General features: G+C 39.6%; 6 protein-coding genes, 6 long non-coding RNA genes and 2 pseudogenes across 13 annotated transcripts; 4 read left to right on the forward strand and 10 right to left on the reverse strand.

Moving 5' to 3' along the window:
- Positions 1-8,726: 8,726 nt before the first annotated feature.
- LOC146390424 (zinc finger BED domain-containing protein 4-like) lies at positions 8,727-10,386 on the reverse strand. Of its 2 annotated transcripts, XM_084923465.1 has the most exons (3): positions 10,158-10,386; positions 9,543-9,892; positions 8,727-9,137 (listed from the first exon to the last, which is right to left on the reverse strand). In XM_084923465.1, the coding sequence occupies exons 1-3, from the start codon at positions 10,384-10,386 to the stop codon at positions 8,727-8,729; spliced, it is 990 nt and encodes a 329-aa protein (XP_084779591.1). The 2 variants fall into 2 exon arrangements, with proteins under 2 accessions (XP_084779591.1, XP_084779592.1); XM_084923466.1 differs by lacking the exon at positions 10,158-10,386 and having other exon boundaries at positions 9,282-9,706.
- A 1-nt stretch (position 10,387) lies between these two features.
- On the reverse strand, positions 10,388-15,454 carry LOC146390425 (polymeric immunoglobulin receptor-like; annotated as a pseudogene).
- Positions 15,455-28,338: 12,884 nt separating this feature from the next.
- On the forward strand, positions 28,339-32,556 carry LOC146390426 (uncharacterized). The gene is made up of 8 exons (XM_084923506.1): positions 28,339-29,215; positions 29,372-29,486; positions 29,684-29,763; positions 30,111-30,158; positions 30,289-30,414; positions 30,510-30,664; positions 31,753-31,868; positions 32,062-32,556. The coding sequence occupies exons 3-6, from the start codon at positions 29,698-29,700 to the stop codon at positions 30,615-30,617; spliced, it is 348 nt and encodes a 115-aa protein (XP_084779632.1). The 5' UTR covers positions 28,339-29,215; positions 29,372-29,486; positions 29,684-29,697; the 3' UTR covers positions 30,618-30,664; positions 31,753-31,868; positions 32,062-32,556.
- A 16,362-nt stretch (positions 32,557-48,918) lies between these two features.
- LOC146390427 (uncharacterized) lies at positions 48,919-53,158 on the reverse strand (annotated as a pseudogene).
- A 10,548-nt stretch (positions 53,159-63,706) lies between these two features.
- Positions 63,707-64,040, reverse strand: LOC146390428 (uncharacterized). Its single transcript, XR_014799840.1, has 2 exons — positions 63,968-64,040; positions 63,707-63,844 (listed from the first exon to the last, which is right to left on the reverse strand). It is a non-coding gene; the product is annotated as an uncharacterized LOC146390428 (long non-coding RNA).
- A 321-nt stretch (positions 64,041-64,361) lies between these two features.
- LOC146390429 (uncharacterized) lies at positions 64,362-65,037 on the reverse strand. The gene is made up of 4 exons (XR_014799831.1): positions 64,862-65,037; positions 64,651-64,739; positions 64,468-64,576; positions 64,362-64,389 (listed from the first exon to the last, which is right to left on the reverse strand). It is a non-coding gene; the product is annotated as an uncharacterized LOC146390429 (long non-coding RNA).
- A 52-nt stretch (positions 65,038-65,089) lies between these two features.
- Positions 65,090-67,294, reverse strand: LOC146390430 (uncharacterized). The gene is made up of 4 exons (XR_014799835.1): positions 67,130-67,294; positions 65,625-65,740; positions 65,241-65,282; positions 65,090-65,153 (listed from the first exon to the last, which is right to left on the reverse strand). It is a non-coding gene; the product is annotated as an uncharacterized LOC146390430 (long non-coding RNA).
- A 343-nt stretch (positions 67,295-67,637) lies between these two features.
- LOC146390431 (uncharacterized) lies at positions 67,638-68,554 on the reverse strand. The gene is made up of 4 exons (XR_014799833.1): positions 68,480-68,554; positions 68,219-68,394; positions 67,929-68,000; positions 67,638-67,845 (listed from the first exon to the last, which is right to left on the reverse strand). It is a non-coding gene; the product is annotated as an uncharacterized LOC146390431 (long non-coding RNA).
- Positions 68,555-71,569: 3,015 nt separating this feature from the next.
- On the forward strand, positions 71,570-72,838 carry LOC146390432 (uncharacterized). Its single transcript, XR_014799832.1, has 3 exons — positions 71,570-72,045; positions 72,155-72,304; positions 72,474-72,838. It is a non-coding gene; the product is annotated as an uncharacterized LOC146390432 (long non-coding RNA).
- Positions 72,839-85,498: 12,660 nt separating this feature from the next.
- LOC146390433 (uncharacterized) lies at positions 85,499-86,432 on the reverse strand. Its single transcript, XR_014799838.1, has 2 exons — positions 86,186-86,432; positions 85,499-86,097 (listed from the first exon to the last, which is right to left on the reverse strand). It is a non-coding gene; the product is annotated as an uncharacterized LOC146390433 (long non-coding RNA).
- Positions 86,433-88,529: 2,097 nt separating this feature from the next.
- Positions 88,530-88,932, forward strand: LOC146390434 (histone H4). The gene has a single exon (XM_084923509.1). The coding sequence runs from the start codon at positions 88,574-88,576 to the stop codon at positions 88,883-88,885; it is 312 nt and encodes a 103-aa protein (XP_084779635.1). The 5' UTR covers positions 88,530-88,573; the 3' UTR covers positions 88,886-88,932.
- Positions 88,933-91,823: 2,891 nt separating this feature from the next.
- On the reverse strand, positions 91,824-92,255 carry LOC146390435 (histone H3-like). Its single transcript, XM_084923496.1, has one exon. It carries the CDS (start codon positions 92,253-92,255, stop codon positions 91,845-91,847), a length of 411 nt encoding a protein of 136 aa, XP_084779622.1. The 3' UTR covers positions 91,824-91,844.
- Positions 92,256-95,145: 2,890 nt separating this feature from the next.
- Positions 95,146-96,063, forward strand: LOC146390436 (histone H2A-like). The gene is made up of 2 exons (XM_084921442.1): positions 95,146-95,287; positions 95,659-96,063. The coding sequence occupies exons 1-2, from the start codon at positions 95,146-95,148 to the stop codon at positions 96,054-96,056; spliced, it is 540 nt and encodes a 179-aa protein (XP_084777568.1). The 3' UTR covers positions 96,057-96,063.
- A 4,215-nt stretch (positions 96,064-100,278) lies between these two features.
- Positions 100,279-100,746, reverse strand: LOC146390437 (histone H2B-like). Its single transcript, XM_084923504.1, has one exon. It carries the CDS (start codon positions 100,701-100,703, stop codon positions 100,329-100,331), a length of 375 nt encoding a protein of 124 aa, XP_084779630.1. The 5' UTR covers positions 100,704-100,746; the 3' UTR covers positions 100,279-100,328.
- Between the last annotated feature and the right edge of the window lie 6,701 nt (positions 100,747-107,447).

Consider the following 107,447-nt stretch of genomic DNA (forward strand, 5'->3'; position numbering starts at 1 on the left):
TGTTACATTTAGAATTTCTAGTTTTTAGTTTTCTGTCACTGTGCCAACGTTGTGTTACATCTTTCTCTTTTTGTTCTCTTGTCTACATCTTCCATGTTTTCTCTGTGTCCCCAGTCAGTTATGTGCCCAAGTCTGTTTCTCCCTTGGTCTGAGTGTCAAGCTTACGTATCTTAGTCCTCGTCTCCATATTTGTTGTGTTTCCTGTTTAATTTGATAGTCATATGTCCTGTGTTAAGTGTAACCAGTTTTGCATTAGTGATTGAACCACTCTCAGTAGCTTTATAAATGGTGAAAGGATTAGGAGGGATTGATAGATGGAGTATAAAACATCAGGTGTCGCTCTATGCAGATGGTTTGCTTCTTTATGTGAATGATCCTCTACTAAATATCCCACACATTTTATCAGTATTAAATTCTTTCTGATATTTATCGGGATATAAGCTTAACATCTCCAAAAGCGAATACTTTCCAGTTAATCAAATGGCTGCAGACATACCTACATCAACTATACCCTTTAAAATGGCTAATTCGGGGTTTAATTATCTCAGAATTGCAATTTCACGATCTCTGAGATTAATGCGGGAACAGAATATTACTTTATTTACAATGAAAGTTAAATCTGATCTTCAAAGATGGAACTACCTACCGCTGTCTTTAGCTGGTAGGATTCAAATTATTAAAATGAATGTATTACCTAGATATCTATATGTATTTCAAAGTTTGCCCATTTGTCTGCCTAATTATTTCAGAACTATAAATGACGCTATTTCATCATTTATTTGGGCCGGTAAACGTCCAAGGGCTAGTCGCTCGCTTCTTTATGGGGATCAGCTGGAGGTGTCATGATCCTGGGCCAAGTTGGCCCAGCATTCTTAGTTTCATGTATTTTTGAATTTTGTTCCTTATTTGACTTCCCTTTGTGACTTTTACCCCCTGTGTGTCCCTCTGTGTATCTGTGAGCCCTCGTTTCCCCTCGTGTTTTATTCCATGTTTTCCCCAGCCCGTTATGTCTGTGCTCTCCCCGTGCTCCCTTTCTCCTCCTGTCTGCGCCTCTGTGTACTTCCTGTTTTACTTTGACAGTCTCCCGTCAGTATGCGTCATGTTGTGTTGCGCCTGCCCTGTCTCGTTATGATTATCTGTGTCAGCTGTGTTCCCCATGTGCTCCCACCTCCCTCGTTAAACCTCTGTGTATTTATGTCCGCGTCTCTCTCTGTTCAGTGTCGCATTCTCCCTCATTCATGGCCGTGTGTTTCTCTGTGTGCTAGTGTATTGCTTCCCAGTGTAGTTTCTTATCAGTTTGTTTCGCCGGTTCCCTCCAGCAATAAAGCTGTGTTTTGAGTTCATTCCTGCCTCTGTGAGCTTGCGTTTGGGTCCACTTCCTGCCTGCCACACAGCCGAATCATGACAGGAGGATTAGGATTGCCTAATTTAATTGGGTATTATTGGGCATCTAACATGTATAATACATTATTGTGGTGTACGTCTCCCTATACTAATTGGTGCCAGAGTGAAGCAGCGTCCTGTTCCTCGTCATTACTTGCTTTAGCATGTGATACCTCACAATCATCCCTATTAACCCTTTAAGACCTACCATAGAACCAAGTCCCCTAGAGCTTATATTATATTTTTACATGCTGTGGAGCCATTTTTGGGAGCATTTTAAGTTGCTATACATCAATACAACCATTATAGCCCAGATTTTAATAATATGTCTGCATTAAGTGCATAGTAATTACATAAATGGCAAAAAAGTGCAATAAACTACAAAAAAATTGAAAATCGTTTTTGTTTTTTTAACATATATTTCTAGTTAGAGAAATTTAAGAGGCTTATCCCTCAAAACTGTAAATACAAAAAAGTTGCGCAAAATAGTTTCCCACCACAGGAAATTTATTTTGAGTGTCTTCATAGTTTTATTTTTGAAATACACCAATTTTTATATACTGCAGGAAAAACGAAAATAAATATTATACTGCAAATTTGCAAAAAAGCAGCATGTGCATCAAAATAAACTATTTCCAGCAGTGCAATATGAGTCCTAAGCATCCCAGAAACGACACAGAAAGTCATAAAGTCAAAGAAAACTTTTAAAAACACCAGAATAGGCTCATGAGGCCCTGATGGTAAAAAAAAAACTACATTTCCGCAAAATGACGTCACTTCCGGTTTTGGACAGGTCTTGGCGGACATGCAAAAGTTCACGCTGACGTCTATTCCAACGTAGGAAGTGTTATGAACAGCTGATCGGATCGGCAAAGCGTGTTTCTGGAATATTATGTTTTTGTTGCTGCAAGCGCTTTTTATGCAGTTTTTGCAAAGCTATATGTGGAAGGAAACTGTGACCTAGGACAAGCTGATGGCATAAGATGTAAGTACAACTTCTCTGGTTGCAGAGCTACCGGGATTTAAAAATAGTTACGCAAAACAGAGCGTGCCCGCTCCAACCGGCTTTAAAGGGTTAAACCGGTCTTCCAACCCAGTTGTTTCTGAAACATTAAAAATTTGGTCACAAATAAGATGACACTTTGGTTGGCTCACCCTCCCTCTTGCAACCCCGATCTGCAACAATCACTTATTTGTTCCAGCAAAGACAGACTTAAGATTCTGTTTTAGAACATAAAGGACTTGGTACTGATGATCTATACATAAATGAGGTTTTTGCAAGTTTTAACGAACTAGTTACTCGCTTTAATTTCAATAAATCCGATTTTATTCGGTACTTCCAGGTGCGAAATTTTGCAAAGAAATGTTCAACCTTTATTTCCACAAATCCAAACTTCCAGTGGAATAGACTTGGTTCTCAGAGCCAAAACTTTGTTAAAGGGTCATATTTCTTACCTTTATAAACTAGCTTCTCCACCTAGTGAATCTCTTTTAAACAGTACCAAGATGAAATGGGAGTCAGAACTCCATATGAGTTTTTCTGAGTTGTTGTGGGAGGGAGTGGTAGGGGCCATTAATTTGTCTTGTAGTTGTGCCAGACTTTCATTAATACAATTTAAAATTTTCCACAGATTACACTACAGTAAAGAAAAACTGTCAACATTTTACCCAGATGAATTTGATGATAAATGTAACAGATGCTCACAGATACCTTGCAATCTTACTCATATGTCCTGGGCGTGCCCTAGGTTGTCTGAATTTTGGCATCAATTCTTCAAAATAATTTCGGATATATTGGGTATAAAATTGATTCTGACTCCACATATCGCTATATTTGGCAAACCACCAAATAACCTTCATACTACAGCTATTCAAAATAACCTTATTGCCTTTGCTTCTCTCATCGCTAGAAAAAGAATTTTGTTGTTGTGGAAATCATTGTGAAATCATCTCAGCCACCATTAATTAAAGTCTGGTTACAGGATATCTTAGGACTCTTAAAATTGGAGAAGATAAAATTCTCCAACAGAGGCTCATCCGATAGATGTTTTTATTTTTTTTATTTTTTTTTTTACTCACTAGAAACCATTACTTAAATACTTAGAAAAGTAGAACTCTCTCTGTAGTCCACCATATGACAGTGTACAAATTTTTCTGCTATTCCCGGCAGTGGCTGTTCTACCTTATAAGAATACTTTATTTAAAGATATTCCAGCATTATTAATTTGTTTCAACCGCTGTGCAAGTAATCACTTATATTAATATTAATATTTGTTAAGATTTATATCAATATTGATTAATGTTAATATTAAACTACAAGGATACGCACTACTATCTTATTGTTGATTTCTTGTTCTTGCTTTTTTTTTTTTTTTTTTTGTATATTTTGTATGGGTTAATTCATTTCCTCTGTAACATATTCATTTTTACATTATTGGGAGCGAGTGGGGGTATTCAGGTACTCATTCCATTTATGGTTTTTTTTTTTTTGTATGCTATAAAAAAAGAAAAAGGAAAAGATTATTTATTTCTATATGTACCTATGTGTATTATGACAGTTTGGTATTGAAAAATAAAAGAAAACAAAAAGTGTAACCAGTTTTCCTTCCTCCGTGTCTGGCCATGACTGATTAGTCCCAGCTGTGTTCACACCTGTTACCCATCTCCTCGTTATCCTTCATGTGTGCCCTCTGTTCTTTGTCATGTTCTCCATAGTAGCTGTGCCATAGAGTGTCTTTCATGTTCTCTCAGTTATGTCTGGTTATGAGTGCTTCAGTTGCCAAGATCTGAGTTCAAGTTTATCTTTTGTTTGCTTCTTTTAGTGTTTTGTCTTGTACTTTGCTTTATGTAATTACTACATCAAAAAAAGCTGCCTCTTTAAGTTAATATTTTGTCTCAGTGTCCTGTATTTGGGCCCTACTCTAGCCTCCAGCACAGCTCACCATGACACTTAAACTGTGTTTTGTCTGCTGAGCTGATCTTGAATGATCAACTCTCACAACCAATTTGGTCTTTTATAATTACAACAAAACAAAAGTCCTGCCAATGTCACGTAAAAGGAGGGAGAGATACCTGATAAAAATCAGTTCTGCCCAAATTTCATCAGAACATTGACTTTGCGACAAGAGGAGAAAACATGTTAGACCTTGTTTACTCAAACATTCAGCATACAAGGCTTCACCCCTCCCCCAGATTGGACAATCTTAAATACACCACTGATCTATGCATCAAAACTACAAAAATCACCCCAGTGCCAAAGAAGTGCCACTGTTTCCTGCCTCAATGACTACCGGCCGGTGACACTTACACCCATCATCACAAAGTGCTTTGAGAGGCTGGTATTGAGGCACATGAAAACTCACCTTCCACCGAATCTGGACCTGCTACAGTTTGCCTACTGCCCAAACCGCTCCAGAAATCATGCCATCTCGTCTGCTGTTCACCTTTCTCTCTCCCATCTCAACAAAAAGGACACTTATGTCAGATAGCTGTTTAATGACTTCAGCTCAGCATTCAACACTGTCATTCCCCAGAGGCTGGTAAAGAAGTTGGACCTACTGGGAATAAACATCACTCTCTGCAACTGGATCTTGGACTTCCTAACTGACAGGTCCCAGTCTGTCTCCATAGGAAATAACACTTCCAAAGTCCTCAGACTGAGTACAGGATCACCACAGGGCTGTGTGCTTAGTCCACTGCTGTTCACCTTGCTAACACATGACTGTACTGCACAGTACAGCTCAAATCACATGATCAAGTATGCAGATGACACAACAGTGGTGGGTCTCATCACCAACAACAATGAGTCTAAATACAGAGAGAAGGTAGAACACCTGGTGGACTGTTGTCAGAATAACAACCTGTCTCTAAATGTTCAGAAGACTAAAGAGATGGCTGTTAACTTCAGGAAGAGCTCAATGACCCACACCACACTGCACATCAATGGATCATCTGTTGAGATGGTCAACAGTGGGAAGTTCCTGGGTGTGCACATATTAGATGACCTCTTCTGGAACCTGAACACCACCACCATCATGAAAAAAACCCAACAACGTCTTTACTTCTGAAACTGAAGAAGGCCAATCTCCCTCCTTCCATCCTTACATCACAACCACTGAGCATCTCTGCTGCTACATAACTATTTGGTATGCGAATTGCACTTTTGCTGAAAAGAAGTCTCTGCAGCAGATAGTGAGGACAGCAAAGAGGATCATTGGAGGCCCCCTCCCACCCATCTCCCACCTCTACCACAAACACATCATCCGACATGCAAACAGCATAGTGAAGGACACTTTCTTTTTTAAACACTTTATTTAAAGTATACAAAATTACATACATATAAAATTACATATACAAAATCATGATCATATACCATTCATTAAGAAAAAAAGGAAAACAAAGGAGGAAAGTCAAGCATCTGAGTCAACTAAATACTTAAACTTACAATTTCAATACATCCCAAGGGAAAACGTTTCCAAGTTTCAGGTCCATTGTTCTCCTTTTCCGTAGATCTGTAATGATATGTTTACTCACCACATCACTACTTATCATCTTTTATTCTATCACTCCTTTGGCACGGGTTTTCCAAATATGGGTGTTTATTACACACATTATCAACCAAAAGAGTCTCCCTTTGTCTTCACCCATTTTTTCTTTAAACAAACCATATTTAACTGCTTTAATATTAACATCAACATCATAACCAATTTCTGTCATCTTCTGCCTTATCTCAGTTGTCCTATAACAGTCCAATAGAAGATGTTCTAAAGTCTCATCTTCATTACAATCTATCATAGGACATTTCATAGTGGTAACAAAACAACTCCACTGAACCACTGCCGTCACAGGGAGGCGCCCAAGCGAGATGAGCCATACCACGTCTCTCATGTTTTCGGATAACAATTTGTCTTGTATATTCTTAACTACCGAAAGATTCTCATCTTTATTTACATACTTATATTGAATTACACCTTCATTTTTAATTTCATAAATTTTTTTATAAATATTTTTCGTATTATCTTGGAGAATATTTAGACTAAACTGTTCCCATTGACTTGATAAATCTCCAAACATAAGTCTGTGGTATGGTACGCCCGCTCTAGCTCTGCCTCTTTTTTTGTTCCACAATTCCTCCTTCCCTCGAACCCACGGGGCACCCCGAGAAATTGCACTGTGAGTACTTTTAATAAATGGGATTCGCAAAACAATCTCTAAGTCTGCGGCTCCCAATCCCCTGTGCTTCCTACTCTTGTACATAAATTTTCTCTTGGTGACTTCACGATTGGATCCCCAAATAAATTTAATGCACATCTTACTTATTTTCATTACGGTTTTCCTCGGAGGAGGAAGTATTGTGGCGAGGAAAAGAAGTTTAGAAATTATGTGTGTTTTTACAATATTAATACGTGTTTTATAGTTTGTATCTTTAATTTCCCATTTTATAATTTCTATTTTGATTTCATCTTCTTTCTTATTCCAGTTTAGTAAGCTAGAGTCAGTATTATCGATCCATATACCCAAAATTTTTATCTCCCTACATAGGGAGATTGTCATTTTAGGTTGTCTGGTTTGACGTCCGAGCCACACTCCTTCAGTTTTATCTTGATTTAGCTTGGCACCTGATGCCAGTTCGTATTGGTGTAATATCTCCATCACTGATGACAATTCATTTTGATTTCTAATTAACACCGTCACATCATCTGCATACGCCAAGGCTGTGATTTTATGGGATTTGTCAAGGATGTATCCCTTAATTCGTTATTTATCTTTTTCAATAAAGGGTTGATTGCAAGAACATATAATGCAGCACTTAAAGGACATCCTTGTTTAACCCCGCACTCAGCACTGAAAGGGGATGAGAGCTTTCCATTTACCTTAACTCGCACTAGGGACATTTTATAAATCAATTGAATAATGGAAATAAATTGATCTGGGAAGTTATAAGCTTTCATTACTTGCCATAAATAGGAATGGGAAACAGAATCAAAAGCCCTCCTTTGGTCTAAGCCTAGGATGCAAAGCTCTGAATCCTTTCCATTATAAATAATTTCTCTTAACATGCATAAATTATCCCACATCAGTCGTCCCTTAATTGCACATGTTTGTTCTTTTTCAATGATAGTATCTAATACATCCTTAGTCTAGTCATAATTATTTTAGCAAAAATTTTATAATCTACATTCATTATTGTTAATTGTCTATAATTATTAATGTCTTCTCTATCACCTTTCCTATATAATAAACACATAAAACGACTTTCCCATTGTTCCTCTTTCTATTCCTTCGTTATAATACTGAGTTAATAATTCAGACAGTTCTTTACTCACAAGTTTGTAAAAGACTTAACAATGTGGTGTATGCTGTACAGTGCAGCGAGGAATGCCCAGACCTCTACATTGGAGAGACCAAACAGCCACTTCACAAGCGCATGGCACAACACAGAAGAGCCACCTCCACAGGACAAGACTCAGCTGTCCATCTGCATCTAAAGGACAAAGGACACTCTTTCGAGGATGCCAATGTTCACATTTTGGACAGAGAGGACAGATGGTTTGAAAGAGGAGTGAAAGAAGCCATCTATGTCCACTGTGAGCGACCATCTTTGAACAGAGGCGGTGGTTTACGACACCAACTGTCTGCCATCTATAATCCAGTTTTGAGTTCCCTCCCCAGACGCCTTAACACCCACTCACATCCTGGGCCATCTGACCTCAGGAATTCGCATGATAAGGTGGGGCCAGGTTTCACAATGAGCTCACCCGAAACCCTGGCTGATTGGGACCCACACCCAGTTTCACACCTTGGCTCAGGCGATTAGAGGATCATCAGGGGGTCCTTTTGTCCCTCTGTGGGGGGATACTCCCACTAGGTTTAAATCTGGGACTCCCCACTAGGGCTGCTCGATTATGGCAAAAATGATAATCACGATTATTTTCAATGAAATTGAGATCACGATTATTTCACGATATTTATTTAACAATAACAATGCATTGAATAATTGCTTTAAAGACTGTCAAAAAATAATATAAAATAATGTGCAAATTCTGATAACCGTGCAAATGTTTGCAATATAAAAAATGTAAACATTAATGTTTAGTGAACTTCAAACTACTGCATAATATTTATGCATACAAATAACCAAACATCAAGGCAAGCTGTGTAGCCACACAATGCACAATTGCATCAAACTGACATTGAGGTATGTCAACTAAAGTTGCTGCCTGAACAAAAATAAAATTAAACACTGAAAGTAGTACCTTTTTATAAGAAATAAATAAAAACTAGTAGGCCCGAGTCCCATACAATCTCAAAATGGCTCAACAAAACATGGTTCCTGCAACCTTTCAAAGGTTTTTAGCCAAAAACACCAGCCTATTGACATGATCAGGCTTCAGGGATGCACGCAGGCAGTTGACAACATTTCCACCAGTGCTAAAGACCCTTTCTGATGAGGCACTTGTGGCTGGGATGCAAAGATATTTCTTTGCCAGGATGGAGAGTCGTGGGAAGAGGTTCTGTGATAGCTTCCACCGCCCCAGTGGGTCTTCCTCTGTGTCCAGGGTCCCTGCCTGGAGGTAGGCCTGAAGCTCAAAAGCTATGGCCTGGTCCAGTTGAAGAGCATGTTCTGCACCTGGAGCTGTGCTGCGAGGGGCCTTAAAGAAGCTGCTTAGGCCCTTTTTCCTCTTCTTTTGTTTTGATGCACCATCATCAGCAACCTCTGTGTTACCAACGGGTGTCCCCATCACTGCAGCCTCCTTTAATGGGACAGATATAAAATGACAGCAACACAGAATGCGGAACCAGTTTTATCTGTCTCGGGTTTGGCATTCTAAAATACAATCCTTAAATAATTACTATAGATAGATGGATAGATAGATGTTTAGTATCTTTATAAATACCATGATGGACTTCATTTCCATTGTCAGTCTGGCTTTTATTGTCTCTTGGCTGACCTCGCTTACATATCTCAGTTTGAACCTTGGGTCCAGGACAGTGGCCATGTCAAGCAACTCTTGTGTTGGTGAGTCACCATACTTTTCATTTAGGTACTCCAGTATTCTCCTGTTGATGCATTTTGAGAGGTCTGTGTCATCATCTTGCTCAGCCAAGATTGAGTTGTTAAATAGGTGGAGTGTTGGTTTTATTAAAGACACACTCACATATTTCTCTCCAGAAAGTGCATCAGTGAATTCAACCAGAGGTCCCAAGGTCTTGTTGATGGCCTCCAGGACATCAATGTCCTGCCATGAGGGGATGAGGTGCCTGGTTCCTTTGTCTTGGGAGAGTCCATGGGCAATGGCCTTCTGCTGCTCAAGGACTCTGGAAACCATGGCCTGCCTAGATCCCCATCTGGTTGGACATTCAGTCTTTAAGGAGTGGTCTGGCAGTTTGAGGTCTATCTGTGCCTTTTTCAGCTCTCTCTTTTTTTTCCAACTGAATGAAAAGGTGCTGACCACCTTTTTGCAGACCCCCACTGCACGCTCAATCCTGTGATCTTTCATGGCTCTTTCTATAAAAACATAAAAAATATAAACAAGCATTATCAGGATGATTGTCATTTCCTTGAGTGTGAATGTGAATAAGAAAAAGTGATGGTAGTTTATTTATGTGTTTGTATAATTCATAGAAAATGTGTATGACTGTGAGAATGAATAAAAGTATCTCTGAATTTAAATCGTTTTTTATTTATTATATTCATTTGAAGCATTATGTTGTATACTTATTGAAAGAAATCACATTATGCATCATATTCAGTAGGAATTAGGCCTACTCACCTATGGCCAAATGTAATCTGTGCCCAAAGCACTGGAGCCTCATCCAGCCATTCAGTTGTGCAGCCAGTATGACATTTGCAGCGTTATCTGTGGTTATACAGATGAGTTTACTCTCCTCCAGATCCCACGTAGCCAGTGCTTGTTTCAGACCTGCAGCTATGTTCTGCCCTGTGTGGTCTTCTGGGAAAAATGATGTCTGGAGACATTTCGTTTTCATGTTGAAATCCATGTCAATGAAATGTACCGTGAGGCTCAAATACGGCTCCATGGTGCGGCTTGACCACAAAATATTGGGCTGTAGCCACTTCCTTTGCGACACCATCATGACACTCATCATATAAAGCGGGAATCGCCACTCGACTAAAATAGTGACGAGATGGCAAGTTATACCGTTTGTCCAAAGTGTTGATTAGTTTCTTAAAGCCGGGGGTGTCCACTGTGTTAATTGAGCAGTGGTCTTTGGCGAGGAAAAACGTTACCGCGTTTGTTATCTCCTTGTGTCTCTGGGAGCTGGTGGGATATTTAGTCGCGTTGTACATGGTAGCGTGAATGGAGGTCTGTGAGGATGAAGCATGTGTTGTTGAGGGTTTTTCTCTATGCTCCTTCATTGTTTGATCGTATGTCACTTTGTGAGCGGTCTTCAAATGATTGAATAAATTTGTAGTGTTGCCCTGTGGTGCAGCTACAACACCGTAGCAAAGTTTACACACTATCGACTTGATCCACGTCGGACTCCGCGAACCCATAATGTTTCCACACCACTGAAGTAGTTTTACCTCGCTTTTCAACCAACGGCATTCTTTCTTTAGCAGCCATTATCCTCTCCTCTCCAAATAACGTCTGCTTAGCTTTCCTCAGGTACTCTTAATTGATGTGATGCATGTTCGAAACACAGAGAGGTGCGCTCGATTTGCCACCTCGCGAGAGTAAAGCACGAGGGAGGTGCTAATAATCGGCTCAGTCATTTTTAATGATCGTTAAAAGCCCAGATCGTAATCGTGATTAAAATTCGATTAATTGAGCAGCCCTACTCCCCACCATTTGACCTTAGAACTGAAGAAGCTTCTCGGATGAGAGGTGAAACGTCTTAAAGCAACTTAAAGAAGTCCAGACGCTTTTCTTTGCAAGCTCCTTTGACTAAAAAGGAGAAAGGAAATATCTTGTTTTCCTTAAATGTGGTGTTGAATGTTTTTTGTAATGTGTGTCAACTGTCTATTCTCTGTTTTTACAAAATAATAAGCCGGCAATTTAAACGTATTTTCTGCTCTGTGGTCTTTATCACACGCTACACTCATTACTACTCTAGTAGTCGAACCTAACTGGTCCTAGTATACTGTAACGACTCCAGAAGTGTTACAAGAGCAGCATACATGTACTGCAGTGTCAGGAAACAGGACTAATGGTTCTTTCACACTTAAAGATGCGACACCCTGAAATGATGAAGTGTGGAATAACTTCAGAATGGACAGTAAAATATGGCGTATGCTGTTATACCTACATAACTATATAAAATGTCAGTGTCTGATATAACAATTGTTTGCTTTGTCTCAAGTCACACTGACAGCATGAATCAACAATTCAATTCAATTTTATTTATATAGCGCCAAATCACAACAAAAGTCGCCTCAAGGCGCTTCATAGATACAGAGAAAAACCCAACAATCATATGACCCCCTATGAGCAAGCACTTTGGCCACAGTGGGAAGGAAAAACTCCCTTTTAACAGGAAGAAATCTCCGGCAGAACCAGGCTCAGGGAGGGGCGGGGCCATCTGCTGTGACTGGTTGGGGTGAGAGAAGGAAGACATGCTGTGGAAGAGAGACAGAGGTTAATAACAGATATGATTCAATGCAGAGAGGTCTATTAACACATAGTGAGTGAGAAAGGTGACTGAAAAGGAAAAACTCAATGCATCATGGGAATCCCCCGGCAGCCTACGTCTATTTCAGCATAACTAAGGGAGGATTCAGGGTCACCTGGTCCAGCCCTAACTACCGTATTTTCCGGACTACAAAGCGCACCCGAATATTAGCCGCACAAGCTAAAATCAGGGGAAAATCCTGTTTTGTACATACATTAGCCGCACCTGACTAAAAGCCGCAGGTGTTTCAATGTTGACTTATCATATGTAAGAGAATATGCACAAAGCGAATTGTCAGGAAAGAGATGGCTGTTTGGAGACACATCCCTTTTATTAATATTTTGAAAAACAAGTTATGGGTACATATTTGCATAACTTTTTAGGTATATGTACAAGTACCGGTAATTACAAGTACGAAACATGTACTGTGCTTCATAAATGAGTAACAAATGTAGTACATAACAATAACCTACAGCACACCAGAAAAATAGATTCGGCCTACCTTTTAGGCTCAGGTGCAGTGACACGGCTTTAACAAGAAGAAAAGTCAGTCATTCACCACCATCTTTCTCTTCTTCCTGCGCACTAAAACCACCAAAGTCCTCTTCTCCAGTGTCGGATACGAACAGGCTCAGGATGGCTTCGTCATCCACTCTCCGCTTCTCTCCTTCGTTGTCACTTTCAAAACCAAAGAAATCCTCGTTGTCAGTGTTGGAGTCAAACACCCTCAGAAGGTCCGTGGCGGTGTCCTCCTCTCCATCATGCAGCAGTCCAGCCCCTCGAAATCCGTTGGTGATCGTGGATGTTTTCACACTTTTCCACGCTGTCAGAATCCACTGGTGGAGTTGGGCATAACTTGCTTTTCGCAAGTTTATCGCCGCTCATCATCCACGCCTCCCACTGAATGCTTCGCGCTACTTCGTACGGCACTACGTTGCCTGGCGGACGGACATGTGACCAACATACCACTCTTGAACCCCGATACTGTGTGTCTGATCACATGCCCTTCCGCCAGGCAATGTAGTGCCGTACAACAGCGGAACAAACAAAACAAATCGTCTTACGATTTCACAAAAATCATGGACAATCCATAGAAAAGCCGCACCTGACTAAAAGCCGCAGGGTTCAAAGCTTGTGCAAAAAGTAAAGTTTTAAGCCTAATCTTAAAAGTAGAGATAGTGTCTGTCTCCCGAATCCAAACTGGAAGCTGGTTCCACAGAAGAGGGGCCTGAAAACTGAAGGCTCTCCCTCCCATTCTACTTTTAAATACTCTAGGAACAACAAGTAGGCCTGCAGTGCGAGAGGGAAGTGCTCTAATAGGGTGATATGGTACTACAAGGTCATTAAGATAAGATGGGGCCTGATTATTTAAGACCTTGTATGTGAGGAGCAGGATTTTGAATTCAATTCTGGATTTAACAGGAAGCCAATGAAGGGAAGCCAAAACAGGAGAAATATGCTCTCTCTTTCTAGTCCCTGTCAGCACTCTTGCTGCAGCATTTTGGATTAGCTGAAGGCTTTTCAGCGAGTTTTTTGGACATCCTAATAATAATGAATTACAGTAGTCCAGCCTGGAAGTGATAAATCCATGAACAACACTCACTGAGACCTGCAACAACAGACAGAAAACAAGTGACACAAACTCACCTCCATGTTTGTGTCATTTTCTGTGGTGTTCAGTCCAAAGTTCCTCCTTGTCTTACTAATGTAGAAGAGCATGAGGAAAACAGCCATCAGCAAAACACCATCCAAGGACGCACGCACAAGCAGAAGCCAGGAGGAGTCAGGACAATGTGTAGAGACTCTTGCAGTGACACTTTCACTCTGTGTTGCTGTTGTTGTTTGTGGCGTGGAAGCAGGTGTTTTCGATGCAAAAAAATACACAAATCAAAATCAATAGTGATACAGACAAATGCAGTCTAATAATAACCATGTTATCACATGGGCAAATACACATTTTTATCAAACATAAAATGCAGCGAGAAATACGGTTTTCATTTGTGAGTGAACAGAGGAATGCATTATCAGTTGATCTCCAGCAGTAACAACAATCTCACCTCAAAATCACCAAAATTTGCTGTTTAGCTTTTTTTTTTTTTTATTGTTGTTCTAATTTTGTTTAATTTAATTCCTGAGTTGCTATCCTCTGTTATTATTATTATTAGTATTAATATTGGTATTTCAAGGAAAATAAAACATGATCTTTATTTATTTTTTTACTATTTAGAAAAGAAACTTACCATCAATGACAACAACATCATCACTGCCGTATGAATCAGGAGACAGAGGGTTTCCATAACCACACCTGTACTGTCCTGTGTCTGACTTGGTCAGCTGTGTGATGGTCATATACCGTCCAAATGTGGTTCCTGGTCTATATTCAATGCTGTATCTTCCACTCTCAGATTTGTTATTAGTTGTGTCAATGAGGTTCTCCCCTTCATTCTTACACTCATTCTTACAAAAGAACTTCCTGTGTCCATACACAGTATTGGAACATACTAATGTGGTGTTTTCTCCCTCAGTTACTGTGCGATAAAAACCAACCATTTTACCCAGATCTGTGAAACAGAAGAACATTAATCAGTCTGAACTGAACCTGTAAGCTTCTATATCATGATTATATTTCCTGGATTAAATAAACACATTTATCAGTTCATATCAAATAAGTCAAATCCAAAAAACACACCTGATCCCCCTCAGAATAAATGCTTTTTGTTTTACAATATTTATTGCAAAATGTTACCTTCATATTATGAACTTCAAGTACAGAGTACTCATAGTAAGTCCATAAATTATTCCATTCTGTTATAGGCTTTGTACTGAGGTGCTGGAATTTCAGTTCAAGTGATTAAAGTAAAGTTATAAAATCCACTCCTACATGTTATTAAAGCACTTGCTTTAACAGTGGTCTATGTTGCTAAATGAGAGGTAGTTGGGGGATCTCTCTTTTTGACTCGAGTGACTTTTAGTATGACCTCACCATCTAAGTATGAAGCTGGAACAGAAGAGTTTCCCAAACCACACCTGTACATTCCTGAGTCAGACTTGATCATGTGTGTGAAGGTCACAGACGGAGATCCATCTTTATAATTAATGCTGTATCTCCCACTCTGAGCTTTCCTTCCATCTGTTTTAATGAGGATATCTTCTGCTCGCTCACATTTTTCCTCACAGAAGAACTTTGTGCTTCCAGATAAAGTTAAAGGGCATCTAAGGGAAGCATTTCCTCCTTCAGCTGGAGACCAAATGGTGGGTTTTGCCTTGATGAGCACAGCTGCATCTTTCAGATGAAAAAAATAATGATAATAAAATAAAAAAGATGGATAATTACAATGTTATATAGTGTATATAAATATGTTTTTACAGATCAAAATTAATATCATCAGTCCTCACCTGACAAGAAGCAGAAGAAGAGAAAATGGAGGATTTTCATTCTGACTTTGATCCTGATGCTGAAAAGTTGTTAAACTTCAGAAAAACAGCATCTGACTCTTCACTCTGTCAGATCATCAGAAAACTGAAGTTACTTAATGTTTCCTTTTTATCACTTCCTTCAACTTTTTAGATCATGTTTAGGTGAGGATGATGATGTGTTGTGATGGCCACACAACACATATAGCAACAGGAAGCATTAGAAAAACGAATGGTTTTTTTTAAATAATTGATGGATTTCTTTTCAACCCAAAAAGTTATATTTAAAAAAAGACTTTTGCACTCATAACAGAGGTCAAAGAAACAAAACTGAACTCAGCAAACTTAAACTTAACAAACATAACTGACACAAAAATAAAAATAAAATAAAATCAAAAAAGATCCTAAACTTTAAATTCAAATATTTAGTTTAATACAAGAGCTAGTTTAACTAAAGAAAACACATTCCAACCCCTTCAGCGGGAACTGGTGGTGTAGTCCAATCATCCCCTCATTTTATTTAAGTGTTCTAATCCCTGGCAACTCCCAGGGTTCATGGCAGGTATGGAACCGATAAAGGTTTACATTTTTACCGTGAGGTTTCCAGTCTTATGTGTGGTTAAGACACCTTTTTATAACTACTAATAAAAAACCCTGTACATATCTGAAAGTGTCCCAGTTGGCGTAACTCCAGGGATTTAAATGCTTTCTTTTGCGATGCCTTGCTGGTCTCACAATAGTAGCTCTTCAGGTTTTACATGACATTCCAATCCATGCTGCAGCTGCTGGGCCTCAGGTTTCACACTATCATACTAACAACACCCCTCAATTAGTCAACACCTTGCCAGGCCTAATGCCTTACAGGATTTACTTGATGTAATTCATTAACTCACCGCCAGGTGCTCTGAGTCATGTTGAATCATTTTGGGTTATTCTTGTATTTTACTTGATCTGCAATGAATAACATAATCTTTTCCACTGTTACTGCAGTATCTGTTCTCTCTACCTGAGTCAAACCCGACTAGCCTCTGCATATCTTATGTTGTTACCTGCTTTAACTTGCTCAACCTTAATGGCCTTCTTCCTTGCTTCACATCCCCCATATGTCACCCTGTGCTCCTGTTGGGTTGCAAGCTTTAAAGCCAATATGATAACCTTATCCCACCAACATTGTGGAGGATCAGCTTTTTGGATCCAATTAAAATCAAATAACTAAAAAAAAATCCTCTGGAAAATAGTAGAATTCTTAGAACAGAGTTTATTAAACAGTGTCATATGAACAGCAAATCAGTGCATTTACAGCAAGAATAACACATAGGAAGCGCCCAAAGTAAAGCGTAGCAACCCTGGGGTGGAGAGCCTTAAAGCACAAACAGTAAAGACACACAAATGACAGACAGGAAAGCAGCAGTCTGGGGTATATTGACCCTCCTCTTATAAGGATCAGTGACCCTTACTCCCTCTCTCTCTCTTTTGCTCTCTCGCCACTGTCACTCCTAAAACTTCCTAAACAACCAAATGCTATGTTGCCATATCATTTTTTGGTTGGTCGACATGGTACACTTTTCCACCAATAGGTTAGGGTTGGTGTTTTTATGGTTTTGTTTTTGCTTAAAAGCAGAGAGTGCTCCAAACCAATGTAAGTATTCAGTTGTTATTTTGTTAGCTGTTATTATTGCGGTGTTTGTTTAGAAGTGCTCAAGTCTCTGTAACTCCAACACATTTTGCTCGCTGAAATATTCCATCTGTTGTTCACTGCAGCACAGATGATCTACATTGTGCTGCTTTGTAGTTCTGATGTCCACATGTGGCAGGGGTCCTTGAAGGCAACACACAGATGAGGTCATGTGATTCATGACTCTGCAACTACACCTTTTAGCCTCAAAACCCACAGTCGATGCAGAGGTTTGTCGCTAAAACAATAGCAATGTAGCAGGAAGTGTGAATCGTCCTTCAAAGTAACATGTTTATATTAAAATAAGTGACTAAAGAAAATGTTTTCTACAGTCACTGCTCTAAATGATGAAATTTGTAAGAGTCAGTGTTAGAACAAGAACAGAATCAGCAGTTTAATCCAAAAATCAAAAGAGATTAGATGAAACTTTATTAATCCCTCGGGTGGGTTCCTCCGGGAAATTCAGTTTCCAGTAGCAAAGCACCGAAAGAAGTTGCAAGCTCACTGTGGACTTCAGGAAAGAGAAGAGAGACACCCATGCCCCCATCTACATAAATGGCACAGCTGTTGAATGGGTCTCCAGCTTCAGGTTCTTAGGGACTCTGAGAATCTGTCCTGGTCAACTAACACCTCCAGCCTGGTCAAGAAGGCCCATCAGTGCCTGTTTTTCTTGAGGACACTGAAGAAGAAACACCTGTCTGTTGACATACTGGGTAACTTCTACCGCTGTGCAATAGAGAGCATCCTGACCAACTGTGTCAAAGCATGGTATGGGAACTGCCCTGTTGCTGACCACAAGGCACTGCAGCAGGTGGTGTTTATTGTAGTTATTGTATTTTTATTATAGTAATAAACACAAATGTTTGAATTCAAGTTTGCATTTGCTATGAATTGTATACCTGACATAGTAGAATAGTGCCATGTATGAGTTAATATGATTGCCTACATAGATTTTTTCGTGTTGTCTCTGGTTTTGGGATTCCTTCTGTATGTTATATGTGGATGTTTTATCCCATAATGGCTGTTAGAATTAGATTTTAAGCAAGTAGGACTGCAGAGTCGATATTGGTAAAAAATAGGGGGGTTAGGATATATAGTGCAGCCCGTTCTCACTCCCGAGGCGTAACATGCCGACGTTTTGTCACGTCCCGCGGCGTTCCTGAGGAACGCGAAAGGAGACCTTCGGTGTTCTTATGGTACGCGGCGGGTTATGGCTGAAATCCAGTGCAATGACGGTCCCGCGGTAATAGACGTTCCAGCCCTGTATTCCAGCCCTAAACCTAACCTTATCCCTAGCCCTAACCATAACCTTTTTCCTGATGTTAACCAGGACTTTAATGATGTTAAATAGCGTGTTTCTAAGCGATTTGAAGAAAAAGAGCGAACATGTGTAGATTGAGTCCATACGGTTCTCATATTTCCTCATTTTCCGAGGTCGTCATTTAGGAACGTGGTGGGTAGCCGAAAACGTAATATGTTGACGATTTGTCACCTAGCGTAAAATGTTACGCTTTGGGAGTGAGAACGTGTTGCCGTGTTGTGTTTTCATATCAGGAGATTTCAATCCCAATAGTCTAATGAAGTAGGTTTTGCTGTTGATAACACGGTCAGGCATTTAACATGGTGCAGAAGGTACAAGCCAGCTACCCTGGAATTTTTCTGTGCTGAATAAATGACAAAATTTTGTTGATTGTCTCATTTAGATATCTGACGAATTGCAAGAAGGGAGCTTTTGGTGAGAAGATGGAAGACCTCCTGGATAACCTTGTTGAACAGGTGAGTGAAGTGCTCCTTTGCCTGACAGTTTTACGAGAGAATGAGTATACTTTTCTCATAACAGAAGCAGAAAAAGATGTTGGCTTCAGCCAAAACACATTAGTGGACATGTGTCAGTAAAATGAATGTCAGCAGTCATTGCTTTATGTTATTATTTGGCAGTATTTGATTTAACAGAATTTTAATTTGTAAATGTAAAGTAAAATTGTTAACATAGTTGCAGTGTAGTTGTTTTTTTGTTGTTGTTTTTTTAGTTTTACATGTTGCTGAGTCTGATCTATGCTTAATTTTCATTACTATAAAAGATTTCTGGTTTTGCATTGCTTATAAGTACACCACATTACTATACTAATTGCAATGCTTGTTTTCTACTGAATACTCTTTAGACATCTGACATTGAGTCCCACCGAAAGACAGCAGTTCGTTTTTTTGCTGAGGAGCAGCTGAGCATTGTTAGTGGGTGTTCCATAACAGAAAATGTTTTTGTACAAAACTCATCACAAGGTTGGTGGGTGAAAGCTACTCTGTCAATAATTAAAGAAAAATAAGCTTTTTCTCTTTAAAACCTCCATGAGTCAAATGACCAGCATGGTATTGAGGTTTAAGTTAAAACATGTAGAAATGTATTTTGTCTTTAGTTTTCTTAGCTTTCAATAATTCATCTTTTACTTTTCTTCAGGACACTGACATTTTGGAACCAGTGTTGAACGTTGCATCTGTTGCCATCCTCACCATCCTACAAGATGACGATACGTCTGTGCGAGAACATGCAGTTGTGTTGGAAGGGGACATCGTGCTACATAACATTCCAGACCTCTCTACACCCCTGGCATACCTCTTTGGCCTTCTGTATGCCCTCAACGTTGATTATCCAAAGCAGATGAGTTACACCTTTGAAGCAATTCAGGCCAGTCTTTTTAAGCTCGTGGCTGCCGAGGCTCACAGCACATAAGGCCTTTAAAACAAAGCTTTTGCTGTGACTTTTGATCTGGAGGGACAATATGAAGGTCAAGTGGATAGATCATTATTAGAAATGTCCATTTTAGTCAAAGAAATCTATGTTGTTGACAATATATGGTGAGATTTTAAAAGATTTGTTAAAGTGTTGTCCACTTCACATAAAGCACAGAACTGGTGTTTTACCCGTTAGAAATTTTACCATCAATGAACAGGGAACTAAGAACTAAGAGCTCAGGAGGAACAAAAACTGTCAAAGGAAGTCCTGCAGATCCTGAAATCGAGCATAAAATTAGCTTCAGTTTTCTGCCTCTCTGATTGGACGGTTGAATCTGTTTGTTCCTGATGCTTCACTTTTATTCTTATTTTGAATCCAGTCTGAACTTTGAACTACATGATAAAAACTGAGACCTGGAACACATGAGACATGATGGTCCAACTCAAGTTTTATGATGCTGCCTGCAGGACACAAATCATCTGTGGAGACAGATTCAGAGTTCATTAAGAGAAATGTCCTGATGTTCCTGCTTGAAGACTCAACATCAACAGTGTTATGTTTTATATAGGAGGATCAGCACAACAACAACAGCATCACTACATACAGAAAATTTCAAGTATTTAAGGGACATTAACTGAAACATGAAAAATGTTTTTCATAAAATAAAATAAAAAAAAAAAAAGCTAATGTTTCCCTCCTTTTGAAACGTAGATGCTACAAACACTGACGCTGGATGAAATCTAACTGAGGACTTTCAATTTTAGAGAATCTGTAATTCTTCAAATGTCACGAATAATATTTTTATTCAACCTACTTTGTATTGATACTTAATGCAGCAAAACTAAAAAGATCATAAAGAGATAATCGTAACCCCACTCTTGCGGCCGAGAGGGCCGGGCTGTGTGTGTGGACTCAAATGCAGACACAGAGGCACACTGATGTTGTGAAGAGAAAATTATTAGAAAGGCAAATGAAGTCACACTCAGATATCTAATTTTTACATGCGCATGGGCGGTCACGGTCCGATCTGCTCTGCTTTCAAAGTGCGCACAACAGATGTGACAGAAAAACCGCCCAGGGCTTTCAGAGCATTCTTTATTTATACCAAGCAAGCTTACAAAGAAGTAGGAGTGTCATGTTCAGAATACAAAAACATTTCCATAAAAAGAGAAAAACTGTTCGCTTATCTGCTGAAACAGGAGGTAGCTTGGTATGTATAGAAACTTAAACATTTCCTTAAAAGGAGAGTGAGAGAGAGAGAGAGAGAGAGAGAACCGTTTAACTTGTCTGTTAACACAGGAGGTAGTATGTATGTCATGGCATTCTTTACACATATGGTTTCAATTTTCCTTCTTGCGGTGGCTCCAATCCACAAGCTCCTATTACATTTAAAATGAAGCTACAACTTAAACATAACTAAAAAAATCTCTTATCAGATGTGAATACAGTGCTTTATTTACAGTGCCTAGTTTAATTACAATGCAGATAACTGAAGGTTATGAACTGTGAGGCCAAAACTATGAAAAATGAAACTCAGACTAGATGCAAGAGTTTAAGTAGATCCTGGGGAGGGAAAAAGGGGCAGCGGCTTGGGTGGAGGTACACAGAGTCACTATAATGAGAAGAGACAAGCAGTAAGTGGCAGTCTTGTGAATCACAGCTGGTTGATTAAACTATGATGGTTATGGCTTATGTGTTGCAGGGGAAGGCATCATGCAAAGAGGGTGTCCAGGGGGTCCGGGTGAGGAGTGGTAGAGAGAGAATCCACAATATACTTGGAGCAACAGCCCTGGCAGGGAGGCAGGCAGCAGAAGGGCCTCGATGAAGGGAGTGCAACCTGATAGCAGAAAACCAGCATCCAGACAGAGATGCGTATTATTCCAGCTTGTGAAGCGTGACAGCCAGGCAGGTACTATGACAGAGAGAAAACAGTACAAATGCAACTGTTGAGGGATCACAAGAGCATGGCAGCCTAGCACTAAAGCAAGTTAGCTGAAGATCTGGTGTAAGTGCTCGTCTTAAAGGCTGGTGACTTGATTGCAGTCAGGTGTGAAGGCTGATTGGAGTCTCCGCCTGAAGGTGGAGCCATGCAGAGTGGAAAAACCCCGCACTCGCCCGGACCATGACACCCACACAGTAGCTTACAGGTCACAAGCTTAAATCAAACTTCTGTTATTGTTTTTCTTGTTAAACCTTAAATAATTAAAAACCTATTGTCTGTCCATCAGCACCCTGGACAGTTGGATAACACAGAAAACACTCTGACCTAACAGAGATGTTTGTAGGAACATAAGACGAGAGATGTTGTCTGTTTCAGTGAGGACAACAGAAATAACCTAATGGTGAACTGGGAAACAGGATATAAAACTCACCTCTGAAAGAACCTTAACTCCAACACTCTGTGCATGATCAGACAACAAAGGCCTTCAGCTTTGTTATGAAGTCTTCATTAATCTTCCTGCTAATAAATTATTTTCTAGAATTAAACTAGTTTGTCTGCTCCTCTCTCTCACTCTGTCTCATCCAACATCACCTCCTTAGACACATTAAGCATATTATGTCCGTTGGAGAGTTTCAAGACTCCTTAATGTGTTTTTATTTTGCTCACATGACACATCTTTGGTTCTTTAAAGGTGCATACCAACACCAGAATAGCAGAATCAGTCAGATTAGGAGTTAGAAGTAAAAGGAGGATGTGATTTTACTCTGAAACTGACATCACTGATGAATTTAAAAGCGAGGAAATGTGAGAAATAACTGATAGTGATTCAGACTCCAAATATCCTAAAAGCTGCACCTGATTCACACCTGTTTGCTTTAACATCTTTGATCAAGTTCAGCAATCAGGACCTCGCATAATATTTCTGTGCTCATTGAGCAGTGAAGATTTAAGGAAAAACTCAGAAAATAACTTAGTGCTGTGGTTACAAACATTTTAATATTTGTCCTTCAGTTAAAGTAAACAGAAAACAGGTGATGGAGAAGTGAAAACAAAACAGGGATGTTAATAATAATAATGGATTTCATTTATATAGCGCTTTCCTAGGCACACAAAGCGCTTTACAATTCCACTATTCATTCACTCTCACATTCACACACTGATGGAGGCAAGCTACAGTTGTTGGAATTTGTCTGATCACCTGATCACTGACAGGACAACACGTTCTCACTCCCAACTCGTCAAATGTGTGACGCATGGTCAGGCTTCCTCTGCTTCACTTATCGACGTGCAGGGTCCTCTCATTGAATACTGTAACGATGGTTAAATGTTATTTTACAGTGACATGTTGGTTATCTCTGCACACTGTTGTTATTTCTTTAAGATACATGTTTGGTTGTGCTACAGGAAAAAGGGAGTTAATGTGTGCAGGAAGGAGAGGGGGGTCCTTGTTGTGTGACTGTGCGGGGCTCAAGTGAGGTGTTGTACGAGGGCACTCTCCCCGGAGTTAACGGCCCGTTTGCCTGTGTTACCGAATAAACGGACAAACTGAGATACACTGGTGTCAGAAGTGAAGAAAGAAAGAAAAAAAAAAAAAACACCAAAATCGCCCGACACCCTGTTGCTGGCGACGCTGACCGTCACGAGACACGAGGATGTTGCCGGACAACATTAATAAGGAGACGGAGGAGAGGGAGGTTCGTCCGTGCTCGCCTGCCCATAGAGTGAGGGAAACGGCGCTGCGGCTGGATTTTCTCCAGGTTTGACTAGGCTCGGGAACTTTTCGCACAGTGGCCGCGATTCCGGTGGGAGGGAGTCGACCTCGCTTGGCGCGCCGTCACATGATGTAAACAAACATGGCGGCGCCCAGCAAGCTGCGGCGAATATAAAAACGCCATGGGAAGTGTTTATTGCACAGTTTGAGCTGTTAGCTGTTGCAGCTGGCTGGTCTGAGGAACATAAAGCTCTCCAATTGGCTTTGTGCCTGTGTGAGGATGCAGCTGCATGCCTGCTGCTGCTGACCGAGGAGCAAAGGGGAGATTATAATGCTCTGGTTGGGGCACTTCAGAGACGTTTCGGGCAGTATAACCAACCAGTGCTGCTGAGGTCGGAGTTCCACAACAGACGCAGATTGCCAGGAGAGCCCCTTCGCATTTTGGCCCATGAAGTCGAGTGTCTTTGCCGGAGGCCGTATGACAGCATGCCACCATCAGTGCAGGCGGAGTTAGCTCGGGACCAGTTCCTGCAGGCCCTGAGCCCTAAAGAGCTCCGTATACAAACTCAGCTTGCTTGACCGGCCACACTCAGTGCAGCCCTGGAGCTAGCGTTGGAGAGGGAGAGGCTTGCAGGATCCTCTGGGGGCACTGATGACACACATGTGGTGAGGGCTATGTCAGCACCTGTGGAGCAGATGGAGATGCCAGCGGGCCTGTGCAGTTTGCTTCAGACGGCTTCTCTGCAGTCGCCTTCCCCTCGGGCTGGCCCACGCCACCGACCACAGAGCTGCTGGAGATGTGGACAAGTCGGACACCTCATCAGGCAGTGCCCCAAGCTTGCAGCGGTTCAGGGAAACGCCCACGGGCCCGTGTAGGTGGGAGTACACGGGCCAGGGAGAACGACATCCCCACACCACCGCCATTTCCACCCGGTGCGGTCATCGCTGTGGGCTGGACCCAGGTTGGCGACTTTTGCCATGTTCCAGTGATGATTGCGGGGGTGTCCTGTATGGCCCTTCTGGACACGGGGTCCAATGCAACGCTGGTCCGACCCGATGTCGTCCCAACCGGAGCTGCTGTGCAACCAACTAATGTGCGACTTAAGACTGTGACCGGTGATCTGGCCCCAATTAGAGGGAGGGGAGTGTTCCAGTTTAAGGTGGGGGACCTCGGTGTGCCTTATGCTGCCTGGGTGGCTGACGTGCAGGACGCCTGCATCCTTGGGCTGGATTTTTTGCGAGCCATTGGTGGTGTACTGGACTTAGGCAAAGGCTTCCTCATACTCCCTGACGGGAAGAAGGTGCAGCTTATTCCTCCCCCGGTCTGCCCAGCATCTGCCGCGGCGTCCACCTCCACCTCGGAGACCCCCGCAGACCCGCCAGCAGAACAGCAAGCGGGGGAGGAGGAGAGGCTCTCAGCAGTGAGGAGCATCTGGTCAAAGAACTGTGAGGGGCTGACTCCACAGCAGCAAGAGAGTCTATGACAGGTACTAAGAGAGTTTAGTGACATTTTTGCCCTGAAAGAAAGTGATGTTGGCTTGACACACTTGGTAGAGCACGTCATTGAGACCGGGGATGCCCAGCCTATTAAAGTGCGCCCCCGCCGCCTGCCGACAGAGAGTTGTGTGAAATGATGAAGGCGGGCATCATAGAGCCATCTGATAGCCCGTGGGCCTGCGCTGTGGTGATGGTGCCTAAGAAAAACAGCCCAAGGATGCGTTTCTGTGTGGACTACAGACCACTCAACAAAGTGACGAAAAAAGACTCTTACCCCCTTCCCAGGATTGACGAGTCTCTCGATTTAGTAGCCGGATCCTCCTGGTTCTCCACCCTGGACCTGCGGAGTGGCTACTGGCAGGTGCCACTGTCCCCTGAATCCAGACCGAAGACAGCCTTCTGCACTAACAGGGGACTATGGCAGTTCAAAGTCCTGAGCTTTGGTCTTTGCAACGCTCCTGCTACCTTCGAGAGGCTTATGGACAGTGTGCTGGCTGGCGTCCCACGGCAACGGTGTCTGATCTACCTGGATGATCTTCTAGCACACAGGAGCTCCTTTGATGCTGCCCTGGATGCCCTGAGACAAGTGTTGGGGAGGGTGGCAGCTGCAGGACTGAAGCTGCACCCCGACAAGTGCCACTTCATGAGGAGGGAGGTGGAGTTTCTGGGCCACAAGCTGGGTCATGAGGGCATCAGCACTTTGAAAAAATTCACACCATTACTGAGTGGCCCACACCAGCGGACCAGAAACAGCTCAAAAGCTTCCTAGGACTGGCGTCTTATTACAGGAGGTTTGTGAAGGGCTTTTCCTCTATAGCTGCACCACTCTTCCGCCTGCTGCAGAAGGACCGTGACTTCATCTGGACCCAGGACTGTCAGCAGGCATTTAACACCCTCAGAGACTGTGTTGTTCCCTCGGGGACGAGGAACTTATTGCTGGGTATTGTAACGTTCTTGCGAACGTTACAATACTATAGAGCTCCCTAAACGTTGACGACAAGAGATTCCCGCGGAAGAGCCTGTTGTCCGTATATTTATATATTTCCAAAATCACATTGTAGTGACGTATACAGAACACAATAAATTATATAATTAAACAACTACCTGAGAAACAGCAGATACAGCAGATAAATTAATTATAGGCTATTACTTTTGTATCGCATTGATGGAGGGAGTGATGTATGCTGGGTAATGGCACAGCTAGCGACTGGGTGACTTTATTCACCCGCTTCGGCTGTTATCAGTCCATACAATGGACGTTATTAGCACAAATCAGTCCCATAGATATGGGCCATCTCCTGCTAGATTGTTCAGAAGGTTGTTATCATCCATCCAGATGGAGGATCACTAACAGGAGCGTGGGAAGACTCCAGAATCCACTCTGGCTGGAATCCGGTGGATACAGCAGTGTGTACAGGTAAGACCGTTTAAACGGACAGCATTTATAGAATGACTATTAAAAGTCAGCGAGTGTCAATAATGTTAATGTGGCTATGTCAGTAATACAGCGAGTGCTAATATAACAGCTTTAAGATGCATTTGTAGATATTATTACGTGTTTTACCGTCTTTATGGTGCTAGCTTAAAGTTACGGTGTAAACGTCAGCTTATATTGTAGTAAAGCTGTTACTGTTTAAACGATGTTAGTACAGAAATATTAGCTTCTGTCATGACTAGGGATGGGTATCGTTTAGGTTTTATCCGATACCGGTGCCAAACCGGTACTTTTGAAACGGTGCCAGTGCTTAAACGGTGCTCAAACCGGTGCTTAAAGAATGGAGAACACAAACTTTGTCCAAAAACCTCTCATGTTCAGCTGTTTTTTTGTAAAAAGATAACAATGTTAGCCTTTTCTGCAGCTATGGGGCATATATGGTATCACTCTTGGCTGGAAGCAGTGCTTAAACAATGGAAAAAACACAAACTTTGTCCAAAAACCTCTCATGTTTAACTGTTTTCCACTTTTTCTTTGGTCATTTTAGCCTTTTTGGCCAGGGTGAAGGGAGCATCTGCCATCAAACAAGAAGACAGCCGCATGTAGCTATGATGATGTTTGCTAGTTCACCTTACATGCATTAATGTAATAACGTGGTTAGCCTACTCAACGTACATTACACACGAACAACATTAAGCTACTCACACAGAGAAGAACGGCGGCTGCTGCATCATCATCCATCATCATTTCTGCTACACTGGCAGGGCTAGGGGCCAGGACTCTCCTCTTCGGGTTTTTGGGGGATGTTGCTCCGGGTCCGATAACTGGCAACCCACCCGCAGTAGATGTGCTCGGTGTGAGGTCTCGCAGCAAGCTATCAAATACGGCGCATTTCTCGGCTTTTTAAAAAAAACGCTATGCGTCGCCAGGTGTTTCATCAGATTTGAGGTGTTACCTCCTTTGCACAGTATCAGCTTAAAGCACTTGTTGCAGGCTGCTGAGTTTGCATATTTTGCTGTGAAGTACAGCCAGACTTCTGACCGCTTCTCCTTGGGCATTTTTAATCTGTAGCTCTGCTCTAAAAGAACGTACGTACCTGGACCCGCCTACTATCCTCGGAAACGTAAAATGATTGGCTAGAATCTAAAGTGTATCACAGCTCAGGAAAAAAAAAGCACCGAAATAAAGCACCGAAATGTGCGCTGCTTCCCTAGTCATGACTGATGAAGTTACTAGTTAATAAAGTTTCCATTAAAGTGTTTAATCGCAGCCACAGATTGACAGCAAATATCTCGATTAGCTTCAGTGCATCTGTAATAAACATGTACAAGTTTCAGTGCTTCGTTTAAACTGTATGATACTTATACTGACCCAGGGTCAGTGTAAAATACAATCCTAGCTGTGTGAACAAAGCCTGGCTCCTTTAATCCTGCATGACAAACCTCAGGATGCAGGTTATTATTACTCTTTCCTGCTGGCACACCTGTCACACCTGAGAGTCAGCTAGAAACTTACAGTGACGTGGACATCATGCAAAGACTGCCAGACTCTGTAATACAGTAAATGATCAGTGACTCAGGTTAACACTAAACTTTAAACGGTACCATCCATGCCAGCTTTTCATGTTTAAGGTTGTCACATTTATTTTCCTAGTTCCTCATTTTATGTTCAGTGTCGTGTCGAATTGTTTTCCCTAGCCCTTAGTTTTTTTATTCTTTAACAGCCAAAAAGACTGCTGGCTTTTTGTTAAGAATGTTTGCCTATATGTGTGTGCACTTGGGTCCACTACTTTGCACTCTACACGGTCTGCCGATCTTGACAAGTAGTTTCTTAAGCTACCTAGACTAATATTATTGGGGCCTACTATTTTTAACCAATTATTAAACTTGCCTATCTCCAGATTTAATGTAAACAATTAAAGTACACAATACCATTTTGTCTGTATTTTGTCATATCAAACATTTGTTTTTGATCACAGCAAACAAAAGCAATTTTCAGTAACTGAAACTTTCATAGGAATTTAAATAATACATTAAATTACCACAGAACTTTACACAATGCATTTGAAATACAATAACATATCTTTTGGTTCTTTTTTCCAGCTGAAGTGTGCAGAATATTTGCCTCATATGGTAACAGGGTCCCTGGCAACCCTTCCATTGCTGCACGACGTCGATCTACATACACAAGATCTTATTTCTGTTTGTCCAAGATTGATCAGACTACAGCACCGACAAGAGAAGAAAAATAATTTCTTAGTGCTGCTGGCATTGGGGAGCAAAGAATTACCTTTTTTGGTAATTTGTTATATAATAGTTGTTGGTTGATGAGCCACTGTTATATCCCCTCCAAATTGTTTTACAGGTGATGAAGCCAGTGCAGAGGAATTTCGAAGTCATATTCTGGTTGCCTACCCAAAACTAAATGGTTGTGGAGGGTTTGAGCTTTTAAAAGTTTCTGGGTTAACAAGGAGCAAAAAGCTCTCTCTGATACCTTGCCCAAGGACAGGGTATACCATAAAATCTGTCAGGATACATCTCAAACAATCCCTCATCTACATCCGTCCGATGCAAAAGAACATCGACACAACTCACACTAAGTTATTCTGTGGAGATACTGTTATACAGTATTCTTTGTGTTCTGTGTGTATAATAAAGACAAGCAATAACTCACAAAAACTTCTAACAATAGGTTGAACATCAGACTGGCGGTTCTGGTCCCAAGGAAAAATGTCTGACGTGTTCAGAAGAATTCTTTTTCAGTGAACTGAAGGATCATGTCAAACACTGCAAGTATGCACTATGCCTTATCTGTATTATACATATTTTTGTAGATTGAATGTCCAGTTTTAATGTGGTCCTCTGTAATTTAATTTCTTTTTTTACTTCAGTAGCTTTTTGGAAATATTTTGTAAAATGTAAATGCTATGTACAATCTGTTTTCTAAAGGTCTCCAACTGAGATCGACACAGCATTACCTGACATTTGCCATCCAGTGAGCCCAGATAGAGATAACTCCTCCTCTGAAATAGGAATCATTGACCTAACAGATGACCAAGTTCTGGTAAACACATATTTTATTATATGTTATATTTAATTTTACTTACCTGTTTGTGTGTGTGTGTGTATATGTAAAAGAGATTGCTGATAAGTAAAATCTCATCATAGTATACTTGATTGTGTTTAAAACTCTAAAAGACATTACACTGATGTTTAACGTGCGCAGAAAAAAATCTTTTTCTTTGTCTTCTTTCTCCTCAGGAGTCTTTGGATGAATGGAGAACCATACGTTCCAGCAGGATCAAGAGTACCAAGACTGCTTGCTTGCAGACCAAGAAAAGGTACACCTCAAAAAGTCTGTAAATTTTAATGTTTATTCTACAATAGGGAGACGTAGTTTTCCAGCAACACATATCCAGCTTTGTTTGTATGGGCTAAAATTGTGGTCATAAATTATTTTACTTGTAAATTACAAATTTAAGAATCCAATCAGAGAACAGATGGGTTTGGCTGACGGTGGGGTGATTTACTGACCTTTTTGGTTTACAAGGTTACAAAAGTCAGTTCACAACTACACATTTGATTTACAAGTACAACATATTTATGATCATGATTTGAGCCAATATGTTTGTTCTGCATCTGAAGAGTTGGAAAGTTTGACTTCTCTTGTTTCTTATTTTCATCACAGTCTGACTTACAGAAGAAGTCCGTTGAAATGGAAGAGAGACAGATAAAGGTAAATGTTTAGAAATAACGTTTTAGAGATGACGAATAAACCAAGGGCATGAGAAGTTCCATCATTAGAGGTTGGTGCATCCATTATTACTTCACTGATATGCTCAGAGTTGTTTTCTTTCTACTTTCAGGCCATATCTGAGAGGCAGTTGAGACTGACTGGTGTTCCAGAGCAAGCTCATGGCATACCACTCAGATTTAAATACCCTAGCGGCATTACCAGAACAAGACGATTTGTCCTAACTGAATCCATTCAGGTTAGTAATTTGTTCACTTCATCATACACACTCCAACTAATTTGAAGATGTTTAGGTTAGGAAAGTTGTTTGATTTTTATTTTCTGTTTATGCAGATATTGTTTGACTTTGTTGGAGAACATGAAAATGCCACAGAATATTTTCATATTCAAGATGCTCTCTCAGCAACATGTCTGGTACGTTTCTGGATAATAACATCATAAGGTCACAAACGCTGTATGTCCACTGGATTCAACCTGAGTCTCCAGAGGTGAGAGCTAAGATTTGTTATTGTTTAACATTTGCAGTTAGACTACACAGTATATTTATTTTGGACTTTAAGGCGCAAAGGGGGGAAAATAGAAAATACAATATGAATATTTAACTATGACAGGGCCTTCATCCAATCCTCAAAATAAGTTCACTCTCCAACTGGGGAGATTCTGTCATCCTCTATGTAGTAGGTTTATCAGAGAAACTTTGGAGTCTTCTCCATGCACTTCATAGCCACAAACTGAGACACAAACTGTTTCATTCAGACAAAACTTCCAAAAATAAAAGCTTAACAACATAGTCTATGCTGTGCAGCCACTTCATAAACGCTTTGCACAACATACAAGAGCCACCTCCACGGGACAAGACTCGGCTGTCCGTCTGCATCTGCGTCTGCATTTTTGGGGTGTCACTCTTCACCATTTCCTCAATTGTTTTAAGCAAAAATAGTCTCCCAATAGAACTGAAAATTCTCCAGCTGCACTTTTTAAAAACAAGTATTTATATCTCACTGAAATGTTGCTGTGTAGCTGAATATCTCGCATTTTAATTGTAATGATATTATTTTGAAAAGAAATAAGACAAATATACTTAGAAAGATTTTGATTTTTTGAAGTGGGATGTGAAACATCTTCAAGAAAGTTCAAGAAATCACGCTGCTTATGCAACATTTACAGTGATGTTGTTCACAATAACAATAGGTTAATATCTACATATGGGTTTTAAACTTTTAATGACCCTTTGTAGCACTTTAACAAATAACAATGTTTTCGGTGTATTTTGTCAATGGCAAGTTGATTGATTACTATATACTGATTTTATACTGTTCCATACCTTTCAAAGCTATTTATACAAGATGCGTCATTCATCCATTCACATCAGCAGTATTTCGAAAATTATTTATCTAACTTATCAATATGTATCTATGATCCGAGAGCAATTTGGGGTTATTACTTTGCCCAAGAACATTTGGCATGTAGACTGGAGCAGCCAGGAATCAAACCAACAACCCTCTGATTACTAGATGCATACTTGATTAAAAGGATGAAACTATGCAGACACTTTTCTCTTTCTAACTCTTTGCAGTTTGTTCCTGCACTTGATTACAACGATCATCAAGAAGCTCCAAGCTTTAACAACCAGTCTTGTTCCCCATTGATTGTTTCTCCTCCTGCTCATGGGCGATCTTTCTCTCCCAAGAGGTATGTTTGCATTTGTTAGTTATTAGTCACATTTCTTTACCTAACGTGTGTGGTGATACAAACTTAAAAAAAAAAAATCTCTGTAGTGGTAATTGACTTGAGTTTACTTCATGTCACTGGATTAGAAAATTATTAACAGTGCATGTGCCAGGGAATTTGTATGTATTATGTCACATTTTGTATCTCTACACAGGGCTGACCTTAAAACCACTCTGAATGGACTTCGGGCGAAAATTGATAACACTTCATGCCCTACGAGTAATCAGATCAACATATGCAGAGACTACACTGGCAATGTCCACAACATAATGAAAAGTACCCTGCAGGCCTTCAGATGGCGACGTTTCAAAACTTAAAAGAACCTGTAATTGATTTAAAAACTAACAAAGAGATGAAGGTTTAAGGTTTGGGATTATTAAAGATGATCCATGTCTTTTGAATTGGAAAAAGAAAGGGAGTGAAATAGAGAATGAAGTATCTAAATGGGACAATAAAAATACAAACTATAAAGCACGTGTGAATATCGTGAAAACACATGAAGTCTCAAAGTTGCTGTTGTTACGGGCCGCAGGAATGGTGCCACAACAACAAAGAGGAAATCCCTGCAAATACAGGTAAAGTTCAGGAGCTATGAAGACACAGTGCACTCTGTTTGCCTCTCAGATTGCATCTCTTATTCAAGTTTCAATAAACATGAACAACATTAACAATATCCATGTGTGCATGACTCTTTCAGTCCCAGTGTCCATATCTGTCCATTTTCCAAAGTCATAAGCAGAAGAAATAAATGGTTTCACACTCTACACTTTCCACTATTTTACATGTGCTTCATGTGATGAAACCATTTGATGATGGAACCATGAGTTGTAACATGGAGGGCGCTGCTCTTGTGGCGACCTGCAGCAGGTGTTTATTGGCGTTTTCTTTCTCTTTTTAACTTTGTTTTAACTCTGTTCTTAACCATGGTTTTAACTTTTTGCCGAGATGGAGATCTTCTACACCTTAGTTTTATTGTTGTTGGCGATATTCACCTGGAGTCATTCACTCTCACTGACAATCACTTATACACGTGAGGAACTACTTGGATTACGGTGGTCCTGTTTGTCTATGTACGACTCTTCTAATGCTCGGACAGATGTGATTCTTGGTGAGGATTTATTTCCCTGGTCAAAGTCTAATTTTGGAAAGCCCCGCCGCTTGAGAAAACGCGGAAAGAAAGGCGGCGTGCGTCAGCGTGTAAGAAAACTTCGGAGGAAGAATCGTGTTCCTCTGCCTTCTATGATTCTGGCCAGTGTCCAATCTCTTAGGAACAAAACAGATGAATTACAAGGAAATGTGCTTCATCTACGGGAATACAGGGAGGCTTGTCTGATCGCGCTTACCGAGACATGGCTGACCGATATGGACAGTGACACTTCACTGCGAATCAGCGGCTTTGGGACCCCTGTCAGATTGGATCGGAACTGTGGAGTAACACGCAAATCTCACGGAGGAGGGGTATGCTTGTATATCAACCAGGGCTGGTGTAATAATTTTACTGTGCGGGAGCGGTTGTGTCTTCCTGACATCGAGCTCCTTTCAGTATCTGTCAGGCCTTTTTACTTACCGAGGGAGTTCCCTCAAATTTTTGTCACTGTTGTTTACATTCATCCTAAAGCTGACGTTAAAGTTGCTGCTGACGCCATTTTTAAAGTGGTACACAATCTGCAGACTCTCTCACCGGATGCTCCTAATTTTATTCTTGGTGATTTTAACAATTGTAATCTTAAGAAATCACTGAACAATTTCTTTCAATATGTCACTTGTCCTAGAAGGCATAACAAAACGCTGGATTTGTGTTATGGACCAATTAAGGGGGCATATAAGTCTGTGGCCGGACCTGCGCTAGGTTCTTCGGATCACAATGTTATTCACCTCCTCCCTGCTTACAGATCTGTGATTAGGAGGGAGAAGGCCTGTGCGAAGCGGACTAATGTCTGGACAAAAGACAGTTGTGTTGCCCTTCAGGGGTGTTTTGATTGCACTGACTGGTCCTTGTTTCAAGAGAGCACTTCTGCTTGGATGAACTCACTGATGTGGTGTGTAGCTACATCTCTTTTTGCAAAGACTCTGTGATTCCAGTCAGAGAATCTAAGATTTTCCCTAATAACAAACCGTGGCTCTCTAAAGATATTAAGGATCTGATTCTTAAAAGGAAAATTGCTTTTAACGAGGGAGACGTTCCCACTGTGAGAATATTGAGGAAGGAGGTGAGGGCTGCAATAAAGATTGCCAAGATGAGGTACAGAAATAAGATTGAAGCAGAACTCAGCAGTAACAACCTCAAAAGAGCTTGGCTTGGTATGAAAACAATGGCAGGGCTACACACGAAAGGTAAAAGTAGCATTACCTTAGAGGGGTTTACCTCTGACAAACATCTGGCAGACAGTCTTAACAGTTTTTACCTTCGTTTTGAGAACTATGACTGTTCTAGGCAGACCAGCACACTGAGGGAAAAGACGATCACTCCCCCATCAATTTGTATTGATGAGAGGGGGGTAGCTAATCTTTTTAGACACACCAAAAGCAAGAGTCCTGGACCTGACAACATCTGTGGACAGGTACTGAGAACTTGTGCTGATCAGCTGAGTGGGATTTTTCACTATATCTTCTCACTTTCTTTAGAGCTACAGACAGTACCTAAGATTTGGAAACATGCTATTATTGTTCCTGTTGCTAAGGGCAGTTCTCCTAAGGCACTGAATGATTTTAGGCCTGTGGCTCTGACTTCTTTAGTGATGAAGACATTTGAGAAGATAATTAAGAAGGAGATTTTAATGCAGGTTGAACACCATCTTGACCCCTTCCAGTTTGCCTATAGAGCAGGGAGAGGTGTGGAGGACGCTGTTGTCACACTCCTGCATCTCTTGTATAAGCATCTTGAGGCCCCCCACACCCATGCAAGATTATTATTTGCTGACTTTTCATCTGCATTTAATACAATTCAACCCCTCTTACTTGCTGACAGGCTTTACAATCATTTTAAGCTTGACACTAGTCTGGTCGGCTGGGTGACAGACTTTCTGATCAATAGGTCACAATGTGTGAGGGTGAATCATGTATTTTCTGATGTGCTCTCCTACTCTACTGGATCACCCCAGGGTTGTTGCCTCTCTCCCCTTCTGTTCATTCTGTACACAAATGAGTGTTGCAGCAATTTCACGAACAGACACATCCTGAAGTTTGCTGACGACACAGTAATCGTCAGTCTTCTAGTGGGGGACGAGTCAGGCCATGGACAGGTTGTAGATGATTTTGTGAATTGGTGTGATGAGTCCTTCCTTTCACTTAATGTGTCAAAAACTAAAGACATGATTATTGATTTTAGGAAGTCCTCTTATAGCTCAGCACCTATCATTAAAACTGCCGATATTGGGATAGTTGAGTTATAAATATCTAGGTGTGGTACTTGACCATAAACTGCGTTTTGAATCTCATGCTGATGCCACTACTAAAAAAGTTCAACAAAGACTGTTCTTTTTAAGGAAAATGAGATCTTTTAATGTCTCATCTGAGATGTTGTCCTTGTTTTATACAGGGAGTGCAGAATTATTAGGCAAATGAGTATTTTGTCCACATCATCCTCTTCATGCATGTTGTCTTACTCCAAGCTGTATAGGCTCGAAAGCCTACTACCAATTAAGCATATTAGGTGATGTGCATCTCTGTAATGAGAAGGGGTGTGGTCTAATGACATCAACACCCTATATCAGGTGTGCATAATTATTAGGCAACGTCCTTTCCTTTGGCAAAATGGGTCAAAAGAAGGACTTGACAGGCTCAGAAAAGTCAAAAATAGTGAGATATCTTGCAGAGGGATGCAGCAGTCTCAAAATTGCAAAGCTTCTGAAGCGTGATCATTGAACAATCAAGCGTTTCATTCAAAATAGTCAACAGGGTCGCAAGAAGCGTGTGGAAAAACCAAGGCGCAAAATAACTGCCCATGAACTGAGAAAAGTCAAGCGTGCAGCTGCCAAGATGCCACTTGCCACCAGTTTGGCCATATTTCAGAGCTGCAACATTACTGGAGTGCCCAAAAGCACAAGGTGTGCAATACTCAGAGACATGGCCAAGGTAAGAAAGGCTGAAAGACGACCACCACTGAACAAGACACACAAGCTGAAACGTCAAGACTGGGCCAAGAAATATCTGAAGACTGATTTTTCTAAGGTTTTATGGACTGATGAAATGAGAGTGAGTCTTGATGGGCCAGATGGATGGGCCCGTGGCTGGATTGGTAAAGGGCAGAGAGCTCCAGTCCGACTCAGACGCCAGCAAGGTGGAGGTGGAGTACTGGTTTGGGCTGGTATCATCAAAGATGAGCTTGTGGGGCCTTTTCGGGTTGAGGATGGAGTCAAGCTCAACTCCCAGTCCTACTGCCAGTTTCTGGAAGACACCTTCTTCAAGCAGTGGTACAGCAAGAAGTCTGCATCCTTCAAGAAAAACATGATTTTCATGCAGGACAATGCTCCATCACACGCGTCCAAGTACTCCACAGCGTGGCTGGCAAGAAAGGGTATAAAAGAAGAAAAACTAATGACATGGCCTCCTTGTTCACCTGATCTGAACCCCATTGAGAACCTGTGGTCCATCATCAAATGTGAGATTTACAAGGAGGGAAAACAGTACACCTCTCTGAACAGTGTCTGGGAGGCTGTGGTTGCTGCTGCACGCAATGTTGATGGTGAACAGATCAAAACACTGACAGAATCCATGGATGGCAGGCTTTTGAGTGTCCTTGCGAAGAAAGGTGGCTATATTGGTCGCTGATTTGTTTTTGTTTTGTTTTTGAATGTCAGAAATGTATATTTGTGAATGTGGAGATGTTATATTGGTTTCACTGGTAAAAATAAATAATTGAAATGGGTATATATTTGTTTTTTGTTAAGTTGCCTAATAATTATGCACAGTAATAGTCCCCTGCACACACAGATATCCCCCTAAAATAGCTAAAACTAAAAACAAACTAAAAACTACTTCCAAAAACATTCAGCTTTGATATTAATGAGTTTTTTGGGTTCATTGTGAACATGGTTGTTGTTCAATAATAAAATTATTCCTCAAAAATACAACTTGCCTAATAATTCTGCACTCCCTGTAATTGTCCTTGAACTTTCTATCATTATTATTGTTATTATTCTTTTATAGTATTGTTCTGTTTATTTTTATCCTGCTGCTAAACTAATTTCCCCTTGTGGGACAATAAAGAAATTGAATTGAATTGTGAAAGCAAAACAAAAGTACACACATGTTCTTGCTTAAGCAAGTGAAAGTCACTGTAATCTACAGTGAATTTACAGCAATATTCAACTGTATTTAAAGCAAACCACACTCTTATCTGGTTGAAATTAAAGTGGACAACTGTACCGGTTCTGAATACTGAAATTGAGCAAAAATAAACACATCACTTACAGCACACTGAAGATGAAACTCGCTTCCGTATAACATGGGCAACTTCCTTCTATTTCACGTCATTATCACTCACATATTAAACAGCTTTATACTTTCCAAACCTCAATAATACCTAAGCAATAAAACATCCTTGAACCAAAAACTTTATATAAAATTGTAAAGTGTGCGGGAGTGTCAACCTCCATAATGAAAATAAATTAAATCTATATGCATGACCTTCCTGCGCTACGACCCACAATACCAAAACATTACCGTGACGTTTCAGTTAGCGGCCTGTGCAGCCTGACCCCGCTGTCTCACACTGATGCGGGTCCACGCACAGCTGCTCATAAGTGTTACAGATACTGTTATACTTCTTTACAACTTAGCATGGAGATGAAACATTGCTATGTAACAGATAGTGGTAGTATTTTTTTACCAAGTACTAACCTGCAAATACAGGTAAAGTTCAGGAGCAATGAAGACACTGTGCACTCTGTTTGCCTCTCAGATTGCATCTGATTTAGTGATGCGCGAATCATGAACGAATCGTTCAATACTCGAGAATCACTTTACTGACTCATGAATCACGATTCACAAGCCCAACTGACTCACTGACTCATCCCTGTTGCTGTTAGCAGCAATGTATCTAGCTTGTAATTAAAATTGTGGAGAAAAACACAACATCCAGTATTGTAACAAAAAAATTTCTGCTCTGAACTGGAAGAAAAAACCCTGAGTAGAAGCTCACATCAAGAAAATAGCTCCTCGGTTCACAGTAGCATCGCTCTGCTAACATGCTAACAGCACATTTGAGCTACTCACCCCCTCCCTTCCTGTGCTGAATCATAGAGCGAACGAATCACTCACTCACCCCCTCCCTCCTGGCTCACAGCTTCTTCTTGGTTGGCAACCAATGATAAGGCACATTACCGCCCCCTGGCTCACAGCTCAGTGGACATTTAAATGAGAAAATATATATTTAACACATTTAAGGAAAATACTAATAAAATAAAAAATAAAATAAAAATAAATAAATGTTTATTAAGCAATTTTGATAGGAAATTGCTTAATTTTAGAAATGTTTTTGCTCTTTTTTGCTCTATAAAATAGTTGTTTTCTTTTAGAATCATTCATCTTAGCAGTAGGATTTACATGAAAAGAGAAACAAATTAAGTTTGAGTGAAAATGTACATTTTTTTGCACTCTCTGGTCGACTGACTCAGTGAATCAAATGACTCAAAAAACCCGATTCACTTTGGTGAGTGACTCATTAAAACTCGATTCAGTAAAAAGAATCAAATTTACCATCACTAATCTGATTAGTGGGTGGAAGTCCATCCCCCTAAAGAAACTGGGGTGCAACTGCCTTGAAATAATAGTTCCACCTGAGGTGTTGCTCCATTTTTCTGTCCTTCTGCACAGTCCATGTGACAAAATAATATACTGCCTGAATTGGTCATGTTACCAAAGTCATTTTGAATATTCATAGTCACAGAAAATAACAAATAAACAAATTAAATAAATTAGATGATTAACACAAAAGTGGTCACACATTTTGGGTGTGCCACACTGTTCCTAGCTACTGTCTTTCCCCCTCCTCAGAAAACTTGTATTAAATTAAGTAAATTATGTACTAAATTGATTTGGGGGACAAACCGCGAAGTAACTCAGAGGAAATTAATGTACAAAGGAAAAGAAAATAGAGGTTTAAGAGTGCCAGATCTGGGTATCCTTTAAGATTCCCTTTTTGAAAAATGTATAGCACATTAGAGCGCAGCAGCCACTGGATCCAAGGGAGGGAAAAAATGAAAGGGAAAGCCCGAACGGGAGTGGCATACTTTAAACGTGTTTGGGGATTTGGTAGATCAGTGGAAATTTTGTGGTTTAAATCTTTTACAATTACACTCAAGTGTGGCTTATCTCTGTCGGACGTCCTGTGGAGTTGTTTCTGTCATGATCCTGAGTCCGTGACTCAGTGATTTTGTGTTTCGTGTATTTATTGTTATTATTTTCATTATTATGTGTGAGCTGTTTTGGGATGGTTTATGTTTTGGGATTTTAGATACTGGGTTTCTGGGTTGTGCTCCCTCTGTTGGTCCCTGGTGTTAGTGTTCCCCTGTCTCGTCAGGTTAATCAGGTCCAGCTGTGTCTCCCACCTGTGTGTGATTTCCCAGTGTCCCTCTGTGTATTTATAGTGTGTGTTTGCCTCTGTTCCTCGTCTGTGTTCATCCTCTGTGTTACCCTGCGTTTCTACGTTACTCCGCGAACCTCTCCGTGTCGCCACTATGTGCTCTCCCTGCAGTTCTCCTCTCGTGTTTCAGGTTTGCCATTCTATAGTTTAGCTTTCCCAGTTTAGCTTATCCTCAGTTCTGTTTTGCCATCCCCACTTTGTGTTCTGTCTTATATAATAAATCTCCCTGCTTCTCAATTAAGTGCTGCATTCGAGTCCTCCTTCTCCACACTTCACACGGCTGCTGCCCCAATCGTGACAGTTTCGTTACTACAAAGAAATGCACTATGGAGAATTGTGATGAGGACGAAACTCTTGATCGTCTGTTAATATCATGTTACAGGATGGTTGAAATAAGACAGAAGATGGATAAACTCGGTTTTGATATTGAAAACAATACAAAAGCAGTAAGATATGGTTTGTTTAAAGAAAAGATGAGTGAAAATAAAAGAAGATTGTTTTGGTTGGTGATGTACATTATAAATGTACACATATGGAAAACAAGGGCTGAAGGGGTTATAGAACAAAAAATAATAAGTAGTTCCGTAGTATGTAAAAATATTGTAGCGGACCTGAGGAGGAGGAGAACTAGATATATGAATCTATGTAACGACTTGCTGTGGGTTTTTTTTTTATCTTTGTAAAATGTAAAACATAATGTGAATATTTTCTGCATGGTATCTATATTATGTGTATTTGTAATTTTGATATTTAAATAAAGTATTTAAAAAAAACAAAACCAAAAAACCCCTAAACTAATACACACGAAGAGATACTGGGAAACACACAACATGAGGAACAATGCAACACTGACACAGAGAAAAAGGGCTTAAATACACTGGGGAATAACGAGGGGAATGAGGCACAGGAGGAGAATACAGCTGGGAGAAGTCAGACATGACGAGACCAAAGGGAAGCAAAACTAGAAACACTGACATGAGACACAGACCTTCAAAGTAAAACAGGAAACACACTGACTGAACTCTAGACAAGTAAACTTCACAGAGACTGGGGAAACAGAACATAGAGACCTGAAATGTAGGACAGAAGGGAACAGAGTTAACACCAGGAAACCAAATAACAAAACCTAAGAATTATAACTCGGAAGGTACTGTAGAACTAGGGAGCTAGCAATACTAGGACAGAAACCAAAGCACAAACAGTCATAACCCATGATAAAATCAAATGTAAAAGTACACAACTCAAAACACTGGGTCACTGACCTAGGACAGTGACAAAACCTTTATTATCCGACGGATGAGAAATTTCGGTGTTACAGAGCTCTTACAGCAAGGGAAAATAAAATATAAAAGGAAGACACAAGGTGGTCCTATAAACATTTCATTTCATTTATTTCACACATGGTTCAACAGTGTTTTGTTTCCTATATACAGAACCTCCTTCCCATTAATATAACAGTGCACCCATGGGTGAAAAGGAGCAGGAAGAAGACTAAATTCTTGTTAGCACCTGCCCCCTATCTGCAATCAAATTATTCTTACAAGAGGGCGCCAATAACACAATACAAACAAACTTTGTAACTTAAGAGGTAATGTACTATTTCTTGCCTTGCACATGAATAATAATGTCTGTAAGTTCACTAAGTCTTCGAATTTCAACTATTTCGATTTTATAAACAGATAATTTGTATGTTCTCTATATTTAACATTATGAACCATTGGTACCACTTTCTTCTGTAACAAGTATAAAGGATTTATATAAGTCGCATATGTATTCCCCCACACCTCAGCACAATAACTGAGATAGGGGAAAATTAGTGAGAAATATAAAATACACATTGCCCTATAATTTAGTATATCTCTGACATTACCCAGAATATAAATATTTTTAACCATCTTTTTTCTAACATGTTCAATATGAGATTTCCATTTTAATTTATCATCCAATACTACCCCCAAAAAACGGAGTTCAGTAACTCTCTCAATCAGAACTCCATCAATGGACAGAATTACTTCATCCTCTTTTACCTGATTTCCAAAAATCATAAATTTAGTTTTTGTCAAATTCAAAGATAATTTGTTTACATCAAACCATTTTTTTAGTTTTTCCATTTCAGAAACCATTAATTCAGCCAATTCTTTCAATTTATCCCCAGCACAATAAAAAATTGTATCATCTGCAAACAAAATGAAATTTTACATTTTGGACACATCGCAAATATCATTTATATATAAATTTAAAAGTTTTGGTCCCAAAACAGACCCTTGAGGAACCCCACATTCAATTTTCAGTCTTTCAGAGGAATTGTCTAAATAATGCACATACTGGGACCTATTTTCTGGATAACTACTTAACCAGTTTAATGAAATTCCTCTCACCACATAAGTATTAACTTCCTAGGACCTGCCGTCCACATATGAGGACATCACATTTTGGGTTATTTAGACCAAAATAACTCTACAAGGGCCTGAAATCCACTTACGAGGACATTATACTGCTACTGTTCTATCGAAATTTTAAACGAATATCCTCATATGTGGCTCTCATTTTTCTTAGAAACAAAAATCTGGTAAAAAAAAAAAAATCTAGTAATTCTTGTTTTTACATTCATCGGGTCCCAATCAGCCCAAGTATCAAAGGGGAATTAAAAATGCATACCGTGGAAGAGTTTGTGTCTTAGGACAGGGGTGTCAAACTCAAATACACAGTGGGCCAAAATTCAAAACTGGAACAAAGTTGCGGGCTAACATTAATATTTATTAAAAAAAAAAATCTTCCTCCAGATATAGGAATGAATCTTTTCTTATGGACTCAAATAAGTTTTGCTGGAAAACTGAATATGGAACAAGCAAAGCTTAATACTAAACAATATATATATTAGCTGTATAATACCAGTAGGCCAGCTCTAATAGTAATTTGGTATGGCTTCGCGGGCCAAATGTAATTAGGCTGTGGGCCAAATTTGGCCCGCGGGCCAGAGTTTGACACCTATGTCTTAGGATGTTATGCTTAGAAATCAAAATAGAATGTTGGAGCGTATCAAAATCTTTTTTTTAATTCAATAAATGCCCCTATTGTATATTTATTATTGTCTGTTGCACATGAAATATCGTCAATAGTAGTCATCAATGCTAATGCCGTTGATCTATTTTTCCAAAATCCATATTGATTTTCACTTAGTAATTGATGTTTTTCAATAAAGCTATCAAGTCTTTACACAAAAGGTTTTTCAAGTACTTTAGAAAACTGTGACAGAAGTGACACTGGCCTATAATTATTAAAACTATTTTTATCTCCCTTTTTATACAGAGGTATCACTTTTGCCACTTTCATTCTGTCAGGAAATACACCAGTATGGAATGAAAGATTGAAAATATAACAAAGTGAAGTAATTATACAGTCCAAAGTCTTTTTAACTATAACCATATCTAAACCATCGCAATCAATAGATGTCTTATTTTTAGTCTTGTTTAAAATTGCTGCAATTTCTTTTTCAGTGATATCAGTTAAAAATATAGATTTAACTACTCTGCTTTCACCTTTCCAATCATCCTTTTGTTCTAACTTATCATGTTTTCTAATTAGATTCGCCAAATTAGGGCCAATATTTACAAAAAAGGAATTTAATTCATTTACCACTTCATTCATGTCCTTTATAATATTATTTTCCTTATAAAAATACTTAGGCAAATCTAAGGAAACATTCTTATTGCCTAATATCTCTCTGAAAATACTCCAAATACCCTTTATATTATTTTTCTTTTCTTGAAATAGTTTGTTATAGTATTCTTTCTTGGCCTTCCTCAATATTAATACTAGCCTATTTTTATAGACTTTATATTTCATTTCAGCGGTCTTTGTTCTGAGCTTTATATAATCGCTATATAGTTTGTTCTTCTTTTTGCACGTGTTTACAAGCCCCTTAGTTATCCATGGTTTAAAATTAGTTTTCTTCTTCTTAACCTTAAGCGGTACCAGTGGACAATGTTTTCCATACAAGGCCACATAAGTATTTAAAAATGCGTCATATGTGACATTAACATCATTTACATAAACCTCCTTCCAATCCTCTTCTATGAGATCATGTCTAAATTTATTTATTGCATCCTCATTTCTTATCCTTATACATCTGTCCAATTGCTCTTCCTCATCCTCCTTACGATTTCTAATATTGTAATCTAAGGTAAAAAAAAACAGGTAAATGATCACTTATATCATTTATGATGAGGCCACTTTTAATATTATTCCCTAAACTATTGATAAAAATATGATCAATTAATGTTGCTGATGTATCCGTTATTCTACTCGGCTTTGAAATCAGAGGGTATAATCCATTTCCAAGTAGTAATTCTAAAAAGTCTGATGCCATGTGATTACTCTCTATTAGAAAATCAATATTATAATCCCCACACAAACAGAAAGTCTTATTTCCCTTAGCCCTACTTAGCATTCTTTCTGGGAAGGGTATAGCATGCTGCAATGTTGTTACTGTGCAGGGGCAGTTTTTTGCTCGCAAAAAACTCCACAACTTGCCGCTCAGGTGTTTGCAGTCTCGATGACTCTCGCGTAACTCCTGTGTTTGGTTTCCAGACCAGTAATGATGACATCCTCAAGTCGTGTCTGCTGTTCCAACTCGTCCACTCTCCTTTCTAAGAGTTGGATTTTTTGTCTTTCTCCGTCATCAAGTTTTTTATTTCTTTAATTTGGTCCATCAGACACGTAAGTAATCCTTGTTGCTTAATTACTTTCTCGACATCTGTCGACAATGAATTAAGTGAAAGCTTGATCTCCTCCAAATCCTCTTTGATTTTCTTCATTTTTGCCATTTTCTCCTCTTTTAGATATCTATCCTTTGTTTATTCGTTTGCCTTTGTTACTGTATACTTAGAATTACATAAAATTAATTAGAATCACCAAACAATTTCACCCGCCTGTAGCTGCACCCGCCATGAGGCTCATGTATAAGCATGGATAAAAGGCAATGGGCGCTAACACAAGACACTGCCATGAGTGCACTTCTTGTATCCAGTAATTTACTGCAGACGTGATTAAACGGGACGTGCAAACGCGTTTATGAAACCAACAAATTTTCGATACATAACCAACCGAAGTTCGTATATACAGGTAACAATGTACAGTATATGTATTGGTGATGGGATTTCAGGCTCTTTCAGCCCAGCTCACTAAAAAGAGCCGGCTCTTCCGGCTCCGAACCGGCTCCGAACCGGCTCTTCAGGTTGTTTTGTTGCTTTAATTAATTTATTATTAACAATAATATAAAATTGTGCACAAAATGAATTACTAATGTAAAAAAAAGAGTGTTTTTATTTATATATGTTTATATATAAATATATGCGGTGACCCCTAGAGACAAAGCACATACAAACTCCAAAGCATATTCCTAGCGTTAACTGAACTTCCAAAACAGAGCTACCTAGATCACTTAAATTAAACAACTGAAAGCATGTGTGTATTGTTTGTGTATTTATACACAAGCACTCATATATATTCAAATAATTTAAAAAAATATATTCATTTACCTGTTACTACCACACACCAAATCCGGTTGTTGGTACTCGCTGGCTTGTGTAGCCACTAGTTAACAAAAGCTCAACACTGCGCCTAGCATCCTGGAGCACTTCTGTTGTCTTTTGTACGTGTTTTGGAGTTTGTATGTGTTTTAGGGTTTGCACGTGCTTTGTCTCTAGGGGCCACCGTAAATATACTTTTATTTATTCACTCCAATCAAATGTAATAAATAAATCATATAATACAAAAAACAACTATTCACATTTCAACTTTTAACTATTTAAATTTTCAGCTTTTTCCTTTTAAACAAACTCAAAGTGAAACAACACAAAACACTGCAAAACACAACACAATTAAATATAAATTAAAATATGAAAACAAAAAGAACATGCATATTCTCTGTCATATGGGCCTGCATGAATAAACTTTCTGAATCCTTTATCATCCGCAACTGAAAATAGTTGTGGATGATTACTATACCTTTCTAATGTGACGTTGTTGTCCCTGGCTCTCTTTCTCTCTCTCTTCCTCCCGCTCTTTTCCTGTGCTACTGAGAGTGTAACTACCGCCGCTCCCCCCTCTTCCCAGCACAAGGCTCGCGTGCGGAGGGAAGCGAAAAAAAAGTGCGAGAGAGAGGGTGAGAGAAAGAAAAAAGAAAAAACCCACGGCTCCCAATAAGGAGCCGGTGTTCTGACAAACCAGACTAGTTTGGCAAAACGTCCTACTGTACGTATTTTATGCACATTTCTGCTGCCACACAATAATTCCAGCATAAATTTAAATGGGTAGGAAGGTGTTCTGACAAAACATCCTACTTTGTCAAAATTTCCTCCCTAAGTAGTTTATACATATTTCTGATGTCACAGAGTAATTCCAGCACAAATGTAAGTTTGCCACTTAACTTTGCCCATCAGAGTATGCTTGTAGCTCATATTCATAAAGCCAGGAGGGTTTGCCACTTCATTTTACCCGTTAAAGTGTGCTTGTAGGTCACATTCACAAAGGTTAGCATAGTTTTGCACGTAATTCTTCCTGTCAGAGTATGCTTCTAACTCTTATTAACTTAGGTAACATGGTTTGGCACTTGTTTGTAGAAGCAGTCTGCATGCCAAGGAGCTTAAGTTCTACACCTGTCACCACTGAAGTGATTGGAACACCTGACTATTTAAACTTTGACAATGAACTCACTCCATTAGAGTTACAGTATATATTTACTGAATATATTTACAGATACATATATTTGACATTTACAGATCCAACGGAACACAGGGAGAAAAAACTGAAAAAGAAACAGTATTGATTAACAAATTATGCACATTTTTCACACAAGTTGTTACTCCCCTCGATTCTTAATAAAGCTCAAATTGTTCTTTGCGTTTTAATTGACATTTATTTCGGACAGGAGGATTCTTCGACATGTCTTTGTCATGGTGCTGACATGACCCAGCGTTTTGTGTTTTATGATTATTTTCCTCTGTTCTAGTTATTCTGTGTCCTCCCCCCTTGTGTCCGGTTCGGGTTCTAGATTTCCTGTTTTGTTCTGAAGGTCTCTGTCTGTTGTCATTGTGTTCAGCTTGTCTCCTCCGGTCATCATGTGTATTGGGATCAGCTGTTCTTCCCTCCTGTGTGTGATTACCCGATTACCTTGTGTGTGTATATTTAGTGGGTGTCGGTCTGTGTTCGTTGTCGGCTCGTCTGCGTCTCTCGGTGTCCTGTTCCTCGTCTGCGTCTCTCTGCCTCCCACCCCGTTCGTATGATCTCCGGTTTGTTATTTAGCTTTCCCAGTTTAGGTTTGTTCTGTAAATTCTCTTCCCTCACTGCCTGTTTTTGCCACTCCACCACTTGTAAATAAACGTCACTCGAATCATCAGTCACTGCCTGCATTTTGGGTCCTCCTTTTCCTCCAACACCACACGGCTCACCCCGCCAGCCGTGACAGTCTTAACATGTAATGATGTCCAGCCACAGCCGATACAATGCCGTCAGAACTAAAAAGAAATACAAACTTAAATGAATATTCTTAATAAAGCCCTTAAGCATTATATATGACGAAACATTCCAACAAAACGATCAATAAAATACACATTACACCTCACACTGCGGTAATTGGACTAGAATATCACGCAACAGTCGCATATTTACATACAACAATAATAAACAAAATAAAACATTTACCTCATTGGCCTCACTCAAAGGGAATAAAACTTTAATCTTTACGTCGTGGGGAGGTCCAAAAAAGGCACTCTTTTATTTATCTTTCTGTAGACGTGCAAACCTCGTGGCTCGTCTCTTAACCCTTTAAGACCTACCATAGAACCAAGTTCGCCAGAGCTTACTTTATATTTTTACATGCTGTAGTGCCATTTTTGGGAGCATTTCAAGTTGCTTTACATCAATACAACTGTTATAGCCCATATTTTAATAATATGTATGCATTAAGTCCATAGTAACTACATTAATTGCAAAAAAGTGCAATAAACTACAAAAAAAATTGAAAATTGTTTTTGTTTTTTTTTACATATATTTCTACTTGGACAAATTTAAGAGGTTTATCCCTCAAAACTTTAAGTGCAAAAAAGTTGCAAAAAATAGTTTACAACAACAGGAAATTTATTTTGAGTGTCTTCATAGTTTTATTTTTGAGATGCACCAATTTTTATATACTGCAGGAAAAACGAAAAACAATCCTATGATGCAAATTTGCAAAGAAAACAGCATGTGCATCAAAATAAACTATTTCCAGCAGTGCAATTTGAGTTCTAAGCATCCCAGCAACTATTCAGAAAAGCATGAAGTCAAACATGACTTATAAAAACACCAGTATAGGCTTTTAAGGCCTACAAATAAAAAACTACATTTTCTGCGAAAATGACGTCACTTTCGGTTTCGGGCAGGAAATGGCGGACATGCGATCGTTTACGCTGACGTCTGTTTCAATGTGAGAAGTGTTACGAACAGCTGATCCGATCGGCAAAGCGTGTTTCTGGAATATTATGTTTTTGTTGCTGCAAGTGCTTTTTATGCAGTTTTTGCAAAGCTATATGTGGAAGGAAACCGTGACCTAGGACAAGCTGATGGCATAAGATGTAAGTACAATTCGTCCGGTTTCATATGCAAAAAAAATTATTGCGCTAGCTTATGCGGTTCGGGTTCTACAGGGATTTAAATATAGTTATGCAAAACAGAGCGTGCCCGCTCCAACCGGCTTTAATGGGTTAATTACCTTGCTGAGTGTGACACACTCAAAAAAATAATTCATTGGATGAACTTAATTTCATCTTGCCACCTATATTCCATCTAAACAAATCATGTTATATCAATCCATCTTGATTGTGTTGTTTCAACACTAAATATGTTTGTAAGTGTAACATAATTTAAACATTAACATTCAGTTAATTTGATTTTTATTCAGTTAACATGTTTGTACCAAGTTAGTCTAATTAAATTAATTTAAATTCATGTTATATTGTTTAAACACCTTGGCACATCAAAAGTCAGTCTTGTTACATGAACTAGTAAAATATTTGTTTGTTACACCAATGTTAATCTTGTTGAATGAACAAATGTAATTTATGTCTGTAGTACTTACACCAATCATGTTTCAGTTAGTGTTTGTATTGCTTATGTAAACATTACTTTTAATTAAATTAATGAAACATACATAAATGATAACTTGCAAAACCATATCTTTTATTTTGCATGAACATTCTTAAAACAGTTGGCAGGATCCCAGTTCAGCCTAGCTTTCTCCCCTTTAACCATCTCATACTAAGACCACAGAACTTCCAGATCAAGACATGCTGACTGAAAGAAAAAATACAATAAAATAACCCTAACCCTAAGTCAGAGGTTTCAGAGTCTGTTGAATAGTTTGCAGACAAAAAATATTATCCCCAAAGCAACTTTCGTAAAATGTAGTAAAATATGCATTGCAAACAACAATATGAATTTTAACACAATTTAAAGCTCAGACATAACATTCAACATTACTATGTTGCTGCATACATTAGTCCTCCATTTAATCAGGCTGTATCCATTAATAGTGACTTTATGCTATTTAACGTGTGGAGAAAACATTCAATTTTGAGTATAACTGCTCCACTCAAACAATTTGTGAAAACCAGTGTGCATTTGCCTTTGTAACAATTGCCATCTGGCAAAAATCAGTGTTTACACTTCAAGTGTATAAGACTTTAAGTTATGAACGAACAATCTTTGTATAATAGCCACAGAGCAAACCACATAGTTTATATGAACATTTTATAACTTACAATTTTAAACTTTAAAACGGTAAACACATATTTGCATTGCAGAAACCTTGAAAAAAAATATCTGGCTTGCCTGAGTCTGTTTCAAGCTCATTCACCCCATTAGCTTGTTTTTTAGGAACTGTGCCTTGGATGACAACTTCTGTCCATCCAGCTTCATGATAATCTTTTGCAAGACTTCAAAAGTGCATTTGAGCTCCAGTGGGTAGCTTAGGTTCAGACAGTATATCAGTCCAAATAACAGAGCACAAGCAATTGCAATGCTCCTCAAACCAGTGAGAACCTCCACGCCTTCAATCAGGACACTGATGTTCTCTGGGTCATCTCCAGGCTCCGCACCCTCCTGATGTATGACATACAGTGGGGCAAAAAAGTATTTAGTCAGCCACCGATTGTGCAAGTTCCCCCACTTAAAATGATGACAGAGGTCAGTAATTTGCACCAGAGGTACACTCCAACTGTGAGAGACAGAATGTGAAAAAAAAATCCATGAATCCACATGGTAGGATTTGTAAAGAATTTATTCGTAAATCAGGGTGGAAAATAAGTATTTGGTCACCTCAAACAAGGGAAATCTCTGGCTCTCACAGACCTGTAACGTCTTCTGTAAGAAGCTTTTCTGTCCCCCACTCGTTACCTGTATGAATGGCACCTGTTTGAACTCATCATCTGTATAAAAGACACCTGTCCACAGCCTCAAACAGTCAGACTCCAAACTCCGCCATGGCCAAGACCAAAGAGCTTTCGAAGGACACCAGGAAAAGTATTGTAGACCTGCACCAGACTGGGAAGAGTGAATCTACAATAGGCAAGCAGCTTGGTGTGAAAAAATCAACTGTGGGAGCAATCATCAGAAAATGGAAGACATACAAGACCACTGATAATCTCCCTCGATCTGGGGCTCCACGCAAGATTTCATCCCGTGGGGTCAAAATGATCATGAGAACGGTGAGCAAAGATCCCAGAACCACACGGGGGGACCTGGTGAATGACCTGCAGAGAGCTGGGACCACAGTAACAAAGGCCACCATCAGTAACACACTACAACGGCAGGGAATCAAATCCCGCAGTGCCAGACGTGTTCCGCTGCTGAAGCCAGTGCATGTCCAGGCCCGTCTGAAGTTTGCCAGAGAGCACATGGATGATACAGCAGAGGATTGGGAGAATGTCATGTGGTCAGATGAAACCAAAGTAGAACTTTTTGGTATAAACTCAACTCGTCGTGTTTGGAGGAAGAAGAATACTGAGTTGCATCCCAAGAACACCATACCTACTGTGAAGCATGGGGGTGGAAACATCATGCTATGGGGCTGTTTTTCTGCCAAGGGGACAGGACGACTGATCCGTGTTAAGGACAGAATGAATGGGGCCATGTATCGTGAGATTTTGAGCCAAAACCTCCTTCCATCAGTGAGAACTTTGAAGATGAAACTAGGCTGGGTCTTCCAACATGACAATGATCCAAAACACACCGCCCGGGCAACAAAGGAGTGGCTCCGTAAGAAGCATTTGAAAGTCCTGGAGTGGCCTAGCCAGTCTCCAGACCTCAACCCCATAGAAAATCTGTGGCGGGAGTTGAAAGTCCGTGTTGCTCGGCGACAGCCCCAAAACATCACTGCTCTCGAGAAGATCTGCATGGAGGAATGGGCCAAAATACCAGCTACTGTGTGTGCAAACCTGGTAAAGACCTATAGTAAACGTTTGACCTCTGTTATTGCCAACAAAGGTTATGTTACAAAGTATTGAGTTGTATTTTTGTTATTGACCAAATACTTATTTTCCACCCTGATTTACGAATAAATTCTTTACAAATCCTACCATGTGGATTCATGGATTTTTTTTTTTTTTTCACATTCTGTCTCTCACAGTTGAAGTGTACCTCTGGTGCAAATTACTGACCTCTGTCATCATTTTAGGTGGGGGAACTTGCACAATCGGTGGCTGACTAAATACTTTTTTGCCCCACTGTACACTCCCATCACAGTTTGTTCCATGGCTTCAGTGTTGGCCTCAGTGTTCTGTGACGTAAAATATAATAATACATTTGTTTGAGTCTAGATATGAAAAAAAAAAGGAATTCAGCAATCACCGTGAATATGCTAATATATTTACTAAATTCTATGTCTCTGGTTTCACACCTCAGAAATTTGACATGAAACAAAACAAGGACCAATTGCAATATCTTTTATTCACACGTGGTGTCACATTTTACCATTTCATATATCGAAATCACCCATAACTCCTGGAGCAAATTACATAACACAGAACAACTTGTGAATGTAACTGACCGTATATTCCTTCACAAGTTTCTCATGGTCTTCATTCAGGTAGACACACAAGGACTTCAGGATGCATGCTCATCTTGTATGTATTGTGTCATCCTAAGAAAAAAGGGAATCCATAATGACAATATTTAGCTTTTAGGCAGCAGTTTGAAAAAGGAATACTTAGTTTGGAAGAGTCCAAAAGGCCACATGGTAAATAGACTGGTTCTTATATAGCGTTTTTCTACTCGGAGCACTCAAAGCTGCCTTTATACAACAATTCATTCACCCAATCACTTTTTCTAAACTGTTTAAATAGCCTGTATTTATATAGCGCTTTACTGGACCCTAAGGACCCCAAAGCACTTGACATATCCAGTCATCCACCCATTCACACACACATTCACACACTGGTGATGGTAAGCTACATTGTAGCCACAGCCACCCTGGGGCGCACTGACAGAGGTCGAGGCTGTCGAACACTGGCGCCACCGGGTTTAGTGCTTACTGTCTAACATTCATACACATTCACACTCCGATGAATGCATCGGTGAGCAACTTGGGGTTAGTATCTTGCCCAAGGATATTTGGCATGCAGACTGGAGGAGCTTGGGACCAAACCGCCAACCTTCTGGTTAGTAGCTGACCTGCTCTACCGCCTGAGCTACAGCCACCTCGAAACATCTGTCTAAACCAAATCAGACACAAAATGAGGCAACTAAACACTGTTTTTTTTTTTTTGGTTTTTTTTTTCATTTTGATCAAAATTAACCATACGATTTTATCAATTACTTATTAATATAAGACTGATGCTTATATAATTTGTATAAAATATGAAAACCTCTTAGGACTTTTACCTACCATATGTATAGATATCTTTGCTCATAAAATTGCCAGATTATGGGCATAAAAAGTTCTTAAGCACAGATCTAACCCACCTTGGAGATGGCCACCATGATGTGTCTCATTTTTCTGCCAGCCACCCCACCTTTGCCTCGAAAGAGCTCCATCATGCGTGGAGTGTACAAGTCTAGCTCATAAAAGAATCTAGATAGCAGCGGTACTGTCGATATGCGCAGGAATTCCTTGTCAATCTGAAAAACATGAACAATGCACTTAGAATATGCACCAGAGGAAGGACATACCAGGAATTATTAGCTGTTTTATCACTATGTTATGTCAATATTAGTGAAGCAAGAAATAACTGGTCAACCATAAACACACTCTTGCGACATAAAGCTAGACATATAGGACATGCACCTCTTTCTCGGTGAACAGAGCTGGCCATCTGCTTTTAAAATCTGCCATGAAGGGCTGTCCTTGAATAACTTCTTGCCTTCTGTACGAAAAAGTCTTCTGCATTTTCATTGTCACTATATTGTCATTGTTTCTCTTCTGAACCTCTGAAAGCAGTGCAATTCTCTCTTTTTCCAGGCTGTCAGTGGTTTCTCCTTTTGGATACTGCGGACAGTAATTGACTTCTGCTCTTCTAGGCTTTTTCACATTCAATGCTGCCTGACTTTTGTCTTGGGCCTTGTTCTTTAGTGAATTTACCAACACCTCAGCACAGCCCAGGCCTCTCAGTTTGGTCCGGGCATTGGCCATTTTATACTTGAGGCTAATTTTCCAACCATAACAGCCATTAAAGGATCCCTGCTCCCTCAGACAAGGATGCTGTTTGACAAGGGCTTCTGCAACTTCATTTAGTCATTGTCAGTTGGATAGACTTTAAATTTTATTATTTCTTCAGCCAGCCTTTCTAAAAGGTGGGATTTCAGTTTTGGTGAGGGGGTCAAATGAGTTCCACCAGCAATGAACTCAGCATTGGCCTTTTCAAGTTGCAGTTCAGCCTCATAGCTGAAACGAGGGACTGTGAAGACACTTGGCCACACTGACAGTCTTGTAGACGGTGATGAACCTGACAATGAAACGGGCCTTGTATTGTCTGTGTCTGCTGAAGAGCTTGAAAAGGAATGTGTTGGACTTCGCACTGGTTGACATGTCACTCCATCTTCTGTAAAACTTTGCAACTGCACACTATCCAAGTATACAACCTTTAAAGTTGCTTTATCATTAATTTCAGAGATCGCAGTCAGATTTACGAAATCATTTCCGAAATCAGGATCTTGATATTGAAGACGAAAATCCTGTTGCACTCCAAAATTTGTCTTTATTTCCTGACACAATTCCTCAATGGAGTCTGATATCCCAGCTGGTAAAATTAGTTTCCTGGCATCATCTTCTCCGAGAATGATCCTCAGTCTTATGGGCTGGGCCATCATGTTGACCTGGACAAATATCAAATATTTAAAAAATAAATAAAGATGTACTCATTGACTATTGTGCGAGTGTGTGTAACAAATTCTAATGTCAACGATAATTTGATGATGTCACCTTGGCCTCTAGGAATTTTTTTACTGGAGAAGTGAATAGTGCATTTTCCAGATTTGTCTTGCATTCTTCTAATTAATGACGATTCTTGCATAAGATGCTTAAAAGAAATCTACTCTCAATAAATTAAGTAGCAATTGGTCTGCAAAGTATGATGTATTATTTACTGTGCCAGGTGATATAGGGGGAAAATACTTACAAACATCACTCCTGTTTACCCTGCAAGTTAGTGTGTCTCTTCAGAGTAACCAGACGCAGGCCTCCCACTGAATAGGCAGCTAACGGGTAGTCATCGAGTAGTTCCCCATGCTCAATCAGAGACACCTCTCTCGCATGTGACATGTCAAGTTCAAAAGCTCTGAAGTGCTCTCGATACCAAGCAGAGAACTTTTTTACAAAAAAGTATATTCTGCCATGCAAAATAAAAATCTGCAGAATTTCTGCAAACTCTGGCAAACCAAATAATTGCCCATGAACAACTATCATTCCTGTGCTGTAGTTCATGCCATTGTATGACACGCTTTTTGTAATATGGACATCAGTTTCATCTGGTAATCTTTGCTTTATAGCTACTGCGATATCACTTTTCAGAACATCAATTGGTACTGATGAGCCAACATTTACCATTAAAGGTGTCTTATGGTCAGAAGAGTGCAAGTCAGAGGCAATCACGAGCTGATGTTTTTTGGCAAGTGTAACAGGTATGTTCTTAAAACAGTTTGTATGGCGAGCAATTTGTTTAAAAAAAACTATGTTTCGTCTCAAATCTCATTGTCCATTTGTGGACAAGAGGCCCAAAATGCCGAATCAGAGCAGGGTAGTGCTCCAAATAATGATGTTTAGGGAGAAGACTGTTGTTTGGAAAAAGTTCTTGGTATCTCTGGCGATGTTCACTGATTTTACACTCAAGGTATGAAATCGACTCATCAGACTGGACAGGGGCTACAACAAGCTCCACAATGTCCTTCAGATCCAAAACAATATGCCATGCAGGTTCATCCTCTGGAACAAGTGGACCAATAATTAGAGGCAACAAACGAAGTAGAGACCAATTTCTCATGTGCATTTCCACCAATATTTTTTTTTAATGAGAAAGTCTGGGGAATTGCATGAGGCCGGTTGGTTTTATCTGCCCATTTATACTCAAAATTTTGGATCAAGTTGTTAAGTTTTTCTAAGGTGAAATACTTTTTAGAGATTAAAAAAGAAAAACAATGCGCAAGCTCCACTGGTATTATGCCCTCTAGCAGATCGTGTGCTACATCTGGAGGGTAGCCTGCAGTGACATGAAGATGGCTCAGATTCTTACTCAAAATACAATCTCGCTTAACTCCACAACAAGCACTTGCTGTTTCTTGTGCACGCTTCAAATGGAATTCATGAAGTTCCGGTGTTCTACGCTCAAAATCACCAGCAGTCACTGACTTTATTTCAGATTTTTTAGCTGTACAGAATCTGCATATGTATTCAGCAGAAAAACTTTCCACAAAACCTGCCAGCCCATGGGCTCCTAGGTTGTCAGCTATGACACAGCTCACAGTTCCTTTAATACACTCGTTCAACTGACTGATGAACACACCATGTTGCTCCAAAGTTACCAGATCTCTCAAAAGTGGATCAAAGACTTTTTCAAACCCAAATGTCCTCAAATCTTCACTCTTGCAAAGGATTGCCAAATAAATGGATGAAAGGGCTGAATGAGAACCAGGTGGTAAATTGCCCAAGACCCAATATACACCACAAAGCTTGTGCTTTTTCCGTGAGGTCCCAAGAGGATTACAAACCTCAAAATCATCAATATAAAGGTTAATAGAAATTTTCAACTTCTCACCATCTAGAAAGCTATTTCTTTTATAATGCTCCCCATCTCGAAAAGATCTGTAAACCCTCTGATCACCATTCAGATTCTCTCTATTTTCTTGAGCTATTTGTTCTTCAATCACTCTATCCAGCAATTTATTGTGACTCAATATTTCCTGCAATAACTGTAATAAAGGGATGTACTGAAATGACTTCCTTTGGTCTATCGATAAAAAATACTCAACAGGCTCTACAACCCTAAAATTTTGTATGTAGTATAGTTTTCTTTTATAAGGAGTGGCAAGAGGGCCACACTTTCCCAATATTTTAGCCACAGGGTTAGAAACACATACAGAATTTGCAAGCTCTTCAATAACAGCCTGACTAATATGGAGGTTATGGCTCTTAAAAATTTCTGTAATTGTACGCTTTGTCAGAGGTACACTAGCTGAACTCAACAGAAAAACTAACTCCTCTAAGAACTCATCTAATCCTTTTGCTGGAACATGAAATATGTGTTCCAATTTCAACAATATTACTGCTAATTTCCGTTCAATTAGTTCGGGCTGATTTTCAACAGCACTATTATCACATTCTGTCACTGACTCACTTTCAAATTCACCATAGGATACATCTTCAGAACAGCTAGCCCTTACGTTATCAGAGGACTCTATCACTTGAACTGGGTCCACACGTGTAACTACACTGGCTTTAAAATCTTTAAGTGTGTGTGGATGATGCTTCCTCTTTTTGTGTGTATAAAATGTATTGTAAATATTTGTCTTGAAAGGGCAACCAAGAAACACACAACTGTCTCGTTACTTCGCAGATGTGTTCCAATATGGACAAAAAAATCTCTCTCAGAGAAGACGTCACTGCAGTCACATAACTCACATTTAAAAGTTACTGAACTTGAAGCTGTCTGTGTAAACTGAGATGAATGAGCTTTATAGACATGAGTGTTCAGTCCACTCCGAGTCTTAAATGTGCACGGACAATTAACATATATGCACAGATAATGATGACCTATTCCGTAATGATGATGTAGTTTATAATGTTGAAGTAATTTGTACCTGCTGCTCTCTCTGGTAACACAATGCTTGCACTGCCACATACACGTCACTGATAAAAAAATGAAATATGCATTAGAAAACGTCAAGGAGATTAAACTTCTGCATCATCCAAAAAAAATAAATAAATAACATAATAATAATAAGGCAAACATGAACTTACCATGTATTGTTGAGGAGGTGCATAAGAATCTCAGAGCATGGGAATGTGGCTTTATTTTGTGATGTATTTCTGGGGAGAGAAATTAATTAAAACAAAGTTATTACTCTGACAAATTTGTGTTAATATCTACATACTGTGAAATGTGAAGACTGTTACGGTGTGTACACACCGAACGCGATAGACGCGACCAGAGCTTCAGGTTTACATGTAAAGTCAATGGAGGAGCACGATGAAGCGCGACTGGGGGTCCAGCTAAACTTTGGAAGCAGATTTGCATCGAGAAAACGCTTTTCTGCCTAATTCACAGGACTGACGCCTTTGAAGCGCGAAGTAAAATACGCGCTGCAGTTTGTGTGGTTCATTTTGTGCATTCGCGCTTATCACGTCTACCGCTCGAGCTGGTAAAATCTGCGGGACAGCAGCTCCTCAAACTCGGCAAGGGACAGAAGGTGGTACAGCTGAAAGCGGCCGTCATCCAGACGCAGCTTCTGGAGCAAGTGGTGAAACTCACCAAACTGCTCACGCTTGTGGAAGAACTGATGGACCCAGGTACGGTGAGGACGTCCTTTACGCACTGCTCTGCTCTCCACAGCAAATAGAGAAGGGAGACTCTTTCTTCAAACGCTAGATTGACAGCTGCCATTTTAATAACATACCGTCTGGCACTACTTCCTCCCAGATCTCTTCTTCATACGCGTGAAAATTGCATATCTTAAAGCTCGACCAGTTCATGCTGGACGCGCTTCGAGGTGCAAATGTGCACGCGATCAGCTAGGGGCGTCTATCGCGTTCGGTGTGAACGCACCGTTAGTCAGCCTTAATGCAGAGCACCAGAGAAACTATAACCCGAACAATTATCCACCTAAATCATTCTGAATTCGAAAACTAAGTGAATATATTACAAAAAAAGAAAATGCACATGCAATTATTGTGACAGATTTTATCTTACTCCTTGTTATTAACTCCCCTAAACGCTGGTTTAGTTGAATTAAACCTTTCATCAATCCAGTTAATGCGGTTGCCCGCCACTAAACTCCACTGACAAAAACAGGAATTTTAGATAGAGCATCATAAAACACTCATAAAATCACCAAAACCATGTCGGTCAGTCTTACCACTACTACCAACAATCACCAACTCCGGTTAAGCAGAAAGTAACCTGTCATTCACGGAGCTATATGCGAAGACGTTACAGCTCTACGCGGCTTTCCCGCTCTTCAAAGTTAGCTAACTCCAGAGAAGAAAAACAGTCCTACCCACGCAGATAACCATGAAACACACCTCATTCAAAGTTGACAGAAACAAAAAAAAACGAACTTACCAAAATAACCTCATCAGTTTTTGCTCTGTTGCAACAATTAGCGACTCCGGTTAAGTTTTTAAAAAAAAATCAAATTCACCGACTTACATTTGAAAAATGTTTGGGTCTACAACCTCCCTGCTATATATAAAACTCCTCTAAATCTCCACACTACACAGGTAAAAAATTTTAACTACTAGTATTTATCTCTCACACCACTAACCTAAATAAATATATCAAGAAATATTACTTACCTCACTATCAGGTATGCCAAAGAAGTAACTCCACGTGCGCTCGTTAACTTCTCAACTGACCTTTCCGCATCCGGTGGGCGTGGAGCATGCGCAATACATGACGCTATCAGAGCCGTTGGTTTGATGGACCTCATTCTCATTGGATTGCCATGAACGAATTTAACTCATCAAAGTTTTCTTTGATTTATATTCAACAAAAAAGAATGAATCATTTAATGAGCATAAAAATGATTTCTTCATGTGATGTAAACATATTACTACTTTGTTAATCAAACACATGCCCTAGTTTTTTTGAGTGCAGCCAAAAAATACCCTCTTAGCAACAACAGACAGAACTATAGAAAAGGTTCCTATCTAATTGCACAATTAGCACAAATAACACATTTAAACATATAAATCTAATGAACAAAACATTAATTACTATTTATTTATTTCTTATTTCTTAATATTTCAACTACTAATTGTTTCAACCTTACATATCTAATAAAATGAACTTAAATGCGAGAGTTGCCTATGACGGCAGCTACACAAGTACTTGACCAGGCTGCTCTTTGTACTTTTTTGTGACTGACAGCATATATTTACAGAAATATATATTTGATATTTACAGATCCAACAAAACACAGGGAGAAGGAAGTGGAAAAGAAACAGTATTCATAAGAAATTATGCACATTTTTCACACAAGTACTTGACCTGGCTGCTCTCATATTGAGCACATCCAAAATGTGCCCATCTGAGACAAAAGTCACACTGCACCTGAAGAGGGAGAAGAGGGGGAGGGAGTGTAAGTGTGTTAACCAACATTACGAATTTGATGAAAAAATAATTACTACAGTGGCTTGCAAAAGTATTCGGCCCCCTTGAACTTTTCCACATTTTGTCATATTACAGCCACAAACATGGAATTCCACATGAAAGACCAATACAAAGTGGTGTACACGTGAGAAGTGGAACAAAAATCATACATGATTTCAAACATTTTTTATAAATAAGTGAAAAGTGGGGTGTGCGTAATTATTCAGCCCCCTGAGTCAATACTTTGTAGAACCACCGTTTTGCTGCAATTACAGCTGCCAGTCTTTTAGGGTATGTCTCTACCAGCTTTGCACATCTAGCGAATGAAATTCTTGCAAAACAGCTCCAGCTCAGTCAGATTAGATGGACAGCAGTTAAAATTGATTCATGTTTGAGGCTGCAATGTGACAAAAATGTGGAAAAGTTCAAGGGGGCTGAATACTTTTGCAAGCCACTGTATATTGCATTTATAGTTTTCATTTGTTTTACCATTTCAATCATACTGGACTCAGCATCGCCTTACAGCATTGAACAATCCACACGGTAGTCATCAGCATTACCTAGAAACACATTGGCGTTCAACCAAACAGTTTTTTAAAAAAAAAAACTGAAAGTACATATTGCAATACAAAAGCACATGACTGATCTTACCTTGATGTTCTAGCAGTTCGCAAGCAATTTCAGTGCGTTGCAGCCCAACGGCTTCTGGAGTGGACAGCACCCTAGTAACCTCCTCCACTCAGAAGGTAGTGTTCGGCAAACTGTAAAATATGTTACAGTAATTGCAACTGATTAACTTAATTCTAATTAGCTGTAATTCAATACAATTGCTTATTAAATACCTTCAACACTAAAACTCCACAACTGCTGGAGTCCATCTGCTTATTGTGTGGCAGAGTCTCCATTTTCCAATCCACTCGGGACTCTTCCTTTCCTTTCATCTTCAGAAAATTCCTAATAAAAATAAAACAAGTTTTTAAATGTAGCCAGCATTTTGCTCTAAATTAAAAAAACAAACAAACAAAAAAAAAACAAAAACAAAACACAAACCAAACAACCCAAAACAGGTTATTAATGAATGATGAATACCTCCAGTTACGCATAACTTTCCTCTCATAACAACCTTCATTTCCAAGAGGGTCTAACAGCAGTACAGATTGTGAGATTTTGACAACCTAAACTAAAAATTGTATTTAGTAGAATATGTGCATTACACTCACTTAAGTAAACATAATCAATTGTAAGCATTTTCAAAATAAGAATATGCTTCTGAAAAGAATAATAAAACAAAAAAGAGAAAAAACACGAGGTGTGAACATGTACCACAAGGATCACTGCAAAAACCCACCTCCTTAATACTAGACAAATAGACTTATTTTTGGTGAAGATTTGCTTAAAAAGTGAAATTATCTGCCAGTGGCCAATAAGCCTTTTACACTTATTTTAGGCAACAAATCAGAACATTGAGCGGGCCAACTCCAGGTAACTCTTGCGGCATTGTTCCAACTCACTGTCTGTGTACAAAACATATTCCGGAGGACTGGGGAGCTGCAAGGTTTTCAGCTGGCTTACATTAGCATCAGCAGTTGGAGGGCTGGCTGTTGCAACTACCCTGAGTGAAGAAGTTGTTTCAGGTTTCTGTGGTAAAGGATGGTCTTCCTGGTTTAGAGTGAGAAAATAAAAATGTCAAGTACTGCTAAAATAAAAGCATACTTTCTGGAGATTAGTTGAACTAAATATTTTTTACATAATACCTCAGGATGATTTATTGACCACACATGTTTTCTTCTGAGAAAGTGCTCAGGCACAGAAAAAAGGTCCCTCAGATCATATATATATATATGTGTGTGTGTGTGTGTCAAATATATATTTTCTCATCTAAATGTCCACTGAGCTGTGAGCCAGGGGGCGGTAATGCGCCTTAACATTGGTTGCCAACCAAGAAGAAGAAGAAGCTGTGAGCCAGGTGGGAGGGGGTTAGCGATTCCTGAGTGATTCGCTTACGCTTACGATTCAGCACAGGAGGGAGGGGGTGAGCGAGTCCTAAGTGATTCGCTTATGCTTACGATTAAGCACAGGAAGGGAGGGGGTGAGTAGCTCAAATGTGCTGTTAGCATGTTAGCAGAGCGATGCTACTGTGAACCGAGGAGCTATTTTCTTGATGTGAGCTTCTACTCAGGGTTTTTTCTTCCAGTTCAGAGCAGAAATGCTTTTGTTAAGAAACTGGCTGTGGCTCTCTATGGTGCACGAGTAAAAGTTCCTGAGCACCTTGGAGGGCAGTTGGAAGTCTCTCAAGCGTCTGAGGTGGTAGAGACGTTGTCGGGCCTTTTTCACCACGGTGTTGATGTGACAGGACCATGACAGGTCCTGCGTGATGTGAACTCCGAGGTATTTGAGGCTGTCCACTCTCTCCACTGGGCACTCGTTGATGACGGGGGTCTGGTAGTTCCTCTCCTGCTTAGTGCTGAAGTCCACTATCAACTCCTTTGTCTTACTGATGTTTAGAAGGAGGTTGTTCCTCTGGCACCAGTTCTCCAGATTCCTAATCTCCATCAGGTAGGCCGCCTCGTTGTTGTCAGAGATCAGGCCCAACACGACGGTGTCGTCAGCAAACTTGATGATGGTGGTGGAGCTGGTAGTGGCCACACAGTCATATGTTTACAAAGAGTACAGCAGGGGGCTCAGAACACACCCCTGGGGGGCTCCAGTGCTGAGAGTGGTGGAGGCTGAGACATGTCCGCCCATCCTTACTGCCTGTGGTCTGCCAGTTAGGAAGTTGGAGATCCACTGACACATAGATGAGCTGAGTCCCAGATGATCCAGCTTGGTGGTGAGTGTGGAGGGAATTATGGTATTAAATGCAGAGCTGTAGTCTATGAAGAGCATTTTAACATAATTCCCCCAGTGATGTGTCGAGGAGATGAGAGATGGCATCGTCTGTGGAACGATTTGGACGGTAAGCGAACTGTAGCGGGTCCAGTGTGTCTGGTAGTGAAGAAATGATGAAGTCTCTGACCAGGCGTTCAAAGCACTTCATCACTACTGAGGTGAGGGCTACAGGGCGATAGTCATTGAGAGAAGCAGGGTGGGGTTTCTTTGGGACAGGAACAATGATGGACTCCTTGAAGCATGTGGGGATCACCGACTGAGATAAAGAGATGTTGAATATCTCAGTGAACACAGGAGCTAGCTGGTATGCGCAGTCTCTGAGGATACGACCTGGGATGCCGTCTGGTCCTGCTGCTTTCCTGGTGTTCACTCTCTTGAAGGCTCTCCTCACGTCATGCTCGGAGATGACGAGCACGTTTCCGGTGTTGGCAGTATCTTCCTGTCTGCAGCCGTTAGCGCCGCTAGCACTAGCATCATTGGAGTCCTTAGCTGCAGCCTCAAAGCGAGCACAGAAAGTGTTCAGCTCGTCTGCCAGAGTCACGTCTGCATTCGTCATACCGGTTGTTGGTGCTTTATAATCCGTTATTGTCCTTAGTTCCCGCCACAGGCTCCTAGAGTCACTCTATTGGAGTTGTGACTCTAGTTTCCTCCCGTAGCGCTGCTTCGCCTCTTTCACCGCCTTCCGCACGTCATATGATGCAGCTTTGTACGGGTTCATGTCCCCCATCGCGAGTCCCGTGTTGTAGGCAGCGGTGTGGGATCTCAGAGCGTTGCGGATGGTTTTATCCACCCACAGCTTCTGGTTGGGAAACGTTGTGATAGTTTTTGTCTCCACGGTATCATCCGCTAGTTTCCCAATGAATCCCACAACCGCTTCCGTAAACACGTTGACGTCATCATCAGAGCTGTTTCTGAACATGTCCCAGTCTGCGTCATCGAGTGCGTCCTGTAACGCGGCCACCGATTGGTCCGTCCAGCGCGCGACCTTCCTCTGAACCGGTGTTCTGACAAAACGTCCTACCTTGTCAAAACATCCTACCGTAGCGTAAATTTATGGTCTTGTCTATCAATCCGTGCTACCTTATCGGAATATGCTACCTTACGTAGTTAATGGCTCCATCGTATAGGTAGGACGTTCAGATGGCCAAATCGCACTTAAAACTTTGAGTTATTTCGCTAGGACGTTAAGAACATGCTTCCTGCTGGGATTTATTTAGGTAGGATGTTCAGATGGCCAAATCACACTATCATAACATGCTTCCTGCATAGTTTTATTTAGGTAGCATGTTCAGATGGCCAAATCACACTATCAAAACATGCTTACTGTATAGTTTTATTTAGGTAGCATGTTCAGATGGCCAAATCACACTATCAAAACATGCTTACTGTATAGTTTTATTTAGGTAGCATGTTCAGATGGCCAAATCACACTATCAAAACGTGCCTCCAGCACACAATCATCTAATGTTGACAAAGAATGCAAAGAGACATGGAGGGGAAAAGACAGCTGTTTTTATTAGAAGTTGTTATGTGTTTTCCTTACATTTTTTGCATTTATATTCTTGGTTGCTCTCTTTATATTTTGCACATGCAAAATGTGCCCATCTTTGGCAAGATTCACACTGCACCTGGAAAGGAAAAATAAATAGCTCATATTATGTTTGGTGAATACTATTAGTCAACATTTTAAACATGATTAGCAAGTAATGATACTAAGACTTATGTGTTTCTTTTGTTTTGTATTGTTTTACCATTTCAATCATGCTGTGGTCAGCGTCAGCATCTAACATAGAGCAAACAATGCAGTAATCCTCAGCGTTCCCTGAAACACATTCATGGTTAGGTTTTAATCAAACATTATTTATTGATTAATTAAAAAATAATAGTAAATTTGTTCCACAAATACTTCATGGCAAATTAGTCCCCTGAATTTTTTTAATTAGACTTAAAGAAGGGTCTAATCTGAAAGTGTTTGAAAAGCACTATTTGTACTGTGCTGTTTAAAAAGCACTATTTAAATTGGAAGTACACACTCTAACGTGATAAGGACTTTACTGGACTTACCTCGATGTTCAAGTAGGGTGCAAGCTATCTGCATTCGCTCCAGCACAACTGCTTCTGTAGTGGTTAATACTTCACTGACCTCTCCAAAATCAAGGTAGTGTTCTGCAAACTGTGAGATTTCTCATTATTATAATGTAAAGTCCTAATTGTAGCTAACAATAAATGGAATCATTTGAATAAGGGTTACCTTTAACAGCAAAACTCCGCAACTGCTGGAATCCTGTTGCTTGTTGTGTTGCATAGTCTGTAACTGCCACTCCATGGTGTCTTCATGCCCTCTCATCCTCAGAAAATTCCTAGTTGAACAAAAATGTTTGTAATGAAACAAGAAATGTTTTATCTAAGAATAATACCTCAGTATCATGCATACCTCCAGTTGCGCAGAATTTTCCTGTCATAAACACCTTCATTCCCCATGGGGTCTATGAGCAGTATTTTCTGTGCAGAAATGTTGACAATCTAAAGAAAAAGTTAATAAATTAAAAATTACTATAGTTTTTTTCCACTGAAAACCTATTTAAGAATAACACTTTGAGCAAGAAACTGCTTCACAACAAATTAATAACTAAATGAACACATACCACAAGAATCCAGTGCGTACCAAAGTTCACAGGGCACAACCACATGTCTTCAACTGGGAACTTCATCTGTGGGATTGGAAGTGCAGAGTAATTTCGATTTACTTAGGTACCATGCATCTCAGGGTGTTTTCAAATATAGTGTTGTTTAAAGGAACTGAACTCTGTCCTCAGAAATAGAAATGAGTCAACTTTTTGGACTACTTCTTAACTTTCAACTTACCTTGGTGAGGCATCTGAACTGCCCAGAAAACAATGAGCTTGCAACTACTGAACAGAGCAGGTGTACAGCATTCTGTAGAAGTATACAAAAATGTTACAGAACAGTAAATACATTTTTTTGTATTTCAATATAAGTGGGCAAAGAACATTTCTTACTTACCTTTCGTCTCTCAATGACACGGTGCAGGTATGCATCAATGACCTATTTTGAAAAGTCAGAGTTTATACACCAGCAGCAACAAGTTCTGAAGTAACTGCTTGAGTGCTGTACACAAAAACTTGGAAAGGAATATAATTGCTGATAAAGGTTCTTTCTGCATATACTGGAACTGGGTATTATGATGTCACAGATGTCACAACATCTGTGTTGTGGTTGATAACAATCTTTCCTATTGAAGTGAATGGGTGAAACTTTATCAGAGTTTTGCTATATAAACCCCCCCACCTATCCGCACATTTTAAACTATTAATGGTGTCTGCACTGCAGATGCTTCAGAAGGAGCAGCACTTCAAAATCAGAATCATTAATGATAAGTTCTCTTACCTCATCAGAAAGCCACCGTGACCCCTGCAGTGTTCGTAAAGAGGAATCAAATAACTTGTATGGTCCAACAACTGACTCCAAGCGCCCAGTATCCTTTGCACGCCATAGCCTCTTTACTAAAAGAAAAATATGATAAGTTAGCTCAGGCATGCATGAGATTTTTAGTGGAAAAGCCGGGTAAAGGCCAACGGGCCACAACAGGAAAAAAGTCAACACAATAAACATGCATTTTCACGCAGAGAAATAGGAAAGGTACAGCGGGTGGGCAAAAGAGAAAATTACTGCCAGGCAGATCCATTTCCAGACTTCCACAAGCTCAGTGCACGTTGCATGTTTCTTTACATCCAATATAAGTTGAAGACTGCAAAATGCAAACAAAGTCATGCAATGATCAATCATGTTGCAACGCCAAACTGGCAACAAATGACTAACGGGCCAAAAAGAGTTGTTCACTATGCCACCTTCATTTTCTAAGCTTTGTGTCTGGGAGGGAAGTTCTTGTTCACGCGTTTCCGGTCCTGGAACAGAATTAAACTCCTTGTGGGAGCAACAACTTTTGTCAGCCGTTTTGGATGCATAATGAATAATAGAGGGTCTGATATCCTCTGGACTTTGCTGGCACTGAAGGTTAGCAGTAGGATGGCAGGGGGGCATCTTCAGGTCTGTGCTGCTGTTCACTGTCTGACTGACATTTACATGGTGGCTTCTTCTGTACGGCTTGATATGGTCAATGCTGTAGTGATTTTTTAAAGTTGCTCCTTCCGTGTTTTTTAATCTCACACATTTGCCAGCGATGTCTTGAATGGTGTAGGGTCCTGAAAAATCTGGATCAAACCTTCCTCCCTTCCTTCCACGTTTCCTCATGTTCAAGAGAAGAACTTCATCTCCAACGCTGTACACAAGGTTTCTGTACTTCTTCTGGACTCGTCTGGCATAGGCTTGCTTTTGTAAGTCTTGGGACTTTGCCATATTTTCCTCTACAGTTTTTTTTAACTTGCTCTTGTGTGTCTCTTGTAGAAGATACAAAGTCACCGTAACTCGACTCCTCAGGGAGATTGATGGAGGACAGCTAAAATTTTCACATTTTAAATTACAATTAAAATCATAAAGACAAATAATGCATGTGAAACATGAACTGAAAATTCTAACTATAATAACTCATGTTTAAAAGTAAATATACTATTATAAAGCTTTGAGCACAGAAAGCCACAAAGATAGACTCATATCATTTTTTGTATAGTCATTTTTACTCTTGATACACTTCCATAGGTGAACACATTATACTTAAAGGTCTCCTCAAGATTTATTACTTTACATAAAGATACAAATATAAAGAAGTAACTAGTCACTTACTTTATCTTTTAAATGTATCTTGCATATAGAAGTTAAGCAGAGAAGATTAAAACTGCAGCCAATATCAATATGCACAATTTCCAATTAAGATTACATTTAATTTATGCATTATCATAGTTGTTGCATAAATAGAATTCCTTAATAACACTTACTGGGACTTCAACAGGAACTTCAGAAGGATATGTAGCTTCTCTCCCATACATTAAACGGAATGGTGTGTATTTGGTTGTGGTGTGGACCTTGGACCTCAAAGAAAACAGTGTAGCATCCAGATACACATCCCAGTCATTCTGTTGACTGTTGACTAATTTTCTCAGGGCTCTACATGTGGACATAAAAAAAAACACAATAGTGACAGTGTCTTAAAAGCAAATGAAATGTTACATACAAATAAAACATACCTTTTTAAGTTGTCATTTGTCTTTTCGTCTAGGCCATTTGTCTGAGGGTGATACGCTGCTGTGACACTTCTTTCTATTTTCATTAAGCTGCAAAGTCTTGAGTTGAGCTTAAAAGAAAAAAGAAAATTGTTTTTTAAAAACAATCACACAAAACCTTTGGCCTGGCAGCTACTTGGCACACTGTGGCCAAGTATTTACCTAAAGAGGTATGGAAAAGTAAACTTAACACTTACCTCGTTAACAAATTCTCTTCCTTGGTCGGATAAAATTCGTTTTGGGCAGCCATGTCTATATATGAGTGAGCACAACTGATGAGCTACCTCAGCAGCACTTTTGCTTTTTAATGGAAAAGCCTCAACCCATTTTGAAAAATAGTCTGTTGCAGTCATAATGTACTGGAAGCCACTAGACGTTTTTGGAAGAGGTCCAGTTAGATCTATTCCGATTAGCTCCCAGACATGTGACACCTGTCAATGATAAAAGAATCACATTAATATGTAATGTACATTATAACATTACTATTTTCTACTAAAATGCTACTGATATTTACCTTTATACACTGCAGTGGTTGCACAGCAGCCAATGGTTTTCCCATTTTTTGACACTGGTCACAAGCCAGGACCTTAAACATATTGAACGATCTTTATATTATCCAACAATCGCAATTAATTAAACAACAAAATTGCAAATGTTCTATAAAAAATACTCGATCAAGTCGCGAAACAGTGTTAATTACTGTACATCATCCTGAAATCTGGTACGTGTCTTCAGGATAACTATGCATTCTATTGGTGCACTATTAACATACTATATATAAATAACAACTTTAAAAATACATACCCAATTCCCAATGTCAACCGACATTCCATACCAGTAAAATCTGGAACAAATTGCAGTTCGAGTCTTGAGTACACCAGTGTGTCCACCGATGGGACTTGAATGAAACTCTTGGAATAGTCCCATGGCTTCTTCTTTTGTTTTTATCACTCTCCTGTTTCCAAACAAGAGCACTCCGCCTATATTTAAAAAAATTTAAATTAATTATAACATGTATTTAACCAATAATTACATTTAGTTGTTTATTTACATTACAATACTGACCCTTCAGCCTGAATTTTGCGGCGTATCTCCTAAGGGTTTGCCTCTGGGACTTATCGTATTCCGATGGGTAGGACCCAGCAGACAGAAACATGAGCAGTTCCTCGTATTTGTTCTCCATAACTAAGGAGAAAATCGGACAATTTCAACATGGCTTCGGAATCCATACAGTAAATAAAACGACTACATGACGTTATCACGCAATTAACAAGTATGTGGTGCAGTAGTACTTTCTTCGACATAACAACGGAGCGTTTATTCAACATAACAACGGAGCGTGGTGTCCAGTAACTGCAGGAGGACTAAAATAAATTGAGAAGGTTTGCAGAAGTTGAAAAGCACAAAATAAACACTTGGAATATGACTTCGAGTGAGCAGCTTAAGGTAAACAATTATCATCTGTAATAAAGAAGTAAAACTTATAATACAAACCTTTTTTCGAAAGCAACGAGATCGGCACAAGATCGGGGTAGGATGAAATAATAGGCGTGTACTATTTACAACGGAAACATGGCCGTTTTGAATTGTGCGCATGCGCATTAACAACAAGTAGGGCAGCTTGATGGGTAGGACGTTTTGTCAGAACACCGGAACTTCCTGTTTCAGCCTTTGTTTGTTTTTTGGCATGAGGAAGATGGCGGCGTGATCGGATTTGCCAAACGGAGGGCAAGATTGTGCCTTCTAGCCGTCCTTGACCATAGTGTAGCAGTGGTCCAGTGTCCTTTCACCCCAGGTGGGGCAGGTGATATGTTGATGAAAGTTTGGCGCTGTGCGTTTGAGGTTGTCACTATTAAAGTCCGCCATCACAATAAGCGCGGCGTCCCGGTGTTGTGTCTGGTGCTGTGTGAGTGCCTCATGCAGCTCGCATAAGGCGTTGACTGTGTCCGCTTGCGGTGGAATATAAACGGCACTTATAATGACCGACGTAAACTCTCGAGGTAGATAAAAAGGACGACACATGATGGACAGTAGTTCCAGATTTGGTGTGCAGGAGCGTGTGAGAGGAACATTTTACGTCATATTACCCAGTCAATTTCAGAAACAGTGTCTATGTTATGACAAAAATGTCCTTGCTTTAAAAACCTGAAATAAATATACCTTCCAATGAGTGACTTCCTTATTTCAAGGAAAAAGGTGAATGTTTCTTATTTTGAGATAATTTTTTTGTTTTACACTCTATCTAAAAGCTATTTTTGCTTAAAATAAATGTAAAATGGTTCATTTTTAGATATACAGACTAAATAAGAAAAAAAAGTAATATATACTTGAAACAACTCTAATATAATCTAATTTATGAGACTGGAAACTAGCTTGTAATGTTCGAAACAAGATGGACAAGATAATCTGGCTAAATTTAAGACAATAAATCTTGTCAAGCTACAAGGAATTTGCAATGATCCAGTGTGCACCAAAGTTCAGTGGGCACAACCAAATGTCCTCAGCTGGAAACATCATCTGTGGAATATTTTTAAGTTTATAAAGGTTTAGATTAATTTACATAACATGCACTATATAACCTATATAACATCTACATTATCTTGCTGACACATTTAAACTTCCCAGAAAACAGAGAGGTTGCAACAACGCAAGACAACTGATACACAGGTTTCTGAAAAATGCAAGAGTTTTTTTAAAGAAATTACAAAATTGTATAAAATACTTTTTATACAATAAAAACCGGGCGTACGTTCTTACTTGCCTTTTGTTTCCTGATGAGGCAGTGCAGGTATGCATCAATGACCTGTTTGGATTAAAAGAAGATTATTTTTTTACAGACCACCACTTGGACCAAAAATGATTACTTCGCTTACCTCATCAGAAAGCCAACCACTGTCCTCCAGCAGAGTGAAGCTGACCCCCCACCCACTTGAAATGTAAAGGCAAATAGGCGGAGCGGTTAGTGCTACGTTTGTGCAGATTTGTGCAGGTAAAATGAGCGTTTGTGCTGCTACGGTTTACGAGATATTAAACTTTATTTTATAGGTCATTCAAAGGTCACCATCCCCCCAGACTGCTCCAAAACAAACCAAAATGGTCTACTTTTTTAGTGCTACGTTTGTGCTGATTTGTGCAGGTAAAATGAGCGTTTGTGCTGCTACAGTTTCTGAGATATAATGATTTTAATTATTACGGCCTACGCTGTAGTGAGTGGCAGTGAGTTTCAGCAGCTGTGGAGTTTTGCACTTTTATAGAAGACTATCCACTTTTTCTAGGTTTGCTGCATATTAACTTTTATTAGTTTACACTTTAGTAACACAATTTATTCAGCGGAAAGGTCGATATTTCTTTTGTTACCAATGCAGAAACGTACACAAGGTAGGCTAAAGTTTTTATTTTTTCTGTGGCAAAACTGAGTTTCATGTGAAGTGATTCACATATATCTAAATTATTATTATTTTTTACATACCCAGTTGGCCTCTATGATTTTGTTTTGAATTATATATGTTCATTATTATTAATGTAGCTGTCTCATAAAAAATGAAGTGTTTGCTTTGATAGGTTGTTACCTACGTGTAGAAAACTGAATATTCCACAGCACCTAGGCCAGGGATGTTCAACCTGCGGCTCTAAAGCCACATGTGGCTCTTTGGCCTCTCCACTGTGGCTCTTATAAGACCAAGTAAGTCATTTTTTATTATAAAGACAACAAGAAAGGGTTCTGTTAACAGTTTGTTTTTTTTATGAAATATCTGCATTGACTATTCACTGAATATACAAGGGTTTTAAAAGTGGTTTAATGTTTCTTAGCTTCAAATCTGTTTACTGTTATTTTCAAGTTGGTTGCCCATCTTTCCTAATTTTCAATTATTATGGAAAGTACTCACGTAGCTGGCTTCATTTTAATAAATACTTTTTTCCGTTATAAAGCTTTGATGATTCATTTTCTTATCAAATCTAAAAATAAACATTTTTATTTACATTTCCATAGCTTACACGATACAACTCATTTTCTAGATATTTATAAGCTCTTTCTTTTTTTAGGCTCTAGACAGGTTTTGTAGCAGCAGGGGAAAAAGGGGCCCTTTGAACTGAAAAGGATGCTGACCCCTGACTTAAGCCACCAGGTCAACACAAAACAAATACGGAAAAATTATTGACAGAAAAATGGAACGGGTACTTTCAAGGCTACGGGTGAAGGTGACTGGGTGTGTAAAACCAAATATGCATCAGACTGACAAAGAAAAGAGTGTTAAAAGATTTTTAATTTAGAACTTTAACTTTATGTGCAAAACTGAACTTACTGATAACACACACTAGCCATTTGAACACATGTAACTGTAATGAACCAAATAAAACAGAAAAATGCAGGCAGCACTCATTATACTGTGTATAACACAGCATGGGGTTGTATTTTTTTTCTTTTCAGATGCTCCTGTCACTCCATTTCCCAGGTCATCATAGCACTCCCACACACATGGAGCTCTCCTGCAGTATGCAGTGTAATGGCCCAAACCATCAGTGGTCATCTTTCCATGGTAAGCAATTAATGCCCTCAAAGTGAACAACTTTCCTTGGAGAACCAGGTTGGAGGGAAATTCATTCAGTGGAAATTCTGTTTGGTTTGCAAGGTCAGTATCAATCCACACGATATCTCCAATGTTGTAGCTGTGAGTAACTGTCCCTGCACAGAGCTCATTTCCTGTGGTGCTGTCTGAATTTGAATTCTGATGGACACAGAGATGGATTGGAGAGTGGCCTGAGGCAGGTAGACTCAGGAAGGCCAAGTCCTGCTTCCACAGCCGTGCCAAGATGAGCCATACCAGACTCTTTGAGGACAGAGATGGCAGGAGAAACAAATGGCACTTCCCTTGTCATCCCTTTGCTGAGGTAGCAGTGCTGTGAAGAGCAGTGTTTGGTAAAATAAACACTTGAGATGTTCCTCATTGTCTTAGCAATTACAGCGGAGATATTGCACTGAGCATCGATTTGGATCGCACCAGACCTTAACGAGACAGCTTCAAACATTACACTAAGCAGCTCTGCTCTCCTTCTGTAGGTTTGTTGGGTCACACCATCTGTGGCAATGGCTTTCACCAGCTGCAGGACTGGGTTTTCACTGTCTTTCAGAACAGCATTTTGAAATGTGGAGCTGTCACAGAAGGCACAACATAAGCACTGAAAAAATGCATCAAATGCAAAGGTATTGAGCACAGAGATTTGCTCAATACCTGTGCATTTGATGCATTCCCCAATCTAATAGGCTGATGGAGGTTTCCATTTTTTAATAATCCCACTTTCACTCTTTTGGCCCCAAAAGTTTCATCTGCATGGAGCCATTCGGTACATGAAGAGAGGTAGGAAGTCCTCTTCCTTTTTTTGGGTGGAACAGCTAGGCCCCTCCAGTTCTCAACTGCATCCCCATCAGCCAACTCATTTTCTAGATATTTATAAGCTCTTTCTTTTTTAAGGCTCTAGACAGGTTTTGTAGCAGCAGGGGAAAAAGGGGCCCTTTGAACTGAAAAGGATGCTGACCCCTGACTTAAGCCACCAGGTCAACACAAAACAAATACGGAAGAATGTTTGTGGCAGCATCAGATCCCACAAACGGGTGAGCATCCATTTTTATTTTGTCTTCTGCACTGTGAGTCGTCATGGATCCAGAATTGGCATCTGTGACTTTCAGTGATCCCACTGTTGCCTCATCTTTGACCTTTTCTTTTGCAGAACAAATCCGCATATTTCCCTCGATGAAGGAAAGATGACGAGCAATGAAGCCATCGACTCGAACAGGCAAGTTTTCATGTTTGAAAAGGCCATGTTTTATGTTTTTGAACTCAGCTTCAACAGTGGCTGAACTTGCTGTGATGCTGGTGCTTTGAAAGAGAGGGACCATTATTCCTGTCCAGAGTGGCAAGTAACTTGCCAGTCTTATTATATGAGGAATAATCTCAGGGAGAAAGTGAATATTATCTCTATCCCCGTTTGCTGCAGCAAGTGACCTGCTCTCCTCACATATTTCTGTTACCCAATGTCGTAGGTCAGTCTGGATCTCATCCACTGAATCTACTCTCTCACTTTCCTCCGTCTGTTCATCTGGAATGATGATGGAGTCTTGAGCAATTTGGGCTTTCAGGTATTTCTTGCACCTTTCTGAAGGAAGAGGGGCTCCAGAACTGTCATCACCTTCTGCCTCACTGAGGGCCACAACAGTGATAGCATGTAGGAGCTGTTTTGCATGGTCCAAACATTGAGACTGAAGAAGTTTTGCTAATGACCTGAAAAAGAAATCTTTAACACGATGTGTTTTCTTCTTCAGGCAGTTCCACTGGCATATCATCTTGATGCAGTGCGCAACATCAAGCCTGATAAAACAAGAGGGGAGTTTGGCAGACTGGGTTCCAAGAAGGACATGAAAGCATTCATTAAGGTAGGACTTCAGATCAGGATGAGGAGTGAAAGCCTTGACCAGAGCTCCCAGAATTGCCAGAGAAAAGTCACTCACAGCTTCCTTTGGCACAGGTGCACCTGCACGAATCCATTCTGTCAACCAGTTTGCGATGACATTAACATCATGTTTCTCTGACAGCATTTGCACCACTGGGACACTGGGGCAATTGTTTTCTTTCAGAATACCTTGATAAAGGAAGATATGGCCAGATTTGCCATTTGGTCTCAGCAGTTTTTTCACAACTGAACCGGTTGCATCAAAACACACATTTGGGGGAGACTTTTTTGACAATGTCTTATAAACATGCATCTGTGTTTGACTCCAGTAGTGACAGAAAAACCTGTCCAGTCCAATATCTCGGATGCTACCACTGTAAGGAACACTATATTTTAACAATTGCAGAGATGCAATGGGGTCCTTATCTCCTAATTCCAAGTCTTTTCTCTCTTGTTTGGCTTTTCGCAGAGTGGCCAAATTTGGAAGGTGGCTTGGCTCAGGATCTCCAACATTCATCAGATCTGCTGCCTTCACTGACCTCCATACAGCCGGTTCCATTCTGCCCTCACACAGCTCTTTAGCGATCTGTTCACGAAGGTTTCCAGACATGAACCGCTTGGGGTGGCCAGTGTGCAGGGAGAGATCTGTATTTCTCATGAAACACTGGAGCACCACTGGACTATTAATTGCTGTCTGTCTGTCACATGACATTTCTAACTGGCCATGACACTCCTTACAGTTGCCTCTGATGTCCAGATAATTATTGTTGACAGTTGGATGGACCTTTACTCTTCGGAACACAAGTGTACATGTATTTTTGATCTTCTTCCATATAAGATCGTTGATGATATGAGTCCAAGTGCCAGGTTTCAAAATTGTGTATTCCCTTTTTTGGGTAGGAGAAAACTTGTCATTGTATTCAACCTTTTCAGGAATAAATTTAACCCAGTCCTCAAAAGGGACGTCTAGTTCAAAAGCTTGACAGTTTTCTTGTCCAGGAGAAATCCAATGTGAATCTAACTCTCCTTCACTATTACTTTCCTGATCACTGATTTCCAAAGCTGACCAGATGTTGTGTCTATTTAGCTTCACAAAAGTGTACATGGCCTTTGCTGACATCTTGTCTTCTAGCTGCTGACTCAGCTCTTTCCAGACTGATGCAGCTGGAGTGGCTATTTTGCCATTTTGGACTATGGCCTCTTTTGAATTGCAAAGAATTGCAAAAATGGAAACCTTGTCTACAGATGGCTTTCAAGGCATCTAAATAAAAAAACACACACTATGATTATGGAGCAAAACGTGATATCTGACCTATATATACAGCCAGGAGCAACCCCTCCCCCAAGTTCTCCACCAATCTACACTTTCATATTTTGTGGAATTATTGTTTTTAAGATGGAGCTATTGAATTTGTGAGTTTATTAAATTGAGTCTGAGTGTTTAACCCATTAACATGTACTGTACAGCACGTTAGTCCAGTGTGCTACATGTTTTTAAAGTGCTTTAGAAACTTTTTTCTTGGACATTTTTGAAAATGTTTAACATTGAAAAAAAATCCTTTTGATCCAAACAGTTAGCTATATCATGTATTAACTCAGTAACTAAAACCTCAGTATTTTAAATGTAAGCTTACCTTGTTCAGAAATCAGATGTAACACGCTGTTCTAAGAATCCTTCAGACACAGTAATGCCAAATAATAGTTTTTTCTGCCAGAAAATGTGTATTTGATGCAAAAGACTGCTAGCTTGTTCGTTTCTCAAAAAGTGTTCATGGGAGTGTAAAATGTTCAAATGTAGTTTTCAATAAAGTTTTTTTAATCCACTCTAAAAAAAAAATACTCAAGCATTTGCATTGTGGTTTTATGAACAAAAAGTGATTGAAGTAAAGAAATTGAAGTTAAAAAAAAAATACACTCATTACAAATTTAGCTGATTAAATACAACAAGAGGTTTTTGTTAACAGAACTTTATTGAACAAGTGAACACACAAAGTGAAAGGTCATTTGAAAAAGACATTTTTCAGCAGTAACACCATAACAGAATATCTCATATCATAGCAGCACAAACGCTAATTTTACCTGCACAAATTGCAGTGTAAACGCTGAGTGACACACCTGCTGTCAGACCTGCAGGATTTGTCCCTGTGCTGTTCTCATCTGTGTTATAGTGGACACAAACTATTTTTTGGAGTTGCATAAATAATTTGTGTGCCTTCTTATTTGATGCAGAACAGCTGATTGTTCTCTAAATAGTTTTAAATGGTTATATAAAAAACGTCTGAGCCTTGGCTGCATTTTTAGGTAAATAGTACCATATAACTTTGTTGTATGCAAAACTTGTGCATATTTTTTTAAAAATGTACAATTTCTATTTGCATTACAAGTTATGAATGATTCTATTGCACTTGTTTTTGTAGATAACGGAGAAAACATTTGCGAACATAGCCTTCTGATAACTCGCCTTTTATCTACTTCATTAACAAAGAAATTTCCTCCAACATTTCTTATAGAGAAAATAAAATCATTATTACGTTTCTTTTGGTTAGCTCCAATCATATAATCTTTATTTCCATTTAAACCACATCCCATAGATTTTTGTATGTTAAATAACATTTCATTATTTACTTTTTCAATACTAACTTTAAGCTCTTCAATCTGGTTCTCTTCAACCTCATTTCTAGATTTTTAATTCTTCAAATAAATATATTGATTTACTTGTCCGTTATACTTTATATTTTTTTTTTCAGAATTTATATCTCTACATTTAAATTTGAAAAAAATTCTCATCCGTTCTTTAAGTATCTCCCACAACTGTATATCAGGTGATGTGAGTTTTTTAAGTTGTAAAACTTTCTTAATTTCTACCTTTAATTCCAAAACTAGTGTCTCATCCTTTAGGCAGCCCCTATTTAATTTCCGATAGTGGAAGGGTGGTCAGTGCCACACAAAATCGTTGCTCTGACTACCTTATGATCAGAGAACTCAGTTACGAAATCATTATATCTTAAAGCTGAAATCTCAGAAGATATATAAATTCTATCTATTCTAGTTTTAGAGGCCGAGTCAAACCTTGTGAAATGAGTTGTCTGAGGATTTAAAATCCTATATAAATCCTTAAGAGATGCGTCTTTACATATTTGTGACAGTAGATTGCCTTCACTGGACTCTTTGAACATTAACATTACAGTTTTTACTGAATGCTTAAACCCTAACTGTGATTCTTATAGCACAATTTCTAAAACTATTAATACTTATAGCAAAACCACTCACTGAGTTTGCAAAACTAGAAGTACAAACACTGCTTTGCACTCAGTTTGCCATTTTGTAACACACACTTTGCAAACCTGTAGCTACAATCCACTGCACAGCACTCTTTTTGCAGAACTGTAAACACAACTCACTGCTTTACACTCAATTTCCAAATGATCAACGCACTCCTAGCAAAACTATACACATTTAAGGCCATTATTTACACTATTTTGCCAACTGTCTGGCACACTGTCACATGTGAAAACTTTTTTAGATAATTAGTTCACTTTGCAATCAGCCTAAGCACTATAATACAGGTAAGCTCTGTGTGTGGAGTACAATGGAGGGAGCAGGAAGAGTGAGAACGTTGTTCGGTCAAGGAAGAAACAGTAACCATGAGTGGAAGGGGCAAGGGAGGCAACTTCGCCTGAGTTTATCCCTTCCCTTCTGCTTGTAGCCCCTGTGTGTTTAAACATGCCCCCCTATGTACCTTTACCCTATGCCTCTAAGTTTGGCAACCTATGGGTAAGGTTGAAATATGGTGGAAGTAACGATCCACCTTCCCGCGATTATGTGGCGGAGGAACTCCTTTTCCAATCTTCTTGGGTAAACCCGCAGGACATCTATTCTTTCATCTCGTTACCCAATAGAAGAGAGTTTGAGTTGTGCTTCCTTCAAGAAGCCCCCTTACGACGGTTTTTGGAAATTCATCATACCAACTTAAATCATCCTAAGTGGAAGGAATGGTCTGTAGAATCCCCAGTCCAGCTAGAAGTCACAACAATTGTGGTGAAATTTTGGACAGGAAGAGTTCCGGACCAAGACATTGAGCTCTATCTACAAAGGTACTGCGAAGTCTTACAAACTCCTGTTAAGCCGGTTGACAAATTCAGCTTATGGTACGGCGTAAGAAAATTCAAGGTACGAATGCGAAGAGATGAAGCAGGTCACATTGTTTCCATTCCTAACTCCATCTCTCTGGGCCCTTTTAATGGGCGTGTCATATATCCTGGACAGGCAAACAGATGTTTTGTCTGCCAAGCTCTAGACCATCAAGTAAGAGACTGTCCTACCTATAAGTGCTGGAAATGCGGGGAGTTGGGTCATAAAGCTAAAGAATGCCAAAATGACAGCGAGTGTTCCCTGTGCGGACTGAAGGGACACACCTTCTTTAATGTCCCAAATCCTTTGCTAATATAACTAAAGTTTCCCAGCAGCCCTCCATGAGTGTTTTTCGCACGAACCTTCCAACCACCTCAGCGCTGCCAGTAGCTTCAAATCCAGCCCCGCTACAAGAAAGGCTCACATATGGAAATGTGTCCTTAACAAATCCATTGGCTGTCCCTGAAGCTGCTTCAGGACAAGAAACCGGTAATCGTACCACAACAAATCTTCCAGGAGTAACAGAGCCGCAGACAGACAATAACAACATAGAGGAGGATTTGACGCTCTCAAGACAACTTGAAGAAATAACAGTAAAAAGTGGAGAAGAACCGGGAGACCAATCCTACTCACAAACCTCTGATGTGGAATGTGAGAGCGATGACGAGCGAAGGGAAAGCGAGGAAGAAAATTCATCAGAAAGCTACCTAAGTGCAAGTGATAGTGAAGAATCACCCATTTCGACTCCTGTGGAGATTTCTCCTATGGATGATCCAGCAAGACGAGATGATGCGGATCCACAAACAGGGATTTTTCTTAACAAACAGCATCCTGCAATGGAGGAATTGGTCAATGAAACAACGAAAGGAGGAAGGAAAAGAAGTGTCTCGACGGCGTCTTATAACAGAGATAAGAGAAAAGATGATCGCTCTACCCCTCCACAAGGTAATGTTGAATCTACAATGTTCCCTCTCTCTACCGAATAACCTCCTATTATATAAATATGAGTACTCTTAAAATAATAACATGGAATGTTAGAGGGTTACAATCAGAAAGACTAAGAAAGAAGAAAGTGCTTTTTCTGCAAAAACTGGACTATGATATATTGTGCCTACAAGAATTAAGATTGAAAACCAATGAAGATTTTGAAGAGCTGATTAAATTATGGGGTTCAAGCCACTCAGTAGTCTCAATAGGGGAAGATAGTGCAGACGGGGTGGGCTTTTTCTTCAAAAACACTCATGTGAATATCATAAAGAAAAGAGATATAATACCAGGACGACTTTTACTTGTGGATTGCCATTATGGTGGTCAAAAGTTCCGGTTAATTAATGTGTATACCGCACCAGAAAGAACAAAGAAAATGCAATTGCTAAAGAAAATGAGACATTTGTTGGAATGTGGATTTAATACTGTTTTATGTGGGGATTTTAATATGGTTACGGAAGAGAATGATAGGATCGCTAGTACGATATTCAAAGAGTCCAGGGAAGGCAAACTACTTACACAAATATGTAATGACGCATCTCTTAGGGATGTATATAGGATCTTAAATCCTCAGACAATTCATTTTACAAGGTTTGACTCATCCTCTAAAACTAGAATAGATAGGATTTATATATCTTCCGAGATTTTAGCTTTAAGATATAATGATTTTGTAACTGAGTTCTCTGATCATAAGGTAGTCAGAGCTACGATTTTGTGTGGCACTGACCCTCCTTCCACTTATTGGAAATTAAATACGAGCTGTCTAGGTGACGGGGCACTAGTTTTGGAATTAAAAGCAGAAATTGAGAAAGTTTTGCAACTTAAAAAATTCACAACATCTGATATACAATTGTGGGAGATGCTGAAAGAACGTATGCGAAACTTTTTCAAATTTAAATGTAGAGAAATAAATTATGCAAAAAATATAAAGTATAACGAACAAGTAAATCAATATATTTTGTTGAAGAATAAAAAATTTAGAAAAGAGGATGAAGAGAACCAGATGGAAGAACTTAAAATTAGTATTGAAAAAGTAAATAATGAAATATTATTTAACATACAAAAATCTATGGGAGGTGATATAAATGGTAATAAAGATTATATGATTGGTATTAACCAAAAGAAACGTAATAATGATTTTATTTCTTCTATAAGAGATGAGGGAGGAAACTCCTTTGTAAACGAAGTAGATAAAAGGCGAGTTATCAGAAGGCTATGTGCCCATATGTTCTCTCCGTTATCTACAAAAACAAGTGCAGCAAAATACCTGTTAAGTAAAATAGAGCCTCTGGACTCCATCCAATATACCTCACTTTTAGGAAATATTACTAAAGAGGAGGTAGAATGTGCGATCAGTCAGTTAAACATAAACAAAACCCCTGGTTTAGATGGGCTTCCGTCCGAATTTTATAAAATAGTTGTGAATGAAATATCCGAATTTTTAGCCAATGTTTTTAATGAAGGCATGCATGAGGGAACTTTGGGTGACTCCTTTTATAATGGATTAATGTGTTTGCTATATAAGAAAGGGGAAAGAGATAATATAAATAATTATAGACAATTAACAATAATGAATGTTGATTATAAAATATTTGCTAAAATAATTATGAATAGGTTTGATGAGGTATTAGATAAAATTATAGAAAAAGAGCAAACATGTGCAATAAGAGGTCGTCTGATGTGGGATAACTTATGTAATTTGCGTGAAATAATTTATAGTAGAGAAGATACAGAATTTTTCATTTTAAGTCTTGACCAAAGGAAAGCCTTTGATTACATTTCCCACTCTTATTTGTGGGAAGTAATGAAAGCGTATAATATGCCTGAAACCTTCATCTCTATGATTAAAGTATTATATAAAAAATCCCTTGTCCAGATTAAAGTAAATGGAAGACTGACCGAACCCTTTCGAGTCGAATGTGGAGTGAAACAAGGATGTCCTTTAAGCGCAGCCCTATATGTTTTAGCAATAAATCCGTTACTTAAAACAATCAATAGTGATAGCCGTTTTACTGGATATGTCCTAAATGACGCCTACAAGGTGACTGCCCTTGCTTATGCGGATGATGTCTCTGTAATTATTAAAGATCAAAAGGAGCTATCAATACTTAACGATTTGCTAACAAAATATGAACAAGCTTCTGGTGCTAAGCTAAACCAGGAAAAGACCGAAGGAGTTTGGTTTGGACAAAATTCAAAAGAACCTGTAATTGATTTAAAAATTAACAAGGAGATGAAGATTTTAGGTATTTGGATTACTAAAAATGATCCATGTCTTTTAAATTGGAATAAAAAAGAGAGTGAAATAGAAAACGAAGTAGCTAAATGGGACAATAAAAACACGAACTATAAAGCGCGTGTGAATATCGCGAAAACGCATATAGTTTCAAAGTTATTGTTTCTGGCTACTGTCTTTCCCCCTCCTCAGAAAACTGTTATTAAATTAAGTAAATTGTGTACCAAATTGATTTGGGGGACAAACCGCGAAGTAACGCAGAGGAAATTAATGTATAAAGGAAAGGAAAATGGAGGATTAGGAGCACCAGATCTTAGCATTATTTTGATGATCCTTTTCTAAAAAATGTATATAGCACATTTGAGCGAAGCACCCACTGGATCCAAGGGAAGAAATCTTTGTGGAAAAAAATGAAAGGGAGAGCCCGAACGGGAGTGCCATACTTTAAACTTATGTTTGGGGATCTTGTGGATCAGTGGAATTTAGATGGTTTAAACCTTTTACAATTAAACTCAAAACAAATATATAATAAAATCAATCTAAAAAAAACGAAGGTATGATACAATATAAGGCTGTGGAAAAAGAAGAAAATCAGAAAATAGTTAAAAACATATATGATAAAGTAATATCTGAGAACATGAGAGATACAGTGTGGCTTATCTCTGTCGGACGTCTCCCAGTAAGAGCTGTAGTTCTGTGGAGTTGCTTCGTTACCACAAAGAAATGCCCCATGGTGAATTGTGATGAAGATGAAACTCTTGATCATCTATTGTTATCATGTTACAGGACGGTTGAAATAAGAAGGAGGATGGAAAAACTAGGTTTTAATATTGAAAATAATACAAAATCAGTAAGATACGGTTTGTTTAAAGAAAAGATGAGTGAAAATAAAAGAAGATTGTTTTGGCTGGTGATGTGCATTATAAATGTACACATATGGAAAACAAGGGCTAAAGGTTTTTATAGAACAAAAAATGATAAGTAGTTTCACAGTATGTAAAAACATTGTAACTGAGCTGAGAAGAAGAAAAACGAGAGATATGAAATTAGGAAACGACTTGCCGTGGGAGCTTTTATTATTGTAAAATGTAAAATAAGATGTGAATAATTTGTGCATGGTGCTTGTATTATGTGTATTTGTAATTGTGAAATTTGATATTTAAATAAAGTGTTAAAAAAAAAAAAAAAAAAAAGAAGAAGAGTGAGAAGTAGAGGAGGCCGAGGAAGAGGACGTGGAGGTGAAGAAGTAGGATGAAGAGGACGACAAGGACAAGGAGGAGCAAGAGGAGGACGAGGAGGGGGGAGAGGAGGATGAGGAGGGGGGAGAGGAGGACGAGGAGGGGGGATAGGAGGATGAGGAGGGGGGATAGGAAGGGTAAGAAGAGTAAGAAATAGAATTACTGATGACATCAGAGCTACAATAGTGGACCATGTAATCAACCGTGGAATGACCCTGAGGGAAGCTGGCCAACGGGTCCAGCCTAACTCGAGCCGCTACACTGTAGCAAGTATCATAAGGACATTTTGAAATGAGAATCGGTTAGTACAGTCACTTTGCACAAAGATTTGTAGCACTGCCATATGCCAATGAGAAACACACCAATACCATTGATGTGAAAATACTGAAATTGTTACTTTACAGAATGGACTACTTGCACTAGGGCATGTGACGTATTTCCGTTTCCAAATACTACCGCTTGGGCGTTTCCGGTATGTTTGTTTATCTGTCGGTAGCTATGCTAATGTCGCTTCAGAATGAGTATAAAAAGGAAAGTATTTAAAACAGAACATTTTCAAAAACAGGAGAAGAAATACTCCAAACATTGCTGTGTCCCACTTTGTTCGGCTTCAGCCAAATTTAACGGCATACTAAGTTTTCATGGCTTTCCGACCCATTCCGACTTGAGAAGACAATGGCTGGTAAACATACGCCGGGATCATTTCACGATTACCTCTCACACCAGGGTCTGCTGCAGACACTTTGCCAGTGATCAACTCATAGAGCCAACAACTCTCGATGGTCGAAGGCGGCTTATTAAAGGTGCTGTACCAACACGTTTTGAGTGGAATGGCTATAAAGTTGAACCACCGCGGCGTAGTGTTTGGGAGAGAACGGAGCGACGCCCTGAACTAGTTCCTCCTGACGATCAAGAAGAGCACAGTCTTACAAGAGATCATGACTACTGCTCAGTCCCTGAGCCGTCTGCATTGGACATATCTGCATCAGCTGCAGAAGACCTGTCCAAAGACGTGGAGACTCTGAGAAAGGAAATACAGGAGTTACGTGTCCAGCGAGAATTTGGGTTACAGCGTTTTGCTGGCTCCGACACTGACATCCGATTCTATACCAGGTACACCTATGTTCTATTCAAGCTAACTGTTTAAAATATACCAAGGTTAAATTTCAAGTGTTTCCAGTCTTAATGAAAACAAAATAGATATTTACTTTTTCTCTGCTGATTGTATGTTTCATGTAGATGCTTTAGTATTTAAACGATATCCTAATGTTACAGGTAAAATACAACACCAAATAGACTCTTAATCAGACTATTTTATACAGCATACCAATAGCATATTTGTCACAGTTTACATTATTTTTATGCCAATGTTGGATGTTAATTAATGATTGACACGATGTATGTCTCTCTCGTGAATAGATTTCAAAGCTATGATCATTTGATGGCATTTTGGTTTTTGATTGAGCCTTGCATCTATAAAATGATCCGGGTTTCAAGAGCCAAGTCAGCTGCCAATCAGAACGAAGAAGTGTTGACACCTGCACGAACATCAACGGTAGGTTATGGGTTTGTTGGTAGTTAGAACTAGAGGTGTAATGTTATTGTATTTATGTACAATAACATTACATAATGTACAATAGCATACATACACAGGTGTATGTATGCTAGACTCAGTATCCTTTGCATACTGTGTACTACAGCACCTCATTGTTTACCCCATGGTACAGTATGGTATGCATAACCATTACAAAACATTTAGCCAAGAAAAGCATAATTTTACTAGTTCATAGCTTAAGGAGTAACATTTTCCCTTTTGTTTTCACCTTCCAGAGGCAGCTGCTACAGCCAATTGACGAGTTTTTTTCTTTTCCTGGTTTTCCTGTCAGTTGGTTTGAAGGTGAGGGACCTGGCACACCGATTTAACATACACCAGTCCACAGTGAGCCGCATTATTGCAACATGGACAAATTTTCTTGCCACTGCACTGGGGTCTCAATGCATTTGGCTTACACGTGAAGAAGTGCAAGCTTACCTCCCTGAGGAATTCAAAGATTTCTCAGACACCCAGATGATCCTTGACTGTACAGAGCTGAGGCGTCAGACACCATCCTCACCACTTCTCCAAAGTGAAATGTACTCTTTGTACAAATCCCACTGTACGATGAAAGCCCTGGTTGGCATAGCTCCACATGGTCCAGTGACATTCATCTCTAATCTGTATGCTGGTTCGGTTAGTGACAAGGAACTATTCAAACAATCAGGCATTGCTGAGAAGTTGACTGAAGACATGGCAGTGATGGTAGATAAGGGCTTCCTAATCACCGATTGTTGTAAATGCAAAGTGTACTGCCCACCTTTTCTATCTAAGCAGAAGCCAGCATACCAGGTTAAGGAGACGCAGGCCATAGCCAGACTCAGGGTGCATGTGGAGCGAGTCATTAGGAGGATAAAACAGAACAAACTTTTTGATAGCATCATTACCATGTCACATGTTTACAATATCAACCAACTGTTTGCAGTAGCATGTATGCTGTCAAATTACCAGAACACAGCATTAGTTAAAAAATGGGTTAAGTGAGACAAGATGGATTTTTCCCAAGACACCAGTGCCAGTACAAGTAACTTATGGAAAATGACCTGCAGCTGAGGCCACTACAGTTGCATTTCTTCCTTCTCAGCTGACAATACTTGATTACAGAACTGGTACTTGAGTGCTGATAGTTGAGTTTCAGTTATTGATAATTCAAATTCATTGCAAATGTTGAATGTTAATAATACTGTTTAATTATACTACTATATTACTATTCAGATTCAACAAAATTGTTTATCAAAATTATAAAGTAAATCACTAAATCATTTTAAAATCATAAGTGACATTGTGCTTTTGTAACATCAAAAATACCATTTGTCATTTTCTTCATTCAGTTGTGTTATTGTCTAAATGTATATCAGTATGCTAGGCATGGAGTTTTAAATACTATGTAAATAAGTTCTACACAAATTCAATGTTTTAATGTGTGTTTTTAAAAAATGAAATTGATGCCATTGCTTAAATAACAGTTTATTGATTTCACATAAAAGTAACATGTAACAACAAAATAATTCATGAAATACATTGCAAATAAAACATCAGTTATTTTGTTCCAGCCAGCCTGAAGGATCTGTTTTTCTTTTTGCTATGTTTTCACTGTTCATTTTTCCAAACACAGGTATCTTGGCATATATATGTAAAAAAAGAAATAGTCTGCCTTTTCTCTGATTGCATTGTGCACATCTGTATCCATGTATATTCTTTGCACTAGGTAGTCCTCTTGTGCCCACACAACAAAGTCACACCACTGCATCCCACTGATGAGCAGTTGAACAACAACTAAACTAAAAACTAAAAGGTGTAAAACAGTGGTGCATAAGTTAGAGACTGGGATGTATATGTACATGACTGAGTTAGCCGTCTTCAGAAAGTGTAATGTTGTATGTAAATTAATACCTATTCTGACACATGTATGTATGAACAAATAGCAACATACATTTGTAACACGTGAAACCAAATTTTACAAATCTAATTACCGTACTCCAGTCTGGGCCATCCTATTTGGTACCGGCTTAGTGAAGATCATGGAGTTGATGGGTCCTGGCTTCACACCCTAACAGAAGGCACATTTACTATGGATGGTGTTGCTGTTCATATGTAAACATGGACTAATTCAAAAACTTTAACCTCATTTAAATTACCACTGTCCGTGGCTTGTGCCATTGCTGTTCAGATTCCGTGCAGCTATGCACAGGGGGGGACAACCGGCACTGAGTTGTGAGTAGTGTGCTGTTTGGAAGAGCAGTGCCACTGTGTGATTGCACATAACAGCGCCTGCCACACAGGAGCACTGACTATGTGTCAGTATCACCAGCGATGAATCCAGAAGCTTAATCTAAGAAGAAAGAACAAAAATTTAAAAATGTAACATCTTCATGGAAGAGCCGAACAGGAACATAGTTCAGTCTTATGGTTACTGACCCCTACAGGCTTACCCTCCTGAATGCTTAGCGTTTCTTTCTCTCCCTATTAAAACAACTTAACCATCCTTGATAACTGTAATAACTTTGATTGTGTATATTTGCAGTATTAACTTGGTGTCAAATGTTTCTGATCACCCAAACACACGTTTATTTAACTATCTGACTAGTCAAATTAGGAGTGATAAAGCAGGGAGACAAGGAAAACATTCAAGTTGATGGGCCTTTAGGAATGAACTTAACTAATGCTTAAATGAACTGAACCCCACTGAACGGGGATTAACAACTTTACACAGCTTCCTGCATACACTTAGTCTGTGTGGTGCCTCACACTTCCTCATTGACCTGTAGCACAAGGCTCTCACACTGACCTCCCCTGACAACCTGTCTTTATTGGACACTGAATAAAGATACAAGTACCATTAGCATTATTTCTGTATTACTCATGTCAGCACGTCTTAAACATATATATTTTACACTTAGCAAGAGTAGCATTAGGTAGTTAACTACCTCCTTAGTTAGCCAACTACCTAACGCTATTATAACAGTGTCTAACAACAAAAGTGACATTAGCTAAGAAAACCTCAACTATAGTTTCGGACGACATAAAATACCGTTTAATAAAACATGTAATATAGAGAATTGACATCAAATGAAGTACATAGCGGAGTAACGTAGTGTTTGCATTTGACGTTAGCTAGTGTTTCTTTGTCGGTTAATTTACGTTTTCTTACCTTCGTAGTTGTGTACATATGATGCAGCATATAACTTAAATCCTTTATCTAATTTGCTGGCGGGGGTAGTCGTCACTCTGCAAATCCGATGAACATCAGTGATGTTCAATTTTGGGAGCTCTTGTAGGCAGCGAGTGTAGAACGTTGCCATGGTTTAACCACACCGGAAGCACTGGGGCAGGACTACATAGAACGCGGAAGTGATTGTGCAAGTAGTCCATTGCTAGATGACCAGATGCTGGGGGCAGAGGAAGCATGTTCACTGAAGACCAAGAAACCCATATAGTCATTATGGCGATTTCAAATAATCCTATACTTGGAAATAAACACTTGTGTTTGTTTTGATGTGTTTGAATAAACACCAGTACTTGAAGTTTGGATCCCTCTATGCTTATGGATCTATGACAAAAGTATGAGCTCAAACTGACATAGCCTACTTTGTGCACAGAGAAAGCAAAAGCCAGATGTGTTTTGTATTCATACCATCAGTGTGTAGTTGGCGCATTGTGTGCTTAGTAGATGATGGCTTGTGTGTACTGTTTGATACGAAAACACCATTTTTACGAAGGTGTGAAGAGTTAATCTAGCTGTGTTCGCTTTTGCAAGAGTACTACAATGTTTTGATAATTGGGTGACAGGTTTTCTTATTTGTGTGTAGAGTTTTGCAAAAATAGCCAATAGTTACAAAAAATGTGCTTAAGCAATCAGAAAAAACTGTAAGATCTTTCCACTGCTCTGTAATGTCACCAAAAAGATGCTTACCCCTTTCCACTCATTTTTGTTGTTAAGAAATGAATTCATTTGTTCAGAAATGAATCCACACTTGCCTCTTCGACTGATGGTTACAGTTTCTTCTTTGAATGAACAAAGACTTAACTCTTCCACTCACTTTTGCTGTTAAGAAATGAATCTGAAGGGTTGCTTGATGGACTCCTAAATTTACATCTTATGTAAAAGAAGATAACAGGGAGCAAAGAAAACAGGAGCGGCTGAAACTACCGCCATCTTCTGGCCTTTGGCGGAAATGACGAACAGCATGACTGTGATTGTGGGTGGAGTAGCACTGGTTGTCTCCATCGCAGTTTACTGTACACAAATAAATACACTTGTAGATTTCTCAGAAATAACATTGACATGACATTGTGGGTGCGGTTTGGTGTGAGCCTCCCTTCGGTTAGACTTAATTTATCATTAACAAAAGACAACATTTCCACATTTAGAGAATAGAAGAGTGGGCGGAGCCACTGAGCTTCGAGTCCTCCAGCGAACCTCGCACCGTCTGTTTCCTTTTACGTCCGCCGAGCACACATAATAAGACGGCTCCGTGGGCTTGAACTTCATTCGACTTTGCTCGTTCAAAGAAGAAACTGTAACCATGAGTGGAAGAGGCAAGGGCGGCAAAGGACTCGGTAAAGGAGGCGCTAAGCGTCATCGTAAAGTTCTCCGTGATAACATCCAGGGTATCACCAAACCCGCTATCCGTCGTTTGGCTCGCCGTGGCGGAGTGAAGCGTATCTCCGGTCTGATCTACGAGGAGACTCGCGGTGTGCTCAAGGTGTTCCTGGAGAACGTCATCCGCGACGCCGTCACCTACACTGAGCACGCCAAGAGGAAGACTGTGACCGCCATGGATGTGGTGTACGCCCTGAAGAGGCAGGGACGCACTCTGTACGGCTTCGGCGGGTAAACTCATTCGCCCTAATCCATCAAACGGCTCTTTTAAGAGCCACCCACTTCACTTTGAGAGCTTTGTTCTGTTATAGTGTCCCTTTTTTTTTTTTTTTTCTTTTTTTCTCAAGTTTTGGATGAAGTCCTCAAAATATTAGTAAAATACTTGCCAGTATTTCCCTACTGACTGCTGATGTAGTGTGTTAGAACTTCACGAACGATTACCGACTGACGTTCCCAACATATTATATTGACTCTTCGTTTTGCTATAAGATTCAGCTGTAATGCGTGCTTTTCTTCACAACGTTACAATAACTGACATGACCACAAACTGAACTTCAGAGGTTACACACGGATTCAATACCACGGTTTATTAATACTCACTGAACAGTCATAGACCAAACAAAGATGGATATCACTTGATTCATCTGTTTATTTATAAATGTCTTCCTGCGGGAAATCCGCTTGACGCAGAAGTGCTCATTTAGTAGTTTATTTATTTTTTTTGGTAACCAACCCACCTTTGATCTAGTAAAAGGTGGATATGAGTGGATGAAGCCTTTGAAACCTCTTCCTGATGTGTGCCTGAAATAATATCTTAACCAATCATATCAATATAACAATTTTGATGTGTCATCTTCCTTTCTGAAAGGCTTACTCACTCTCACAATCCTGACATAACCTTCATACAAGCAACATTATCAAAGATATATATATTTAGTACCCAGATTTTATGCACTTGCAATGCAACATGTCTGTTTAAACTGCAAACAAAGTATCAAAGGCAACTGTAAATGAAATGACCCACATCGCAAACAAGAAGTTTTGCGAGGTTATCTACGTTTAGTTGACGTGCTTCTAGGTAAAAAAAAAAAAATTTAAAAAAAGCTCCATTGAAGGAGTGGATCAGAATGACAGAAAATACACCACACACAAAGTGTGTTTGCATGTAGCTCACAGCTGTGGTTCGCTGTCGGTCTAAATGAATCTTAGACCTAAATGAGAGTTTGTAGTGATTTATAATTATTATAAGTCTGAACCTTTTTATTCATGTAGTAAAACAACTAAATGTGTTGCACATACTGATAGACTAACAGGGCTGGCCCACTTCAGTTCTAGTGTGAACATGAGTTTGACATCTATGGGTTAAAGATTTAGTTTCATTACTTTAATCAAGTGTACTCTCAGAGGTTGCGAATGGCTCTTAAAAGAGCCATTAGTTGGTTGAGGACAGTCGCAGGATTTTATTTAGCTTTCTTAATCTTCTTGGCCTGGATGTTGGGCAGCATACCACATTTAAAATTACAATCCATAGTTTTATATGTGAATTATATAATGTCAAATTACTATTAAACAAATGACTAAGTATTTTAGACTTTAGTTTACTTCAGCCATATTCCATATAAATCAATTATCATACAAGAATAAAAAAAAGCTTCAAATACAGTCATGACAATAAAAGAACATGACTTTAAGGACTTAACAACATTACTTCAGTTATAGTACACCAACATCTCTTACACATTAGCACTAAGGGAACACTGAATGACCTGGCGGCTTTTGTCCATAAAACTACTCATCTAAGATTACCACAAAGTAAAAGATCTCTCAGCAAAATGATGCAACATTTTAGGCACTATTGCCCCGATCAAATCAGTGAGCTGGGATTTTTTATTCTAAACATGAACTACTGTTACAGCAACAGACATGGACTACTGGTGCCCACACAACAACTCAATGTCCACTATGTGAAGGAGCCAAACACGTGCCTGCTCCTCTCGTTAACTGAGAAAAACTGCTGGCATATTGGTTTTACATCTATACTGTCCAGTGTCTCCTGGTGGACATACAGCAGCATTGTTTAATCTCATTTGAGTCATTGTTGACCTTAGCCATGTTTTTAGTCTTGTGAGAGCACTGAAGCTTTTTTCAGCCTCAGCCGAGGATACTGGGATGACTAAAAGCAGCCTGACAATTGTCATCATAATAAATACTAGTTAATCTAAATCATCAGTCAGTCACCTGTGACCTCGCCTCTTCACCTCTGTCCGAGCTACAACATGGCAGAGCTGCCTCTGTCACCTGATAAATAACAGTGAGACATTCCAAATACATGCAGTCACACATGTGCTTCAAATACAGTCATGAACCACCAAGTCATCATCCAACTTCACCTGTGATCTTGTGTCACCATTACTCTCTGAGCTTTGTGTTGGTTCTTCTGTCACCTGACAAATAGGACATACATGACAATAAGAATAAAATGTGGAGCTGCTTCAGTGTTTCTGTCAGTTTGTGCAGATCTTGACTCATCAGTAATGTTTGTAGGCTGAGTGCATTTTTAAAACAAGTTGTGCAAACTCCACTACAAGGTGGAATATTTGTAAAATCATGACTACCTCATGAAATATTGTCTCAAAAATGAACCCTATGAATATGTCAGTACCATTAGGATGAAATTATTGTGTCACCAACATTTTAACGTTGTACATACTTTTAACAGCCTCTGTAAACTAATATCCTGGCCTGCTCGAGGCTGCCGTTTTCTCTGACAGTTTCAATCAAAATTAGAAATGCTACTGTGGGAGACTGAGATAACTAATAGTGCTGCCTGTAGTGCAGTTAGTGTCCAAAACACGTTATTCATTGTTACATACAATTTCAGACTGACGTGGGCCAAAGCCTAGCATAGCCTGTAACGTTATTATGACGGACACATTTTATGAGTGAACTTGACTTTAAGTGACTAACAGGTTTCTTTGAAAAATACTTAATTAAATATAAATTTTGTAACTGAAGTCAATGAATTCCATGTTGATGCCAACTGTAATTTCGGGAATAGAAACAGCATGAAGATTGAAGTGTGAGCATAAGATTCAATTATAAAAACAATACTAATAAAAACAATAAAGGAGCGAGCTCTTGGTGTGAGTGAGGTGGCTCTGAAAAGAGCCGTTGCTGGTAGGAGAGCATGTAGCTTAAGCTCTCTCTCCGCGGATGCGGCGAGCCAGCTGGATGTCTTTGGGCATGATGGTGACCCTTTTGGCGTGGATGGCGCACAGGTTGGTGTCCTCGAAGAGTCCGACCAGGTAAGCCTCGCTAGCTTCCTGCAGAGCCATGACAGCAGAGCTCTGGAAGCGCAGGTCGGTCTTGAAGTCCTGAGCGATCTCGCGGACCAGGCGCTGGAAGGGCAGCTTGCGGATCAGCAGCTCGGTGGATTTCTGGTAACGGCAGATCTCGCGCAGAGCCACGGTACCGGGCCTACAACGGTGAGGCTTCTGGACGCCTCCGGTGGCCGGGGCGCTCTTACGGGCGGCCTTGGTGGCCAGCTGCTTCCTGGGGGCTTTGCCGCCAGTAGACTTGCGAGCGGTCTGCTTGGTTCTTGCCATTCTTCCTCACTTTTCTTTCCCTGTGAAAACCTTCCTTTTCCTGTGAAAAGGAAGGTTGATTTCTTAAAAAGACTTGATTATGATATTTTGTGCCTTCAAGAGATGAGATTAAAAACACACGTAGATGTATGTGAATTAAATAAAATGTGGAACACTACCCATTCAATAATATCGATAGGGGAAGACAGCTCTGACGGAGTGGGCATTTTCTTTAAAAAAGATACGGTGAATATAATCAAAAGAAGAGACATAATATCGGGACGACTCCTCCTTGTTGATTGCTGTTATTACGGGCAAAGGTTGCGTATTATTAATGTTTATAATGCACCCGAACGAACGAAAAAGATACAATTATTGAAAAAACTGAAGTATTTATTAGAGGTTGGTTTTAATATAATTCTGTGTGGAGATTTTAACATTGTTACTGAAGCAACTGACAGAATATCCAAGGTTGAATTTAGAGAATTGCGAGAAAGCAAATTGTTGGTTAAAGTTTGTAAGGAAGCAGCACTTCGTGATTTATACAGGCACTTGCATCCACATACCGTCCATTACACTAGATTCGATTCATTAACTAAAACAAGGATTGATAGATTCTACATATCACATAATGTTCAAGGTCTGAAATATGACACTCTTTTAACAGACTTTTCTGATCATATGGTGGTTATGGCAACAGTATCGTGTTGCCCCCATGAATTTTTGAACTATTGGAAATTGAATACATCCTTGTTAGCAGACGAGTTGCTTGTGTCCGAAGTTAAATCTGAAATTAAGAAAATATTACATCTTAAGATTTTCACTACTTCTTTCTCGGAACTTTGGGAGCTCCTTAAACGGCGTATGTGTCATTTTTTTAAATTTAAAGCGAGAGAATTAAATCATGCAAAGAATGTAAAATATAATGAAGATGTGAGTAGATATATATATTTAAGAAATAAGAAGGAGAAGGAAGAGGAGGAGGAAAGTCAAATGATGTCTCTTAAAAAGGACATTGATCGAGTCAATAGAGAAGTTTTATTTAATATGTTGAGACTTTCTGACTTTCATGGGAACAGCGATTATATGATTCTTAATAATCAAAAGAAATGTCGAAATGATTTTATTGTCTCAATTAAGGATAAACATGGAAAGTCAGTTTTTAAAGAAGAGGGGAAAAGACAAGTAATTAGAGACTATTGTTCGGAGATGTTTTCATCCATAGCTACAAACAGCGACGCTATTAACAATTTTTTGAGTGAGGTTGAACCATTAGATTCTGTCATTTATGAAACTTTGATTGGAAAAATTAAAAGAGAGGAAGTGGAGTCAGTAATTAACCAACTTAGTACCGATAAAACACCTGGTCTGGATGGACTCCCCTCTGAATTTTACAAACTTGTGTGTAAAGAACTGTCTGAATTATTAACTCAGTATTTTAATGAAGGAATAGAAAGAGAAACAATGGGTAAATCGTTTCATGAAGGAGTTATGTTTTTTTATTATATAAGAAAGGTGATAGAGAAGATATTAACAATTATAGGCAACTGACAATAATGAATGTAGATTATAAAATTTTTACTAAAATAATTATGTCCAGACTAGAGGATGTATTAGATATTATCATTGAAAAAGAACAGACATGCGCAATTAAGGGACGACTGATGTGGGATAATTTAAGTATGTTAAGAGAAATTATTTATAATGGAAAGGATTCAGAACTTTGCATTTTAGGCTTAGATCAAAGGAGGGCTTTTGATTCTGTTTCCCACTCCTATTTATGGAAAGTAATGAAAGCTTATAATTTCCCGGACCAATTTATTTCCATTATTCAATTGGTTTATAAAAAGTCCCTAGTGCGAGTTAAAGTAAATGGAAAGCTCTCATCCCCTTTTAGTGCTGAGTGCGGGGTTAAACAAGGATGTCCTTTGAGTGCTGCGCTATATGTCCTTGCAATTAACCCCTTATTGAAAAAGTTAAATGATGATAAACAGATTAAGGGATATGTCCTTGACAAATCCCATAAAATCGCAGCTTTGGCGTATGTAGATGACGTGACGGTGATAATTAGAAACCAAAACGAGCTGTCTTCAGTTATGAAGATATTACACCACTACGAACAGGCATCAGGTGCCAAGCTGAACCAAGATAAAACTGAAGGGGTGTGGCTTGGACATCAGACCAGACAACCTAAAATGATGATCTCTCTATGTAAGGAGATTAAAATTTTGGGTATATGGATTGATAATACCGACTCTAGTTTACTAAATTGGAATAAGAAAGAAAATGAAATCAAAATGGAAATTATGAAATGGGAAAATAAAGATACAAATTATAAAACACGTATTAACATTGTAAAAACACACATAATTTCTAAACTTCTTTTCCTTGCCGCAATACTTCCTCCTCCGAGAACAACCGTTATGAAAATAAGTAAGATGTGCATTAAATTTATCTGGGGATCCAATCGAGAAGCGACTAAGAGAAAATTTATGTACAAGAGTAGGAAGCACGGGGGTTTGGGAGCCCCAGACTTAGAGATTGTCTTGCGAATCCCTTTTATTAAAATTACTCAAAGCGCAATTTCTCGGGGTGGCAGAAGAAAAGAGGCAGGGCCAGAGCGGGCGTTCCATACCACCGACTTATGTTTGGTGATTTATCAAGTCAATGGGAACATTATAGTTTAAATATTCTCCAAGATAATACGAAAAATATCTATAAAAAAATTAATGAAATTAAAAATGAAGGTGTAATTCAATATAAGTATGCAAATAAAGATGAAAATCTTTCAATAGTTAAAAATATACAAGACAAATTATTATCCGAAAGCATGAGAGACGTGGTATGGCTCATCTCGCTCGGGCGCCTCCCTGTGAGAGCGGTGGTACAGTGGAGTTGTTTTGTTACCACCATGAAATGTCCTATGACAGACTGTGATGAAGATGAGACCCTAGAACATCTTCTATTGGATTGTTATAGGACAACTGAGATCAGGCAGAAGATGACAGAGATTGGCTATGATGTGGATGTTAATATTAAAGCAGTTAAATATGGTTTGTTTAAAGAAAAAATGGGTGAAGACAAAAGGAGACTCTTTTGGTTAGTAATGTGTGTAATAAACACGCATATTTGGAAAACCCGTACCAAAGGAGTGTTTGAACAAAAGATGATAAGTAGTGATGTGGTGAGTAAACATATCATTACAGATCTGCGGAGAAGACGAACAATGGACCTAAAACTTGGGAAAGTTTTCCCCTGGAACGTATTGAAACTGTAAGTTTTAAAAGTGGTTTGTGGACTCAGATGCTCGATTTTCCTCTTTGTTTTCCTTTTTCTTTAATGAGTGGTGTGTGATCATGATTTTGTATATGTAATTGTATGTGTATGTATATTTTATATGTAATTTTGTATACTTTAAATAAAGTGAAAAAAAAAAAAAAAGAAAAAAGAAAGACTGGAGGCAAAGCCAGAGCTAAGGCCAAGACCCGCTCATCCCGTGCCGGGCTTCAGTTCCCCGTGGGTCGTGTCCACAGACTGCTGCGCAAAGGTAACTATGCGGAGCGTGTGGGAGCCGGCGCCCCCGTTTACCTGGCAGCTGTGCTCGAGTACCTGACCGCTGAGATCCTGGAGCTGGCTGGCAACGCAGCCCGCGACAACAAGAAGACTCGTATCATCCCACGTCACCTGCAGCTGGCTGTGCGCAACGACGAGGAGCTCAACAAGCTCCTGGGGGGAGTCACCATCGCTCAGGGTGGTGTGCTGCCCAACATCCAGGCTGTGCTGCTGCCCAAGAAGACCGAGAAGCCCGCCAAGACCAAGTAAACGCAAATCGCTCGGTTTCACCAAAAACAAAGGCTCTTTTAAGAGCCACACACTTCTCTCTGAGCAAATATCCTTCTGCTGTCACTGTCTGTAACAAGTTGTGTACTGGGAAATGTAGATTATGCATCTTGATTTATTTTGAAATGTACATTCATTCATGTCATCTTACATAGTCAGGGACTGAAATACACCTTCAAAATATACTATCATGAGTGCTTAGGCAGTGTGTTTGTTTTATTCACAAGACAAGAATAGAGGGTCTTAATATAAAATCAAAATAAAACTAAAGCAAAAAGCTCTCAGTCTCTCCTGCTGAGTGGTTAAGGCTCGTGCCTTGTTCAACCTCATTGCTCATCTCACTAATTTAGAATAAATATGATATCACTAATTATTAGCTTCATAACTATGACTGTAGACACTCATCATTGTTCACTCGCTTTATAATTAAAGCAGTTTCTACGCTCATGAAAACAGACAACACGTGGTACATGACACATGTGGCAAGATCACAAACCTTGTTAAACACAATAGGAAATCGTAACAACATGAGGAGGAGAGGGACTACCCAGGTAGAGAGGGAGGAAAATGTGGAGCTGTTAGCAACATGTTCAGCAGCACTGCTGCTAAATTTGGGACATTTTGCAAAGTCACTTACATCTGTGCTTAGTCAACCCCTGTTTTAAGGACAGTAGTGGGTTTGAGCAGGATTCGAACCTGGGCATCCTGGTCTCAAGGCGGCTATTCATCCCATTGTGTTCTCAAAGCATTTCATGCGACCTTAAAGCTCTCAAGAATTACATTAAGTTGCTGAACCCTGACCTCTGACGTGCCAAATTAGTTGGTTTAGCTATAAACTTTGGTGTGTAACTCTGTATGGAGGGAAGAATGTATTGACAGTGGGGGTCTGCCTGTCGTAAAATGAGTAAAAGCTGCCTCAGCCAGATAAACAGGGAGCCACAGTTACTAGCCTGGGGAGAGGATGGGAAACCCCCCCCCCCCCCCAGACTAAACAATAGAATTAGAGGAAAACTACTGAGGAGGGGGACACAGGGCAGCCCCGGACTCTCCTCCAGCTGGGATATCCAAAGAATCGGTGAGGTCAAGAGGTAAACCTCCAGGCTATATTTTGAAAAAAAGGAATTCCCAGCATCCTTAACTCTACAGAGCTCCATTAGTTCAAATGTACACAAATCAAATTGGTTATGAAATCAGTAATTAAATCAATACATGCTAAAATAAATAGCTGTATGGGTTCAGCTTGGAGTAAAATGTGTCCTTGAAATCACCTAATATCAGCTCACTTGGCCTAGAATTTAGTCAGGTAAGGTTGTAGAGCTTTTTGAGTGGATTATATTGGCTCGGTATCATTAACCTATACAGTGTACTTCCACTAAAACAGCCAGTGTAGGCTTTCAAAAAATAAAAATAGAACTCAATATTTCATACAGAGATAATAACATGCAACTATAAATGTAATACTTTCAGTCATATTTGTTGTTTTTTTTAATAGAATGTTTTTAAATGTAGGTGATAACTTTTAAAGGTTTTTCTTTTCTGATAGTGTTTCATAGTAAAACAAGAAGTGTTGTGATGTCTTGTACTATGAAGGTATGAGTGTAAAGAGCAAACGGGTGAGGTGTTTCAGGTAATTTAATTTTCAAGAGAAAACTAAGGTGTTTCAGCCAAAACAGTCGCCAACGAAATGAAGATAAAAAATTTCAGAGGTGGGCCAATCTTGGGTCACAAATTTATGAAACGAAAAGGACTGTACATCTGACAGAGTGGAGAAGTGTGAAAACATCCACGATCACCAACGGATTTCAAAGGGCTGGACTGCTGCGTGATGGAGATGAGGACACCGCCACGGCCCTTCAGAGGGTGTTCGACTCCAACACTGACAACGAGAATCTTTTTGGTTTTGAAAGCCGACACTGGAGAAGAGGACTTTGGTGGTTTTAGTGCGCAGGAAGAAGAGAAAGATGGTGGTGAATGACTGACTTTTCTTCTTGTTAAAGCCGTGTTACTGCACCTGAGCCTAAAAGGTAGGCCGAATCGTTTTTTCTGGTGTGCTCTCGGTTATTGTTATACACTACATTTGTTACTCGTTTATAAAGCACAGTACATGTTTCGTAATTGTAATTACCGGTACTTGTACATGTACGTAAAAAGTTATGCAAATATGTACCGGTAACTTGTTTTTCAAAATATTAATACAAGGGATGTGTTCCCAAACAGCCATCTCTTTCCTGACAATCCCCTTTGTGCATATTCTCTTACATATGGTAAGTAAACATTAAAGCACTTGCGGCTTTTAGTCAGGTGCGGCTGATGTAGGTACAAAACAGGATTTTCCCCTGATTTTAGCTTGTGCGGCTAATATTCAGGAAAGTACGGTAATTTAATTTCAAGAGAAAACTAAGTCTCACTGAGGTTAAAGGCCAAAGAATAAAAGTGGGTTTTAAGACGCAATTTAAAATTGGACAGTGAAGGGGCCTCTCTAACGTGCAAGGGCAAATTATTCCATAATTTTGGAGCCACGATAAAGAAGGCCCGCTCCCCTCTGAGCTTCCTCCTGGATCTCGGTACCTCCAGGGGCAGCTGGTCAGCTGACCTGGGAGACCGACAGGGTGTGTGGAGATGAAGAAGCTCAGAGAGGTAAGGCGGGACAAGACTGTGAATGCATTTAAAAACAAACATAAGAATTTTAAAATTAACTCTAAAAGACACAGGCAGCCAGTGCAGTGAGGCTGGGGCAGGGGTTATATGCTCTATTTTACAAGTTCCTGTTAGGAGTGATGAAGCAGCGTTTTGAACCAGCTGCAGACTTGAGAGCAATGACTGACTGACCCCCACGTAAAGTGCGTTACAGTAGTCCAGGGGGGAAGAAATAAAAGCATGGATCACTGTTTCAAGGTGCTGCCTTGAAAGAAAAGACTTTACTCTTGCCAGTCGCCTTAAATGATAAAAACTGGACTTCACCACTGCTCTGATTTGGTTGTCCAATTTAAAATCACTGTCCAACTTAAAACCAAGATCAGTAACAACAGGTTTAAAATAAACTTCCAGGGGTCCCAAATCTACAGAGGAGGACTCGCAGGGACCACTGGGTCCAAACACCAACAACTCTGTTTTCTTTTCATTAAAATTTAAAAGGTTTAGAGCCAACCAAGCTTTAATGTCATCTAGGCATGTCATGAGAGGTTTTATGGAGATGCCACCCTTCTACTTCAGTGGCAAATAAATTTGGATGCCATTATCATCTAGAAAATCTTTCAGTTGACTAAAAACAATTTTCTCTAACACTTTGGAAAGTAAAGGCAGCTTGGAAGTAGGCCTATAGTCAGCTAAAACTGTGTGATCATGGCCAGGTTTCTTAAGCAGTGGCTGCACTAGTGCATGTTTGAAACTTGCAGGAACCACACCAGAAGACAGACTGCTGTTAATAATTTCAAGGACATACCATCCTATGCCAAAAAAAATCTTCTTTAAAAAATTGTGGAGGAAAAGGATCCCGAGGGGAACCTGTGGGCTTAATATAGTGAACCACATCCTCTAAAGTGGAGAACATCACAAGTTCAAACTGAGTAAAAACAGCAGTGGAAGGGACAGAGGCAGAGGGGTCAGAGTCAGGAGTTGTGATAAGAGCCCTGGTGGTGACAATCTTTTCAATAAAAAAGTTCAGAAAATCATTGCAGATATCAGGAGAAACTTCCAAAAAGACATTCAATGGAGTATTAAGAACCGTGTCAATGGTCCTAAAGAACACACGCGGGTTATGACTGTTGCAAGAAATCATATTTGCAAAATATTCATTTTTTGCCTCTTTAACAGTGTTCTGGTAGCGATGCCAGCAGTCTTTTAGAATTTGAAATGATACATGCAGTTTATCTTTTTTCCTCCTCCGTTCTGCTTGACGATATATACATATCTCTGTGCTAGAACTGTGTCCTGGAGTTTGTACGTGCGTCCGCATACATTTATATAAACATAAATAAACCTTTTTTTTACATTAGTAACTCTTTGTGCATAATCTTATATTTTTGTTGATAATAAATTAATCAAAGCAACAAAACAAGCTGAAAAGTCGGTTGGGAGCCGAAAGAGCCGGCATTCCCATCACTAATTAAGACCACCCAGTGACATGAACGGCTACATCCGCGATTCAAGTAGTTCACTACATAATAAATCAAATATTGGACAGTAGAAAGTGTGCTCATTAGTTTAGTTTCTGGCTCTGAAAAGAGCCGTTGGCTTTGACGTCTGATAGTCAATTTATTTGGAGCTCGTGTACTTGGTGACAGCTTTGGTGCCTTCAGACACAGCATGCTTAGCCAGCTCACCGGGGAGGAGCAGGCGCACTGCGGTCTGGATCTCCCTGGAGGTGATGGTGGAGCGTTTGTTGTAGTGGGCCAGGCGAGATGCCTCGGCAGCGATGCGCTCGAAGATATCGTTGACAAACGAGTTCATGATGCTCATGGCTTTGGACGAGATCCCGGTGTCGGGGTGGACCTGCTTCAACACCTTGTACACGTAGATGGCGTAGCTCTCCTTCCTGGGCTTTCTCTTCTTCTTGCCGCCCTTTCCGGCGGTCTTAGTCACGGCTTTCTTGGAGCCCTTCTTGGGCGCGGACTTGGCGGGTTCAGGCATTTTCGCTCCTCGATATTCTGCAGTTACGAATGAGCTGTTTGACCGAGAGCAGCGCTTTTTATACAGGCTGTATGCTAATACCACTGCGCGGGCCCTCGGATCTCATTGGTGGAGCCGCACAGTGGGCCGGACGTTGTGTTGGAGGGAGTTTGTGAACTGTGCTGAAACAGGCGCACATCTAACAAAGACAGTGGACTGTGTGATTGTGTCCTCGTTTGCTGAGACAGTCATTTGTTCTAAATGAGCAGTAAATGCAGAGCTCTGTGTGGCAGATATGGATGTGTTAGTATCAGTATTATCTTCAGCCAACAATGAAATCATTTTAATTACAATTCCGCCTGATTTTGTGTCTCTGTGTTTCTGTAGCGCCCATGTAACATGGTGATAATCACAGTTTACCACTCACCAGCACACAGCTTTAAAACTTTGCTGAGTTTTAGCTCTCAGTGGAGGTTAATTTACTTCACTGTTTTATTTACAACTAACTTGAATTTAAATTAACATTAAAATATTTTTTATACACGGAGTAAAGATGGTGGAAATGTGCAGGACGTAGGATCAGTGTCTGAAGCAGCATGTTGTTCGGTATATTGAAAACTCCAGCCTCCAGAAATGATTACACCATCTGTTTTTTTTTTTAATATTTATTCAAATCGGGGGTGCATGTGCAGATTTCCGAGGACACAGCCACATCAGACAATTCTTTTGTAATGAAAACATAAACACTCATATCGCCGTCAAAGGAGCTTGCAAAGAAAAGCGTCTGGACTTCTTTAAGTTTACTTGAAGAGGGGGTCCTTTTGTCCCTCTGTGGGGGGATACTCCCACTAGGTTTATATCTGGGACTCTCCACCATTTGACCTTAGAACTGAAGAAGCTTCTCGGATGAGAGGTGAAACGTCTTCAAGTAAACTTAAAGAAGTCCAGACGCTTTTCTTTGCAAGCTCCTTTGACTACGATGACCTGGATGACTGAGAACCTTCACAGACACTCATATCGCCGGTAAGTTATCGCAGTCCTAAATTCACAGCAGCTTCCGCAGTAACCTTGGTAACCACGGACCCTGAGCGGATCGATTAACACAGGTCAGACTTTGTGAAATACCCTTCATGTCTCTTCATGTGTTGATGATGTCTGCCTGGGTGTTACCCTGATGACCATCAGTAATACAGTCATACACGCAACTTTATTCCTTTTTCATGTTGGCTAAAAAACAATTTTACATAAATGATATTTTAAAAGAACAGAGACACTCTAATTGCTGACCTCAAATGTGTACGTCGAGTCTGTGTTTGAAGTTTGTTTTTCTGTCTAGTCTTTGCTCTCAAACCTTTAAACAGCAGCGTGTTTGCAGCTGAGATAACGAAAACTTAAACTGTCAGAGCAGGTTTGATCATTTCGGTTATGCATCAGCTGGAATCGCCACGTTTTCACTCAGTGTTATACAGCATGTATTGAAATATTTGTAACTATGATGTGATAAATACATTTAACAGAGTAACACATTAAACATTCACATTATTACATTACTGAAACTGCCACACTTTGAGAGCTTTAACTGTCACACATGGGGCTTTAATGTTTTGTTGTTAAGATTAAACTTTGCTACAGTGTAATCACATTTTTATATCCTTATATTTTATGTTTATGTCAGTATTTTGTTGTGTCTTTAAACAGTGATTCAGGTTCAGTTTCATTGTTCTCTATGGAGTTCAATATAGTGAATAAATGTCCTAGTGGGGATTTGCTCCTACATGATAGATACAATAATGCACAGGTTTACATGTACAGTATTACAGAGGAGAGGCATCACAGCTACAAAAGCCTCACCAAATACAGGAAATTACAGGATGTAAGAGAAATTCAATCGAGATGAATAAAGTTGCTTTTTTAGAAATTCTACAGGGTGGGCCATTTATATGGATACACCGTAATAACATGGGAATGGTTGGTGATATTAAAGTCCTGTTTGTGGCACATTAGTATATGTGAGGGGGCAAACTCCTCAAGATGGGTGGTGACCATAGTGGCCATTTAGGCTACGTTCACACTGCAGGTCTTAATGCTCAATTCAGATTTTTTTGATCAAATCCGATTTTTTTGTCTGCTTGTTCACACTACAAATAAAATGCGACAGCAAACGCGCTCTCGTGTGAACCCTCAAAGCGGCCCGCATGCGCAAAAGAAGACGTCACACACAACGCGGTCTGTTTAGACCCAGAGCAAACAGTATTGTTTGACTGATGGCCCTTAATATAAAGACTTCGGACTTTACGTTTCCCAATTTTTGCTTTAAGTTATTTTGTTATTTACATAATAATGTAAATAACCTAATAATTATCCTTATTGCTGTTTTAGAGAGGAGCGGTGCTTCAAAGGATAGTTGCAGATTCTGCAGATTATACAGTACAAATAAAATGTTCATGTTTCTCCAACGTTGTCTTCCCAACAGTTTCACTAACATCTACACTGGATGGCCAGGAAGTGTTCGCGATGTCTTCTCGGGCGCTTCTCCGGCGCTGATAATTGGCGTCTGTCTTGTGTCAGTGACGTAAAAGACGGATTTAAGGCGACATGACCGTTCAAACAGCAGTCGCTTTCTAAAACATCGGATATGTATTGGATTCAGTACCACATACGAAAGCGACCCAGATCGGATTTGAAAATATCGGATTTGTGCCGTTCACACTGTCATACCATGATCGGATATGGGTTGCATAGGGTCAAAAAAATCGGATTTGATGCGCTTTCGCCTGCAGTGTGAACGTAGCCTTAGAAGTCGGCCATCTTGGATACAACTTTTGTTTTTTCGATAGGAAGAGGGCCATGTGACACATAAAACTTATTGGTAATGTCACAAGAAAAACAATGGTGTGGTTGGTTTCAACGTAACTTTATTCTTTCATGAGTTATTTACAAGTTTCTCTTTCTTCACAGCCATTGACATGTTGAAGGGGTTAACACGTGAGGAGCGGATCGAAATTGTGTTGATATCAGATGAACGCAGTAACCGGGTCATTGCAGCAGATTTCAATGCAAGACACCCTACGGGACCACCCATCTCCCATGCTACAGTTAGCAAACTGCTTGCTAAGTTTCGTGAAACTGGTTCAGTGTTGGATTTTCCAAAATGTGGACGCAAGAGAACTGTCACTAATGAAGAAACATCAGTGGCTGTCCTAGCTTCATTCAGCAAGAGCCCACAGCGTAGCACTCACCGCATGTCACTGGAGAGTGGCATTAGTCGAACATCCCTTCGGCGGATATTAGCTACTCACAAATGGCACCCTTACAAACTCCAGCTACTGCAGCATCTCAACGAGGATGACCCAGATCGGCGCACAGAATTTGCAGAATGGGCAAAACAAAAATTGGAACAGGACGCTCAGTTCACGCAGAAGATTTTGTTCAGTGATGAGGCAAACTTTTATGTGAATGGTGAAGTTAACAAACAAAACCACCGCTATTGGTCTGACACTAACCCACATTGGATGGATCCCTCCAAGACTGTTGGAACAACAAAGGTGATGGTTTGGTGTGGTATAAGGGGTACAACGATAGTGGGTCCATTCTTCATCAATGGAAACCTCAAGGCCACTGGATATTTGAAATTGCTACATGATGATGTGTTTCCCTCTTTGTGCACTGAAGCTGGCACGTTCCCTGAGTTTTCCAGCAAGATGGTGCACCACCACATTATGGGTGCCAGGTCCAAGCATTCTTAGATGAACAGTTTCCTGGAAAGTGGATTGGTCGTCGTGGGCCAGTTGAATGGTCCCCAAGGTCTCCCGATCTGAGCCCCTTAGACTTTTATCTTTGGGGTCATCTGAAAGCAATTGTCTATGGTGTGAAGATACGAGATGTGCAGCACCTGAAACTATGGATACTGGATGCCTGTGCTGGCATTTCTCCTGCGGTGTTGCTATCAGTGTGTGAAGAGTGGGAGAAGAGGGTTGCATTGACAATCCAACACAATGGGCAGCACATTGAACACATTTTATAAGTGGTCAGGAACTTGTAAATAACTCATGAAAGAATAAAGTTGAAAAGTTGAAACCAAGCACACCATTGTTTTTCTTGTGACATTACCAATAAGTTTGATGTGTCACATGGCCCTCTTCCTATTGAAAAAACAAAAGTTGTATCCAAGATGGCCGACTTCTAAATGGCCACCATGGTCACCACCCATCTTGTTGAGTTTGCCCCCTCACATATACTAATGTGCCACAAACAGGACTTTAATATCACCAAATATTCCCATGTTATTACGGTGTATCCATATAAATGGCCCACCCTGTACATGTACATATTTTATTCCTGTTGGACACTGACTTTAGAGCTGCCAGAGCTGAAGCCATAATCAGTGTTCACTATGAATGATCCTGTTGAGAAGAAAGAGAGACAGAGAGGGAAAGAGAGGAGCAGACACACTGAGAACTGGAACAAATCTGTTGTTGAGCTTTAAAGAAAAACCTGCACTTTGATTTACTCTCCAAACAGAGCACATGTTAAAGTCTTCACGGCTCACAAACACTCTGTACAGAAAGCAGCATTTGTCCCTGGTTTTACCTCTTAAAGCGATGACAGCTGACAGCGCCTTTGTGACATAACAACAGCTCAGTATTAAAAACTAAAACAAATGTAGATGCACAGAATTGACCAAAAGCGTGCTGTTTGCACTGTAGTGATTTTAGTTACCGCCTGAATATCAAAACCTTGAGAAGCTGTTTCGTCTTTGATGGTGCAGAAATGTTTACGTCACACGATGGCGCCACTTCATCAGTAAACTAAAGGGAAAACCCTGATGTTGGTTAAACCACATTGTTTTAAACATTTATAACTATTATCATGTTTACAGCGTGTAGAAGATTAGTTAGTTAAAATGCTATGATAATATTTCATAACTTTATTAATATATTAACTTAACAAAACTCTCAGCAAGGTAACAAATGGATTTCAGAAACCACTCCACGTTTGAGCTTCACTCAGATAAAAAACGAGACGCTCACAGTCATTACTATATGTCTGTCTGCTCCAACCACCTTTGTGAGTAAAAGAGAAAGCTGTTTAAATGCTGAGATTTCGGTTTTTTATCACGGCTGTGCAATGCATCATGTCACTGCAACTCTAACGCAGAAAGTAATCTGCTCAATTACTTATTTATTTCGCTTTAGGAGGGGGGATTTTATCGGAATCGTCACTTTGTGTAGATGACTCAAACATGTGAGAGTAGTTCCAAAATTTGTCTCTGGCCTAAAACTCTTTACTCAGTCCTCTCACTGAAACTGATCGGTGTCGTAGGTTTAATTGGTGTATTAGATTTACAATTATTTTAAACTGGTTTGTTAAAACTGACGTTTTTTTATTGTGTGATGCATTGTTTTTTGTTTATTCTTTGATCTGTTTGTGTTTTGCAGCTGTTGTTGAACTTTCAACAACAGCTGCTGTTCTTTTTTTCATGTAGTTGCAGTTTTCCTAGTTCGCCCATTCTTTCAGGCTACTAGATGTACACGACCCGGAGGGCATCACGTGAAGGGGACTTTTATTTTATTTTATTTTATTACTGAGACCTGGTTTATTTGCAGTGTGTGGCACGCATGCGAACTGACGTTAGTGTTTCTGAAACAGGGTGTGACTATTTGCAGTGCAGTGCAACAGTTTTTCACTGTTGAAAGCAGGGCAGGGGTAGGTCAGTAGGTAGAGTGGTGGCCCCATGATCAGAAGGTCGAATCCACTGAACGGCTACCCTAAGGTACCCCTGAGCAAGGTACCGTCCCGTCACACCGCTCCCCGGGCAGAAATGATTAATGAATATTGCCACTGTACATAACGCCTCTGCTCTGAGCCATAATGCAATGAATGTCAAAAAACAGACTGCCTCTGAAAAAGACACATTCATAACTGTATAACTCTGTCAAACAGGTACAAACACACATAGCCGGTGTTTGCTTTGAAAAATGGGCCCCTGTTTAGTGGTTAGAAAGTTATTCAGTTTCAGTGCAGAATGAAACTGAATAACTGCAGAGACTGAATCTTGTTCCAGATCATGCTAAACACAGAAAACAACAAATGATCCTTTTTTTAAATTTAAATTCTTATGCATGGTCATAGGAATCTGAAATAAAGAGACTATTCATTAATTTTACACAAAAACAGTTTAAAGTTTGTTCCAGTGATGTGATCTGTATTTCTTCTACAGCTCCTGTGAGAAGACAGAAAACATCCAATGGCTGTTGTTTGTCCTTTCTATAAAGATTTGAAAACAGTTCAGATTATTAGAATATAATAATGCTACTAATATTATAGTTATAATAAGTTCTAATAGTTATAATAATAATAATAATAATATATAACCGCTCTTCTGTTGCATTGTTTCAAACAAGGTTGTGTTACATTTCATCCTGAAAAGGAGACCTAGACATGTCTCTTTATTCTTATACAGTTTTTGTTAGTAAAGTTTTACAGTGTTATGTTAATATATACATATATAAAAAATTTGTTCTTCGTACATTAATCTTTTTTTAATTCCCCAACTATTATTTGGCATAAATAACATTTCACTTTATTTTGCTGTGTCATTCTGTGCCAGATCTGTCCGGTTCAAAACCTAACGTCATGTGCACATGGAGGAGGAGCTTATATGTATATCAATATACACTGTAAAAAAAAAAAAAAAAAAAAAAAAAAACTGTCAAATTTACGGTAAAATACCGGCAGCTGTGGTTGCCAGGAATATACCGTGAA

The sequence above is a fragment of the Perissodus microlepis genome, chromosome 3, assembly GCF_051167445.1.
Source record: "Perissodus microlepis isolate ML-2025 ecotype Zambia chromosome 3, ASM5116744v1, whole genome shotgun sequence".
In the NCBI taxonomy this organism is placed as follows: domain Eukaryota; kingdom Metazoa; phylum Chordata; class Actinopteri; order Cichliformes; family Cichlidae; genus Perissodus; species Perissodus microlepis.

What these genes read in the sequence shown, in the direction of transcription:
- LOC146390424 (XM_084923465.1), bottom strand. Translation starts at nt 10,386, where the DNA reads ATGGATTTCAACATGAAAACGAAATGTCTCCAGACATCATTTTTCCCA. An exon ending in CAGATTACATTTGGCCATAG is followed by an intron (nt 9,893 to 10,157) that starts GTGAGTAGGCCT and finishes ATGTTTTTATAG; the next exon opens with AAAGAGCCATGAAAGATCAC. An exon ending in CACTTTCTGGAGAGAAATAT is followed by an intron (nt 9,138 to 9,542) that starts GTGAGTGTGTCT and finishes GTCCCATTAAAG; the next exon opens with GAGGCTGCAGTGATGGGGAC.
- LOC146390426 (XM_084923506.1), top strand. Translation starts at nt 29,698, where the DNA reads ATGGAGAACCATACGTTCCAGCAGGATCAAGAGTACCAAGACTGCTTG. An exon ending in TGGAAGAGAGACAGATAAAG is followed by an intron (nt 30,159 to 30,288) that starts GTAAATGTTTAG and finishes TTCTACTTTCAG; the next exon opens with GCCATATCTGAGAGGCAGTT. An exon ending in TCCTAACTGAATCCATTCAG is followed by an intron (nt 30,415 to 30,509) that starts GTTAGTAATTTG and finishes CTGTTTATGCAG; the next exon opens with ATATTGTTTGACTTTGTTGG.
- LOC146390434 (XM_084923509.1), top strand. Translation starts at nt 88,574, where the DNA reads ATGAGTGGAAGAGGCAAGGGCGGCAAAGGACTCGGTAAAGGAGGCGCT.
- LOC146390435 (XM_084923496.1), bottom strand. Translation starts at nt 92,255, where the DNA reads ATGGCAAGAACCAAGCAGACCGCTCGCAAGTCTACTGGCGGCAAAGCC.
- LOC146390436 (XM_084921442.1), top strand. Translation starts at nt 95,146, where the DNA reads ATGAAATGTCCTATGACAGACTGTGATGAAGATGAGACCCTAGAACAT. An exon ending in TATTAAAGCAGTTAAATATG is followed by an intron (nt 95,288 to 95,658) that starts GTTTGTTTAAAG and finishes CTTTAAATAAAG; the next exon opens with TGAAAAAAAAAAAAAAAGAA.
- LOC146390437 (XM_084923504.1), bottom strand. Translation starts at nt 100,703, where the DNA reads ATGCCTGAACCCGCCAAGTCCGCGCCCAAGAAGGGCTCCAAGAAAGCC.